The sequence below is a fragment of the Silene latifolia genome, chromosome 3, assembly GCF_048544455.1.
Source record: "Silene latifolia isolate original U9 population chromosome 3, ASM4854445v1, whole genome shotgun sequence".
In the NCBI taxonomy this organism is placed as follows: domain Eukaryota; kingdom Viridiplantae; phylum Streptophyta; class Magnoliopsida; order Caryophyllales; family Caryophyllaceae; genus Silene; species Silene latifolia.
In genome coordinates this window covers 31,419,071-31,563,249 of record NC_133528.1, presented here as the reverse complement: position 1 = coordinate 31,563,249, position 144,179 = coordinate 31,419,071, and the positions used below count along the sequence as shown (strand labels likewise).

The 144,179-nt window shown below is 40.1% G+C and overlaps 3 protein-coding genes and 1 long non-coding RNA gene across 8 annotated transcripts; 3 read left to right on the top strand and 1 right to left on the bottom strand.

Moving 5' to 3' along the window:
* The first annotated feature begins 27,436 nt into the window (after nucleotides 1–27,436).
* LOC141647498 (putative small nuclear ribonucleoprotein G) lies at nucleotides 27,437–113,243 on the top strand. Of its 2 annotated transcripts, XM_074455712.1 has the most exons (5): nucleotides 27,437–27,448; nucleotides 109,896–109,966; nucleotides 110,063–110,085; nucleotides 112,786–112,907; nucleotides 113,009–113,243. In XM_074455712.1, exons 2-5 carry the CDS (start codon nucleotides 109,932–109,934, stop codon nucleotides 113,066–113,068), a joined length of 240 nt encoding a protein of 79 aa, XP_074311813.1. In that variant the 5' UTR covers nucleotides 27,437–27,448; nucleotides 109,896–109,931; the 3' UTR covers nucleotides 113,069–113,243. The 2 variants fall into 2 exon arrangements, with proteins under 2 accessions (XP_074311813.1, XP_074311812.1); XM_074455711.1 differs by lacking the exon at nucleotides 27,437–27,448 and having other exon boundaries at nucleotides 109,835–109,966.
* A 1,959-nt stretch (nucleotides 113,244–115,202) lies between these two features.
* On the top strand, nucleotides 115,203–121,049 carry LOC141647497 (uncharacterized). 4 transcript variants are annotated; one of them, XM_074455707.1, is made up of 9 exons: nucleotides 115,203–115,400; nucleotides 118,527–118,630; nucleotides 118,735–118,910; nucleotides 119,037–119,104; nucleotides 119,194–119,295; nucleotides 119,388–119,543; nucleotides 120,130–120,240; nucleotides 120,379–120,487; nucleotides 120,567–121,049. In XM_074455707.1, exons 1-9 carry the CDS (start codon nucleotides 115,335–115,337, stop codon nucleotides 120,695–120,697), a joined length of 1,023 nt encoding a protein of 340 aa, XP_074311808.1. In that variant the 5' UTR covers nucleotides 115,203–115,334; the 3' UTR covers nucleotides 120,698–121,049. The 4 variants fall into 4 exon arrangements, with proteins under 4 accessions (XP_074311808.1, XP_074311810.1, XP_074311809.1 ...); XM_074455709.1 differs by having other exon boundaries at nucleotides 115,220–115,540; nucleotides 116,435–118,630; XM_074455708.1 differs by having other exon boundaries at nucleotides 115,312–115,400; nucleotides 118,502–118,630.
* Nucleotides 121,050–121,630: 581 nt separating this feature from the next.
* LOC141647495 (signal recognition particle subunit SRP54, chloroplastic) lies at nucleotides 121,631–129,119 on the top strand. The gene is made up of 15 exons (XM_074455706.1): nucleotides 121,631–121,929; nucleotides 122,368–122,506; nucleotides 123,662–123,729; nucleotides 123,822–123,923; nucleotides 124,559–124,711; nucleotides 124,830–124,907; nucleotides 125,346–125,471; nucleotides 125,550–125,652; nucleotides 125,854–125,954; nucleotides 126,755–126,892; nucleotides 126,973–127,116; nucleotides 127,578–127,653; nucleotides 128,285–128,370; nucleotides 128,463–128,588; nucleotides 128,662–129,119. The coding sequence occupies exons 1-15, from the start codon at nucleotides 121,783–121,785 to the stop codon at nucleotides 128,764–128,766; spliced, it is 1,692 nt and encodes a 563-aa protein (XP_074311807.1). The 5' UTR covers nucleotides 121,631–121,782; the 3' UTR covers nucleotides 128,767–129,119.
* Nucleotides 129,120–129,624: 505 nt separating this feature from the next.
* On the bottom strand, nucleotides 129,625–132,447 carry LOC141647496 (uncharacterized). Its single transcript, XR_012545753.1, has 2 exons — nucleotides 132,174–132,447; nucleotides 129,625–130,020 (listed from the first exon to the last, which is right to left on the bottom strand). It is a non-coding gene; the product is annotated as an uncharacterized LOC141647496 (long non-coding RNA).
* Between the last annotated feature and the right edge of the window lie 11,732 nt (nucleotides 132,448–144,179).

Sequence of the window (144,179 nt, the reverse complement as noted above, 5' to 3'; positions counted from 1 at the left end):
CCTCACTCAAGCGCATCCCGAGAACCTTCCCAGGACTTCAACCATCCTATGACTACTTTACGCCAAACACGCTTAACTGTGGAGTTCTTTTTTCTTGGATAACAAGTAAATAAATTGCACTTTGTTGGTATGAGTAGTACTTTCAACCCCTTTAAGAACTAGTCATATTTTAAGACTTATCATTGGACCTCTTTAAGAGGGTACTCCACCCGAATAACATATTCAGTTAACAAGGAGTATTGCACACTCCTCACTTGAAGAGAGCAAAGTCCTCGTTGCATCTAGCAGCATTTGACCATAGTCAAGCCCCCTGCTAGGTAGGTGACCAAGGTACTCCTGACCACAGGCTCACCACACGGTCACAGGATTGCTTTGATACCACTTGTAACACCCCGACGCAAACCTAGAGTTGAGAAATATCATTCACGGTAGCTGGTCATGATGTGCACATGGCCCACAGATCAATACGGGTAATTTCCAACGCATTTTGTCCTTACTCATGCATATTCCTGGAACTTTCCCAAGAGGTCACCCATCCTAAGACTACTCTCAACCAAGCACACTTAATAGTTGAGTTCTTTTGCATAGATAACCAAAAAAGAGAGTGAATTTTATTGATATAAGTAGTACTTTCAATCTCTATAAGCACTAATCATGTTTTAAGTCTATCAATGGACACTTTAAGACGGTACCCCACCAGAATAACTTCTTCATTTAACACGGAGTATTACAGTGAGTCATAGATAGAGGTAGGAGTGAGCACAAGTGTCACTACTACAAATCCAGGCAACCACAACGGCCCTTTAACAACGCTTATTCACGAAAATCACCATAAGACGTTGTAGAATGGATGGCGCGAATTTTACTAAACTTAATTACAACGGTTATGTGTTGTTAACCGTTGTTATTGGTTTTAACAACGGGTCAAACTTGCACAACCGTTGTTAATATAAAAACTAATAACAACAGTTTAATCTGTAATACATTATAACCGTTGTTAATAATTTGGCGCAAAATTAGTGAAAAGTAATTACAACGGTTATATTAAAACCCGTTGTTAATACTTTTTAACAATGGTTTTCTAAGGACCCGTTGTTAATATATTCTCTAATGACAACGAGTTTATGTGTAAAAACCATTGCCAATACTTTCCATAATATATACCACACAAACACAGATCAGCTACAACCACAAACACAAACACACAACCACACTCTTTCTCATCGTCTCTTTCTCATCGTCGCTTTATCATCTCCGTCACTGTTGTTGTCATCGTCTCTTTCTTTCTCTAATTATCAGGTAAATATCTATGTCTTTATGGTTTTAGGTTTTGTCATCTCCGTCATTATTGTTCTTTCTCTAATTATTTTATTTGCATGTGTTTTTCTCGATCATTATTGTTCTTTCTCTAATTATTATTCGCTTAATTAATTTTTTTGCGTTTATTAGTAAAACAAATTAAATAAAATAAAACAAAGAAGAAGATGATGGAGAAGAATGCATAAACTTAATTAATTGATATATATATATACATAAACTTATTTCATTTCTAAAAATACAATTCTTAGATGTTCATATAGGGATGCATTCTCTTCTATGATATTCATCCTCTCCTCATTTGCTATTTGGAGGTTTCATTCCGCAGATGCTATATCGTCATATAGCTTCATTATCTGCGGCTCTAACAAGCCATTTTTTTTGGCGTCCTTGAGTGCGATCCGAGCTTCCTAAAGGTAGCTCCTGTACCTCCTCTCGATTTCCAGCAACCGGCGGATGAAACTCTTGTTGTACTCGGTCATAATGCATGTAAAACGAATGGTATCATTCATTGTTGAAGGAAGTTTGGAGTTTATTAGGTTTTAAAGAATTAGGGTTTGGAGTTTAGGGTGGAGATAGTGATATAATGGAATGGTTATTGAGATAATGCATGAATTTATATTTATACTTAGTAATGTGTCGTTTGAGTTGTTTTTTAATTAATATGTTTAGGAAGTTGTGTCATATCCTACTTCATATCTTATAACCCTTCTCATTCCATATATTGTCCTTTCATATGCAGGGATTTGACAGTAATAATGCATGCACCGGAAGCATAAGGGGCAGTAATAATGCATGCATCTAGTAATATATAATTTTTTTTTAAATAAACAACGGTTATTTTAAAAAAACCCGTTGTCTTTAGTTATAACAACAGTTTTTTCTATTGTAACCGTTGTTATAACTTTCCCACCAAAAATTAATCACACTTTCCACAACGAATGTCTCGTAACGACAACGGTTTTTAACCGTTGTTAATAGTTTTCACAACGGGTTTCTTAGATAAACCAACCGTTGTTACAACCTTTAACAACGTCCGCTTTTTTATATAACAATGGTTTTTACCGTTGTTATAGCCTGTATCTGCAGTAGTGTGTGAGTACGACCCCAAGGATACAAAATTCAATCGGGACATTGTAAGAAGGATGTTGCTGACCACCGATAGTGGGAATGGGGGAGATGAAGAAACTCGGGAGGACTATCACCCTACCCTTTCTCACTTGGAACTTATACACCCCATTATTCTTCATCAACCAATCAAAGACAAAACTCCTTCGCATAGTATTTATCATCAAGAAAAAGATACCACCTAGTCTTGGTAGGCGCTTGTTCCCAATAGCCCATGTGAAATCATCTAGCAATTTGGGTAATTAGATCACCTACTTTAATAGAAGATATTTTCCCTTTAACAATCCTTTTAAAATAAAGGCAAACGAAACGAGGTCTATATAGGCGGAAAGGAAGCTCATATTAAACATTTAGATATGAACCAATGGGTAAGACTTTCATCTTGTTCATCTCATTCTTGTTGAACCGACCAAAAACAGTGTTCGACAAGATACGAAATGCAATACGAATAGCCGAGTGTTCAATGTTCTCAACAAGTATAGCAGTGTTATCTACTTGACTATCACGAGTAATGCATGATCAAAGCTTTGTAGGGGGAAAAAGTGGATGGAGTTGTTACAAGATCATCATCACCATTAAAATCCAAAATTTCACCAATTCTACCAAAGGTAGATGAATCGAATTCAATAATTACTTAATGATACCCGAATCCGAATATATCTGAACCAATAAGAACACCACCGATTGACCTGAATTAAAAGTATTTATTTTCTCATTATAAACTCAATTTCAAGTGTTTTTCATTGATTCTTTATTTATTAATGATAGTATAAGATACATTTAAGATACGTTTTTTACCGTTAACTCAAGAAAATTATGAACCTAAACGAACTGAAACTGATCTGATCTGAACCGTACTTGACTCGAAATAGCACAAACCGATTAAAATAGCATAAACATTTTACCTTAAGCATTTCAATATAATTTCCATTCAAGTTTATTTACAATTTACATTTCAAGTGTTGTTCTTCCAAGTTTCATTCCCACTTCCATTGCAAGGTAATCCTATTCACATTTCCATTATGTTCATCATTTTATTTGTCATTAGTTTAGTTTGCATTTACATTATGTTAGAGTAGTTTACCTTGTCTAGGGAATGAAGGGAGCCATGCATAAAAAGTATTTGTAAAATGTTAAATTAGGTTGATATAATATTGTCTAATTGTTTCTATCACATGTTTGCACCTTAAAGTTTAATCTTTGTTTAAAGGCCTTATTCATCGATTAAGTTTGTTCATTCGTTCTAAAGTCGAGAGTGTTGGAGTTAGTGTCCTCTACAATAGTGCGTTTACATAATAAATCTCATTAAGGGAATATCATCAGATATTTAATTATTTGATCCTCGTTAGTTGATTAACGTAAATCGATAACGGTTGGCTGACTAGAGTTTGACGTTATTGTCGTGAGAGGGCGATGATCAACTGACCCCTTTCGGTCACACCTAAAGGAACGAACCCCAATAGACAACTAATTAATTGTATGAGATACAATTTATTTAGTCCCTTGATTTATAGACTAAAAGGTTAGTCGATTATTTTAGAGAGATTTCGAGTTGCGAACTCGAGGCACGACAGTTATTATTTAATTATGTGATAATTGAATAATAAATTTAGGGAGACGGGTTTTAGTTAATTAGTTGTTAATTCACTAAAATGGTACTAATTGATTAATGTGATTAATATTAGTACGTAAAATAATATGTGTAGCGGTACACGTATATTTACGGAGTGATTTGGACGAAATTAATTGGAAGCATTTAAACATGAAACGATGTTTAAATAAAATTTACACGTATTTGTGCGGCAAGTATAAGAACCAAAATGGACCCGTAAATGGGACATTGGACTGTGTAAATGGAGTGTAGGGGATGATTATAATCATAATCATTACACATTACTTGTTTTTCTTCCATAAGTTGTCATAACATCTTTGTGCATGTGATAAAGTTTGGACAATATTAAAACAAGTTAACTCCTTTACTCCATCTCCTCTACCCGCCACTTCCTCCTTATAACACTCCATCTTTTGTTCATGTGGTGGAGGTACAAAATTAGTCGGTAGGACCGGCTGTGTCGGTGTCTGGTCAGCAGGCGCGGGAGTAGGAGTAGGAGTAGGGATCGGGGTAGGTGTGGCCGTGGAAGTCTGGCCACCCGTGGAAGGTGCGGATCCCTCTCCGATCTCAAGTCTACGCCGCTTCCTAGCGGCGGGTAAAGTAGTAGGTGGGCACACCTGGAGGTGGTACTGAGGTAGAGGTGGTGGTCGGGCGCCCCGTGCAACAGTGGGCAAAGGGGCTAGACGAGGGAAGGTGTCACAAGGAAGGTCGACGGACAAGGAACCATCTATCTTCCATGTCCGGTAGTCTGTGGTCAGCCAAGTCTGAGAGTGCATGGCAGCTAGGCTCAGATACCTATCACCGTCTATGTAAGGTAGGTCACAAGGCAAGACGGTGAGGAGAGAACGGGCAAGAAAGGTGGCTATGCCACCGCGACAAAAGTGCCCATGAGCTTCTCTCCCGAGCACGGAAGTACCGGCGGTCAAGTAAGCGATGTTGAGGGTAAAGGGACCCTCACCGTCGATGTTCAGGTAACCGCCTAAAATGGAGAGCTCATTGTTGTTGATGTTGTTTGGCTCCTTTCGGCCAAAAATAGTGCTCCCCATCAGTCTAAGAAAGTAACGGGCGGGAGGCAAGATATCTGTAAGAGTCCGTCTATTTGGTCACAAATGGGAGGGGGGGAGGGGGGGGGGGGGGGGGGGGGTTGTAATATGATTTCCTAAACTAAAAGCTTTAAGGCAAGAGAAATAAGGAAAGAGCAATTAAGGCGGAAAATAGGAATAAACTACCAATAGAGAGGGGACATGTCAGGATTTCGGTTCACTACGGTAGTCCAGTGACTCGACTGTAAACAACTTAGATGAATTACTGCAAGACGGATATGGAAAGGTCCTTCCGGTCCACTTTCTATCCTAAAATACCACTAACTTAACTTCCGTCCTCATCAGGGTAGTCTACTGTTCATAACAGGTCTATTTAGTCCAATCTTCCGATCCAGGATTAAATTTAACCAGATTAAAAAGGTGACTCAGAAGCGTGCACTTAACTAAGTCGGTAAATACAGTTATATTGCTATGGGGACATAGTCTCAAAATTAATTCATCTAACCTATTTACTACATCGTCACATTTCTACCGTAGATTCCCTAATCCTAACATGAAACAGATTAGCTACTCATGCTATTAATACTGTCAATACTAATAACAAATAAATAATTAATATTAAAAATGATGAGACAATAATAAAATTGCATAAAAAGTAATTAGGACAGAAATTAAAAGGAAGCAAAACAAGCAAGTAAGATGAGTAAAAGAAAGATTAATATTAAAAGGGAGAAAGAGATTACAATCGCAAGAATCCGGCGTAAAGAACAAACAAATCCGAGCGAGAAAATCCGAAAGCAAAAGTTACACTGAAGAAGAAAAGTAACGCAGTCTTTTTTGTGAAAGATGAATAATCGGCTAAAACTTAGATAATGAATAGAATAGATAGCTAATGACCTAGTTAATGTGTGTTTAAATAGAAAAACTACTAAGTCCATCAACTAAAACAAGTTCACGGGCTAATTAAAGCCCACGACAGCCAAAACCACTCGATCGAGTAGTTTGAAACCACTCGATCGAGCATTTCTGAAGATAATCTACTCGATCGAGTAGAATTATTACTCGATCGAGTAACCTCAATTTCCAGCACTTCTTGATCGAGTAAAATATTACTCGATCGGCCATTCTCAGCTATAGAAACCACTCGATCGAGTGATAAAACAGCTCGATCGGGTATTCTTCCTTCAAATCAGCTTAAACTCGTGACCGACTGCCTCGTAGACCGTTCCTTCACGCATCCTAATGCAAGATCTCACTCTAGAAAATCCCGTCTCCTCAAAATGCATGCAAAAAGGACGAAAATGGTACGATTCCACTACTTTCGCGTTCATTCCTACAAAACGGACAAAACGAACCAAAGTAGCCAATTCGGGGGCAAAATGCAACATAAACAGTACGAAAGTACATACAAATACGTGCTAAAATAGGCTAAAAAGACTATACAAAATGCACGTATCAAATCTCCCCAAACCGAACCTTTACTCGTCCTCGAGTAAACTAAAATGCAACTAATGGAACGGAAATGAAAACTCAGAGCTAGCTTAACTTGTCTACTTGAGCCAATTTAATGCAACAAAAATTAACAGTTATAGCTATGCAGTCAATACGCAACCGAGTTATAAGCTGTTCAGAAATATAGCCAACCTATCGACCTTGCAAGACCAACAAAATCGGACTCTCACGTGGTCACTCTTCTCTCATGAAGCAAAGGGTGAATATTATAAGTAAAGGAGAGAAAGAGAAGCAATCACTCACCTAATTGCGACCTACATAGCATGCATGCAACAAAAATGAAAGACGATTCAAGTACTATTGCACACACTCCAACCAATAATGTCCGTCACAGCCGAGGGCTTACAAATGATATGGGAAGAGTCAGGTTCAGGTGAGAAAAGGCAAAACAAGTTATGGTAATGTGGAGGTAAAAGCGTCAAGCTAGTTCCTAAACAGGACCATATAAGACCATTCAATTCTCAACCGACTGAAAAATAAGGTACAAGTGCCCTTCATCTGGCACACAACTTACTAATCATATACACTATCTCCTCAAAAATGTGGAATAAAACGGAGGAGTGAGACCGTCACAAGATAGAAAGTGAACACAGATGACTCAAATGGATAACCAGCTCCAATGTTTTTTCAACTTTTCATTCTCTGGTTTTCAACGCGATTCTTTTTTTTTTCATTTTTTTTCTTCTTTTCTTTCTTTCACGTGAATCACATACTTTTTTCATTTTTTTTTCTTTTTCTTAATTTTTTTTCTTTCTTTTTCTCCTTCCTCTATTTTCACCAACTCCAATCATATACACACGGGCCAAACTGCAGACGGAAAAATATACCACAAAAGACATACTAACCTAGCTTGACTAGGCAGACTCAGTTTGGGATGTAGCTAATGGGTCAAAAAGGCAAGTTTTGTCTTAAGTGGAGCTAAATGGGTGAAAAATATAAGAAAAGGGGAAAATTTGCAAGCACCTCCCTGCATGTGACACCGACCACAAACCCGAATGTGTACAAATGACAAGAAATCGAATTTCATAAAAGTGCAAAAGTAATGGACATGTTATGCAAGGAGTACTACTCTCAATTCCTACATAAACAAGTCATGAATGTGCAAAAACGATGAACATGCTATGCAAGGAGTACTACTCTCAATTCCTAATGAACCGGTCATGAATGTCACCAATTATGGGCTCTAAAACTCAGAATTTATAGAGTAGTTTGCCAATTTATCAGGTCAAATCTAAACAGTCAGCTATATTTGAACAAAAACTCGTAGACTATGCGTATGACAAAGCTAATAACCATCAACAGAAGTGCAAGGCTCAAGTAAAATTACAAGTTATAGTGCAGTTTCATCATGGAAATCAACCGTTCCGACTCAACCTATATGCAAAAGTAAACGTGAATATTTTTGATTTTTTTGAAATTTTCTAATTTTTTGGGTTTTTTTTTGAATATTCAAAGAAATAAATAAACAATGTAAGCTGAAATAAATAAACGTGAATGCAAAACAAATGCAAATGCAGACTCAAAAGGATGCAATACCCTCCCCAAACCAAAACGGACAATGCCCTCGTTGTCCTCCAAAGATACACCAAATAGATATATACGGGAACGGGAATATACAACCAATAAAGAATGAAAAACAATAAAATAAAAAGGAGACAAAATAAATAAAAGAGCGAGAATAAACATACAAAACACGAACTTCCCCAAACCAGCCAGAAAACTAGGGAAGTGAGTAGACCAACAACTACTGGTCAGCCTCTTCGTCACTCTCACGCACGTCCTCCACCGTCACCGTTAAGTCCGGATCTACCTCTTGCTCTCTCCTCCTCCTCTGCTCATCTCGAGCTCTCTCCGCCGCCGTCGCCGGGTCCTCGTCCTCCTCCTCCTCACTAGCAGACTCCGGGTACCCCTCAGCTGGGTACTGGTAAACGGAAGGGTGTGGCCAACCCTCTGGGATTGGACGGTGTCGCCTCATGTGATACTCGTATAGAGGGAACAAATTCAAAGCTATGTCCCGCTCCGTACGAGCCTGTCTCTCTGCAATCTCAACTAACAAACCATCACGACGCCCTTGGTCCATGACCGAGGACGCCTCAAAGGGTGGTGGAGGTACAAAATTAGCCGGTAGGACCGGCTGTGTCGGTGTCTGGTCAGCAGGCGCGGGAGTAGGAGTAGGAGTAGGGATCGGGGTAGGTGTGGCCGTGGAAGTCTGGCCACCCGTGGAAGGTGCGGATCCCTCTCCGGTCTCAAGTCTACGCCGCTTCCTAGCGGCGGGTAAAGTAGTAGGTGGGCACACCTGGAGGTGGTACTGAGGTAGAGGTGGTACTGAGGTAGAGGTGGTGGTCGGGCGCCCCGTGCAACAGTGGGCAAAGGGGCTAGACGAGGCAAGGTGTCACAAGGAAGGTCGACGGACAAGGAACCATCTATCTTCCATGTCCGGTAGTCTGTGGTCAGCCAAGTCTGAGAGTGCATGGCAGCTAGGCTCAGATACCTATCACCGTCTATGTAAGGTAGGTCACAAGGCAAGACGGTGAGGAGAGAACGGGCAAGAAAGGTGGCTATGCCACCGCAGACAATAGTGCCCATGAGCTTCTCTCCCTGAGCCTGGAAGTACCTGGCGGTCAAGTAAGCGATGTTGAGGGTAAAGGGACCCTCACCGTCGATGTTCAGGTAACCGCCTAAAATGGAGAGCTCATTGTTGTTGATGTTGTTTGGCTCCTTTCGGCCAAAAATAGTGCTCCCCATCAGTCTAAGAAAGTAACGGGCGGGGGGTAGGTGGACTTGCATCATAATTCGTGATAAACCAAAATCAATTATACAAAAGAACACCCCAAAGAATTCTCCTCATTTGCATTGACCATCACAAAGCCAAAAAAGTCATGGGAGAGGTCCACGACGGAGAATGCGGCCCTCACATGAGCGCAATGATGCTTACCCGAAAAATCATGCGGCTAGGCTACTACTGGACCACTATGGAAGCCAATTGTCGTAACTACGTCAAACATTGCCACAATTGCCAAATATTCACCAACATACAACACATACCACCATCCCTTTTATACACCATGACATCACCCTGGCATTTCTCAACCTGGGGCATCGACATCATCGGGAAAGTCAACCCGGTAGGCACCAAAGGGCATTGCTTCGTCCTCGTCGCCATCGACTATTTCACTAAATGGGTGGAAGCGCAGTCATATGAAGTCTTGACCACCAAACAAGTGGTCAAGTTCATCCAAAACAACATCATCTTCCGGTATGGGGTACCCCATGAAATCATCAACGATCAAGGCTCTCACTTCCGGGCGAAAACACAGACCTTGCTGGACAAATATAAGATCAATCGGCATCGATCATCCCCTTACCGTCCCCAAACCAACGGAGCGGTGGAGGCAGCTAACAAAACTCTTGTCACCATTATCAAGAAGATGCAAGATAACTACCGCGATTGGCCGAGCAGACTCCCATTCGCACTCTGGGGATACCGAACCTCCATTCGAACACCGACAGGCGCCACACCCTTCTACCTAGCATATGGTATGGAGTCGGTTCAACCAGTAGAGTTAGAGATCCCTTCTCTACGCATCCTGCTGGAGAGTCAAGTCCCTGAGGCGGAATAGACCCGTCGAAGGTACGAGCAACTCAGTCTTTGACACGTCTGTCGCGTACCTGTCAAAAATAACCAACTGGTTCCAACTAACTAATATAGCTAGGGAAGTCGGGTCGAATCCACAGAGAGGTAGGAATTTGTCGGCTAAATTCAAGTTCGTCTAAGTAACCAAATTGGGGGTTTATAAAATGTGATTTCTAAACTAAGAGAATAAGGAAAAAGGAATAAAGGAAGGAGTTTAACAGATAAAAGAGAAAAGCTAAGACAAACGGTTCACCATAATTATCTGGTTGAGTAATATAGGTCCCAGGTCAATACAATACGGTCCAAGGGGTAGCGAATGTCACCTTTCGGTCCTTAATTCAACCTAAAGTGTAAACAGTTTAACTTTCGCCCTCGCTGCAATACTCTATTGTTCGCTACTAGTCTGCCTCTTCCAACCTTTCGGTCCAGGTCAAGGTCCACTGAGAATAAGGGTCTAATTGCGTCGACTCAATTAGGCAATTACAATTATATGTAGCACTTAAACAACAAAGACGGTACTGGTATTAACCTAGTGAAACGATTACTCTCCCTTCAAATCATGGATCCCCTATAGTCTTAGCATAGGAAATTAGCTACTCATAATTATCGGATTGACAATTGCAATAACTAAATAATTAAAACTAAACATGATGACAGACTATTAAGAGATCGATTGAACAATTAATAAGCAAGAGAGAAAGGAATTAAAAACAGTAAAAATGATTAAGAAATAGATTAGATTAATAATACCGAATCTGAGTGACCAAATGTAGAGAATAGAAATCCAAAGAACAGTAACAAGAGTAGCAGTCGGAAATGTGCGTAGTGAAGTGATAGGAGTAACGTGATGTTCTCCTCAGTCTTATACTGAAAAACTGTCTTAAACCTAATCTATGGACTGATTACAAAAGCCCATTAAAGATTAGGCGGAAATAAACCAAAAGCACTCGAAAACCCCTCGATCGAGGAGAATGATCACTCGATCGAGGGCCAAATCACTCGATCGAGGCAGGACAACCTCTCGATCGAGCACTGCTTGCTGAACTTCCTCGATCGACTCCTTAATCTGGTCGATCGACCAGTCTTGAGTATATAAAGCATTCGATCGAGCAGTAAAACCACTCGATCGAGCTACATAGGTGCGTCAGCTCTTGAAATTCTTCCTTTACTCAGCTCATGCGTCCTCCAAGTGTAAGATTCCTAAGCTCCGGTTCCTTATCTCCCATGAATGCGTACAATTGGGACAATTAAGGCTCGATTTAGCTCCTCCTCGGTCAATTCCTGCAAATTACAATAAACGGGTCAAAGTAGAATATTCGGGGGTATTTGTAGCCAGATGCTACATAAAAAGCACAGAAATGCGTGTAAAAATGAGGTGAAAACCTTATATAAAAGACACGCATCAAATCTCCCCAAACCAAACCTTTGCTTGTCCCCAAGCAAATATGAATGCAACTAAGGGTGAACAATAGAACGGACCAACGCATCAGCTACAAATCATCCACTAGAACCAATTTAATGCAACAAAATGACAAGGTGGCAACCGAAAAGTGCAAACGAGTTAAATTAATGTTTCAAAGCTTATCAACCGTTGACCTTGCAAGACTCAAAGATGTCGGACTCTCACGGGTCGCTCATCACTCAATATCAGGTACAAGGTGAGTATATATGTGAAAGATAGGGAAGAATCAGACACTCACCTAACTCGACCTATAAGAACATGCATGCAATTGACATAAATAAAGTCTCTACAACCGTACATATGCATTCCAACCATACTAATGACCAAGACACGTGCCGAGGACTTACATTTGGGTTAGTGAGGTAATGGGTAAGAAGGGGCTAAAATGAATTTGGATATGTGGGGTTAATAGCTAGGCTAGCAACAACGGATCCAAATATAGACTGCATCCCAACTTCGTACTCATAACAGCAAGATGAAACGGTGCAAAATTATGCACTAAACTCATAAAACCAAAAGTCGTCAATTCCCCATAAGATATAGATAAGGCATGGGAGTGTGAAACATTGTGCAATTCTCATTCTCTTTTTTTTTTTCATTTTGAATTTTTCTGTCTTTTTTTTTTCTTTTTCGCACTTTTTCATTTTTCATTTTTTTTTTTTCTTTCCCTTCAATCTTTCCACTATCTTCTCAAATCGATGAAATAACCATTTTGCAATAACACATTCCAAGAACTACTCGTTACTAGCTCAGCTAGGGTAGGAAATATTATAGAAAGTAGTTGATAGGACAAAAAGGCAATTTGGCTATGTGAGGCTCATGGGTAGAATGAAATAAGGGGAACTGCCTCTCCTAACACGTGTCACCATCCACAGACCGAATGCATACAGGTATTAAGAAGACTAGACTCATGCTTATGCAAATTGATGTTACATGTCTTAAAGAGAGTACTACTCACATCCTAAATGAAACCGGTCATGAATGTCACCAGTTTACTAAGCTCTAACCTCAGAATGTAATGTAGCTTGCCGACACAAAGAATCAAGTCTATCCGTTCAGATAAGAGAGAAACAAAAACTCGTAGATTATGCACATAAACATGCCAGCTAAATGTCAAGAATATGCCAGGCTCAAGTAAGGATTCAAAGTAGCGTCAATGTTCAAACGTTCCGACTCAATTTAAACATGAAAAGTTTGAAAATTTTTGAATTTTATGATTTTTATGTGAATTTTTTTTTTGAATTAATTAAAACAACAATGCATGCGGAAATAAATAAACGTGCAAGCAAAAAAAATGCAAGAAACATGCAGACACAGATATGGATGCATACCTCCCCAAACCAAACCGTACAATGCCCTCATTGTACCAAAAATAGGGAAAGAAATGCAAACTGAAAAGAGGGGAGAAGTGGAGTCGGAAAACTTACAAAACGTCATATAGTGGGACCTCCCCAAACCGACCATGGACATGGGAGGTCAGAGAAAGTCAAACAGTGGCTTTGTAGACGTAAAACAGCAGCTGGAGATCATAACTTCTCGATCGAGCGCCTGGAACAGCTCGATCGAGTGAACCAGTGTATTGGAAGGGCTCGATCGACTGACAAACCACTCGATCGAGTAAGCACGGGTAGGGATCTGGTCGATCGAGGACATCATCCCTCGATCGAGTAGCAGCCGCATCAGAAAGTGCTCGATTGGACGCAAAAGCACTCGATCGAGTACTTTAACCTGCAGAAGACGCATAAAAGCAAGGAAAGCACAAAAATTGTTCATAAAGCAGCGTTTAAAGTTTAACGTAAAGCTAAAGAAAACAAATAGTTCAACAAAAATACAAATAAAACTGTCCGGGCTGCCTCTCGGAGAGCGCTGGTTTAAGAGGTCCCGCACGACCTTTCTGGTATCAAGTAACTGGCGCGTCGAGCTCGTCGAAGCGCAGGACTTCAACGCGGTTGTCCGCTTCACTCGCCTCATAGTAATGCTTCACATATTGGCCATTCACCTTGAATCGGGCCCTCGGAATCTTCAAGCTCCACGGATCCAAATTTGGTAACAAACTCACACCGTGTATGGACCACTCCATCCGGACTTGACTTGCCAGAAATAGTCTCAAACGGGCATTGAACAAAGAACACCTTCCGCCCCACATGAAACTCCCGAGGTAAGATTCTCTTGTCATGCCATCTCTTCGTCTTTTCCTTGTAAATGCGCGAGTTATCATAGGCATTAAGCCTAAACTCTTCCAATTCATCTAGCCGCAAAAGACGATTCGACCACACGCTTTAGGATCATAATTAAGCTCCCGAATTGCCCACCAGGCCTTACATTCCAGCTCAACAGGTAAGTGACACAATTTCCCATAAACTAACCTATAAGGTGATGCACCAATTGGTGTCTTAAAGGCAGTTCTATAAGCCCATAACGTGTCATCTAGCTTAAGACTCCAGTCTTTCCGTGATTTAGAAACTACCTTGGACAAGATCTCTTTCAACTCACGATTAGAGACCTCTACCTGACCACTAGTTTGGGGATGATACCCCAAACCACGTCGGTGTTGGACACCAACTCTAGACAGTATGGAAGTGAGTTTCTTTTCCTTAAAATGCATCCCCCCATCACTAATGACGACCCTAGGGACACCAAAACGGTGGAATATGATCTTTTTGAACATTTTTATCACGGTCTTACCGTCACAATGAGGTGAAGCAATTGCCTCAACCCATTTTGACACATAGTCTCTGACTACTAAAATGTACCTGTACCTTTTTTTGGACGGAACGGTCCTTGGAAATCAATGCCCCATACATCGAAAACCTCAACCTCTAGGATGCCGTTTTGTTGCATCTCATGTCTCTTCGAAATGTTCCCTGATCGTTGGCAAGCATCACAAGCTGAAACGAAGGACTTGGCGTCAGCAAACAAAGAAGGCCAGTAAAAACCAGACTGAAGTACCTTAGCCACGGTGCGCGATGGACCGTGGTGACCACCATATGAAGAGGAGTGACAGCCTTCCAGGACTATTTTGGTTTCCCACTGCGGAATACACCGTCTGTAGAGACCGTCTGCACATTCCTTAAACAAGTAAGGGTCATCCCAGAAATACTGCTTAGCGTTATACAGAAAACGCTTCTTTTGATGAGAAAGGTCGGCGGCGACTTGCCATCGACAACAAAGTTAGCTATATCTGCATACCAAGGTTCCTGGTCAACAATAGACGATATAACAGCAATTAAAGAATCGTCAGGGAAAGAATCATCAATAGGTAGAGAATCTTCCCCTTCTTGTCGCATCAGTCGCGACAAGTGATCAGCTACAACGTTTTCAGCCCCTTTCTTGTCCTTAATCTGCAAATCAAACTCCTGGAGAAGGAGTATCCATCTCAGTAGCCGCGGTTTAGCCTCCTTCTTAGCAAGGAGATGCCTCAAAGCTGCATGGTCAGTAAAAAACAAAGTGACTTCGACCCAACTAAATAAGTACGAAACTTCTCTAAGGCATAAACTACAAATAACAATGCTCCTTCTCGGTGGTAGTGTACTTCACTTGAGCCTCATCCAGAGTTCGGCTCGCATAGTAAATAGCATTCAAGGCTTTGTCTTTCCTCTGGCCAAGCACCGCTCCTAGTGCATAGTCACTCGCGTCACACATGATTTAAAACGGCAAGTCCCAGTTGGGAGGTCAGATGATCGGTGCGGAGACTAAGGCCCGCTTTAACTGTTAAAAGCGAAAAGACAAGCATCGATAAACACAAAAAGGGGCATCCTTAAGCAACGGTGTGTAAGTGGTTTAGCAATTTTGGAGAAATCCTTGATAAACCGGCGATAAAAGCCAGCGTGACCAAGGAAGCTCCTCACCCCCTTAACATTAACAGGAGGTGGTAATTGCTGAATCACTTCCACCTTTGCTTTGTCAACTTCTATTCCCCTATCGGAAACCAAGTGCCCTAAGACAACTCCCTCGTTGACCATAAAGTGGCACTTCTCCCAATTCAGCACAAGGTTAACCTCAATACAGCGCTGCAACACTTTCTCAAGGTTAGACAGACAGTTAGAAAAATCACTTCCGTATACACTAAAGTCATCCATAAAAACTTCCATGATAGACTCAATATACTCTGAAAATATCCCCATCATACACCTTTGGAAGGTGGCAGGGGCATTGCACAAACCAAAGGGCATTCTGCGATACGCAAAAACGCCCTTAGGACAAGTAAATGTAGTCTTGGCCTCGATCGTGCAGGTGGATAGGGATCCGAAAGAACCCGAATACCCATCTAAATAGCAGAAAAATTTATGAGAAGCTAACCTTTCTACCATTTGATCAATAAAAGGAAGGGGAAAGTGATCTTTCTTGGTGGCGGCATTCACTGTCTCGTAATCTATGCACATCCGCCAACCAAATCACTACTCGGGTAGGTATTAATTCATTCTTTCTCATTCTTAACTACGTTGTCCCTCCTTTCTTCGGGACTACCCGTCTCGGGCTTACCCATCTAGAATTACCTACAGAATAAATAATACCGCATCCAAAGCAGCTTCATTACCTCACCATCACAACATCCTCGCATCTTCCGGTTCACCGGCGCCGACCACCCTGCGCAAGGTTTGTGATCCTCCTCCAACTCTATCCTGTGCATACAAATATCGGGACTAATACCCGTGATATCATCCAGTGAATAGCCCATTGCTTTCTGTTTTTCTTAAGTACACTAACAAAGAAGTCACCGATCATCACTAAGCTTGGCACTAACGATGACTGGATACTACTCTGTATCGTCTAGAAAGGCATATTTAAGATGAGATGGGAGAGGCTTACGTTCCGGTACCTTTACCTCAATGGAGCAAAGAGTGCTGATCATTTGTTCCACCTGCTCTCCCTCATGCTCATCTAATTCATCAACAAGCAAGTCCAATGCAGCGTCATCGTCCCCTGGGCTATCTGCACACTCATCAAAAAGCATGAGAGCCTCCAGTGGGTCCTTCATAAAAGAACCCGACCAGAAGTCATAAATAGACTCATCAATGATATCGACCGAATAGCAAGTGTCCTCTATCATTGGGTGGGCTAAAGTACTGGGCAAACTGAATGTGATAGCGTCATCCCCTACTGCAAGAGTCAGACGCCCTTGTCTAACATCAATAACGGCCCCAGCTGTACAAAGGAACGGTCTTCCTAAAATAATTTGGGTCCGGGTGTCCTCGCTATATCCAAAACAATGAAATCTCTTTGGGATGTATAGCTTGCCTATTTTCACAGTGCACATCCTCCAAGACACCTAAAGGTCTCCTAACGATCTATCAGCCATCTGTAGGGTAATGTTAGTCACCTTGAAGTGACTCATCTTCAATTTCTTGCAGACAGGAAGGGGCATGACACTGACACTGGCACCTAAATCACAGAGGGCCTTATCAATAACCATATTACCTATGACACAGGTAATAGAAAAGCTGCCCGGGTCTTTCATTTTCGGAGGGGCCTTATTTAACAGCAAGTTACTAGACTCTTCCATAAATGAAATCGTCTCAAATTCGCTCAAATTTCTCTTACGCGTCACGATATCCTTCATAAACTTGGCGTAAGTGGGTACTTGAGTAACAAGTTCAGAAAAAGGGACAGTTACCTGAAGGTTCTTCACGATGTCCACGAACTTACCATACTGTTGCTCGATCCTTGCGTCCTTCAGACGGCTCGGGAAGGGTACCCTGGTAGCGATGAGTGGTCCCGCAACCTTTCCTTTACCCTTATCAATTCGTGACATCTCCACAGCAGGGGAAGATGACACGGTGGCGGTATTAGATAATAAATTAGGATTCCCGCCACTTAAAGCACTAGGTCGAACACTTTGACTGGTCGATCGACCAGTCTCTTCTTCAATTTCATTCGATCGACCAGTCTTGGCACTCGATCGAACGTTTTCCTCAGCATAGTTACTCGATCGACCAACTTGGAGTTCTGTACTTCTCGATCGACCGCCACAGTCACTCGATCGAGTGACTGGATGATTAGAACTGCTCGATCGAGTGGATGAGTTGCTCGATCGAGTGGTTACTGCACACGCAGCAAGTATTTCTTGCAGGAACTCGTCTAGATCATCATCTGAGTCATCATCAGCTGCCAAAACCTCATCCTCTCCATGAATAAGGTCATTTTGAGAATTCATGGCACTGACGGGATCGCAAATTGGAGGGGTCTTGGTTTGGTCCTTCGCGAGTGTTAACTGCGCGACTTGTTCTTTCAACTCCGATATAACAGCATCAGATTGCTGTGACCTACTCAACATGATGGATTTCAATTCGGCAATTGCTTCTCTTGAAGAAGGAGAGACCGGTTGTGGTATGGGTGTAGAAGGGGTAGAAAGCTTTTTATCTCGTCATATAGCTGGGAGAAAGGAACTCCCTGCTTGAACTTCTTATATGCAAGGGCGCGCTCTATACTTGACGTACATTCATAAAGATCGTGCCCTTCTTCACCACATCTTCCACATGGCTCTGTATGCTCTGTAATCGTAGGCATTTTGGCAAACAACTTCCAAAACAACGGCTTATCTGCAAAACTGGTCAAAACTTTGCAGAAAATGAGATAGTCCCAAGGAATAAATTCCTCGAGACAAAAAGACAAACTTAATTAAAGCAACAACTATGCGCCACCTCCCCAAGAATTACAACGGCGCCAAAATTTGACACGTCTGTCGCGTACCTGTCAAAAATAACCAACTGGTTCCAACTAACTAATATAGCTAGGGAAGTCGGGTCGAATCCACAGAGAGGTAGGAATTTGTCGGCTAAATTCAAGTTCGTCTAAGTAACCAAATTGGGGGTTTATAAAATGTGATTTCTAAACTAAGAGAATAAGGAAAAAGGAATAAAGGAAGGAGTTTAACAGATAAAAGAGAAAAGCTAAGACAAACGGTTCACCATAATTATCTGGTTGAGTAATATAGGTCCCAGGTCAATACAATACGGTCCAAGGGGTAGCGAATGTCACCTTTCGGTCCTTAATTCACCCTAAAGTGTAAACAGTTTAACTTTCGCCCTCGCTGCAATACTCTATTGTTCGCTACTAGTCTGCCTCTTCCAACCTTTCGGTCCAGGTCAAGGTCCACTGAGAATAAGGGTCTAATTGCGTCGACTCAATTAGGCAATTACAATTATATGTAGCACTTAAACAACAAAGACGATCGGTATTAACCTAGTGAAACGATTACTCTCCCTTCAAATCATGGATCCCCTATAGTCTTAGCATAGGAAATTAGCTACTCATAATTATCGGATTGACAATTGCAATAACTAAATAATTAAAACTAAACATGATGACAGACTATTAAGAGATCGATTGAACAATTAATAAGCAAGAGAGAAAGGAATTAAAAACAGTAAAAATGATTAAGAAATAGATTAGATTAATAATACCGAATCTGAGTGACCAAATGTAGAGAATAGAAATCCAAAGAACAGTAACAAGAGTAGCAGTCGGAAATGTGCGTAGTGAAGTGATAGGAGTAACGTGATGTTCTCCTCAGTCTTATACTGAAAAACTGTCTTAAACCTAATCTATGGACTGATTACAAAAGCCCATTAAAGATTAGGCGGAAATAAACCAAAAGCACTCGAAAACCCCTCGATCGAGGAGAATGATCACTCGATCGAGGGCCAAATCACTCGATCGAGGCAGGACAACCTCTCGATCGAGCACTGCTTGCTGAACTTCCTCGATCGACTCCTTAATCTGGTCGATCGACCAGTCTTGAGTGTATAAAGCATTCGATCGAGCAGTAAAACCACTCGATCGAGCTACATAGGTGCGTCAGCTCTTGAAATTCTTCCTTTACTCAGCTCATGCGTCCTCCAAGTGTAAGATTCCTAAGCTCCGGTTCCTTATCTCCCATGAATGCGTACAATTGGGACAATTAAGGCTCGATTTAGCTCCTCCTCGGTCAATTCCTGCAAATTACAATAAACGGGTCAAAGTAGAATATTCGGGGGTATTTGTAGCCAGATGCTACATAAAAAGCACAGAAATGCGTGTAAAAATGAGGTGAAAACCTTATATAAAAGACACGCATCAAATCTCCCCAAACCAAACCTTTGCTTGTCCCCAAGCAAATATGAATGCAACTAAGGGTGAACAATAGAACGGGACCAACGCATCAGCTACAAATCATCCACTAGAACCAATTTAATGCAACAAAATGACAATGTGGCAACTGAAAAGTGCAAACGAGTTAAATTAATGTTTCAGGCTTACTGAACCGTTGACCTTGCAAGACTCAAAGATGTCGGACTCTCACGGGTCGCTCATCACTCAATATCAGGTACAAGGTGAGTATATATGTGAAAGATAGGGAAGAATCAGACACTCACCTAACTCGACCTATAAGAACATGCATGCAATTGACATAAATAAAGTCTCTACAACCGTACATATGCATTCCAACCATACTAATGACCAAGACACGTGCCGAGGACTTACATTTGGGTTAGTGAGGTAATGGGTAAGAAGGGGCTAAAATGAATTTGGATATGTGGGGTTAATAGCTAGGCTAGCAACAACGGATCCAAATATAGACTGCATCCCAACTTCGTACTCATAACAGCAAGATGAAACGGTGCAAAATTATGCACTAAACTCATAAAACCAAAAGTCGTCAATTCCCCATAAGATATAGATAAGGCATGGGAGTGTGAAACATTGTGCAATTCTCATTCTCTTTTTTTTTTCATTTTGAATTTTTCTGTCTTTTTTTTTTCTTTTTCGCACTTTTTCATTTTTCATTTTTTTTTTCTTTCTTTCCCTTCAATCTTTCCACTATCTTATGAAATCAGATGAAATAACCATTTTGCAATAACACATTCCAAGAACTACTCGTTACTAGCTCAGCTAGGGTAGGAAATATTATAGAAAGTAGTTGATAGGACAAAAAGGCAATTTGGCTATGTGAGGCTCATGGGTAGAATGAAATAAGGGGAACTGCCTCTCCTAACACGTGTCACCATCCACAGACCGAATGCATACAGGTATTAAGAAGACTAGACTCATGCTTATGCAAATTGATGTTACATGTCTTAAAGAGAGTACTACTCACATCCTAAATGAAACCGGTCATGAATGTCACCAGTTTACTAAGCTCTAACCTCAGAATGTAATGTAGCTTGCCGACATAAAGAATCAAGTCTATCCGTTCAGATAAGAGAGAAACAAAAACTCGTAGATTATGCACATAAACATGCCAGCTAAATGTCAAGAATATGCCAGGCTCAAGTAAGGATTCAAAGTAGCGTCAATGTTCAAACGTTCCGACTCAATTTAAACATGAAAAGTTTGAAAATTTTTGAATTTTATGATTTTTATGTGATTTTTTTTTTTGAATTAATTAAAACAACAATGCATGCGGAAATAAATAAACGTGCAAGCAAAAAAAAAATGCAAGAAACATGCGGAGACACGAGATATGGATGCATACCTCCCCAAACCAAACCGTACAATGCCCTCATTGTACCAAAAATAGGGAAAGAAATGCAAACTGAAAAGAGGGGAGAAGTGGAGTCGGAAAACTTACAAAACGTCATATAGCGGGACCTCCCCAAACCGACCATGGACATGGGAGGTCAGAGAAAGTCAAACAGTGGCTTTGTAGACGTAAAACAGCAGCTGGAGATCATAACTTCTCGATCGAGCGCCTGGAACAGCTCGATCGAGTGAACCAGTGTATTGGAAGGGCTCGATCGACTGACAAACCACTCGATCGAGTAAGCACGGGTAGGGATCTGGTCGATCGAGGACATCATCCCTCGATCGAGTAGCAGCGGCATCAGAAAGTGCTCGATTGGACGCAAAAGCACTCGATCGAGTACTTTAACTCGCAGAAGACGATAAAAGCAAGGAAAGCACAAAAATTGTTCATAAAGCAGCGTTTAAAGTTTAACGTAAAGCTAAAGAAAACAAATAGTTCAACAAAAATACAAATAAAACTGTCCGGGCTGCCTCTCGGAGAGCGCTGGTTTAAGAGGTCCCGCACGACCTTTCTGGTATCAAGTAACTGGCGCGTCGAGCTCGTCGAAGCGCAGGACTTCAACGCGGTTGTCCGCTTCACTCGCCTCATAGTAATGCTTCACATATTGGCCATTCACCTTGAATCTGTGGCCCTCGGAATCTTCAAGCTCCACGGATCCAAATTTGGTAACAAACACCCACCGTGTATGGACCACTCCATCTGGACTTCACTTGCCAGAAATAGTCTCAAACGGGCATTGAACAAAGAACACCTTCGCCCCACATGAAACTCCCGAGGTAGGATTCTCTTGTCATGCCATCTCTTCGTCTTTTCCTTGTAAATGCGCGAGCTGTCATAGGCATTAAGCCTAAACTCTTCCAATTCATCTAGCTGCAAAAGACGATTCTGACCACACAGTTTAGGATCATAATTAAGCTCCCGAATTGCCCACCAGGCCTTACATTCCAGCTCAACAGGTAAGTGACACGATTTCCCATAAACTAACCTATAAGGTGATGCACCAATTGGTGTCTTAAAGGCAGTTCTATAAGCCCATAACGTGTCATCTAGCTTAAGACTCCAGTCTTTCCGTGATTTAGAAACTACTTTAGACAAGATCTCTTTCAGCTCACGATTAGAGACCTCTACCTGACCACTAGTTTGGGGATGATACCCCAAACCACGCCGGTGTTGGACACCAACTCTAGACAGTATGGAAGTGAGTTTCTTTTCCTTAAAATGCATCCCCCCATCACTAATGACGACCCTAGGGACACCAAAACGGGGGAATATGATCTTTTTGAACATTTTTATCACGGTCTTACCGTCACAATGAGGTGAAGCAATTGCCTCAACCCATTTTGACACATAGTCTACAGCTACTAAAATGTACTGTTACCTTTCTTCGGACGGAACGGTCCTTGGAAATCAATGCCCCATACATCGAAAACCTCAACCTCTAGGATGCCGTTTTGTGGCATCTCATGTCTCTTCGAAATGTTCCCCGATCGTTGGCAAGCATCACAAGTCGAAACGAAGGACTTGGCGTCGCAAAAACAAAGAAGGCCAAGAAAAACCAGATCGAAGTACCTTAGCCACGGTGCGCGATGGACCGTGGTGACCACCATATGAAGAGGAGTGACAGCCTTCCAGGACTATTTTGGTTTCCCACTGCGGAATACACCGTCTCTAGAGACCGTCTGCACATTCCTTAAACAAGTAAGGGTCATCCCGAAATATCGCTTAGCGTTATACGTAAAACGCTTCTTTTCTTGGATGAGAAAGGTCGGGCGGCGACTTGCCACGACAACAAAGTTAGCTATATCTGCATACCAAGGTTCCTGGTCAACAATAGACGATATAACAGCAATTAAAGAATCGTCAGGGAAAGAATCATCAATAGGTAGAGAATCTTCCCCTTCTTGTCGCATCAGTCGCGACAAGTGATCAGCTACAACGTTTTCAGCCCCTTTCTTGTCCTTAATCTGCAAATCAAACTCCTGGAGAAGGAGTATCCATCTCAATAGCCGCGGTTTAGCCTCCTTCTTAGCAAGGAGATGCCTCAAAGCTGCATGGTCAGTAAAAACAGTGACTTCTGACCCAACTAAATAAGTACGAAACTTCTCTAAGGCATAAACTACAGCTAACAGCTCCTTCTCAGTGGTAGTGTACTTCACTTGAGCCTCATCCAGAGTTCGGCTCGCATAGTAAATAGCATTCAAGGCTTTGTCTTTCCTCTGGCCAAGCACCGCTCCTAGTGCATAGTCACTCGCGTCACACATGATTTCAAACGGCAAGTCCCAGTTGGGAGGCTGTATGATCGGTGCGGAGACTAAGGCCTGCTTTAACCTGTTAAAAGCAGAAAGACAAGCATCAGTAAACACAAAAGGGGCATCCTTAAGCAACAGCTGTGTAAGTGGTTTAGCAATTTTGGAGAAATCCTTGATAAACCGGCGATAAAAGCCAGCGTGACCAAGGAAGCTCCTCACCCCCTTAACATTAACAGGAGGTGGTAATTGCTGAATCACTTCCACCTTTGCTTTGTCAACTTCTATTCCCCTATCGGAAACCAAGTGCCCTAAGACAACTCCCTCGTTGACCATAAAGTGGCACTTCTCCCAATTCAAAGACAAGGTTAACCTCAATACAAATACGCAACACTTTCTCAAGGTTAGACAGACAGTTAGAAAAATCACTTCCGTATACACTAAAGTCATCCATAAAAACTTCCATGATAGACTCAATATACTCTGAAAATATCCCCATCATACACCTTTGGAAGGTGGCAGGGGCATTGCACAAACCAAAGGGCATTCTGCGATACGCAAAAACGCCCTTAGGACAAGTAAATGTAGTCTTGGCCTCGATCGTGCAGGTGGATAGGGATCTGAAAGAACCCCGAATACCCATCTAAATAGCAGAAAAATTTATGAGAAGCTAACCTTTCTACCATTTGATCAATAAAAGGAAGGGGAAAGTGATCTTTCTTGGTGGCGGCATTCACCGTCTCGTAATCTATGCACATCCGCCAACCAGTCACTACTCGGGTAGGTATTAATTCATTCTTCTCATTCTTAACTACAGTTGTCCCTCCTTTCTTCGGGACTACCTGTACTGGGCTTACCCATCTAGAATTACCTACAGAATAAATAATACCTGCATCCAGCAGCTTCATTACCTCAGCCATCACAACATCCTGCATCTTACGGTTCACCGGCGCGACCCCCGCCCGCAAGGTTTGTGATCCTCCTCCAACTCTATCCTGTGCATACAAATATCGGGACTAATACCCGTGATATCATCCAGTGAATAGCCCATTGCTTTCTGTTTTTCTTAAGTACAACTAACAAAGAAGTCACCGATCATCACTAAGCTTGGCACTAACGATGACCGGATATCTTTGCTCTGTATCGTCTAGAAAGGCATATTTAAGATGAGATGGGAGAGGCTTACGTTCCGGTACCTTTACCTCAATGGAGCAAAGAGTGCTGATCATTTGTTCCACCTGCTCTCCCTCATGCTCATCTAATTCATCAACAAGCAAGTCCAATGCAGCGTCATCGTCCCCTGGGCTATCTGCACACTCATCAAAAAGCATGAGAGCCTCCAGTGGGTCCTTCATAAAAGAACCCGACCAGAAGTCATAAATAGACTCATCAATGATATCGACCGAATAGCAAGTGTCCTCTATCATTGGGTGGGCTAAAGTACTGGGCAAACTGAATGTGATAGCGTCATCCCCTACTGCAAGAGTCAGACGCCCTTGTCTAACATCAATAACGGCCCCAGCTGTACAAAGGAACGGTCTTCCTAAAATAATTTGGGTCCGGGTGTCCTCGGCTATATCCAAAACAATGAAATCTACTGGGATGTATAGCTTGCCTATTTTCACAGGCACATCCTCCAAGACACCTAAAGGTCTCCTAACAGATCTATCAGCCATCTGTAGGGTAATGTTAGTCACCTTGAAGTGACTCATCTTCAATTTCTTGCGAGACGAGGAAGGGGCATGACACCGACACTCGGCACCTAAATCACGAGGGGCCTTATCAATAACCATATTACCTATGACACAGGTAATAGAAAAGCTGCCCGGTCTTTCATTTTCGGAGGGGCCTTATTTAACAAAGAGTTACTAGACTCTTCCATAAATGAAATCGTCTCAAATTCGCTCAAATTTCTCTTACGCGTCACGATATCCTTCATAAACTTGGCGTAAGTGGGTACTTGAGTAACAAGTTCGAAAAAAGGGACAGATTACACAAGGTTCTTCACGATGTCCACGAACTTACCATATCAAGTTGCGATCCTTGCGTCCTTCAGACGGCTCGGGAAGGGTACCCTGGTAGCGATGAGTGGTCCCGCAACCTTTCCTTTACCCTTATCAATTCGTGACATCTCCACAGCAGGGGAAGATGACACGGTGGCGGTATTAGATAATAAATTAGGATTCCCGCCACTTAAAGCACTAGGTCGAACACTTTGACTGGTCGATCGACCAGTCTCTTCTTCAATTTCATTCGATCGACCAGTCTTGGCACTCGATCGAACGTTTTCCTCAGCATAGTTACTCGATCGACCAACTTGGAGTTCTGTACTTCTCGATCGACCGCCACAGTCACTCGATCGAGTGACTGGATGATTAGAACTGCTCGATCGAGTGGATGAGTTGCTCGATCGAGTGGTTACTGCACACGCAGCAAGTATTTCTTGCAGGAACTCGTCTAGATCATCATCTGAGTCATCATCAGCTGCCAAAACCTCATCCTCTCCATGAATAAGGTCATTTTGAGAATTCATGGCACTGACGGGATCGCAAATTGGAGGGGTCTTGGTTTGGTCCTTCGCGAGTGTTAACTGCGCGACTTGTTCTTTCAACTCCGATATAACAGCATCAGATTGCTGTGACCTACTCAACATGATGGATTTCAATTCGGCAATTGCTTCTCTTGAAGAAGGAGAGACCGGTTGTGGTATGGGTGTAGAAGGGGTAGAAACGCTTTTTATCTCGTCATATAGCTGGGAGAAAGGAACTCCCTGCTTGAACTTCTTATATGCAAGGGCGCGCTCTATACTTGACGTACATTCATAAAGATCGTGCCCTTCTTCACCACATCTTCCACATGGCTCTGTATGCTCTGTAATCGTAGGCATTTTGGCAAACAACTTCCAAAACAACGGCTTATCTGCAAAACTGGTCAAAACTTTGCAGAAAATGAGATAGTCCCAAGGAATAAATTCCTCGAGACAAAAAGACAAAATTAATTAAAGCAACAACTATGCGCCACCTCCCCGGCAACGGCGCCAAAATTTGACACGTCTGTCGCGTACCTGTCAAAAATAACCAACTGGTTCCAACTAACTAATATAGCTAGGGAAGTCGGGTCGAATCCACAGAGAGGTAGGAATTTGTCGGCTAAATTCAAGTTCGTCTAAGTAACCAAATTGGGGGTTTATAAAATGTGATTTCTAAACTAAGAGAATAAGGAAAAAGGAATAAAGGAAGGAGTTTAACAGATAAAAGAGAAAAGCTAAGACAAACGGTTCACCATAATTATCTGGTTGAGTAATATAGGTCCCAGGTCAATACAATACGGTCCAAGGGGTAGCGAATGTCACCTTTCGGTCCTTAATTCACCCTAAAGTGTAAACAGTTTAACTTTCGCCCTCGCTGCAATACTCTATTGTTCGCTACTAGTCTGCCTCTTCCAACCTTTCGGTCCAGGTCAAGGTCCACTGAGAATAAGGGTCTAATTGCGTCGACTCAATTAGGCAATTACAATTATATGTAGCACTTAAACAACAAAGACGGTACTGGTATTAACCTAGTGAAACGATTACTCTCCCTTCAAATCATGGATCCCCTATAGTCTTAGCATAGGAAATTAGCTACTCATAATTATCGGATTGACAATTGCAATAACTAAATAATTAAAACTAAACATGATGACAGACTATTAAGAGATCGATTGAACAATTAATAAGCAAGAGAGAAAGGAATTAAAAACAGTAAAAATGATTAAGAAATAGATTAGATTAATAATACCGAATCTGAGTGACCAAATGTAGAGAATAGAAATCCAAAGAACAGTAACAAGAGTAGCAGTCGGAAATGTGCGTAGTGAAGTGATAGGAGTAACGTGATGTTCTCCTCAGTCTTATACTGAAAAACTGTCTTAAACCTAATCTATGGACTGATTACAAAAGCCCATTAAAGATTAGGCGGAAATAAACCAAAAGCACTCGAAAACCCCTCGATCGAGGAGAATGATCACTCGATCGAGGGCCAAATCACTCGATCGAGGCAGGACAACCTCTCGATCGAGCACTGCTTGCTGAACTTCCTCGATCGACTCCTTAATCTGGTCGATCGACCAGTCTTGAGTGTATAAAGCATTCGATCGAGCAGTAAAACCACTCGATCGAGCTACATAGGTGCGTCAGCTCTTGAAATTCTTCCTTTACTCAGCTCATGCGTCCTCCAAGTGTAAGATTCCTAAGCTCCGGTTCCTTATCTCCCATGAATGCGTACAATTGGGACAATTAAGGCTCGATTTAGCTCCTCCTCGGTCAATTCCTGCAAATTACAATAAACGGGCCAAAGTAGAATATTCGGGGGTATTTGTAGCCAGATGCTACATAAAAAGCACAGAAATGCGTGTAAAAATGAGGTGAAAACCTTATATAAAAGACACGCATCAGTCTTCTAGACGAGCGGCGGCTCAACGCCTTGCACAACGTCCAGCTATACCAACGACGTATACAACGGGCATTCAACAAGAAGGTCAAACCCAGGAACATACAGGAAGGCGACTTGGTCCTCAAGTAGGTCCGAGCACCACTACCCGTCGATCCGAGGGAAAAATTCAAACCTAACTGGGCCGGGCCATACCTGGTCAAGAAAATACTTTCGGGGGGCGCAGTGAGACTGAGTGACCTAGACGGGGAGGATTTTACAAACCCGACCAACCTAAACCAACTCAAGAAATACTACCCTTGAAACATAGCAACCAACGACCTAAGCCTAGTTCTACAACTACCAACCACCTCAATCCTTTTCAAGTCAAGTTCCTCAACGCGTTCTGATTTGAAATTGCATGTTTTATCGAGTCTAAGTTGCGGCACCTTGCCCGTTTCGAATGTCCTTTGATCTGTCAAAGGCAGCGTCCATTTGCACTAAAACAAAAAAAACCCTGAACTAGGAGCATGGTTTGATTTTACCTTTTCAGGTGGATACGTAGGCAGTCCTTCTTATGCATGAGGGATACAACCACAAAACCCAATAAAAATTTACAAAACATTTCGAACTACGATCATGGTTTGATTACACCTCTTTAGGTGGATACGTAGGCAGTCCTTTCTTACACAAGAAGGATACAACCATCCCCATAATCAAAAAACATCCCCATCATAAAGAAGAAAGGAAAGAACATTCCCTTTCCCCACAAAAAAACACAAAAAAGAAGCCTTTCTCCCTTCCTAGAAAAATCCCACTTTCCTAAGTGCAAATGTTTAGGACGATTCAAACCGAATTGCCTTTACAAAATGGATGGAAGAAATAAGTGTTCACAATTTTCGACACAAGCAATCCTCTTATTTAATTAATGATGGGAGGGATTACAACTTCAACAACAAATAAATCTCGACGAGTCTACAACTTGCCAAAGCTAAGGTGTCGACTAAAACACCTCACATAATAAAACTAGCACAAAATACACAAAACATAGCTAGTACAACATAATAAAAACTCACAACACTAATACAACATAATAATAAAGTGGGTAATGGAGGTCCTCACTCTTCCATTTTACCCTTGCCTTTTCCCTCGGGGTACATCTTCCCCTTATTCTTCTTGTTGGTCCGCCTAGCATGGATTTCCTCCTCGGAACGGATCCTCAACGGATCTAAGACGACGACGGCCTCCGGTCTATTGCAAGACCCCATGTTCGGCCCGAAACGAGCCCATGCACGGCCACTACATTCTTGGGACCCGAGCTTCTCCTCTTTTATGGCCTTATCACATCCGGGCTAGCTCCACCAACACAATCCTCAAAGAAGGCACGGTTGGCCTTTCCAACCTCTCGATACTTCAAGTCGACAACCTCGTCCTTACGAAACTTGGATCTCTCTTCCAAGGACGGAGCTCTTGACCACTTGACATAAGCGGGAGTCACCCATGTCGTGGCAACGGGGTTTGGCACCTCCCATAGCGGCCGAGTGGCCCACCATCTTTCAAAGATCTCCACAAGCTCGGAGTTCGGGAAAACATTCTCTTGGACAAGGGTATCTTGAGCGGGCACCTTTTGTTGACGCCCCATTTGCCTCATGAGCCTTTCGGTATAAATGAAGGAAGCAACCTTCAAACCCACCACAATCAAAGAACGGGGACTAGCACCCGAAGCGGGCAACCCTGTGAAGGACCTCAAGTGCCATTATGGCACCACCCAACGGATATGAGGACCACCCTCCTCCACCAATCTTGCGGCCCAATAAGCCTCGGTGGAAGCAAAGCTATCCGGGTACAACTTCTTACTCATAGTAAGGTGACGGAAGGAATAAGAAGAAGAATCAACCAGAGGCTCTACATACCTTAGCTTCTCCAATAGCCACAGTTGAAGAATCCTTGGGGATCCAAATGAAGGAGCTTCTCCACAAGAGCCTTCCTTGTCCAAAGCTTGGATGATCTCGCTATGCACCAACCATGACGGATCTCTACCGTGCTCCATTTGCTCAACCACATGAACTAGGGTCATGCTACCATAGCATTTTGGCCCCTCCTTTTCAAAGCATCAACAAAGAGGTACACATGGACAAGGCAAAAGGCAAGAGGCCTTCTCCTAGCCACCTCCGAAACATTGGCATCTAATCGGTTCGAAAAGATGTTGATAAGAGCCAACATATCCACGCCATGTGGAGTAAGAAGGAAGTTGACTTGACTCGTCGACAAGCCCAACATTGAATGAAATTTCTCCTTGTAGCATAACCGAGTCGGAGGAAGCACCGGAACACAACCGGGCCACCCACCAATGGCTCCAACTTCTTCGGCTAATGGACAAATTTCACCTTTCGGGAAGACGAAAACATGGTGTTTCGAATCCCAAAACCGATAGCATGCTTCGAGAAATGAGGATTGCACCTTGACTTGACGAAGCACCAACAATTGACCAACTCCCATGCAAATGAGTTGATACTTTTCGGGAGGCGACAAATCCCGGCACCATTGTCGCAACGCATTCTCAAAGGCATCCATGAAATATTTTGTGGAAGAAGAAGAAGAGGTTTTGTAGAGATGTTTTTGTGTTTCGGATGATGAAACAATGAAGCACAAACATCACTATTTATACAAAAACAATCAGCGCGTTTTTCAGAAAAAAAAGGAGAGCTGGCTCCCATCGCCAGGCCGCTCGCGCCTCTTTAGGCCCTCTCCCAGGATTCCCGCTTTGACTTGTCTCTTTTAAGTTGTGTTTTCTCCTGACACCTCAAACCTCCCGGCCAGAACGCTCGCGCCTCTTCGGGATGGTCCAGGACATTTTGTGTTTCCTCACACTCACATTTCCTTGTTTTCGCGCTTTACAAAATCCGACACGGTTTCCATGACGCAGCTTTAAACATACGGATTTTTCTTTCTTTTTTTAAAGGGGGGAAAGACTTGTCGCCCCGATCCGCGATGGATCGTTTCCATGTCACTCGAAATTCCGAAAAATTTTCGGCTTTTTTCGCAATTTTCCCATCAAATAAATACTGAAAATTGATAACACGACGTCAGTTTTCCTCAAAATTTCAAGCACTCACAAATTCGAGTCTTGGTCTCACAAAAATCAAACCAAATACACTCGCAAAAATGTTTTCTAAAATTCATCCCTGACGGTTTGAGTTTGAATTTTTTATCGAGTCACAAATCAATTTCAATAATTCCGACGCAATTTAATTCAAGACAAGAATTAATTGCTCAAATTTCAAAACAATTCCTTTTGGAGTCCAAACGTGACGACTTGTCGCAAATTTTCAAAATTCATTTCAAATTCCAGAATTCAGTTTTAACTTCGAGTCGTCGTGGTTAAATTTTGTTTTCGATCAAATGCTTTTTACGTGTCTACATTTATGCGTACGTGCTACCTGTTGCCTGTTTCTCTACACTGACGATGCAGGAACTAGTGCAAAGCAAAAGGGGAATTGACAGCCGACAACGCTCCTCCGAAACACAACACAAAAAAGCCAAAAATCACAAAATGAACCACAATCCAAAAACACATATATACAAACCGCCTCACGCAAAATGTAAATATGTACAAACAAGAGTCCAAGACACGGACAAGCAAACTACAACTGCTCAGCACCTCCCGTCGGACCAGTCCCGGTCTTAGGAGGAGTCGCCGCCAAGGCAGACACTACCATCTGCTCAGACTCCCTCTCGGAGAACTCTCCAGGGTCTCCTACTCCATCACGACGCGAAGCTCCTCCGCTGCAGCCAACTGAGCCCTGAGAAAGGCAATCTCCGCATCTCGGCTCCGTAGCTCGTCCTCACGACGCCTCAACTCCTGGTCTCGACGGGTGATCCCCAACCCCTGGGCCTCGATCATCGACCTGGCTGTATCCAACTCAGCACGGACCCGAGCAAGCTCCGCCGGATCCGCAGTACCCTGCAAAACACAATACAGATCGTCAGGATCTAAAAACGTGAAATGCAACACAAAATACACAAAAATAGCATGCAAAAAGTACCTGAGAAAGCCGAGCCTCCCTCGCAGCCAGGTCACCAGCAAGCGCCTCCAGCGGTTAGCCATCTGCCACAAAGCCTGATGACTAACTATCGTCACCTACAGCCAAAAAGGTCCTTCAATGCAATGCAAGGCAAAACACGAATGAGGAAAAATGTTCAGGTCAGGAACTCACCCTCAGAACGACCAACCTCCACTCCATGCTAACGTCGGTCACCTCGGCAACCGCAGGCTCTGGTAAGCGCAGCTGTAGCTCCTCACCACCCGGCCCCTGAAAGGTGGTCTCTGCCGGGAAAACTGGGGCCTGAGTCCTCATCAGCATGTCGACTCCCTGCAATTTGGATTCGTATCAGAGATAACAAATCCTCCTATCAGAGGTAATGAAAGTAAAAGAATAGAGGAAAACATACCTCGATCGGGTACCAGCCAAGCCTCGACAACCGAAAGGTGTTATAGTCGACGTCCCGCAGCAACAGCTCCTAACCTCCCTGACCGTGAAGGTGCTCCTCAACCTCGTCAGGAGTCAACTCCTGGAACAACACCCTAGGCGGATCGACCGGTACCATGAAAGTCTCGGTGAGGCACTGACGAGCTAAACGCTCGCCCAAGTACCAAACCGGCTCGATCGCCGTCTCCAAGTACAAACGCTGGGAACTGCGAGGCCGTATACGCTCCCTGACAGCGACCGACACATCCGTGTAGTGCTCCCAAGGCCACCCGACAAACTGCATTCAAAACAAAGCTACTCAGCCGACTGGGAACTTCCTAAGCTACCTAGTCATTCTATCTTTATCTGTTTCTATAAAGACGAAGGAGTAAGGGATAACAACTTACGTCAGCAACTCGAATTTTGTTCACACGACGCTTGCAGTCCTCGTAAGTCGACTTAATCGACTTATTCCGAGCCACCGTCCAACCCCTCACAGCAGGGTAGGCCAAAGGGACACCGCTGGTAGTCCCCGGGCGCAGAGGGGTGAAGTAAGCATACAACCAAGCCTGTAATCAAACACAGCAAACACAAATCAGCCAATCGCTCAAAAATTGCCAAAATCAAAATCAAAATCAAAATCAAACTCAAAAACTACAAAAAAAAAAGGCTCGTACCTCCAAGATGAGGACGGGACCAACAAAAGCAGGGGTACTACCATCCCCCACTGCCTCCGGACGCACCGCTGCATGCATGTACCGGGTAAAACTCGCCAAAGTCGGCGTAACCCAGTCAAGCTAACCCAAAGTGTCAAGGTCAGCAAGGAGGGGAAGCACCTTGGTCGACAAGCGCTCACCCTTGTCACCAAAGTACGTGGCACCAAAGAAGTACCACAACCACAACCACGTCTCCTACGCGTCAGCTCTAGCCTCAGCCTCCGGACTCGCCACTGGCGTCGGAGCAGCACCCGCCACTCTCTCTCTCTCTCTCTCTGAAGTGGTATCTCACATACGAACTCGCGATCAGGTACGGAGTAACGTCAGAAGGCTCAGGCAAAACAGTACCGATCAGACGAGTAACCGCAGGAGAAGACTCCCTCTCCGGTGTCTCTGTAAACTCAACAGGCGTCTCGCCGCAAGAGAGGCCGGATATCATGGCAAAATCTTCTAAGGTCACGCCAACCTCCCCAAAATCCATGTGAAACGACGACGACGTCGTATCCCAGTACCGATCCAACATGGCATGGATCAGACACAGGTTCGACCTAATCGAGGACTTGTGAATATCCCGCCAAGCGGCCACCAACGGCCCAAAAGCCGACCTCTCTATCAACGCCCTCCTCCCGACTCGGAGAACATCGTGAAGACCCAGGCAGGTAGTGAAGCCCGAGAAAGTCCTCATGGTGCCGATCTCCTGAAATCAAAAACAAACAACGTCAGAACACCTATTCAGGTCTGATACTCCAAAGGTGACGAAAGTTCGAACAGGTGACACGACTCACCAAACCCTCGTGAGCACGGTAGGAGATGTGCCTGTCTAGTCAAAGCAACAGCTGGCTACCGTCGAAACCGTCAGCCCAAGCAGGCACCGCCCGCAGGTTCAGCCCCCGCGGGGCTGTAACCCGTCTAGCGTCCCAACTCGCGACGTCAGCATCGTTCTCAACCGTCTCCGACCTCCGTCTCTTCTGACCACGAGACTCAACGTGCCGGATAGAAGGCATCTCAACGATCCTAGCGACGTTCCGTAACGTTCGTCTGGTCGGCCGAGGACGACGCCTCCTCGTAGAAACCCTCCTCCCAGAGGTACCAGCCTCAGACCCAATCTGAGCTCTCTCAACGCCAGTAGCCCCAACAACGGGCTCCCCACGCTCCTCAATGGCCCTCTCGGCCCCAACAGTCTCCTCAGGGGTCCCTCCTCCTCGGAAGCATCCTCCACTATCGCGGCGGGTGCACTAACCGGAGTGCTAACCGGCCCTGTCCCAATCAACTCCTCAAAAGTCGCCGCAAGGAACCCAGCCTGTCCCGAACACTCTCCTACAAACAAAGAACGTCAGCCGAAATTTCGGCATTACGACGGCGTAAAATGGACAAAAAAAATCTGCAAAGCAGAACAAGGGCAATCCCGCCCAAACCCAACCAAACAAAACAATTTACAAAAAACGCACAAAGAACGACTCGCCCGTCTTTTCAAGCAAAAGACGAGTCAAAACAACCACAACAAAAAAAACGGCACCCCAAGACCCATACAAGGTCCGCCAATGAACCAAAATACATTCCCGATACAATGGATTATTTTTCCACGGCTCAAAAAGGCAATTTCTACACCAATTTGAACGCAAACCGGTCAAATTTTCAAAATACGACCACAAAAAGGCAACGTGATTTTATCACGCCTCAGAGCGACCTAAACTACCAATAAAGTCCATTTCAAGGCAAACTGACTCAATTCAAGGCCAAATAGGCGCTTATTTTGTCAGACATAAGACCGTCACAAAAGGCAAAAATTCCAATTTTGCCCACAATACCCAACAAAGGTCCACAATGGCAAATACGGTCTTTCCCGACTACAATGTAACCTAGTGGGACCCATTACCCAAGCAAATAAACTTGGCATTGTGAGATGAGACGGTTTCTCCGCCTCACTCACGTTTTTCGAGCATAGAGAGCGGGAACGGGGACCAAAATGCAAACTAAAAGCACCCCTATACTCCTAAACAGGTTTCTAACCTAATGCAATCATCAATTTCACTCGAAACGGGCTCAATCAAAAACGCCCAAATCGATTTTCTAGGGTAAAATTTTCGCCCTAATTCAATTTAGCTAAAGGACCAACAGATTCAAATGGATTCGAGAGGAAATACATACCTTGAGATGACATTGTTGATAATGGCACGAATGGAAGTAAGCAAAGGTCAAACAATGGCGGATTTTTGTGTTTTGTCGAGGGTTTGAAGATGATATGTGAGAATGGTATGCGAACCATTCTCGCGTCTTTTACAGAAAAATAGGGAAGCTCCCTTGTCTCGCCAGGCTGCTCGCGCCTCAATGGGGCACTCTCTCTTTCAGCGAAATTTTGGGCTTTGGCCCAATTTCAACATAACGAACCTCAAATTTTCAATGACGACATTAAGGACCGTCATTTTTCAAATACAAAAGCAAATAGTGAAAACTCAAAATTCGCTATTTTCAAAAATTTCAAACAAACGGCGATCAAAACTGCCATTTTCACTTCAAAAAATAATAGTGAAAATTCAAATTCACTATTTCTTCAAATTTCGAACGACGGCAATTAAAACCGTCATTTTCAAAATAATAGTGAAAATTCAAATTCACTATTTCTGCAAATTTTCAACGACGGTAATTAAAACCGTCATTTTTCAAAACAAATAGTGAAAATTCAAATTCACTATTTCTCCAAATTTCAAACGGCGGTAATTAAAACCGTCATTTTCAAAATAATAGTTGGAAATCAAATTCCACTATTTTCACCACACATGTCAACGGCAGCAACATAAACCATCATTTTCAAAGTAATAGTGAAAATTCAAAATTCACTATTTCCTTCACATGTCAACGACGGCAACATAAACCGTCACTCCAAACGTAATAGCGAAAATTTAAAATTCGTTATTTCTTTCAAAATTCAAACATACGGCGATTAAAACTGCCACTTCAAATTCAAAAACGAGTAGTGAAGATTCAAAATTCGCTATTCCTTCAAATACCAACAAGGGGGCTTCCTCGCGTAACCCGCTTATTTCAAAAACAATGATAGTGAAATTTAAATTCACTATTTCCACGGCGGCATCTTGAGTCCGCTACTTTCAAAACAAGCCCATCCAACGGGGCTATTCTCACGGTCAATTAACCGCCGCATCATGGCTGGCGAGCCTTACTACGCATCGCGGCTGGCGAGCCCTCCTCAGGTACGCATCATGGCTGGCGAGCCTTACTACGCATCGCGGCTGGCGAGCCCTCCTCATATACGCCTCATGGCTGGCGAGCCTTACAACGCACCGCGGCTGGCGAGCCCTCCTCATATACGCCCCATGGCTGGCGAGCCTTACAACGCACCGCGGCGGGCGAGCCCTCCTCATATACGCCTCATGGCTGGCGAGCCTTACAACGCATCGCGGCTGGCGAGCCCTACTCATATACGCACCATGGCTGGCGAGCCTTACAACGTATCGCAGCTGGCGAGCCCTCCTCATATACGCCCCATGGCTGGCGAGCCTTACTACGCGCTGCGACTGGCGAGCCCTCCTCATATACGCACCATAGCTGGCGAGCCGTTGTCCGCAAACGTGTAAGGACATATCCGAAGATGCCTCTGGTATGACTCCTTCTTATGGCTGGCGAGCCTTTGTACGTAGTCTAACGGACTTTAAACGACCCACACGGACAGTCGACAGACTCTAAACTGTTCCCAACGACAGGACCTTGGCTCGTACCCTCGAGTCGCCTTGGCGTCGCCCTTCACGGCGGCAAGTCCTTGGCCCAAATCCTTTCGAGCCGCCTCGACGTCGCTTGGGTCTCCAGGTTGTAATCTTCGATTGACCTGGGGGCTCTACTTTGACATTCGCTCTATCCAAGCCTCAGTCAAAGTGGGGGCTCTGTAGATACCCGGTATCTGCTGAGACTCCAACAAACACCCGATGATTATCAGACTATAACATGCTTTGGAAACGCGGCGTTTGATCGACAGTTCGTGTACAACTTTACGTCGGAAATCTGAAAACAATTTCGAAAATAAAACATTTCAACCACAAAAAAACAAACCATTCAAAACCTTCAATACTAAGATTTCCCAGATTCATTGGTCCGGTTTCGTGTTCACAATTGAATAGATGTTGTCGTTGGGTCACGTCCGAATCAAAACACAATTTATAACTTCACAAACAACTCTACAATTAGTAAAGAGGCAAGTAAAGGTCGGATCCCAAGGGACGGGAATTGAGATGAGATTTCTAATGGAACTAGTGGTGTCTTAGGGGTGTCACAATTTGGGTTGATGTAGAAGGTCACTAAACTAAATAGCAATGAAAGTAAATAAGCAAGATGAATTAAAAGGGTTGTAAGCAATTGATAAAAAGCACTAGGGTATCATGGAGTCATAGGGGAATCATGGGAATTGATCATACAAACATTTTCTCAAATTATAAGCAAGCAATTATTGTTGTGATGGATTGAGTTGGGTTATATCTTACAATCCTAGGAAAGTTTGGGTCCCGGAGCCGAATCGATTAGATTGTACAACACCTACAAGTCGACTTAATCTTCCCTACTCAACAACATGCATGGTCTAATGAGACTCGAGTTGGTTTATGTCTTACAAGTCTCATTGAAAAGATAGGTGATGGGTAAAAAATGCAAGGATTCATAGGCTCACATTTCATCAAACATAACATGTGCATGAGTTGAGATCAAAACAATCAAGCAAATAAACCATTAAAGCATATTATTTTAAGCATGAATCATTCCCCATGTTGGTTTCCCCTAATTACCCATTAACCCTAGCTAGGTCACTACTCACTCATTATCATGTTGATCATGCTAGCAAGGTTGTCAATCATACCAACAAAAGGAAACATGATGAATAAATGAAAGTAATTAGCAATAATTAAAAAGAGATTAAGAGAATTATACCTACTAATGATTCCAATAATAAAGCAAAGAATAAAAGAAGTACTTGATGCTTGATTGAGAGGTTGTCAATCTCCCAATAATAACCCAAATAATCTTCAATTACCCAAAATAATGGATGAACAAAAGAGAGATTAAGGAAATAAAACTTGTATTAAAACTTGATTAATTGTAGATTACAAAACTAAAGAGAGATTTGATTGATATTAACTACTCTAATTATTGATAAGAAGAACATGCTCTTCTAATTAGACTAATGGGGTATTTATAGTGGAAATTAGGTGGATGCATTAGGGTTAACTAAGGGCTAAACTAGTAATTACACTTTTTAGATTGAGCAGGGAGACGCCGGTATTTTTCGAATGAAGGGCTTCTTTCTTTCAAGCTTGAAGAAGACGAAATTGCGCTGGACTGGAATCCGGGCGTATTGGTGTCGGGACGGGCGGATTGTAGCAGGGGAAGACGGGCGTCTTTGGGAGAATCCGGGCGGATTCTCTGGCTGCTGTCCGGGCGTCTTTGAAGGAAAACGCACAGATTGTGCTTGTGGAGGACGGGCGGATTCAGGGCAGTCCGCTCGGATTGTAGCTCAGCATTGTTTCTTCTTCTTTTCTTCCCTTTTCTTCATAAAATCCTTGGGGATTTCCTCGGGGATGCAAGGATCCTTTCTCGTCATTGCCCAACTACTATAATATGTACAAAGGTCTTCTAATCCATTCACTCCTTGATGCTTGGTCATTGAATTCAATCAATTTAGTCTCGTTTTGCCATGAAAATGCAAGATTCTTACTCCTTTCCTACCAAGGGATCAAAATCTCAAAGAATATGCAAAACAAAGAACTAAAGACAATAAATGACCCAAATATGCACTAAAAAGCATGGGAACAAGGCTAATTCGGGGGCTAAATATGCGCTAATTATGGTCACATCAAATATCCCCAAACCGAACCTTTGCTCGTCCCGAGTAAAGAGGTGACAAAGACTAGGACCATTATTTAAACTAACCTAATAACATAGCCGATATGAGACAATTAGCGGGTCTCACTCCGCCCCTTCAACTCACAACAAGACAGCCATGAGGTAGGATGCCTTCTTGCAAGGCAAGGTGGGTCTTGCCAAAATGGCGACACATCCAAACATTAAGCACACAAAATCAAATAATGGATGCATCTACAAAAGGAATAGCCACTTCCTCATCAAGTGGCGGAGGCAACTAAAAGAGAACAAATTTAAGAGCATATAATCCTTCACAAATACTAGTTCAACAAATTACTAAGGCTAAGAGGATGGCACTAAATCACCTCCAAATGGTGTTAAACTAGACTACTTTCGTCCTCAATTTCCAAATACTTTCGTCAAGAGCGATCGGATGGTGGTGGAATGATAATCCCTATGATGCTAGTAGCATATGACATGACAAGTCTCGAATTCTCAACAAAAGTAAAGGTCATGGATCGTCTCAAGCTCGACAAAGTGGCTTGACAAAAAGGCTTTTTGGGAATGAAATGCTCAAATCGTTATAAACAACGGGTGGATATGACTAGTATTCAAAATTGACCTCATTCAACTTTCACATTTTAAAAATTTAAGATGGGGTTTGTCCCTTCCGGGCTAGTGTCCTTTGCTTTCGCCAATCGCTTATTAGGCAACCGGTTAACCTCTAGACAATAGCTTTTCGGGGTGATAGTCACTCTGTCTCTGGGCGGTTGAATTCACAACCGTGTGGGGGCCCAATTCAATGGATCCCTCTCCAAAGCACATCGAAGTGGTACGCCTCCATCAAAACAACTAAATTTCTCAACATTTCAACATTTCATAACATTTGAGGTTTCCTTAGCAATAAATTACTTCCACATAACAAAATTTTCGAAATGAGCACTTCAAACTAATTGATAGAAAGTATTTTTGGGTTGCCTTACCACAAGGTCAATCAAGGTCACCTAGACAAGTTAACCAAGTCCACATCGCATCACGGGGTTGGATAGGTGACTCACATGCAAACCCTTGACTAGGCTTTGAGTCATGGGTCAAAAGACACTAGTATGACACAATCTAGGGTGTTTTACAACCATTCTAGTAGGCAAAGTCTTAAGTTGAAAAAGTATTTGTAATGGCTTAGTTGCTCTTGTCAAAGTTCTCAATTAGGCATTTTTTCAAAACTTTTTATCTAAATGCAACTATATGCCATGATGCAACTAACATATATACATCCTAATGCAAATGATTCTACCAACTAATATGACATATAAACTAAATGCAAGTCCTAAGTTCACATTGTTATACCGCATCAATTAAAATAAAGCCACATAGTCATTAACATAAAGAGGGAAAAGGAGATTGGAAAGATCATACCATGCGGTCTTCATGATCCTCATGTCTCGGATGTGGCGTAGTCAATCAATGTGAACAAGGATAGAACAAACACAATATATACATGACTACACTACAAAAGAAATAAACATGTTTTTGGGTTTTTTCAATTTTCAAATTTTTATGGTTTTTCGAAATTTTCAATTTTTTTTGGATTTTTGAATAAAAGTTAAGTTAGAATTCCCCATCCCCACACTAATATGGGCATTGTCCTCAATGGCCAAAATTATGGGAAATTATGCAAACATGATGCATGATTTCTACACTAAATGCAAGCTACACTAATCTACACTACATGATGCATGGTTTTTGTTTATGACGGAGAGGATAATTTAGATTACCTCCCGTTGTGTATGCATTGGCTTCCCCAAACGGAGTTAGACATTGTTGCTAATGTCCTAAGGATGGGTGTAGTTTATGCACACACTATGCAATGCATGAAACTAATTTGTCATTTTGGATTTTGAAAGGTGGGAACAATAAAATGAGAACACCTCAATGGGGCCGAGGTGTTAGTCCTCTATGGTGCTAGGACTACTCCAACAATGATCAAGAAAAATAAAATACAAGTTAACAAAACACAAACTTCTTTTCATGAAACTTTGAAATTTAAAGAGGGGAGATGAGAAAACTTCACTTAAACTTAGGTGGGTGCCTCTCGCCCGCTCCACCTAGCTATGAAGTAATCCTCTAGAGGTCGGCATCATCTCCCTCTACATCGCTATCCCATATCTCCTTTGATGCATCACTCATACTTGGGTCCATGAACTCGTCCTCTTCACTTTCAAGCTCCACCGTGTCTCCTCCACAAAAATTGTTGCTTCCCTCCTCTTGTCTTCCGTTTTCCCCTTCATTAGCCCTCTCCGAATTGGGGAAAAGCAAATCCAATTGAGCCCATGAGGGAAATGCTCCTTCCTCACTAATCCGTCCTCTTCGAACCATCTCGTGATATTGAGGATAGAGTGCATAGTAGATATCCACGTTGGTTTCGTATTGGCGGAAGTGCAAATCTTGTAAAATTCCCGTGACAAAGTCATCACGGGGGAGGATGAAGGGGTTAGGATGGTTGTACGGTTGGTAAGGAAATGGGTAGGGAGGCACTTTGATCTTCTCATCTTGAGTTTGTTGTTCTTGTTGTTGTGGTGGTGGATTTGGAGGTGGTGGTGCTTGCCTTGTTTGACTCGGGATGAGGTAGGATGGAATTGGAGCTAAAGGTCCTCTTCTTGGGGAGATACGTGGTAGGTCGGCCATTGGAAGATAAATCGGATCGCTTCCTTTCGTTAACCACTTGATCCGCTTATGGACCCCCTCAAGGGTTATCCAATGGTGATGAATAAGAAGAAGATCTTCGTTTATCCTTGTGTTTCCCAAAAGAGGAGCATACTCATTATTCTCATTGAATCTCGGGTTGAAATGCTTTGCAAGCCTAGTAATGAGTCCTCCATTCACAATGTGTTTCATTCCATCATCGTCACCATTTCTAAACTTTGCCCATTTTTCTAGTAGTACTAGAGGTGCATTGAAGTGGTACGCACTTCTTCCTTGAATATTGAGGTAGGATTCCATAAACATAAGGTCAAGTTGATTCACTATGGCCGGATCTCGGCGGGCAAGTAGATTGCCCGAAAGGAATCGATAAGTAAGCCTCAAGATCGGATTTTGGATATGAAAAGCGAGACATTCCTTGGTGTGTATGAAATCCCGGCCGGTCATGGCCCTCCACAAAGGTTCAACACTATACTTCTTTGGCTTCGATGTTCGGGTAGGCGAAACATCGAGACCGAGTACATTTGCGAATTCTACAAGGGTCATCATTCTTGGGACATTTTCCAACCTAAACTCTATGCATATTGTTTTGTTCAAGGTTGTAATCTTCAAAAAGCTCAAAAATTCAAGCACAAGAGATCGATAAGTTTGTTCATACATGCGAAAAAGGGTTGAGAGACCAAATACTTCAAAGAGAGCTTCCACTTGGTGATAAATCCCAAGTTTCCTCAAGGTAGCATGACATAAAAACTTAGTGGGAAGAATATTCTTACTTAGAAGCCGGTGGAAAACTAATCTTTGCACATCATTGACAAATTCCACATTTGAGAAGTCATCAAGCTTTGTAAGATCTACAATCTCTTCATGTTCCCTTCTTAATGTGTTGACATGGGAGGTAGAAGAACTTCCCCTCATCCTTGGTCTCCTCCTATTCCTAAAAGAGGATCTCATTGGTGCCATTCCTTGATTATAGAGCTGGATTCTTTTGATTTGTGAAGGAATAAAGATGTTCCTTGTTGATTGAGTGTTGCCTTTGGAAACCCTAGAAAATTGGGGCTTTTTGATTTTGTGGGGTTTAAGAGTGATTTGGATAAGCTTAGGAGTCATAAGGAGGTGGGTTTTATAATGCAAGTGGAAGGAAGGGTGATGTGTCACTAAATGTGTGGTGGGGTGTAATTTTAATTAAGAAAAGACGGGTCAAATCGACGTGGGAAGACGGGCGGATTCGAGCAGAAGACGCTCGGATTCTGGCTTCTCGGGCCGGGCGGATTCTGGGTAAGACGTCCGGATTCTGTCACAGCTAAATTTCCAAAAATATAACGCCACAAAGACGGGTGTCCCGAGCATGAGACGCTCGAATTCTTTTCTATCGGGACGGGCATCTTCTTCTGAAGACGGGCGGATTCCCTTCCAGGGATTTTTCTTGAAATGCACAGGTAGAAAGACGGGCGTCTTTCTGCAAAGCCGGCCGGATTCTTCAGGACGGGCGTTTTCCCTTCAGGGACGCTCGGATTCTCCTTCAGTCCGAAAATCTTCAAATTCTCAGCTTGGCAGGACGGACGGATTCTCCTCAAGACGCCCGGATTCTGGCAAGACGGCCGGATTCCAGGGAACACGCACGTGATCGAGCTGTGAATTCTTCCTTTGACTTTCTTTCCTCTCTTAGATGCTTCCCCACACTTGAAAATTGGTTCCTTCCTTCATAAAAATTTGTTAGTGACCCTCCCTCACTTACTCTCATGAAAAGAGCTCATGCTTATTATTAAAACAAATGCAATAAAATTATAAATACAAGTTAGAGGGTTAGTATATTTACAAGTGGTGGTTTAGGGAGGACTCCACCAAACTCTCCCTTTGATGGTTCTTTCAAGGATGAGAAGGGCCGAGGTAGGTGACCTCGACCTCTCCAATAAACGCTCCTTCATAGTATGGCTTCAATCTTTGACCATTGACTTTGAACTTGCTTCCATCTTCCGCCTTGAGTTCAAAATCTCCATATCTTCCAACTTCGGTTATCACATAGGGACCCATCCATCTAGAGTTCAACTTTCCCGGAAAAAGTCGGTAGCGGGAATTGAATAGAAGGACTTTGTCCCCTTTGTGCAAGGCCTTTTGTCTAATTCTCTTGTCATGGAGTAATTTCGTTCTTTCTTTGTAAATTTTTGCGTTCTCATAGGATTGTAGTCGGAATTCCTCCAACTCTTGAATTTGAATCATCCTCTTTTGACCGCTCAATTTGTGATCAAGATTAAGCGTTCGGATTGCCCAAAAAGCTTTGTACTCCAATTCGATTGGCAAATGACATGCTTTTCCATAGACAAGCTTGTAAGGGGAGGCTCATATGGGAGTCTTATAGGCCGTCCTATAAGCCCAAAGAGCATCATCAAGCTTTGTGCTCCAATCTTTCCGAGTCTTGTTCACAAATTTCTCAAGGATTTGTTTGATCTCTCTATTTGAAACTTCAACTTGACCGCTTGTTTGAGGATGATATCCCAAGCCGGTTCTATGTTGAACACCATATTTGGTCAAAAGAGATGCAAGTTTCTTCTCATGGAAATGCGTTCCTCCATCACTAATGATCGCTCTAGGAACTCCAAATCTTGGGAAGATTATATTCTTGAAGAGCTTGGTGACCGTTTTTGCATCATCATTTGGAGTGGCAATTGCCTCCACCCACTTTGAGACGTAGTCTACGGCCACAAGGATGTACTTATTCCCATTGGATGTCACAAAGGGACCTTGGTAGTCGATTCCCCAAACATCGAAGATCTCCACCTCTAGAATGCCCTTTTGTGGCATTTCGTTCCTCCAAGAGATATTCCCCGTTCTCTGACAAGCATCGCAATGAATGATGAATTCTCTTGTGTCTTGAAATATTGTAGGCCAATAGAAGCCCGATTGAAGAATTTTTGCAACGGTCCTCCTTGCTCCATGGTGCCCACCGTAGGGTGATGAATGACATCTTTCCAAGATTCCTTACTTAGACTTCCCATTGAGGGATGCATCTCCGGTAGAGCCCATCACTACACTCCTTGTAGAGGTTTGGGTCATCCCAAAAGTACCTCTTCACTTCGAATATGAATCTCTTCCTTTAGTTGTGGTTCAAATTTGGAGGGAGTACTTTTCCAATAATATAGTTGGCATAATCGGCAAACCACGGGGTGCCTTTCAAGTTGTGTTTGAATGGCCATCAAAATATCGTCGGGAAATGAGTCATTGATCGGGGTTTCTCCATTTTCATCATGAAACCGGATCCTTGACAAATGGTCCGCCACTACATTCTCGGCTCCTTTCTTGTCTCTTATTTCTAAGTCAAATTCTTGAAGAAGCAAAATCCATCTCAACAATCTTGGTTTTGCCTCCTTCTTTATCAAGAGGTGTCGGAGAGCACGGTGATCCGAAAATACAATCACTTTGGATCCAAGCAAGTAGGAACGGAATTTGTCCAAAGCATAGACAATGGCAAGAAGCTCCTTCTTGGTGGTATCATAATTCACTTGGGAAGGATCAAGAGTCTTGCTTATTTAATAGATGGCGTGAAGAGCTCTCCCAACCCGTTGGCCAAGAACCGCTCCAACGGCGTAGTTGCTAGCATCACACATAATCTCGAATGGTAATTCCCAATTTGGAGGTTGGATGATCGGTGCCGAGATTAGTGCTTCCTTGATTCTATTAAAGGCTTCAACACACTCATCAGTGAATTGGAATTGGGCATCTTTAAGCAAAAATTGAGTGAGGGGTTTCGCTATTTTTGAAAAATCCTTTATGAAACGGCGATAGAAACCCGCGTGACCGAGAAAACTTCTCACCCCTCTAACATTCACGGGAGGTGGGAGTTTCTCTATCACCTCAACTTTAGCTTTATCGACCTCGATGCCCTTTTCCGAAATCAAATGACCCAAAACAATTCCTTCATTGACCATGAAGTGACACTTTTCCCAATTTAAAACAAGACTAACATCTTCACATTTTTGCAATACAAGAGAAAGATTATGCAAACATGAGTCAAAGTCCTTTCCATAAACACTAAAATCATCCATAAAAACTTCTATTATGGTCTCTAAGTAATCGGAGAAGACACTCATCATGCATCTTTGGAAAGTGGCGGGGGCATTACATAAACCAAAAGGCATCCTCCTATATGCAAAAGTACCATAAGGGCATGTGAAGGTGGTCTTATGTTGGTCATCCGGGTGTATAGGGATTTGGAAGAATCCCGAATACCCGTCAAGGTAACAAAAGAATTTGTTGGAGGCTAACCTCTCAAGCATTTGGTCAATGAATGGTAGGGGGAAATGATCCTTTCTTGTTGCGGAGTTTAATTTTCGATAGTCAATGCACATACGCCAACCGGTGATCATTCTTGTGGGTATTAGTTCATTCTTTTCATTTGTCACTACCGTGGTACCTCCTTTCTTAGGTACCACTTGGACGGGACTAACCCACAAAGAGTCTGATATGGGATATATGATTCCCGCATCAAGTAATTTCATAACTTCTCCTTTGACAACTTTTTGCATGTGGGGGTTCAATCTTCTTTGGGGTTGAATGGTAGGTCTATGGTCTTCCTCTAGATGAATTCTATGCATGCAAAAGTTGGGACTTATCCCCTTAAGGTCATCTAGACTATAACCTATAGCCTTTTCATGTTGTTTCAACACATCAAGCAATTTTACCAATTGGTTCTCATCAAGTCTATCATTAACAATCACGGGTTTGGTCTTTGATTCATCAAGGTAAGCATATTTTAAATTTGGGGGAAGGGGTTTTAAAGTAGGAGTTTGTACCTCACTTTCCTTCTTTGGAGTTTCATTGAGAATTTGCTCCATCTCCATTAGACATTCCATTCTCATAGCATATTCAACTTGTTCTTCATTCTCATCAACCTCATCATATTCAATTTCCATGATGGGTTCCTCTTGATCTTGAGCTTGTAAAATATCTTCTAGGATGGATTGCTCATCTTCTATGGGTTGACATGCTTCCACAAGGATGTTATGCACTAATACGGATTGTGCATGAATAAGTTCTTTGTTAGCTAGAGCGGCCTCAAAAAGATCCACCTCCAATTCCCAATACATATTTTTAGCCTCACTTGCTTCCAAGGCTTCCAATGCTTGCATGGGATCTTTGAAGAAAGGTATACTTAAGTGGTCCTCTACAAAACAATCTATAAGGTCCATCTTGCAAAATATCAAACAACTTGAAAACAATTAGAATAAACTTTGAGGAGTTTTACTTCCCCAAGGCAAAGAAAGACACAACTAATAACAATGTAAGAAAATCTAAATCAAGTTAACACCGTCCCCGGCAATGGCGCCATTTTTTATGTCGGCAACGTGTTCACAATTGAATAGATGTTGTCGTGGGTCACGTCCGAATCAAAACACAATTTATAATTTCACAAACAACTCTACAATTAGTAAAGAGGCAAGTAAAGGTCGGATCCCAAGGGACGGGAATTGAGATGAGATTTCTAATGGAACTAGTGGTGTCTTAGGGGTGTCACAATTTGGGTTGATGTAGAAGGTCACTAAACTAAATAGCAATGAAAGTAAATAAGCAAGATGAATTAAAAGGATTGTAAACAATTGATAAAAAGCACTAGGGTATCATGGGGTCATAGGGGAATCATGGGAATTGATCATACAAACATGTTCTCAAATTATAAGCAAGCAATTATTGTTGTGATGGATTGAGTTGGGTTATATCTTACAATCCTAGGAAAGTTTGGGTCCCGGAGCCGAATCAATTAGATTGTACAACACCTACAAGTCGACTTAATCTTCCCTACTCAACAACATGCATGGTCTAATGAGACTCGAGTTGGTTTATGTCTTACAAGTCTCATTGAAAAGATAGGTGATGGGTAAAAAATGCAAGGATTCATAGGCTCACATTTCATCAAACATAACATGTGCATGAGTTGAGATCAAAACAAGCAAGCAAATAAACCATTAAAGCATATTAGTTTAAGCATGAATCATTCCCCATGTTGGTTTCCCCTAATTACCCATTAACCCTAGCTAGGTCACTACTCACTCATTATCATGTTGATCATGCTAGCAAGGTTGTCAATCATACCAACAAAAGGAAACATGATGAATAAATGAAAGTAATTAGCAATAATTAAAAAGGGATTAAGAGAATTATACCTACTAATGATTCCAATAATAAAGCAAAGAATAAAAGAAGTACTTGATGCTTGATTGAGAGGTTGTCAATCTCCCAATAATAACCCAAATAATATTCAATTACCCAAAATAAAGGATGAACAAAAGAGAGATTAAGGAAATAAAACTTGTATTAAAACTTGATTAATTGTAGATTACAAAACTAAAGAGAGATTTGATTGATATTAACTACTCTAATTATTGATAAGAAGAACATGCTCTTCTAATTAGACTAATGGGGTATTTATAGTGGAAATTAGGTGGATGCATTAGGGTTAACTAAGGGCTAAACTAGTAATTACACTTTTTAGATTGAGCAGGGAGACGCCGGTATTTTTCGAAGGAAGGGCTTCTTTCTTTCAAGCTTGAAGAAGACGAAATTGCGCTGGACCGGAATCCGGGCGTATTGGTGTCGGGACGGGTGGATTGTAGCAGGGGAAGACGGGCGTCTTTGGGAGAATCCGGGCGGATTCTCTGGCTGCTGCCCGGGCGTCTTTGGAGGAAAACGCACGGATTGTGCTTGTGGAGGACGGGCGGATTCAGGGCAATCCGCTCGGATTGTAGCTCAGCATTGTTTCTTCTTCTTTTCTTCCCTTTTCTTCATAAAATCCTTGGGGATTTCCTCGGGGATGCAAGGATCCTTTCTCGTCATTGCCCAACTACTATAATATGTACAAAGGCTTTCTAATCTTGTCACTCCTTGATGCTTGGTCATTGAATTCAATCAATTTAGTCTCGTTTTGCCATGAAAATGCAAGATTCTTACTCTTTTCCTACCAAGGGATCAAAATCTCAAAGAATATGCAAAACAAAGAACTAAAGACAATAAATAACCCAAATATGCACTAAAAAGCATGGGAACAAGGCTAATTCGGGGGCTAAATATGCGCTAATTATGGTCACATCATTCATGAATGGTCAACTACCAAACATGTGACTACAAATCCTAGGATAGAACAAATCATGATTGCACTTGTGTGAAAGTGATAGGACAACTCGAAGACCCGTGACGTGGCTCGCGCCTCTTTGAGCAGCCCACGTGGCCACGTCGCTCAAAACTCACACAACCACTCATTTTCCTATAAATACCCCTCAAATGCCCCCATTTGAGAACTTACGCGAGTGTCCGCCCCCTCTTTTCTCCCTTAAAATTCTCGACTCGACTTCTTAAGTCACAATCCAACGCGTATTTACGACCTACCGATCGTAAGTACAAGCCTTACACATTGTTTGGTACCGTCATCGTGCATTAAATCACTTGACCGACCACTTCGACCACTACACCATCACTAAACTTAATAAAACACTCTTTTTACTTACTAAAACGGTTTTAAACCGAGTCTTTTCCGACCAAACGAGTTGTTACACTTACGTCGGTTTCTCGCCATAACCAAGCATGTAAGTATGAGGGTGTAAAAATCCTTCTTTTATCATGTCTTTACTTATTTCATGACTATAAAATGCTAAATCATGCATAACACGATCCAAAACATGGGATAGACGAGCCAAAACTGAGTTTTGGCTTGAGACAGAAGCCCCTTGTTATGCAGGGAGGCTCGCGCCTCAATGGGGTGTCCAGGTCAGAACTCAACCGTGTTTGTTCTCGTCTTTCCTCATTATTTTATTTTCATATTTGTAATCGGTTTTTACCACTTCAAATATTTTCAAAACCTTTTTATTTCATTTTTACAAGTTTTAACCATAAAACATTTTTCACCCTTGGTTCTTAATACCATGACGGTTTAATCCGTGTTTCGGTGATAATATTTGGTTAATTACATTTAAAGGTATTTTAAAGCCTTTTATTTCATTTCTTTACATTTTCAAAACAAACATATTAGTCACCAACATAAAGTCATCCTTAGTTCAACATACCATGCCGGATTTTAACCCGGGTACGATGATGAGTATCGACTAATTATATTCAAATGAACTTAAAACAATTAGTTCATGATCATTCTCAAAACTATACATGTCTAGTCGAACCCGACACCGAGTATCATCAAAATAATGATGATTATTCGAGTCTCGTTCCTCAAATCAACAAGTGCGGTCTAAACGACCCTTTCAAACCAAATCGGGTCAAATACCCATTCTTCAATACGTTTTATAAACGTTTTTCAAATGTTCAGAGCACGTCATATATTCGTTAACTGACCCGCGCCTAAACAGGCCTTTTCTTTCCTATTTTCAAAACCAGGGGAGACCCCTTTACACCGCCGGCAGGCTCGCGCCTCATGTGGCCGCCTGGTGCAGGGTCTGTTCCCCTTTCAACATTAGTCTAGGACGATCCCGACTCCGGCTAACCCGGATATAGGACGGATCAGATGACTATTTGTTCATTCAAGAATCATATTTGCAAAACGCCTTACTAAGACAAATGGATCACGTTATGCACCATAAACCTAATACGGTGAATGGATGTTTAATTTCCGTCTTGCATGCAAATCAACCATAAATCCAACTTGACATCTTATACTTGATACTTGGATTAAATCAACCGACTTAGAAAGCTCTCACATGTTAGGTTTAAATTATTGGATGCGCATTCATGTATTTAAACCGTTTTATCAACTTTTGCATTCAACCAACCAAGATCGATCAGTAGAGGCCGCTACCGCGGGCGGGATTGGGTGTCTGATTAAAGGGCTTCCCAATACGTACCTTCACCTCATACTTAAAAATTTTGGATAGTGGACGACCTTATCCAGGGCGTACGAGAGTCATTCTAGAGATAGGATGCTAAAGAGGGACGATTCCTTATCTTTAGTACCTATGTCAAACCCTGTTTTGTGCTTCGTTTGACCGAGGTATAAAGTGCATTCGAACGGGTTCCAAGCATCCCACAAATGCTTGGTGGCGATTCCGAACATCTCTAATCGTTTCGAGACCCTTACCGAGACGAAACCGACCGATCTAAAACGATCCGGTCGAAAGCATTTTTACGCCGCCGAGCGTGGCTTTCAAAAAGACCGCTATACGTCCAACAGATCGGCTTGGCGTGTAGGTGGCTGTGTCCACAATGACGAGTTTAGTGATTAAAAACCATTAAATAATGAATAAAATACAACTCATGGTTACTATACTCATCTAACTAACTATACTCGTTTTATGACTCATCAAGCTCTTCCCGTCTCCCGCATACTATCCAAACCATTTGTACCTAACCTGCTCCCTGTACGACCAAAGGATATCATATGGATCGACACAAGCCACCCCAAAAGAGATAGGTGACAAATACACAGACACAACAAACGTCAGTTTCAATAAACAAATAAAGTGCGACACGACTCAAGTGTGTGAATATGCAACATGACTACTAATATGAATAAACCACTATCAACAACCACCACCACAGTATCGGGACACGCCCAGACATACCGACAACCACACTGGTACCGGGACACGCCCCAGACATACCGACAATCACATTGGTACCGGGACACACCTAGCCGTACAGGGTCCGGAAGCCAACCGGACCCCTTAACAAACGTCGTGTCTCAACCACACGCGTCCCTCCAAACTCAAGTCATTAATGTGCACATCCCTCTTGGAGTGGGAAGGTTCAAGAGGCGACTCAAGCGTAAGACGGTCTCTCAACCGTCTCACGTCTCCTCAACAACAAGAATCACCACCAACAATTATCAACCATCACAAATCGTTAAATGCATCACAATATGCCAATATGCTCGTCTCATAATGATTATGCATAACTCTCACCAATTAATTACCTTTTTCTCAAACATCATGAATACCAATTAACCACATGATACAATACAATCTCAACAACATAAAAGACTCACCAAAATCCTCAACATTTCCATATAGTACAAATCTGACTCTTAATATGCACATGATGGAAAAGACATGAAATATGCACACACATTATCGAAACCGAGTAGAATTAACCTACCTTTTAGCATACTCCATAAGCTAATCCAAGACAACAAGAATCCATCTCATAACACAGTCTCATCCTACAATAATTACATAACAACTATCATAATATATCCTAATCTATTATAAAATATAAAATCCCTTATTATTACCCTCTAATTACCTATAAACACATACTAACTGCTAATTAATCAACCCAATTGAAAAACCCCAAAAGTTAGGGTTCATAAGACTAGAAAAGGGTAGATCTTAACTTACAAATCAAGAGAAGGGAAGGAGGAAGGTGAGCAATCCACTAAACCAAGCTTGAATCCCATAATATGGTGTTTGTGAGGGTTTTAGAAAGAAGGGAGAGAGTTTGGAGAGATAAGGAGAAAGGTGAAAATGATTTTAGGGTTAGGGGAGAAAGAGATTAAATCCCGTGTTCTAAAAACAGCGGCACTCGATCGAGTGGCGAGTCCACTCGGTTGAGTGTCGCTCACTCGGTCGAGTGCGGGTCCACTCGGTCGAGTGAACCTCACTCGGTCGAGTGCGACACAGCTCTCAGCAATGACCAGCTTTTGTAAACAGTCGTATTTCACTCGTTTCTTGGTCATTTTGGTCGTGTGACCTACCGCTGGAATCGTAAGAGAACAAGCTATCACCTCCAATTGGAATCACATCAATTTCATGTCTAGATATTTTAAGTTATGACAGTTTTAAGGCGACCCTTATATAAGCGGACATTATAACAACTCCACTAAGTCTAGTATTGGTTATACTCGGTCCACTCAGTCGAGTGAACGCCTTAGAAACTACGAGGTATTACAACATCCCCTTCTTAGAAGCTCCTGAAGCCAATTCTCTTCCCTCCTATCCATTTTCCTTCTATCCAAACCTCGAAATCTCATTTTCAGTTCTTTTGTAATCATTCTAGCGAGCTTATTTGGCCGGATAAGAACTGATTCAAACTTGCTTCGATTTCTTTAATGCCAAATATGTTATATGCATGCGTTTAGAGCACCATCAAGAACACCCATTTGTACCTGTGATCCAATCCATCCCAGGCGCCAAGAAATCAGGTTATTGATAGGAAAGGCTATTCCAATCCAAGCTCCAACATGAGAGATAGTACTTCTGCTATAAAGGCATTCGAAGAATAAATGCTCCATGGTTTTAGATGACCTTCCAAAAATACAACAGGTATAATCATCAAAAATCCACAAATTGTATAGTTTACCTTTCCTGTTCATAGTCCCATGGTGATAGATCCAGGCTAAAAAGCCATGTTTTGGTATAGTCTAAGTATTCCAAACGAATTTAAACCATGGAACTTCATGCGTCTTGATTTGAAGAAAATCATATCCCTTAGCTATAGATTGAGTGTCCATGTCTGTTGTTGATAGGACTGATTGAATTCCATCTTGACTTGACAGATTTTCCTCCAATACCAAAAGGAATTAGTACTTGGAGAATAATCTTGCCAATTTGACCCCTTGAGGTAAATGTGATTAACCCATTTGACCCATAATAGGTCAGTTTTAGTGTAAGTCCACCAGACCAGTTTACCAACCGCTGCTTTGTTCCACAAAATGTCCTGCTTAAGTCCAAGACACCCCCCCCCCCCCTCCCCCCTTTTCTTTAGTCTGCACACTTTTTCCCAAGCAACCAGAGGAGATCTCATGAATTCTTCGCCCCCATCCCATAGGAAATTTCTACAAATTTGTTCAATTCTTGTAATAATCCCATTAGGTAAAATAAACATTTGAGCCCAATAATTGTGTAGGATTTTTAGAACTGACCTGACTAGAACCAACCTTCCTGCATATGACAGTTTTCTGGCTCATAGAGTTCTAATTCTAGTCACAATCTTATCAATGAAAGGGTTGCAGTCCTGAGCATTAAGTCTGGTAGTCTTGATGGGAATCCCTAGATATCTGAAAGAAAGTCTGCCTTCAACTAATCCATATACCTATAAGAAATCAGACCTTGGTACTTTAGGATGATAATCCACTATATACTAAGAGAACAAAAATTCTCAAATGTTTTTCCCTCCAAAAGGAATATCATTAAATAATGAAACATGCAAAACTTTCTTTCAATAAATTATCATCTTTTCAATAAGCTATTTGTAAATACCCGGTATCTGTAGAATCACAACAAACACAAGATTATTATCGAGCTACAAGCAACATGTCTTAGAATCGCAATTGTAACACCCTCATATACCAAAGTGCCTTACCAAGGACCACCTTAGCATAAAAGGGTGTTACCATCTCGGTTACCCGAAATAGTATGCATCATATAAAACATAATGAAACAACTTTATTAAAACAACTGTAAAGAAAAGGTTACAAGTCTTTAACTCCAAAACAAAACAACCAAAACAAGAAAGTCATAAAACTAAACTTGATACGAAAATTGCGCGGAAGCGGTTTAATAGAATAAGAATAATAATGAAAAAGGATATTTGCCTCAAAATCTGGTAAGATCTTGAAACAATGGGATATTTGCTTCGAAATCTGTCGAGAAATTGAACCAATGGGATATTTATTCGATCTAGACATATAGAACGAATAATGGTGAATTATAATCAAGACCTATTGATTATAACTTGTGTTAATGTTTGAAACGCGTCAAACAAGAACAAGGTTTGGAACGAAACGTGTCGAACCTAGGGTTTACAAAACATGTAAACGGAAAAGCTTCTGCTTTATTTCTTAATAACTCAATCTGATATATAAACCAATAAAATTGACTCCCTATTTATACTAATAGATCGACTTCCTAAACAAGTCAAACCTACCTAAAACACTAGCTAAATTTCACCTAAACACATGCCTAAACGACTCTAATTGTCTTTCCTAAAGCTAATACAATTACCTTACTTATTCTAACTGGAATTAGAAAATAAATAAACTAGTAATAATCTAACTAGGAAATAAACTAGTCCTAATGGCTTATGGAAAACCTTTATTTTGTATCAAAACTCAACTACAACTAATCAACACAACAAAGATGACTTCGCTCGTCCATGTCCTGCGGGTTATCATAACATCCATCACCTGCTAGTCAACTGTTCACCATTCCCGAATAGATCACCGCAGTTTTGAAAACACAAAACAGGGTCAGCTAACTGTATAACCAAATCAATATACGCAGTGAAAACGAATATAACATCACAATCAGTCGATCTCCAACTCCAACAATCACCAATCATTGACTACACACAAAAGTGTGTAGCCCTGCCATGTTACCCATCGCAACAGGTAACCCACATTGCTAGTGAGGGACCGTAACCTTGCCCATCAAATCCCCGCTCATCGCAATGAGCGAACCCAGATCATTAATGTGCACATCCTCCTTGTGATAGGAGCACAAGGGGCAAACATGGGTATGAAACCATCTTCCGACATAGTTCCACAACAATCATCCAACCAACAATACAATCCAACCAACCTCCATCAACTTCAATCAAAGATCACATGCCAACAATCAATCACAAACAATCAATCAATTATACAGCCAACTGAGTAGGGAAACCCTACCTGAAATGGAATCCAAAAATACTAGCGCAGCAATCAGAATTCCTCCACTACGAAATCTCCGCATATAACACAATAATGCAATTACAACCTATCGTATAACAAATATTCCCAAAACCCCCCAACTCACCCAATTAGGGTTTAAAAAAACTTAGCAAATCAACAAATGAACAACATAGAGATCTTACCTAATTACTGACGATCGCAACGATGTAAAAATCCCAAAAGATACAAACCCTAGCCTTGATTTGATAGTAAAAAATGGAGAGTTGGTGAACGTCGTTGAAGTTTATGAGAACCTTTTTGAGAAATAAAGTAAAATAAAATGAAAGTGATGTTTTAGCTTTAAATACCTCTCCCATCTTTTACGATCAAACCGTAATAAAAATCTGTAAATAAATCGAAACTCGATCGAGTACCGGACGTACTCGATCGAGTACCCACAAAACAGAATGTACGCCAGAATCAACATACAACCTACTCGATCAAGTAGTACCCTTATTCGATTGATTACTCTAAAACCAGAATGTCAATGTATTACAACAACGTCTAATCGACATCTAGTATACGGATATTTAGAAAGTTCGAAAGCATAGTTTCAATTGATAGTATGAAGAAATATCAAATCAAAAAAGAAAAGGAGCACTAGAATCAAGTCTTATTGAGAATAATTTCAATTGTAGAGTTTCTTTCTAAGCATAATTTTGCATTTTGAGGTCACAAGGAGCGTTTGTACGAGGGTAGTAATGGAAAGTTTTTGGTTTGATAGAAATGGTAGCTGAGTTTTATCCTATTGTTCAAGTGTATGTTCGAAGAATCACAAATCATAATACTCATGTTCACTATCTTGGTCATAGAATTCAAAATGAATTAATACTTTTGCTTGCCTCACAAATTAAATCTGAAATCAAAAGAAAAGTAAAACAAGCAAAGTATTTCTCTGTGATACTTGATTGTACTCCTGATAGCAGCCATCAAGAACAAATGACAATGATATTAAGATATGTTGATGTTTCTTCAAAATATGTTACAACCAAGGAATCGTTTCTGGGATTTTTGAGTGTTGATGATACAATAGGTCAGGGCCTTTTTAATGTTCTGCAAGTTGAACTAAAAAATATGGGTCTTGGCATAGATGATGTAAGGAGGCAGGGTTATGATAATGGCTCAATATGAAAGGAAAACACCAAGAAGTTCAAAATAAATTGATAGATATAAATCCCAGAGCTTATTATATGCCTTGTGGTTGTCATAATCTTAATTTATATTGTGTGATATGGCTGAAACATGTGGTAAAGCTAGAGAATTTTTTGGAATTATTCAACACGTATACACGATATTTGCGAATTCAAATAAAAAATGGAAAATTTTACAGAATAATGTAAAAAAGTTAACTCTTAAACCATTATTGATCACTCGTTGAGAGAATCGTATTGAAAGTATAAAGGCTATAAGATTCCAAATTGGGGACCTACGAGAAGTTTTGCTTGATATAGCCGAAAAAGATAATGATTCCAAAATAAGGAGTGAAGCAAAATCTCTTGCATTGAATGAACTTGGTGATTTTGAGTTTTTAGTGGCAATAATTATTTGGTATGAAATGTTGTATCATGTTAATTTGGTGAGCAAGAGTTTGCATTTGAAGGATATGTTTATATATGTTGCAATTAAAGAGATGAAGGGTTTAGTTACTTTCTTTGAGGAATTTCGAGAAACTGGTCTTGAGAATGCTATTGAAGAAGCTAAAAAGATTTCTCTTGAAATAAATATCAACCCCGCATTTCCTCAAAGACGAGTAATTCGAAGAAAGAGACAATTTGATGAAAATCAAGATGACCCATCGGTGGTTAGTAATCAATGTGCCGAGGAATCTTTTAGGGTTAATTATTTTTTATTCATTGTTGATCAATCCATTACTTCATTAAAATGGAGGTTTGAAAAATATCAAGAGTCCGAGAATGTCTTTGGCTTCTTATTTACTTCTAAAAGACTTCTCTCCATGGAAGACATGCGCTGAAAATTATGTTGCATTAGTCTTGAAGATACGCTTAAGAAAGATGAACAAGCTGACATTAATGGAACTGATTTACACATGGAGTTAATGTTTTTGAATGGGGTCTTGCCTAAGGAGAAATTGGGAGCGGTTGAGGTGTTAAACTTGTTGAAAATTTTAGTTGTTTTCCTAATGTAATTATTTCATATAGAGTCATGCTGACTATTCCACTAACTGTTGCAAGTGCGGAAAGAAGCTTTTCGAAACTCAAATTGTTGAAATCTTATTTACGAATTACAATGTCATAGAAAAGGCTCAATGGTTTGGCGTTGATTGCGATCGAGAATGATATTTTAGAACAATTGGAATATAAAGATATAGTTAATGTGTTTGCTTCTCAAAATACAAGGAGACCGACTATATTCAAGAGAGATTAATAATGTTGTCGAATCAAGACTTATTGTCCATTTTTATAACTTATGACAAAGTACTACATTTTATATTTAATGTTTTGCCAAAAAACAAACATTTTATATTGGTTCTATTAGAAAATATGAATTGTTTATATATACTTTATAAATTCTGAGGCCTCCGTCTTACATTTTGAACAGGGTCACCAAAAGTTGCCGGGCGCCCTTGTCTCAAATCCTCAAAATTTAGTATGAGTAGGTTATTACTCTGTAGTATTTACCTTCTCTTCTAATTTCAAGCTGTAAACATGAAAGAACAACTTTAATTTCGTAATCTTCTTGTCCTAATGAATATTTACGTTTACTTTATTTTGTGAGACAAAAATAAAGGAAATGTGAATACTATTAATTGAGACAAAGGGAGCATACTTTAGGGAGGAATAAGAAAGAATAGAACTTGGAGAAAGAATACATTCAAGCAAAGTAGCAAACAATTGAAAACAAAACAAATGAAGATTGAGGATGTAAGACTAAATAAAAACTATACCATTTTTACCTTCAAGTATGAGTTATAACATCCGAAGAGAAAGCCAAAAAACGAAAGAGGCTTTAAAAGACATATTGACATAGGCAAAGCCTGATAAATTAATTAACAAAATAACTAAATACTCGGTAACTTTCTTCGTAGGGCATGAGTAACAAAAAAATTGTAAAAAAAAAAAGGAATAACAAAATAGTTTGCATGGTTAGCTAGGTTATATTCAGTTATACTCCGTACCTTATATATTGGAGATTATTGTAATATAAAGGCAGTTAAATCCGAATATATATAAAATAGACTATCTCAAGGTCGGACATGGGGATGCGTAAATGAATAGCTATATTAAAAAACACGGCTTTGTTATATAGTTCACTTTCATGCTAATATACGACATATTTTAAAAATTAGTCAATAAAAAATAGAATTACCTTCTTCAATTTTCATGAAACACAATATTGCTTCACGAAGTTTCTGGTTTTTGCTCTCCCAATTACCGCTTTTCAATAATCTGTCATTCAAATGCAATATTTTTTATAGATAAACAATGAGAAAACTTATAAAATTAAAACAAAATGTTGTAAACAAAGTCACATGTAATTATTAAATTCTCAAAATAAAAAATTAGAACTCACCTTACCTTTTTTTTCTAATTTATTTGGACGTATATGTAGAGGGAGAAGATAAAAGAGTAATTGAAAGAGATAAAAAGTGGGAAGTGGAAGAGTTGGAGTAAACTGAAAATTCATTATAAAAAATGCAGGAGTTGAAAGAATTTTGAACGCTTTGATGTTAATGAAAATTAATCACGGGAAATATCATCCTTTAGTGAGGCTATATAGTATTTCACACTTTCAAGCGTTTAGAGGGCTGACACGTGTATCATTCAAAGTACCCTTTTTATAGTATTGTATAGATTTGGAAAAGATTTGCAGAATCATAAAGAACTCATCAGGTCCTAGTGCAAATAAAGGACTGGATTTCTCCTTATCGTGTTGACAAAGCCGAACTTTTTTATTTTCCTCACGCAACTTTCTTTTTAGAGCTCTTGAAACATTTATTTTTTTTGAGGTCATTTTTTATGAAATCATAGCAAGAATGCACATAATGGCTTTACTCTATTAACAAAGGATGATATTTATATACATACCCGACAATTAATCGCCCAATCGGTTCGATGTTTTAGACGGACAATAACTGCATTGATGTCGTCTCTTCACATTGCTTTTACTTTAGAATCCCCGAGGAATTTCTTAATTCCTGGTTTTATCCATAAATATATGGAATAAACTCTCTCATTACATTCAATGAAGAGTCAAGTCATTGAACCCAGTAAGACACCTCATTCATTGCGTTCATATTAACTACGATTTCCCAAAAATGTCAGATTTCTTCGTTATTCATCGTCTGGAGAAATTTGGACTATACTATCATCATTGCCTTCAGAGTCAATATCTTCATCACCATCAACCTCAACGGAAAAGTTTTCATCATTCCAATCAGGATCACTTATCTCCGCAGAAATGAACTCTCCATGATAAATCCTTCTTTCTTCAAAGTTTTGAAAATGAAGACAACCACAATTTATGGTTATCTCTATCTTGTTTTTCATGGTTTTAACAATCCATAGTCTAACGTTATCACCTCATTTTAGAGTAAGAAGCGGGGAAAAAAGCTTTCTTTATCTTTATGGATAACCAATTCATTTTGAAATGCTCATAGGTCAAGCTTAACTCATAAGCCCATTGTACCCCAAGACTTTCAGGATCGACAACAAATAACCAAGCCCAATAATGACAAGTTTTTACTGGCGATATTTTTCCTTGAAGAGGCAGTTTTTCAAAACTTGTTTAACATGCACATTTGATCTTGTTTAATTGAGACGGCCTTGTTAATTTGAGACTTATTACACAATCTCCTTTTATTTCTAAATCTATTTTAATTGAGAGAGTCGTCTTAAGTTGAGACGGTCTTAACTAACGTTGGCGTAACCTGCGTGTCTTAAAACTGGTCCCCTTGTGCTTGTTCCTTCTAATTTCGTAGCTTAGGTTCATAAACCTTCCTTCACCATCCCCTATTTACAAAATGAATAGATGATTCTACGTTTTTTCCCGCCTAATTATATTATTTTCTATTTGGGCCTTTAATTTTGCATTCTACTAAGCACATTATGGGCCAAATCTGCAAGTTCAAAAAATAAAATAAAAAATATAATGTAAATGGGATGAATCATCAATCATTGCTATAATTAAATTATCCCATCCTATATATACTAAAAGAATAAAATTTTCCAAGATTCTCCCCTCCAAAAGCATCAAGTTAAATAAGGAAACGAAAAGACTTATTCATTATATTATTATCATTTCAGCAAAATATAATTTTTTAATCAAATAATAATATTTTCATTAAAATCAAAATTATAATCATTTGATTAAACTGAGATAAATTTGCTATAATTTTATAAACTATAAATTTCTAAGTTTTTATTGTTGTTATTATTATATATTACAAAATGACCTAACACGGATATTATTAGTTTCGTAAAAAAAAAAAAAGATCATTAAAATAAATTGAGAAAAATTATAAATTGTAATAATTAGTTTTATGGTAAAGAAAAAATAAATTTTTTCCAGTAAATATACATTTTATAACTTTAATCTTCTTGATTAGTTCATATTTCAACTTTTTTTCTCATATCGAAAAGTGAGGTGTATGACAAATTACTGATGAGTCAATTCAAAATATAAATAATGGGTATTGATTTTCGTAGTACACATTTACTCATTACAGTACGACTTTGACCATAGTACCCCTCTCATTCCATCCTCTCCATGTCAGACCATGTGTACTACACATGAAAAAAATAAAAAAAATTGCAAACAATTACTTCACGTAACATAAACCTCCCAAGTCCCACATCTTCTAACACCACTAGCATCACCACCGCCCCTCCCTCGGCTACACATAGCCCCACTACCAGACTACCGTCGTTCCCTTCACCGGCGACCAGAGGCGAACCAATATGTACCAGTCAACCATCGCACCTTCTCCTCTCGCCTAGTCAGATCCCCTCTCTCCCTTCTCTCTCGCCGGCGACACCGTTTCTCCGCCATGCAGCCACCACATGCCACCATCCTCCAATCCTTCTATCCATAATTATCACAACCCCTAATTCAATTTCAACCTAAACCCTAAATTAATTACAAAAGATATCAAAATTGTAAACTTTAATTTAATTAATTACTATATTAGCAAATTAAATACTCATTCAACACCCAAATTATCATCCCTCTACTACTAAGAGAATAAAAATTCTCTTAGTTTTCCCTCCAAAAAGCATCTAGCTAAATAAGGTAACAATTTTTTTTTTTCATTACATTATTATCTTTTCAATTAATATATTCTTATAATTAAACTCTAATTTTTTAATTAAAATTCATATTTATGGCTTCTTCATTAAAATCCATAATTTATTATGCAATCATTTCCATTTATATAGTTATTATTTTTCATTAGTTACACTCTAAAATTACGCAAACTTCTTCTTATGCAGTCTTTAACATAATTATTGTCATCACTTACATCCTAAAATTACGTAAATCTGTTTCTTATATTATCCTTCATCAATATGGTGTATATTTTAAAGGACGTAACAATTTTTATGTATTTTTTTAATTAAAAAAAATATTAGTCTAATTATTCGTAAATCGTCTTTTTAAGTGCGTGGTATATTGTTTTTGTTATAAGGTTTATATGCGTTCTAATTAAATTTTACATTTTTACATCACTTAATTATAATTTAATGTCATAAATTAGTTTCATGCAATGATATAGCATTATAGAGTTAATTTTTATAGTAAAGTTTAAATGGTTGATAAGTCCATAATTTATACATATTTACCCCATTATTTAGCTCCATTTTATATGTATTTTGCACTACTGTTGGACCATATAGATTATATGTTTATGTTTTGATGATGTCAAGGTGCTTTACATATTATATACTTGTTGCGTGTAATCGTTTGTTAAGTGTTTTAGCATTAACCTATTACGGGCAACAAAGAGGATTGTGACGATTACATGAGAAGTTCAAGTCTTCGTTCAAGATCAAACAATTCAAAGATTCATTCATGTATTATGTGAAGACGAAGTTCGTCTAGGAGATTAATCAAGCTTGGATGATGATGTAGCCTATACTCGAAGATCTCCTTGAAGATTAGAATAGTATAGGTGATTATCTCGTAATGGTAATCAAAGAATGAGTTTCTTAATTAGTAAAGTTATAGCTTTGCAGCTTTAACATTACTAGTAAAAGAGTTCAATGTTATAGCTCTTCTACTATAACATTGAAATGCTGAGTTTTTATACACGACTTTTAAATGGTTCGAAAATTGTTTTGCAATTTCTTAAAGTTTATTTTATATGTTTTAACGAAAGTATTTATTTTATAAAGCCCGGTTTAGTGAGGAGTCCGGTTATATTGTTAGCGTTAATTGATGGTTATTAGGTCAACTTATGAGTTGGACTTTACTATCGATTAGGGTTTTCATCTAGCCTCTCCTAAAACCTAAATTCTAATTATATACTAAGATTAGGGTTTGCATGGTTCACGAGCCTATGAGCCGTGTTGTACCATGTTGCTTATGAGATATTAGGTAAAGATTTTATTCTATAATAATATCTTTACATATCTTATATCTTAGTTAATATATTTGTTTATGGTAAAAGATATTCTTGTTTTAGGAAATCTTATCATAATCTTAGAATTTATAGTAAAGATAATATTTGGAAAGATTATATTCTATCTTTTAGAATATTCTTTATTATCTTTTATGGCTTTTAGGTAAGAGATAATAAGAAGATATAATTTGTAATTATATCTTATTTCGGCTGTTAGGGTTCTTATAGAAACCGTGTAGCCTTTCTCTTCCTTGCCTATAAATACTTTGCTATTTACAACATCTAAGAGAGAGACCTTAAGCATAAAATTGTTTTCATATTTTAAAGTGCAAACCGTGTGTTTTTAGCGAAAACCGATTTGCAAATTTTGAAAGGTCGTGTGTTACAAAACTCGCATACTTGTTCTTTATTTATCGTTATAAGATAATAGTGCTTAGTTGATTTCTTAACTTGTTCATTAACGTGAACCTTTGTTAGAATCATTAGTGCTTTCTTATTAGCGTAAGTTAGTCACTCGAGTATTTAACGGTACTCATTGAGTTACAGCTAGAGTTAGTTGTACGAGTTGGGTTAGTAAATTTGTAATCCGTAGAAAGGTACTAAATTTATTAATCGAGAATAGTGGACGTAGGTTTCGATTTGTGAAACTGAACCACTTCAAAAATCCGCGTGTCTCTTCTTGTTTCGTTCTTTCGTTTACTTTGCTTACAACCGTTAGTTGATTAGTTAAAGTTTAATCAATAAACTTTAAATAATCAATTACATACGCACAATCGAAAAAGCTTTAAAAAGTTTTAAATCCTCAATTCACCCCCCCCCCTCTTGAGTATTTTGGATCAATAGACTCTTCAATTGGTATCAGAGCCTCGTGCTCTTGATTGCCTAACCGCATAGAGGCTGATCTATATTGTTTTTCATTTATCTTATCATTTTATATTCCGCTGCCTATCACGTGATAAATGGATTCCAAATATCTCAAGTGTCCCGTCTTTGATGGGAAGAATTACGGATTGTGGAAAAATATGATGACTCACTATGTGAAAGGACACGATTGGGAGTGCTGGAGGATTATTCAAAACGGACCGCATAAAATTCTTGTGGCATCCGAGGAAGGCACTACCTATGAAAAGAAAGAAGAGGACTATGTCGAGGCCGACTACAAAAAAGCCGAAAAGAACTCCAAAGCAATAAGTCTTCTGCAAAACGGAATGACCTCTACTGAGTTTGATCGGTTCTCCTCTTGTTCCACGGCCAAGGAGATATGGGATGGGCTCGAATTAGCTTATGAAGGTACTTCCATTGTTAGGAAGCACCGAATTGATTTGCTTATGCAAAAATATGAGCTATTCATCATGGAGCCTAATGAGTCTCTAGATAGTATGTCCGCAAGGTTTTCAAGCATCATCAACGAACTGAAAAACCTAGGTAGGAAATTCAGTACTGAGGACATTGCTAGAAAGGTTCTTAGGAGCCTTACTAAAAAGTGGCGTGCTAAGGTCACTGCAATGGAGGAATCACGAGATCTTGAAACCCTATCCTATCAAGAACTCATAGGTGCTCTCATGGCCCATGAAATTACTCTTAACAAAGATGACGCTGAACCAAGTCGAAATAAGAGTATGGCCTTAGCGAGCGAAGAAGTAGACTCTGAATTAGAGGATGAAACTGTCTTGTTTGCACGACGTTTTAAAAATAAAATTTTTCGAAATAGACAAACAAAATCATCCTATAACAACAATAACAACAAGGCATTCAACAAAAAGGTTAATGACTCAAAGTCGTCCTTCGCAAACAGAGGTTGCTTCAAGTGTGGAGAATCTGGTCACATGATCAAAGATTGTCCAACATGGGAGAAGATAAAGGACAAGACGAAACGTGAGAAGACAAAGAAAGAATTCAAGCAAGTTATGATGGCTTCGTGTTGGGGAGACCTTGACTTAGAAGATGACGAGGAATCTGAAGACGACGAAGTAGCAAACCTTTGTCTTAGCGGTGTTAGTCTTGACCTAATCTCCGACAATGACAATGAAAGCACAAATTCTCATTCAAACTACTGCTTTCTTGGAGAATCGAGGCAGGACGATGATGATGAGGTAAGTTACCTTGAGCTTAAGAAACGTGTTAGGAAATTGTCTAAAAGTGCTTTAATTGAATACTTTGAACAATCTCTTGATAAGTGTCACGAACAGGATCTGGAATTGAAAGATCTAAAGGAACAGATTCTCGAAATCGCAGAAGAGAATCATACTCTCAAGACTAATGCTAAGAAGTTGAAATCTAAAGTTATAGCTGAGAAAGCTACAACATTAGATTCTACTATGGCTGAAAAGAAGGAATTAGAGTCCAAAATTATAGCTAATGAAGCTATAACTTCCGACCTAAAGCTTAACGTCAAGCACCTTCAAGCCAAAGTTATAGCTAATGAAGCTATAACTTTAGAACTTAGAAAAGTCAAAGAACTCTTGGAAACTAAGGTCACATCTAATGAAGAAGTGATCTTGGATCAAAAGAAAGAGATAGATTCTCTTTCAAAGCAATTGAAAGAATCTAAGACCGATATGATCAATGTTAAGAAACACCACACCGATGTTGTGTTCATCCTTAACAAACGATTCCAAGACTTTCGTGACAACTTTAAAAAGGACAATGATGTAGATCACACGAAATGTCAAGAGGAAATTAAAACCCTAAAAGACCTACTTCTACACGCTAGAAAGGTCCATGACAAGTGGGAAGGTAGCACAAAAGTCCTAAACTTCCTAACCGAACAATCCGACAATAATATGAAGATGGGACTAGGACATGAGTGCTACAGCCGTAGAGATCACTCTAAATGCAAATCAGCACCTTCGGATTTTGATTTTAGAAAAAGGAAGTATGCTGATCTTCCTGAATATTTGATTTGCAATTACTGTGGTCATACGGGTCACATCCAAATCAATTGTGTCAAAAAGGCTCATGATTTACGAAAAAATGCCGAACATGCCAAAACTGCTGACACAGTTGACGAGGATAAGGAAACTCCCATTAACGAACCTAACGAAGAAAGGAACAATAAATTTCGTTGGTTCTATGACATGGCCTTTGACTACTCTAAGAAACCTAGCACTTCACAAAGTCCTTGTAGATCTCAACCTAGTAAACCTATTCACAAGGCATCTAGTCAAGAGAGACCTAGAGAAGTTCCGAGACCTAGAGAAAACCCTAACCCTAGAACGTCTCCCATGCCAAACAATCCTAAGGTTAGAAAAACGATCATTAGACGTGTTTGGGTTCGAAAGGACTTAGTATTTAGAGTAACTAATCATAAGGGACCCAACTTAGCTTGGGTACCTAAAAACTGTATCTAATCCTTTCTACAGGAAGAAGTGAAAGAAAACAACCAATGGTATCTTGACAGTGGATGTTCAAGACACATGACCGGAGATAAGAATCTATTTCTTTCACTCAAGCCGTTCAACGGAGGAAAAGTGACGTTCGGGGACAATAAAAAGGGAAAAGTAATCGGCGTTGGCAAAATCGGAATCTCTAAGTCTCACGCAATAAGTGACGTTTATCTCGTAGATGGTCTAAAACACAACTTGCTAAGCATATCTCAACTATGCGACAAAGGTAACAAAGTAGTTTTTCATACTGATAGTTGTCGCATCATTATTGAAGGAACTAGCAACGTTATTCTTGAAGGCCACCGAAAAAGGAATGTTTATATGGTAGATTTAAATGTTGTGCCTACTAACTCTTTTTCATGTATGAAAGTTACACTTGATGATCCCTGTTTATGGCATAAACGATTCGGTCACATTAGCTCGCTAACCTTGAATAAACTCAAGAAGTGGGACTTGGTTGAAGGGTTGCCAAAGATCAAGTTCGACCAAGAAAAGATGTGTGACACATGTGCTAGGTGTAAACAAGTAAGATCATCGTTCAAACCTAAAAGAGTAGTGAGCACAAATGAAGCCTTGGAACTGGTACACATGGATTTATGTGGAACTATGAAGGTAAGGAGTAGAGGAGGATCTAGGTACGTTTTTGTTCTTGTAGATGACTACTCAAGGTATGTATGGCCTATCTTTCTTCATTCAAAAGACGAAACTTTTGATGAATTTGATTGTCTTATGAAACGTGTTCAAAATAAATATAAGACTAATCTAGTATCTATTCGTACGGATCATGGCACCGAATTTGATAATCAAACCTTTATAGAATATTGTAGAGTTAATGGTGTAGGGCATAACTTTTCTGCACCAAGAACTCCGCAACAAAAACGGTGTCGTTGAACGTATGAATAGAACTTTAGAAGATATGGCACGTACAAATGCTTCGTGTAGTGGTTTTACCTCGTAACTTCCGGGTGAAGCCATAAGTACCTCTTGCTACATCCATAATCGAGCTATGATCCGACCTATCCTTAAGAAAACCCCCTATGAACTCCTTAGAGGTCGAAGACCTAATATCTCCCATTTCCGTTGTTTTGGGAGTAAATGTTTTGTACATAATAATGGTAAAAACCGTTTGAGTAAATTCGACCCTAGGAGTGATGAGGCAATTTTTATAGGATACTCAGATCATAGTAAGGCTTACAAAGTATTCAATAAGAGAACTCTCTGTATTGAAGAAAGTGTCCACGTTATCTTTGATGAAGATAACATGTTCGATAAGCCTTTACAGGATGAGGAAGAAGACTTAGATGAACCCGACTTTCGTCTTTCAAGAGACGATCCCCGGTTTGGAAGTAGAGGATAATGAAATTGAGGGAATAAACGATGAACTCGATCGTTCCTCAAAAGACAAAAAGGAGAAGGACAAAGTTATAGTTGATGATACTATAACACCGACTCAAAATAAGAACTCCCAAACTAATGTTATAGATGATGTTACTGTAACATTGAATCCAAACCAAAGTCGAGAGCCCGAGGTTATAATCGGCTCAAATACAACACCCGAATTGGATTCAGGGGGAACTTCCTCTAATTCCGAGCCAAATGAAGTCGGGACAAGCTCAAATAACGAGGAAGAACCAAGTACTTCGACAAAGTGGAAATACAAGAACTCACACCCCATGGACAATATTCTTGGGAATATTAAGAAGGGTGTTCAAACAAGACGTTCCTTAAACAACTTCTGCTCTTTCTACTCTTTCCTATCCATGATCGAACCAAAGAACATCAATGAAGCTCTTGCTGAATCAGATTGGATTATAGCTATGCAAGAAGAGCTTCAACAGTTCGAAAGAAACAAGGTTTGGCATTTAGTTCCTAGACCAAAAGATCGGACAGTTATTGGAACTCGGTGGGTCTTCAGGAACAAATTGGATGATGCCGGAGTTATTGTCAGAAACAAAGCAAGATTGGTGGTCCAAGGGTATAATCAACAAGAAGGAATAGATTATGACGAGACCTTCGCACCTGTTGCTCGTCTTGAAGCTATTAAACTTTTGATTGCATTCGCCGCACACAAAGGAATGAAGCTCTTCCAGATGGATGTCAAGACCGCATTCTTGAACGGTTATCTACAAGAAGAAGTCTTCGTTGAACAACCCCCTGGTTTTAAGAATATCAAATTTGAGGATCACGTGTTCAAATTAGATAAAGCCCTATACGGACCGGCAAGCACCTAGGGCTTGGTACGACAGATTATCCAAGTTTCTACTTGACGGTGGATTCATGAGAGGATCCGTCGACAAAACCCTATTTCTGAAAAACGAGGATTCGACCTTTTGGTTGTTCAAATATACGTTGATGATATCATCTTTGGATCGACCAACCGACGTCTATGCAAATACTTTTCTGAGTTAATGACTTCCGAGTTCGAGATGAGTATGATGGGAGAATTGAAATTCTTCCTAGGTCTGCAAATACAACAAACAGATGAAGGCTTTAAGATTCATCAACAGAAATACATCAAAGAATTGATTCGGAAATTTGGAATGGAAAATTCACACGCTATGCCTACTCCAATGGTCGAGAATAAGAAACTGACATTGGATGAAGACGGTAAATCAATTGATGAAACTACCTACCGTGGGATGATTGGGTCACTGTTATATTTGACCGCAAGTAGACCTGATATTATGTTTAGCGTATGCGTTTGCGCAAGATATCAATCGTCTCCCAAAGAATCGCATATGACGGCCGTAAAAAGAATTTTACGTTATTTAATTGGAACGGCCAACTTATACCTATGGTATCCAATGGAGTGCAATTTTGATCTAGTCGGTTATTCCGATGCCGACTACGCAGGATGTTCTCTAGACAGAAAAAGCACGTCGGGTGTCGCCACTTTTATCGGACCTTGTATCATTACGTGGGGCTCGAAGAAACAAAATTCGGTTGCTCTCTCAACTACTGAAGCCGAGTATATTGCTGCAGGACTGGTATGTACTCAACTTTTATGGCTTAAACAACAATTACGTGATTATGGTGTTGACGTAGGATGTATTCCTATCTTATGTGATAATACTAGTGCGATTATTATTTCTAAAAATCCTGCACAACATTCTCGTACCAAACATATTGAAATAAGACACCATTTTATTAGAGACCATGTTGAGAAGGGGAATATAAAACTTTAATTTTGTAGTACTGAAAAACAATGGGCAGACATTTTGACAAAATCATTAGCTAGAGAACGATTTGAGACTTTACGGTTGGAAATTGGTTTAATCAGTGGTACCTAAGCTTCTATAAATGTCTAATCCTTTTATGACTGACTAGTTAAGTTAAGATTGTATGACTGTATCCGTATATTGCGTTGCTTGAATAAATTCGTTTATAGAAATATTATTTTCATAAGATTCTATTTGCTATTTAGAATTTAATTGACATACAAACTTATAACACACCATATCTTTTATTTGTATCTTTTATCTTCAAAATTAAAAAAAAAAAAAAAATTCTCACAAAATAAGCTCACAATACACGGCTCACATCTTTCCTATTCTAGACCAAATTCCTAATTCATGTCATATCATCATAAATTTCCATACTTATCACTTTCCTATTCCTAATTAACTACACTTACCATAATTCATTTACACTTGTTAACCCTAATATCTAGACCTATATCTACCCTTGATTGACCGTCCACCCCTACCCACTTGCTCACTTTCTTTCTTCCAAATATTTACCATCATTGCATATCTTTCCCTTTACTCCAACAATCACCATCATCCCCTTTTTCAAACCATCTCCATCATCATGAACACATCCCATGCAAAAAACACCCGATCCTCAACCCGTCACCACCAAAACCGCCCCTTTCCTCACCAAACATCACCTTTGCCACCACATACTCCTCATTCCATGAATTGTCCTTCACCACAACCAAACCAAAACTCGCCCCTGTTTCGTAGTCGGGACGAATCGGTCTCCGAAGGAAAAAGACGTCGTCTTTTCAAAGGTAAAAATAAAGTTGTTGTTGATAATGGTGAAGCGATTGTAGAGGAACCCGAGGTGATAGTTCGGAATGGTGTTGCTCGTACTCTGCTTAGGGATGCTTCAAAAGCCGCGACAAAGGAAGGGTTGAATCGTGTTCGGCTTACTCATGATGAAAGCATCTTGGTTAATCGAGTTTTGAGGTATTCTATCCATGGTGGTTGGTTTTATCCGAAATCTTGGTTGGTTAGTGTACCCGCTCTTGCTTTCTTTATTAATTTTCTTGATTTTCAAGGGTGGAGTCACATAAGTCGGTTTTTGGGGTCCTATCTACCCGGTTGAGGTGGTACGATTCTTTGCAAGTGTGTCGATTAAAAAGGGAGTGTTGCATGCGGTTGTTAATGGTGTCGATGTTACCGTCTCTGTTTCGGATTTTTGCTCTGCTTTTTCGGTTCCTAATGAAGGGATTGAATTACATCCGAGTCTTGAATGGTCTAATGTTGGAAGTGAAAAGGAATTGTTGGTGAAACAGTATTTTGAGGAGATGACGGAGGGTGTCAATATCGTGGTTCGTCCTCTTTCGGCCAAAATTAAGTTCCTCTTAAATTTTTGTGGAACACAATGGTGCCGAAAGAGGGGGCCGTGATAAGGTGTCGAGTTATGAGGCGATTATGGTTTATTCTTGGTTGGAAGGTCAAAAAGTGAATTTGGGGAGTGTTGTTTTGCACCGTATTCTTCAAACGAGTCTTACGGTCACTAAGGACAAATTGAGCACTACAATTGATTTGCCGTATGGTATGTGGATATCTCGTTTGTTGGAAATTAAACAGGTAATCGGGCCTGATAGTTACGGTGTTAGTGCTCGGGATAGTATGTGTGATAAGTTGATCAAGTTAATGGGTCTTGTTGTTGATGGACCCGAATTGCAACTTGCAAAAGATGTTGAGAAAGTTCCGGTGGATTCGGGTTTAGGAGCTATTGAGTCGATATTGGAGGGATTTATGAGTGGTTTAATGGAAAAATTCGAGGAGCATTCGACTAGTTTGGCTACGGCATTGTCATGGGTTGGACCATCTCGGTCTTTAGACTCGGGTTTGGATGCTAGTCGGGTGTACTCGTGGATGGAGGATGTGGACAAGAGATTAGCGGGTTTCGAAAGGGAGCTGAAGGCTATTCGTGGGGAAGTGTTCCCACACGGTGATCGTCTCACTTTCCTTACGAGTCAGGGTGGTGCTTTGGTGATGCACGGGAAAGCGATGGCGGGAGATCAAGCTCTTACGTTGGAAGCTACAAAGGCTCTTTCATTGAAGGTCCTTAATTTTGAAAGGAGCATTGGCACTCTTTCACAGTTGGTTAGGAGCTCTTTCGATCGTTTGGATGCTTTGGAGCACCGTACTAGACCCGACTACGTGAACCCGTATAAGACCCGCAACATCTGACTTCCTCTCGTCCTACCCTCATTAGCCCTTATCTTACTTAGCTTTTCTTTATTTCATCTAGTGGTGTGTTAATCAAACTTTTATTCGGCCCATTTTGGCATTACACTTGTGGTTATGGCCCAAGTGTTCTATTAGACATGTGATCATTCGGCCCACTTTGGCTTTAGACATGTTTAATTCTTAGTTTGTTTGTTAATTATCTTTTGGATGCTTTTAGTCTTGCATGTTATTTTATTTTCTATGACGTATTTATCTCTTGTCTCGTCTTATATTATTCTAGTCATTTTTGTTTTGTTCTTAACTTTTCGATGATGTCAAGAGGGGGAAAGACCATCTATAGTAAGCATCTACCTAAGCTTGCTCCTTGTCAAGACCAATTGTCTCTTAAAGTCCTTAAAGTTTCGGTTTTTGAAAAATTGTCTTGATCTTGCGTTAATCTTTATTGTCAAGATAACGGTATTATATTGAGGGGGAACTTTTTGAATTAGTTACAATTTTAGGAGACTTGTCATCATCAAAAAGGGGGAATTTGTTGGACCATATAGATTATATGTTTATGTTTTGATGATGTCAAGGTGCTTTACATATTATATACTTGTTGCGTGTAATCGTTTGTTAAGTGTTTTAGCATTAACCTATTACGGGCAACAAAGAGGATTGTGACGATTACATGAGAAGTTCAAGTCTTCGTTCAAGATCAAACAATTCAAAGATTCATTCAAGTATTATGTGAAGACGAAGTTCGTCTAGGAGATTAATCAAGCTTGGATGATGATGTAGCCTATACTCGAAGATCTCCTTGAATATTAGAATAGTATAGGTGATTATCTCGTAATGGTAATCAAAGAATGAGTTTCTTAATTAGTAAAGTTATAGCTTTGCAGCTTTAACATTACTAGTAAAAGAGTTCAATGTTATAGCTCTTCTACTATAACATTGAAATGCTGAGTTTTTATACACGACTTTTAAATGGTTCGAAAATTGTTTTGCAATTTCTTAAAGTTTATTTTATATGTTTTAACGAAAGTATTTATTTTATAAAGCCCGGTTTAGTGAGGAGTCCGGTTATATTGTTAGCGTTAATTGATGGTTATTGGGTCAACTTATGAGTTGGACTTTACTATCGATTAGGGTTTTCATCTAGCCTCTCCTAAAACCTAAATTCTAATTATATACTAAGATTAGGGTTTGCATGGTTCACGAGCCTATGAGCCGTGTTGTACCATGTTGCTTATGAGATATTAGGTAAAGATTTTATTCTATAATAATATCTTTACATATCTTATATCTTAGTTAATATATTTGTTTATGGTAAAAGATATTCTTGTTTTAGGAAATCTTATCATAATCTTAGAATTTATAGTAAAGATAATATTTGGAAAGATTATATTCTATCTTTTAGAATATTCTTTATTATCTTTTATGGCTTTTAGGTAAGAGATAATAAGAAGATATAATTTGTAATTATATCTTATTTCGGCTGTTAGGGTTCTTATAGAAACCGTGTAGCCTTTCTCTTCCTTGCCTATAAATACTTTGCTATTTACAACATCTAAGAGAGAGACCTTAAGCATAAAATTGTTTTCATATTTTAAAGTGCAAACCGTGTGTTTTTAGCGAAAACCGATTTGCAAATTTTGAAAGGTCGTGTGTTACAAAACTCGCATACTTGTTCTTTATTTATCGTTATAAGATAATAGTGCTTAGTTGATTTCTTAACTTGTTCATTAACGTGAACCTTTGTTAGAATCATTAGTGCTTTCTTAATAGCGTAAGTTAGTCACTCGAGTATTTAACGGTACTCATTGAGTTACAGCTAGAGTTAGTTGTACGAGTTGGGTTAGTAAATTTGTAATCCGTAGAAAGGTACTAAATTTATTAATCGAGAATAGTGGACGTAGGTTTCGATTTGTGAAACTGAACCACTTCAAAAATCCGCGTGTCTCTTCTTGTTTCGTTCTTTCGTTTACTTTGCTTACAACCGTTAGTTGATTAGTTAAAGTTTAATCAATAAACTTTAAATAATCAATTACATACGCACAATCGAAAAAGCTTTAAAAAGTTTTAAATCCTCAATTCCCCCCCCCCCCCCCTCTTGAGTATTTTGGATCAATAGACTCTTCAACTACCTTTAGTGTTTATGAGCTAATACTTACTTTCTAGTTCCATTTGTATGTTTTCTTATGTTTTGTAGGAAAATGAGCTAAAATGAGCCAAATTCTACTCAAGTACAAATACTAGAAGCATGAGCTAAGCTAAAGAAGAGATGATGGACCAACATGGAAGATGTGCATGGACTTGCATGGATAAACTAATGGATTAATTTGAAGAATTACAAATTCAAAGTCAAGCCCATAATTCACAAGTTAACAAATGCCTAGGATGCTAAAGTCACATAGAGATCATTTCTAAGATGCCAAAACATTGCATTCAACCGGGTGATTAAGGAGGAGTTAAGGCCTTACTTAGGATTCCTTGGAGCATTTAAGCACGGATTGAAGGAAGAATACCTGGATACCCATGGCCCTGATCGGGGCTGGCAACCCCGATCGGGGTTGACTCCCTGTAGGACTTTTATGTTATGCCCCTATTTTCTTATAAATAGGGGCCTTAATCCGTCATTAGGGTTATCTGATTCTCACGCCTTTCATACTTTATAATAGCCTTAAGCAATAATTCTCTCATTAATTTTCATATTTAGTTTCAAGATTGTTAAGCATTTGGTTGTTATACTTTTGATTATTTATACAAGCATTTGGTTCTACTTTGTTCTTTGCAATCAAGTTTCATTTTCATTCGGTAATTCTAATTCTAGATTGTTTAGTTTACGTTTTCATTATAGTTATCACATAGTTTTCATCATTAGTACTTTTACACCACATAATTTAATTTTATATTATATGCTTTACCATTTAGTTTACATCATTTCCATTAGCATGTCTATCATTTCTCTTAACAAAGTTTGTAGTTTATACTTAAATATGAGTAGCTAAATTCCTTGGTCTAGGGGCTAGGGAAGCCATGCAAAGTCAAATATGTAAAATGGTAAATTAGGTTGATATTATATTGTCTAATTGTTTCTATCACATGTTTGTATCGTCACGTTTAATCTTTGTTTAAAGGCCTTAATCATCGATTAAGTTTGTTCATTCGTTCTAAAAGTCGAGAAGCATGGAATTGAATTAGACTAAGCATGTGTAGTAGAACGACTTAGTCATAAACGAGAGTTTCTCTAGGACCTGGTCTATAGTTGACACTAATATCGTAAGGTGGGTGTCTCTAAGCCTAAACAATTGACAATGTTATTATTACCGAGTTTATCATGATCATATATTTACCTTTGCATGTGTGACCCGACTCCCCTAGACTCCCTTTTATCATATAGTTTACATATTAATATTTGTTAATCATCAAACCAACAACAAACAAACAAAACGAAATCGACCTTGATAAGAATCTTTCCATAGCTTTTCACAACGCAATTCCCGTCTCCTTGTGTTCGACTCCTATTGTTACATTAGTTTGTGTCTAGGGTAATTATCTTTGCATAGGTACACGATAAGCCTATCAAATTTTGGCACATGTGCGAGAACTATACTAGTTATTATTATTTTGCTATAACCTCGTAATCAATATATATATATATATATATATATATATATATATATATATATATATATATATATATATATATATATATATATATATATATATATATATATATATATATAAGAGGCTTTTTTCAGGCAATTCTAGAGACCCCACATTTTTTTAAACACTCGAGTTAAAATAATAATAATAATTATTACATTAATATAAAATAAAAAATAAAAAATTTCGAAATCTGAACTCCAACTTTGCGTTGGATCAAGTTGTTTGTCCTAACAGCTATTTGTGATCAACTTTTATCACAAATCCCTTACTTTTCCACATACTACCACAAATCAAATACTATTAAAATAGTCTTATTAAAAAGTCTTATTCCTTTGTACACAATATATGTCTATTTACACGTTCCTTTTCCACATTCTACCATAACTCAAATACTATTTTTACAATCACTATAAAAAAACCCTAATGTCAACGTCAAATCTACCTCTACCTGTGATTAAAGAAACTTTCTTGCAACCTCTTTCAACAAACATGGCACCAAGGTATCTTCTCCATGTGTAGTTTTAGTACCTGCATACAAACACTATTAACTTAATTCATATTCATATTAACTTGAATTTTTCATTGCAACAGATCTTATTCGCTAATAAATAAACTAAGACCAACGTCTCCTGACAACGAAGACTCCGGCAGTAACAATTGGAAAATCAAGGTTCGTGTGTGTAGATACCCGTATCTGTCGATATTGGAATTTATAGAGAACCCGACAAACACCCGATGATGATAGGACACATGTATTCTTTAGTTGTCATTGTCATTATTTGGGCTCGTTTTACGATGTAGAATGAGCGTTGTCGATGAAATATTTTATCAATTTAAATGATATTTAAATTAATGTTTGTTTTATTAAAGTGAATTCATTTTATTGTTTTAATTTGAATTTATTTTCTTAAGTTTATTTTATTGAAAATAAAATAGATATTTGATTTGAAAAATCATTCTTTAGTTAATTGATTTGAAAAATCAATTTAAATCGTTTTATAAATCGTATTTGAAGAACTCGTTTTTTACGACGATTTTATACGCGATTTTGAGCTCGTTTTCAACTTGATTTGGGCACGATTTTTGAAGCAAACTCGGACCAATTCCTGACCCATAACCCAACCCATCACTCACCCTCATAACCAGGCCCTAATACCATGCAAACCCACGTCCATACCTCCTTATTTTCGAGCCCCAAACAGCAGCACAAACCAGTCCGTCACCCTTCAACCCGAGTCCACTAAACAGCCCCAAACCCGCTCCAAACACCACTTAAACCCGTGCCCATTAACCCTAATCCATACCCTAGTATCATACCCATATTACCCTAGCTTAACCACCAAGAAACACCCCTCCAAAACCCTACACGAGCTCACAATAGCTGCTGGACAGCAGCAGCGAAACAGAGCAGCCCGACTGCTTGTTGCTCTCTTTTACCCTACTTTAACTCCCTATAAATATCTCCTCTCCACCATACATTCATTCCTCTAGGTTCTCCCCACATCATACTGCAAATAACAACCATCAATCATCCAAAAAAACCCTAAACTAAAGCCGTGACAGCCGCTTGAAAACAAGGACACAAATCCTGTTTTCGAGTTTCTGTCGTGGTTTTGGCCTTGATTCTCGTGCACAAATCCTATTAAAACTTCTGGTTTATTTCTATATTCACAAAATTCAGTCTTTCTAGTTTCCAAACCATCTTTCGGATTGAAAAATCGTTGAGAAACGAAGTCGTGGTGAGTGATTGAAAATCGCTGCTCAAGTCTGCCTTTTGAACGTGTTTGTTTCGTGGTTTCAAAATTCAATTTCAATTGTCTTCGTCGACGACGGCCCCTCGAGATAAAATCTACGATCGATTACGACCCAAGACGGTGTCAACGATACATGTAGGTTGAGGGTGCATCAAATCCTCCTTCTTTCCCTTTTTATTTCGTTTTATTTTTATTTGTTTTTCTATCGCTTATTTTATGTATTATACATCGTCTAACATCGTTAACTATGAAACATTAGTATAGTATGAGTATGAGTTAAAGTGCCATTCCGAATACCCGCGTTGACTTGAGTTGGGAAAGAAATCCGCCAGATTGGTCGGTCGTATCCCCTTCTCATTTACATATCCTCGTATTTGGAATCGGACAGAATTAAATCAATCTAATTGACGTAGTATGTTATTTGTACCTTTGTTTTAACTTTGATCTTTTCATTCATCGTAATAGTAGGCCACCTTTACACAATTCTTTCAACTAATTTAACACCTCAATTTAGTTCGTTAATTCATTAGGCATCTTAGGAGTAAAATAACATTATTGTAAATGAAATTTGCAATCTTCTAATTTTTAATTGAATTCATCTTCCCATTCACTAATTTTCTCGCTAGCATGGAAGTGCGTGCTTAACACCTTTCCATTTGCACTCGTTGACAAATTAGAATTGTTTTTAACCTAGTTCGTAATTATTTAATTTAATTTATAATTAATTAACCTTTAATTTGTTTTACTTGTTTCTAATTTTGTTTTTATTATTTTTTAAGGTTCAAAATATGTAAATTTAATTTAGTGAATTTTTCCGTAATTTATTTTGCTGATTTCAAAATTAAAATGCAATTAACTTTGTTTTCTACAAAAACCGTGCACTGCACGGTCTGTTCTGACTTCTGATCCGTGCACTGCACGGGTCTGCCAGTTTTAATTTCTTTTCTTCTTTTGTTTCTTTAATTGTTTACTAATCCTATTTTAATAAATATGGATTGGTGAATAATTTTAATGAGTTGGGTTCAATTTAATCAATAAGTTGTACCTAATTTATTTCAAACCTTTGTATTTGTTTAATTTAATTTAATTAGTTTAATTCTAGTCTAGTTTGTTTACTAATTAATAAATCGGCTAAGATCATTAATCAATCTAACTTAGTTTTAGCCTTTTTGTTTACATTTATTTTATTTGTTAAGTCATAATAGTTTAAGTTGTTTTTTGTTAGTTTGTATTGTAATTTTGTATCATGTATATAGGTTTTATTTTAATTGAGTCAAAATAATTTCGATAGTTGTTGTAATTAGATCGAGTTGTAATTTATTTCTCGTTGTGTCGGCATGAAATGCCTGGGTTGTAATAGGATAGATCCCAATGGCTCCCCCATTCCTCCTAAGCCGTGCTTGCGCATCTTTTATTTCAAATCAACCAACATGCTAAAACAACTTTGACAAAGTTAGTATTCATGCATTAAACGACATAGAAATTATTGTCACATGTTAGGGTTTTAAAACGATGTTTGCATATCATATATCGTAGTAGCTACGACCTTGTTTGAAATCCGATACTTGACTTAGTAGAGGCCGTTATTGACGGGCGGGGTTAGGTGTCCTTATGGGTCCTAACACGTACCCTCACCCCTTACTCAAGATCTATGGTTTGTGGATCCGTCTAAATACCATTGGATTACGAGAGTCATTCAAATCGAGTGATATAGGGTACAAGTCTTCATCTTTAATCACTCGTAGTCGATTGGCTTTATGCTTTTCGACGAAAGGTGTAAAGTTGACTTGAACGGTTCCAAGTTCCCAAAAAACTTGGTGGCGACTCTAATTTGTCTTAATTCGATTCGAAAGAACCTCGAGTCGATTATGCCTAGTGTGGATCCCGCGGACGCAGCCTCCGCGGGCGTTGTCCACGATTTGGCGACTCTGCTGGGGAAAAGAGGACTAGTTACACTTTGTTTCTAGGGTCTTTTCCTCCGAGGTGAAACTTGAAAAGAAAGTATTGGAAAGTAAAACATTACTCGTAGTGCTACGATTCATGCATAAACCCTTAAGGACTTTCCCGGGCCGTCCCAGCGCTTCTTCGTGACGCGTGGGGGGCGACGTCCCACTATGCCAGGAACTTGCACATTGCTTGCTTCCGCTCCGCCTCGTCGTGGTTCTTGATGGTGGGGATGCTCTTCTAGGTACTCTACCTAAAGGCCCTTGCTCTATAAGACCCAAAAATGATGGAGGGCATAGACCTTCTTGTAGAAGACTTGCCGAGACTTAGAGATGTCTAGGAGCATACATCCTTATAACATGAGAATGACAATGTGCGAAATGAATTTCCCGAGTCTTTTCAAAATTTTCCGTATCGATTTCAAAACCGAACTTTTGAACAACTTACTTTCAAAATAGCATGGTTTTAAAAACGCGGAATGCTGCTGTGGACAGCGGCCGCCCACGGGGGCGCTTGGTGAGAACGAAACAAGCGTTTGCATTTTTGTATGGAGTCGCCACCAATTTTTATGGGAAATTGGAACCGTTCGAATTCCTCGTGTCATGTCAAGACACAAAGTAGTGACATGAACACTAAGCAATCGTTACCCTTAGCATTCTATGTCTAGAATGACTCTCGTGGATGCCAATGAACACGGGTGCTCACGGAGATCTGGAGTAAGGGGTGAGGGTACGTATTAGGAAGCTCTTTTGATCGAACACCTAATCCCGCCCGCCTCGATAGCGGCCTCTACTAATGATTAGGGAAGTTATTCGTACTTGATATATCGTCGGCTATATGCATGCAATGCAACATCCAAGTTTTAATCCTAGCATGTGAGAATTAGGCTAAGTCGGTTAACAATTAATTAGCATACAATTGGGTCGAAGTAGGATTTAATGTTGATTTACATGTGAAAACATACAAACAAAAAGAAATACAATAAACATAAATTACAATGACGAAAATTACATTAATTACAACGGATTAGGCGATTTATGTCGAAAATACCTTTAAAACGGATAATTTGAGAAAAAGGAAGAAAGAAAGAAAGAAAGAAAGAAAGAAAGAAAGAAATTAACGAACAGGGATTAACGTGATATTACGATTAATAGTTAGTTAATACGTAGGCTAATTAAACTATGTCAAGGCAGAAACGGAGTTCAGGGACAGAACTCAGCTAGGAACAGGCGCAGCAGAGCTGCGTCTTTTGGAATAGGCGCAGCAGACGCTGCGTCTGTTCCTTGGCTCAGTTCTGGCTGTGAAGCCGTATTTGCAAGCCGTTAATGTTAATTGGTGATTTTAATGATTAATTGACGATTTTTACTCGGATGAAAGTGATTAACAGGTTATTTAACATATGAATAGGTCATGAAAGCAGCAAAATATGAATGAGACGGATGCAAACGGATTAATTACATGATGAAATAATGATAGAAGTGAAAAATATTAATGAGTCCTCTATTGAAATCAATTAACTAACATTAGATACGATGGATTAATGACGAATATGCGACGAACGTGACAAAAGACAGATTAAACTATATCAAAGACGAATTCCAGAAACCCAATACGAACAAATTGAATCTCTACAACCCGGAATTGAATTTTATGACGAAAACCCGCAAATATGAATTATAAGGGATTTAGATCGAATTTATGACAATTAAAACATATTAAAGACGATGAATAATATACACATGTGATTTATATGTTATCATGACGAAGAATTAACGAGCGAACAAGCAAAAGAAGGATTTTGAACACGGATTACAGAGGCCAAACGAAGAAGAAAGGAAGCAGGAACTGCGGCAGCCTCACGAAGAGGCGCAGCAGGAACTGCGCTCCTTCGAAGAGGCGCAGCAGTTGCTGCGTCCTACTGAAAATCCGCAAAAATAGGTTTTAACAAAGGGTTTTAGAAATCGATTTTAACGGTATTTTCGACGTAAACCTTACAATTGATGATACGAAAAGTAAAATACAATAAATAAATAAGGATTATACACCCTCAGACTTACATGTTGACGAAACGAGAAGGACTAAGATATCGATTAGTGATGCTCGACGCGAATGCAAAGAGAGTGCCCTCGTAAGAGGAAAACGATTGATTAATTAAGTTGATTATTGTGTAGTTGGTCAAATTGGTCGGTCATGCAACGGAGAGGCTGGTACCCGGAAAGATCCGAGCTTACGTGGTCGAAAGTTCAAGCACGTAGGCGCCAGTAAGTAAGAACAAAGTCTAGAATGCAAAGGGAGAAGAGAAGGGCGGACACTCGCGTGAGAAATATGAGGAGCGAAGGCTCCTATTTATACTAATCACGTGAAGGAATTAGGGTTTCGGAGACTCTTTGGAAGTGAATCTCGGAAAGATATGAAAAAGATACGAGAAACACGCAGAAATGGGCCTGGGAAGAGGCGCAGCAGCCACTGCGTCTCTTGGAAGAGGCGCGGACTGCTGCTTGTCTATTCCCAGGAGGTTTCCTCCTGCTGAAGAAAGATTTCCGCGTTTGAGTTATGGTAGGACGGAAATAATTCGATTTCCTTAATATCTTATATGAATATTACGGGATATTATTTGCCAAAAGATAAAATTTGTGAAATATGGAATAGAAATATCCGGAACATTCCAGAACATTCCGACTCGGGATTTAACAGTTATCAGAAAATGGAGACGGTTTTAGGCCCGGACTCCGAATGTACTCTAATTACTGCCAAAACGACCGTATCGGGACGTAGATGACAACCACGAGGTAGACATTAATATTTGAGCAATCACTTGACGATAATCTTACGAACTGTCACAAATCGTTCCGCGTATCAAACATGCGGCCCAATCATCACCGGGTGGCTTGCGGGAGGTGCAGAAATGAGGTATCTACAGAGCCCCCACTTTGACTGAGGCTTAGACAAGGCGAAAGTCAAAGTATAGCCATCAGGTCAATCGAAGATTACAACCTGACGACTATGGCGACGCGAGGCGGTTCAAGGGGTCTGAACCAAGGACCTGTCGTCGGGAACATTTTAGAGTCTGTCGACTATCGGGGAGGGTCGTTTAAAGTCCATTAGACTACGTAAGGAAGCTCGCCAGCCATAAGAAGAGACCATACCTGAGACTTCTTCCTCGAGATGTTTCCGGAGTCGCGTAGGAGCTAAGGTTGAGCATGGGAGCTAAGGGTAAGACCTAAAGGATATATAAGGATTGTGCTAGGGTATGGGGCCCTAAAGGAAAGCATTGACGGGAAGGAGGCCTAAAGTAAGTTCAACTTGAAGGGTAAACCGGAGGTTGGGTATAGGAACTCTATTGGTTTGGGGAACTTGGAGGCTTATGAACCTAAAAGGATTGGGATCCTATAGTTAAAAAGTCCTAATTTCGGGTTTACGAACCTAAGAAAGAAGGCTTTGGGTTTGGGAACTTCTGGAGAACGACACCCTCGTCGAACTCCGCGGGAATCGAGAAATATTGAAAGCAGCAGGACACGGCTGGGAACTGCTGGAGGGAAAACTGTTTGGATAATCTTCGGGAAAATATTGCAAGTAGCAGGACACGGCTGGGAACTGCTGGAGGGAAAGATCTGCTTGGGTAGATGTTGGTCCTCGCGTCTTGAGAGAGACAGTACGTCCGCTTACTCTCGCTTGAGACATAGTTGGGATTATTCTTCTTGTCATGAGAGGAAAAGTATATTCGCTTACTCTCGCTTGAGACATGACGAATGTGTGTCGAATTTTTGTAAATAAGTAAATGCTCGTTGCGACAGGCAAAATGAGTCTTGAAAGGAGTAAGCAGCCTGCTGCTGGCTTGGAAATGCGAGCCGGAACGAAAGAAAATCGTCGAACGGACCGAAAGAGTAAAATAGCATCGGGGAAGAGGCGCACCAAAGATGGGCCCACAAATAACGAACTTATAACGAATTTTTGAAAATCCGTATGGAGGGGAACAAAAGGAAGAGGCGCAGCAAGAGCTGTGTCTCTTGGAAGAGGCGCAGCGCCTGCTGCGTCTATTCCCCAATTTGGCTTTCCTGCGTAAAAACGCGAAAATCAAAGGGATTGTATCATTTGCATTCGAAACATAAATCACTCATTTATCTCTCAAATCTTCACCATTTCTGCCAAGGTTTGATTCAAAAGCTTGCTTTAAACATGACTAATCGAGGTATGTGTCTTAATCTTGCATTAATCTTCTATATTTGTTGAATTTTGAGCCGCGAAATTTAGGGTTTTCGACCCTTTTGATCGAAAATTTGGGGCTTTTCCCCCAAATGGATTTGCCTTGTCAAATTGATGTTAGAAATGGATAGTAGGCAATGTTAGGAACATAACCATGTGCTTGTTTCGGATTTTTGTCGAGTTTTGAGCCTTTGAGTGAAATTTTGAGACGGTTTTACAGCTAAACCGTAAATTGCTTCGAAAGTAGCCTTAGGACTGCCCATTTGCGATGAAATTTGATATTTGGGATCCTTGAATGATGGGTAAGCTTTCTACCATCTCAGAATTTTGGTTTGTGACCACTTTTCAGGACACCTTTCTAGGGCATAATCGCCGTTATAGCGAAATGCTGCCGAATTTCCGACTTGAACCTGGAACTAGGCTTTGAATTAGGCTTGACTTGACCCAATTTATCACATGAGTGATCGGGTTGATGGGAATATGGCCAAGGATGTCAAGGAAAGGGCGATTTCAGGGCTTTGAAGGCTCGAAAACTCCTTAACAAAGGCTTGTCGTCATGTGACGCGGCCTGAATTTGCTTTAACGTTGCAGGTGATGAGGCTTCTACTTCTGGGAGAGCTCCCATGGAGATAGACGCCGCTACTGTTGAGGAGGCTTTAGAGCAAGCCTTCACCGCCGCGGTGATGGGCTGCACGAGTTTCACGAGGAGGAGGCCGTCGAGGAGGAGGAGATCCCGAGACGAGCCAACGTCGGGCGTGGAGGTCGTCAGCTGAGGGGAGCTTATGCGTGGGCTGAGACCTGGGAGAGTAGGCACCTCGTGTGGGCTGCAGAGGGTCACCTGTCCTACAGGACGGTGAAGAGTTTGGTAAATAGGAATTCACTACTCACTACTCATCCTCTTTCATTCTTTTCGTCCAAATTTCTTTCAAATTTCAGTCAAAACTAAAGATAGCTTTGTTTCAAATCATAATAGGAGGCCGGGAACATCAGGTCGTTCTCGGGGTATACGACGGCGATGGAGCACTACGAGCGGCTGTCGGCGGAGGAGAGGGCCATGATCGAGCGTGGAGCGTTCGGTCCTCTGGTTCAGGTCTGGAGGGATATCGTGAAGAGGAAGTTGCGGGCTAACCTTAGCCTGGTCCGCGCTTTCTTGGACCGATTCTGGGATACGACTTCCACGTTTCACCTGCCTTTTGGTGAGGTGGGAGTCACTTTGGAGGATTACGGCATGATTTCTGGTCTGCCGTGTGGGACCGAGGAGATGGTGTGGCCGGAGACTGCCATGAGGGCGGACTCGGCCGAGGCGAGGAGGTTGATCGGCTGGAACTTGTCGCCGAAGGTGTTCGATCTTGGGTTTGGTACCCGCCTTACGTTCGAGACTACTTTGCGGGAAGACCCCGGCGCCGGTGACGATTGACGGGAGGGAGACGGCTCCTCCTCCTGTCTGGTGAGCGGAGGGCTCGTGCGTGGCTTTGGTGGTTTCTGTCTTCGATTTACCTCGGAGACAAGGGCGAGAGGTCATCGACGAAGCTTCTTCCCTTCCTTTCGACCCGAGTTCCCTAGGGCGTTGGGGCCGGGTCATCTGCTGGTTTTGCTGTCCTCATCCGCTTCATGAGGGCCATGGTTCGTCCGGAGTTGATGGAGAAGGGGACTTCTCCAGGTGCTGTCGGACCTGGACTACTGTTGAAGGTATGAACCTTCCTTTAGACCAAAGTAAATTCCTTTCTTTATCAAATCACGAAAGATCGTCATTGATTATTCTGCTTTACAGGCGTGGGTGTACTCCTACTTCCCGAGTCTCGCGCCCAAGAGGACGGAGCCGCTGGAGAGGGCCTATCCCGTGGTGAGGGATTGGGTGATGTGCCGGACGAAGAGCAAGCGTTCTTCTCACAACGTCTACCGGCGGGACGTGAACGCTCTTCACCGGTGACGTGTGAGTATCCCATTTGTATTCCTTTATACTTCTTATACTTTGCCTTTAATTGATCATAGGAATGATCTTTGCCTTATCTTGTCGCAGTGGGTGCCCAGACCTTGGGCGGAGTAAGCTGGAGCGCCTCCTTTTGTCGCTGAGGTCCTTCGACCTAGGAGCCCGAGCCGGCTGTTGTTGAGGACGTCGATGGGTCCTGTGTGGTACTTGGGCGAGCGGTTGGCTCGTCAGTGCTCTCGGGACGCGTTGACGGTTCCCGTCGATCCTCCCAGGACGATGTTTAGGGAGCCTTCTGAGGCTGAGAGGGAGGCGGACTTGGCTGGTGCCAGTGGCGACGACCTTCTTCTCCCTGGCGGGGACTACTCGGCGTTCCTTTACGGGAGGCTGGCGTACTAGCCAGTAGTGGTGAGTATCTTTTACTTTTTTCCTGATTTGATTTTGAGAATTACGACGAAAGATCATCGATTAGTGAGAGCTATTTGTCCTTGCAGGAGGTCGAGGCAGCGGGCATCGAGCCCCCAGTGTACCCCGAGACCCTCGAGTACACTGACGCGACTGGGAGGACGACGATCTCCGAGCTGCGTGACTTTGACGTAGGCGCGGGATCTTGGCCTAGACGACGGCGATCGATTCGGAGGGTGAGCCTCTAACTGGTATAACTTTCGTGTAAGAACACATTTGATTGAGTTTGTTCAATTTGCTGAGAATTTCTTTTGATAATGCAGGTCGCGCCGTCCCGGTTCGTGGCGCTATGAAGGGTGGCCAACCGGCTGCGAGCTACTGCCATTGAGGCACTCGTCGGTGGTCGAGGTCGTCAGGTATGAACCTTACACCCATTTCTCCCTTTTTTGATTTTTGATTTCCAATTTTGCTTGAACCGATTGACATGAGCCAATTTATTGCTGTTTACAGGGTGACCGCGAGCTGGAGCGAGAGTTGACCCAGTCTCGGGAGGAGACAGCTCGCTTGTTGAGGGAGCTCGAGGTTCGGGACGCCGAGATCGCCGTTCTGGTGGCGAGAGTTGCCGAGTTGGAGGGCGCCCAGCAGTAGTTTTGTGTAGTTTTGTAGACTTGTACATTTAGACATTTGATTTTGAATGTTTTGGACTTTGTTTGGGGCGCAAGCCCCCAGTTTGCTTGTACTTTTGCTCTGTTTGATGTATATACGACGGCCTGAGTGCCTTTGCTGCTGGGTTGTGTCGCTTGTATCTGCAGGTTAGTTTTTGAACAGGTTTGGTAGATGACGGTGTACGCCGTCATGCTGCCGAAATTTACATAGAAATCACGCAAAACATACATTTTATATACATATGGCCTTAATTAGCGCAAAAATGAGACTCAAAAGAATGCAAAAAATGCAAAAATTTTGCCGGAAATGACCGGACGGTAGGGAGGGTTACCCCCTAAAAAAAAAGAAAAAGAGAAATCTATAAGTTAGAAAATGTAGAAATGAAATGCTGAAATTCGTTAAAAATGAAAACAAAAGAAAATTATTTCCCAAAAAGAAAATGAAAGTTATTTCCTAAAAAAGAAAATGAGAATTATTTCCTAAAGAAGAAAATAAATTAAGTGTGATGAAATGGCGAAGGTGTCGATGTCGCCTCGAAATGCATGCCCGCGAATTTAGGAAACTTGAAGCATGGTAATCTTCTCGTATTTACCAAAATAAAACCCGTAGGAATAGGAAATCATTCGTTATAGAATTAGGAAAGATCCAATCGCGGAAATCACAGAAGTGAGACTGGGGAAGAGGCGCAGCAGGAGCTGCGTCCCTTTGAAGAGGCGCAGCAGGTGTTGCGCCTGTTCCCAAGCTGGTCCGTTCTGGCGGATTTTTGGAAACAGCAATTAGTATAAATAGAAGCGTCGACGGAGCTTTAATTCACATAAATCTTCCGTCTCTTCTTCATCTATTCACGTAAAACTCCCAAAATAAATCTTCAAAAGAAAATTGTCATCATGAATACTTTGGAGATCCGCTTGAAGGAATGGACCAATGAATTTTCAAATATGGAGAAGCATGACATGGGTGCTTATAACCTTGGGTCTTTATTGAGTTTGAAACTCATCAAGGTGGTAAAACCGTTCTTGGATGCTTGCCTTGACTATTGGGACCCGAATTATCATGTTTTCGCGTTCCCAGGGGGTGACATTTGCCCTTTTCCTGAAGAAATTGCTGCTATTGGTGGGTGGGACCCCGAACAATTACCTGCCATTCCTTCCACTTCGCAAGGGTATAAGAGCAAATTCAGAGACTTGCTTGGACTGACCAGACTTGAGGTGGACCGTCTAGTTACCCCGAAAGGCGTGAGGATGTTGGATTTTATAGACCGATTCATCAACAGGGCCGACCCTACTGTTTCTCATGTTGCTAGGAGGAGGGCATTTGGCTTTTGTTTGTTGCACGTGTATGTCCTCCAAGGACACGTTGATGAAGACTTGAGAGGTGATCCCCGTCTTTTGGGCCTTATTGAGCAAATGGAACTGCGCAGGAGCCCAGCTTGCTTATGCTTAGGAGAGATTATTTTGGGTTTGGATAATAGGAAATCCAACCGCGATCTGCCGTTCTTGGGGAGTCCCGTCATTTTGCAGGTAAAAGACATCTTTTTTTTTTTTCGTTTTTTTTTTTTTTTTTTTTTTTGATGTCTAATGCCTGCTCTTGGTAGGTTTGGCTTATGGAACGGCTCCGATTGATCGAGCCCCCAGTTCATGCACTTTCCTATCATTCCCGTTCGATTGCGATGAGGACGCGGTTGTACATGGTGGACTTCACTCGGGTCTGTGATTATTGGAAGAATAAGCTGAAGAGTGATGATGGTCCGTTGATTAGGTGGGTTGTACCGTGGTGGCACCTCAAGTCTGTCACTGGAGTGTCTTCTTTGGATCCCACTAGGTCTGTGCGCATTCCTGGATTGGAGTTTATGGTATGCATCTTCCCGGAAAGACTGATGAGGCAAGTTGGGTTGAAGCAGACGATCCCTAGGCTTGACATCGTCCCGCAGACTACTATGGCGCTTACTACCGAGAGCCGAAGGGAGTAGGCTATTAAATGGGCCCAAAGAAACATGTGGTTCTTGAGCTTCTCCGCCAATGCTTTATGGGTGTCGGATTCCTATCTGAGGTGGAGAAAGGCTGCAACTCCGGAAGAGCGCGAGAGACTGAGGAAACGCGAGCCTGTTGACTACAAGGTGCGCGAGAGAGAGAAAGAGAAGGAGAAGCATCTGACAGAGGGAGAAGAAGAAGCCGGGTTTCAAGTCATTCATCCTTCAAAGAAATCAAAGACTACTCCTGTCGCAGAGATGGTGGTTGGCAAGAATGGAAGAGTCAGGCCTCGAGAAAGACCGTTGGTGATTAGGTCTGAAGTGGTGCAAGAGCGCCCAGCTCGAGGTCGTGACAAGAAATATGACAAGAATGACAAGGGCAAGGGGAAGATGGAGGAATAGCCCGAGTCTTTATTTATTATTTGATTATTATTATTATTATTGTTTTTGTAATAAAAAGGAGGGATTTTTAGAATCCTAGCCTATTCTATTTTTATTATGTAACGGACTACTATTATTTAGGAAGCGAATGAAATAAAAGGCTAAATGGTTATGAAACCGTTGGGCTTTTCTACTTATTATTCTTGTCGAATTTCAAATGCAATGCAAATGTCCTTCTATTTACATTTTAGATATAATGGGTTGAATCCCGTGAAGGATTGCCTACGTATTCACTTAAAAAGTGAAATCAAACCCTTGCGCGTAGTTCGAGTAAATGTAAAAGAATAATTGTTCGAAGCAAGAGCTTGTAATGAACATAGAAAATAAGCATGAGCTTTTGCTTACTCTGGAGGTGCGAGTTTAGTTTATTTGATGATATGAGGATGACAATTTTGTCAAAATGCAAGAGCACAGTGACATTTAGCTTATTTCAGCTCGGCCAGGGGCCGTTTATTTAGTGCCACAAGAGCGACACGTGGGTTTACGCGAGGCGCGTTTTTGTTCCTATTCTAGGCATAGTACCGTTTCAGTTGGTCAAGGTTTGTGGGGTTTGAAAACTCATTCCCATCTAGGTCTGTGATTCTAACCGCACCCCCTGGGAGTATGGATTTGACTAGAAATGGTCCGGCCAAATTAGGTTTGAATTTTCCCCTTGGGTCAACAGGTAAAAGAGCTCTAACTGATTTGAGTACTAAGTCTCCTTCTTTGATGTTTCTTGGCCTAACCCCTTTGTTGAAAGCTCGTTTGATACGTGCTTGATATGTTTGGACATTATGTAAGGCACGTAGCCTACGTTCATTCAGGAGGATGAGTTCTTCATACCTATCCCTCTTCCAATCAGCCTTCGGGATTTGACTTTCTAGTAGAATACGCAGGGACGGTATTTCTAGCTCGACTGGTTGTACGGCTTCCATGCCGTAGGTCAAATAGAAAGGAGTAGCCCCAGTGGGCGTCCTGACAGATGTACGGTATCCCCATAAGGCAAAGGGTATTTTGCTTGGCCAATCTCTGTAGTTGTCGATCATTTTCTTGAGAATTGTGACAACATTTTTGTTTGCCGCCTCTACCGCGCCGTTAGTCTGTGGTCTATAGGGCGAAGAGTGGTGATGCTTAATCTTGTATTTGGCTAGCAATTGCTCGGTTTCAGCTTGGAAGTGTGACCCATTATCGCTAATGATCTCATGTGGGCAACCATATCGACAGATGATGTTGTTTTGTATGAACTTTGCCACATTTTTAGTCGTAAGACCGGTGTAGGAAGTCGCTTCTACCCATTTGGTAAAATAGTCAATTGCCACTAGAATGAAACAGGTGACCTCCTGTTCGGTGGGGTTATCTTCCGATTATGTCAATTCCCCATGCGGAAAATGGCCAAGGAGATGTCATCGTGTAGAGCAACGAAGGAGGGACATGTTGTACATTCCCGAAGATTTGACAATTGTGGCAATGTCTCACGTATTTGATGCAATCGGATTCCATTGTGGTCCAATAATATCCCAAACGTGTGATTTTCTTTGCCATCATAGGCCCACTCATGTGAGGACCGCATTCTCCGTCGTGGACTTCTTCCATCACCTTTCGTGCCTGTGAATGATCAAGGCAACGTAGGACTACACCAAGAGGTGTTCTTTTGTATAATTCTCCTTGCATCAGAATGTATTGGGAAGCTAATAGGCGTATAGCACGTTGTCCCCTTTTGTCCATATCTCATGGATAGGTACCGTTAAGCTTAAAATTCAGGATTGCTTGGAACCAGGGCTCTTGTGCGATTTCCTCTTCATCGGTGATTTGGTGGACATAAGCCGGCTCTGACCGTCGTTCGATGCACAAGGGCATTTCCATCATGTGATCTGGCATATTTATCAAAGATGCAAGTTTCGCAAGAGCGTCTGCAAATTGATTTTCCTCCCGAGGTAGGTGTAGGTATGTTACGTGATCAAAGAATTGAGCGACTTGGTCTATCCTAGCCTGATAGGGTGCGAGGCTTTCACTTCGGATTTTCCAAGATCCTGTAACTTGGTTGATGATCAGTGATGAATCCCCATGTACTCGGAGGTTTTTAATGCCTAAGCTTACTGCCGCTTGTAGTCCAATGAGACAAGCTTCATATTCTGCAGCGTTGTTTGTCACCTCGAAGTCGAGTTTAACAGCAATCGGTGTATGCTCACCTTCAGGAGAAATGAGCAACACTCCTATTCCGAATCCTCTTAAGTTTGATGCTCCATCAAAGTATAGGTCCCAGGAGTCTATATCAGTTTGAAGTATATCCTCGTCGGGAAATGACCAAGTATCTATGGTTTGTGCGTCGTTGATAGGATTTTCTGCGAAGAATTCGGCGACGGCGCGACCTTTTATAACTTTCGGTGGCACATATTTAAGGTCGAATTCGAGAGCATCGAGTCCATCTTGCCGGCGTCCGTTGAGGACGTGTTTCTCGAAGAGGTATTTGACTGGATCCATTTTAGAGTATATCTTGACGGAGTAGCTAAGCATGTAATGACGTAGCTTCTTCGTTTCCCACACAAGAGCGAGGCATGTCTTTTCGAGTTGTGAGTATTTGCACTCATATTCCAAGAACTTCTTACTTAGATAGTAAATAGCTCTTTCTTCACTTCCTACATTTGAGCCAAAGATAGCACCCATGGCGGTTTCGATTCTTGTGAGATATAAACCAAGAGGTTGATCTCGTTGTGGCGGCATGAGCACTGGTGGTTTAGCCAATATCTCCTTAATTCGGTCAAACGCCTTTTGACAATCATCATCCCACATGGTGTGGTCTGTTTTCTTGAGTTTCTTGAAGATAGGCTCACAAATCATCGTAAGTTTCGATATGAATCGACTTATGTACTGTACTTTTCCCAGGAATCCTCTGACTTCTTTTTCTGTTTGGGGTTGTGGCATTTCGATCAGAGCTTTGATCTTGGAAGGATCTATTTCTATACCACGTTGGCTAACAACGTATCCCAGGAGTTTGCCCGATGTTACCCCAAATGTGCATTTCTGAGGATTGAGCCTCATGTTGTACTTTCGTAGCCTTACGAAGAACTTGCGAAGGTTCGCAATATGTCCCTCTCTTTCTTTAGATTTGACAATCATGTCATCTACGTATACCTCAACTTCTTTGTGCATCATGTCATGTAGGAGTGTAGTTGCGGTGCGTTGGTATGTAGCTCCGGCGTTGATCAATCCGAACGGCATTACCGTATAGCAATAGGTTCCCCATTGGGTGACAAATGCGGTCTTATGCATATCTTCCATGGCCATCTTGATTTGGTTATAACCCGCATATCCATCCATGAAGGATAGTAACGCGTGGTCGGCAGTATTGTCTACCAATATGTCAATGTGAGGTAGAGGGAAGTCATCTTTCGGACTCGCTTTGTTCAAGTCCCTAAAGTCAACACAAACACGGATTCTCCCATCCTTTTTGGATACGGGTACTATGTTAGCTACCCAGTCAGAATACTCGGAAACTTTGATGAACCCGGCTTTGAATTGCTTGTCAACTTCTTCCTTGATCTTTAGAGCCCATTCTGTTCTCATTCGTCGAAGCTTCTGTTTCACAGGTTTGAAACCTGGCTTAATCGGAATCCTATGTTCGGCAATATCCCTGTCGATTCCTGGCATGTCTTTGTAGGACCAAGCGAAAACGTCTTTGAATTCATTTAGGAGGTCTATGAAATCGGCCCTTTCGGTTGAGCTCAAGGTAGTCCTTATCCTAAGTTCTTTGGGTTCTAGTTCGGTTCCTACATTGATGGGTTCGGTGTCCTCTATTACTGGTCCCCCTTCTCCTTCCTGTAGTATTTCTTTGGCTACGTAGGGAGGTAGTTCGATTGAGTCCGGGTCTTGGTCATCCTCGGTCATCGTAAATGCAATGCACTCAAGATAACACAAAGAGTAAGCGAAACCCGATTTATTCATATTAAGATTTGAGTAAAGTTGAAACAAAGAAGCCAACCGATCCATGGTCGGTGGCGGTAAAGGAAAGGGACAAAGTGGTTGGGGCATTTCCCGAACTACCGTGACTACTCGAGACTAAGCTAGGAGTAACGAAGGGAGTGGGGATGACGACAGAGTGGACTCTCTAATGACTTCCCTAGACTCCGACTCCGACTCCGACTCCGACTCGAACTCATCGTCTTCTGGTTCTCCTTTGAACATCTCTCCTTCTCCAGTGGTGAGCTTGAAGAGTCTTCCTTGATTGTTGGTCCACTTGATCGATTTTCTCCATCCTTTCTGCTGCTTTGTGTCGGTTTCTGTAATCAACGCGGTGGGGTTGAAGCGATCGTCTTGAAGTATCATAGTAATGATCTCATCCTGCGCGGCCCTAACGAATCAATCTTCTCCAAACAATAGGCTAACAGCTTGTTCGTCTAAGCAAGGTGCTTGACGGGTTTTGACGGTAGGAACCGTTTCTGGAGGAATGAAGTAGCAATCGTGAAAGATCTCGATTCCGGCTAACTTCCTCTCAAGATAATGCCAAGGTTCGAGAAATCCATGAAAGAGTTCTGAACTTCCTTCTTGAACGAAGTACCCATTTAAAGTGGGGAGATATGGCCTCATTTGGATTCCCACGTGCTTGCGGTTTTGGACTTGGGCGAGCATCTCGAGAACTTCTTCTTTTGTGGGTTTGTACCCTAGTCCAAGTGGTATCCTCGTTGAGTTGCCTTCCTTGTATGGTGCGAAGGTATTCTTCCGAATAGGGTTCAAAGGCATTCTAGGGAAGTATCCCTGAGATTTGAGTATGTGGTTGACCACCAAGTTGGAGTAGGGATTATAGTATAAGGGTGCCAACTCACTCTCTATGACACTTACACTTTGGAAGCCCCCAAGTTCGTATACGGGATCCGCAAGGACTTGATTGTTTGATTGCTTCTCGATTATTGCCTTGATGGGTGACGAAGTGATCGTCACTACTTTGCCGTTTAGTGGGATCTTGATCTTTTGGTGAAGGGTGGATGTTAATGCTTTGGAAGCGTGAATCCAGGGCCTTCCCAGAAGTATGTTGAATGAAGCTTCGATGTCCACTATTTGGAAGTTAACCTTCCGTTCGATTGGTCCCGTGGCTATGGTTAGGTTAGCAAGTCCTACCACTTTTCGTCGTGTACCTTCATATGCACGTACACCTTGATTGGTAGGAGTCCAATCCGACTCTTTCATGCCTAGCTTGTATGCTGTTTTGAGGGGTATGACGTTGACCGCGGAGCCATCATCTACCAAGGTCATTGTCACATTCTTCTTTAGACAAATGACAGTGATGTATAGAGCAAGGTTGTGACTAGCGCCAAAAGGTGGCAAGTCTTCGTCCGAGAAAGTAATAGGATTACTTAGCTTAGGTGATTCTTGGAAGACCAAGTTGACTACATCTTCAGGAGTGGAGTTATGTGCTACATTTAGCTTGGCCAAAGCTTGCAGTAAAGCTTGGCGATGTGGGAATGAGCTTGCTACTAGTTGCCGAAAAGATCACCTTTGTTTTCGTAATTGCTTGAGCAAATGATCAGTGGGGTCATCTTCGTTGTCATTTGGTGTGATGACGTTGGTTGGACCGTTTTGAGTAGTGTTTTGATATGGGCGACCCGAACGAGTTAGGTGATCCACATCTTGGTCTTCACCATTTTGGACTATTTCTTTGACTAGGGAGTTTTCAATGAGATACTCGTCCTCATCGTCATCGGCCCAAACCCCATTGATTGCAGCTAGTTCTCTCATTCTCATGATATCACCTTCTAGTCGTATGATTTGGTCAACTAGGTTATCTACCACGGTGACTACTTCTTGCATAGTGGCATTTTGAGAGAAGATCAATGGTACACGCTCTTTGGGTATTGCGTTGGGATTGCGTAAGGTTGTTACCATGTTTTCTAATTTCCAAACTTGTCTATCTACACTCCTTGCCCATGTGATGAAGTCGGAAATGGTAGGGGAGATAGTAGAGTAGAGCCCTTCATTCTCAATCGCGTGAATTTCATTTTTGGTGGGAGAAATGAGGTGTGAGCAATCTAAGGTAGATTCATCACTTGTAATCACTAGAACTCCAAGAGGATTCTGAGTGTTGTTGGGCTTACCTCCTGGTGGTATTGGAAGTCGACCATCTTCAATCATATCTTGAAGCACGTGTTTCAACTTGTAGCATTTTTCTTTGTCGTGCCCTTTGCCCCTATGGTATTCACAGTATGAATTTTCATCCCAAAACTTGGACTTCCTTTCGGGTTCGGGAGTAGGTCCAATGGGTTGGAGTTTACCTTGCTTCATTAGCCTTTTTAGAGCGTTGGAGTAAGTGTCCCCAAGGTTTGTGAATTTCCTTGGTGGGGTAGTTTTCTTGGATGGCTCGAGGAGGTTAACCTCATCGGTCTTACTAGAAGAGCCGTATGAACGACTTGCGGACCCTTGATATCCTCGACCTACCGTTTTGGACAAGAGTCCTTTACGGATGTCATCTTCAATTCGTGTTCCCAGTATGGTTAAGTCTTTGAAGGTTTTGATGTTTTGGTATCTCAAATGATTGGCATAGATGGGTTTGAGATTATCCACAAACTTTTCCACAAGAGTAGCCTCATCCGGGCGTTCAACTAGTTGGGTGCTAGTCTTCCTCCACCTACTTAGGAAGTCGGTGAATCCTTCTTTGTCATTTTGGGTAAGAACCTCTAGAGTACGCATGTTTACTTGGATCTCGGCATTATCCGTATATTGTTTAGAGAACTCGATTGCGGCATCTTCCCAAGTAGCGACCTTCTTGTGATCTAAAGTGTAGAACCATTGCTTCGGGATGGTGTCAAGAGATGAAGGAAAGGTCCTTAAGAACATCTCGGGTTTGATGCCTTTGATAGACATGTAATCCTTGAAGGCACGGATGTGGTTCAAAGGGTTCTCGTGTCCCTTGAACTTAGGGATATCAGTCATGTTAAAGTTAGTTGGCAACTTGGAATTGACGGCTTCATACTTGCGATTGTTCTCCCTATAAATGTCATCCCCCTTAAGGTACATCAATTGCTCCTCTAGGTATTGGAGTCTTTTCTCAGCTGCAGTCATCCCCATGAAAGGATTCTCATCCCTAGATTCATCATCGGAGTTACGTAGTACTTCACTCTCAAGAGGAGGCAACCTTCCCTCTACAGCATAGATACGGCCTTCGATGAGTTCAAGACGGTCATAGGTTTGTTCTTGAGTAGATTGCATTTGGGCTAGCGCGGCTAGGATTCGATCATTACTATTCTGGAGTTGGTGGAAGTTCGTTTCATCACTTGATCCGGGCATCTTGGAAACTGGATAAGAGATCGGCGACGAATCAAAACACGATCGACCATTCTATCACACTTGCTAAAAGAGGAAAAGTTTTGACTCGTGAAGTGGGTGTGTGCCACTTGTGTTGAGTGAGTTTTGAAGAAAGACAAGGTCTTTGAAAATGTGTGTCCTAGTCAACTGTAGTGTAGTTGTAGGAGTGGACTCGAAGTGAGGTTTTGAAATGGGCTTGTGGCCCGAATTTTGACACGACAAACGGACAGAGTTTTGACCGGATTTTGCGCTAATTGGAAGCCCTATTTCGAAATTCTTGTTTGAAAAAGGGTTTTGATTTCTGAAAATTCGTCATGGTTTTGTTTAGAAATGGTGATCACGTAAGGTTTACACATTTATACAAGCATTATAATAGGATGCTGAGTGCATTTAGAAGGGTTTTGGTTTAAAGGGTAGGTTGCCATACCGAACCATCAAACCCGAAGTCTGTGGAGAGGCTCGTGCCAAACAAGAGTAAGGCCGATTCCTAGTCCATTTCCTCAAGTAGTGAAGGCCCTTGATACAAACAAGAGTAAGCATCATGGTATGGATGACGCCAATCGCTATCCATCCTTAGGCCCAAATAAGAATTAGGACCGTTTAGACGGGACGATTGGTCGAATGGGTTGGGTTGGGCCTAGGAAGGCCGAATTAAACGATCTAGGAAGACCGAGTTATGAAAACCGACAATTGTCTTGTACAAACTATTCCCTAACCTTGTTCAAGTTTCACCCTTGGCTACACGTAAGTGTATTATCCCCAGCGGAGTCGCCAAACTGTGGACAGCGGGCCGCCCACGGGGCCGCTTGGTGAGAACGAAACAAGCGTTTGCATTTTTGTATGGAGTCGCCACCAATTTTTATGGGAAATTGGAACCGTTCGAATTCCTCGTGTCATGTCAAGACACAAAGTAGTGACATGAACACTAAGCAATCGTTACCCTTAGCATTCTATGTCTAGAATGACTCTCGTGGATGCCAATGAACACGGGTGCTCACGGAGATCTGGAGTAAGGGGTGAGGGTACGTATTAGGAAGCTCTTTTGATCGAACACCTAATCCCGCCCGCCTCGATAGCGGCCTCTACTAATGATTAGGGAAGTTATTCGTACTTGATATATCGTCGGCTATATGCATGCAATGCAACATCCAAGTTTTAATCCTAGCATGTGAGAATTAGGCTAAGTCGGTTAACAATTAATTAGCATACAATTGGGTCGAAGTAGGATTTAATGTTGATTTACATGTGAAAACATACAAACAAAAAGAAATACAATAAACATAAATTACAATGACGAAAATTACATTAATTACAACGGATTAGGCGATTTATGTCGAAAATACCTTTAAAACGGATAATTTGAGAAAAAGGAAGAAAGAAAGAAAGAAAGAAAGAAAGAAAGAAAGAAATTAACGAACAGGGATTAACGTGATATTACGATTAATAGTTAGTTAATACGTAGGCTAATTAAACTATGTCAAGGCAGAAACGGAGTTCAGGGACAGAACTCAGCCAGGAACAGGCGCAGCAGAGCTGCGTCTTTTGGCGTAGGCGCAGCAGACGCTGCGTCTGTTCCTTGGCTCAGTTCTGGCTGTGAAGCCGTATTTGCAAGCCGTTAATGTTAATTGGTAATTTTAATGATTAATTGACGATTTTTACTCGGATGAAAGTGATTAACAGGTTATTTAACATATGAATAGGTCATGAAAGCAGCAAAATATGAATGAGACGGATGCAAACGGATTAATTACATGATGAAATAATGATAGAAGTGAAAAATATTAATGAGTCCTCTATTGAAATCAATTAACTAACATTAGATACGATGGATTAATGACGAATATGCGACGAACGTGACAAAAGACAGATTAAACTATATCAAAGACGAATTCCAGAAACCCAATACGAACAAATTGAATCTCTACAACCCGGAATTGAATTTTATGACGAAAACCCGCAAATATGAATTATAAGGGATTTAGGCCGGATTTATGACAATTAAAACATATTAAAGACGATGAATAATATACACATGTGATTTATATGTTATCATGACGAAGAATTAACGAGCGAATAAGCAAAAGAAGGATTTTGAACACGGATTACAGAGGCCAAACGAAGAAGAAAGGAAGCGAGAATGCGGCCCTCACGAAGAGGCGCAGCAGAATCGCGCTCCTTCGAAGAGGCGCAGCGATTCTTTGCGTCCTTTCTCGACGGTTATCTACTGAAAATCCGCAAAAAAGGTTTTAACAAAGGGTTTTAGAAATCGATTTTAACGGTATTTTCGACGTAAACCTTACAATTGATGATACGAAAAGTAAAATACAATAAATAAATAAGGATTATACACCCTCAGACTTAGATGTTGACGAAACGAGAAGGACTAAGATATCGATTAGTGATGCTCGACGCGAATGCAAAGAGAGTGCCCTCGTAAGAGGAAAACGATTGATTAATTAAGTTGATTATTGTGTAGTTGGTCAAATTGGTCGGTCATGCAACGGAGAGGCTGGTACCCGGAAAGATCCGAGCTTACGTGGTCGAAAGTTCAAGCACGTAGGCGCCAGTAAGTAAGAACAAAGTCTAGAATGAAAAGGGAGAAGAGAAGGGCGGACACTCGCGTGAGAAATATAAGGAGCGAAGGCTCCTATTTATACTAATCACGTGAAGGAATTAGGGTTTCGGAGACTCTTTGGAAGTGAATCTCGGAAAGATATGAAAAAGATACGAGAAACACGCAGAAATGGGCCTGGGAAGAGGCGCAGCAGCCACTGCGTCTCTTGGAAGAGGCGCAGCACCTGCTGCGTCTATTCCCAGGAGGTTTCCTCTCCCGCTTTGAAGAAAGATTTCCGCGTTTGAGTTATGGTAGGACGGAAATAATTCGATTTCCTTAATATCTTATATGAATATTACGGGATATTATTTGCCAAAAGATAAAATTTGTGAAATATGGAATAGAAATATCCGGAACATTCCAGAACATTCCGACTCGGGATTTAACAGTTATCAGAAAATGGAGACGGTTTTAGGCCCGGACTCCGAATGTACTCTAATTACTGCCAAAACGACCGTATCGGGACGTAGATGACAACCACGAGGTAGACATTAATATTTGAGCAATCACTTGACGATAATCTTACGAACTGTCACAAATCGTTCCGCGTATCAAACATGCGGCCCAATCATCACCGGGTGGCTTGCGGAAGGTGCAGAAATGAGGTATCTACAGCTGCCCAAGTAGGACTAGATTTTTCGGCCCAAAATAAGCTTTTATAGCCGGCATGCTGCCCATTTCAAATCTCATTTTCAAATCAATCCTTCGTTTTTCAAAATCAATCCAAAATGCCTCTCGAACCTTAGCCAAGCATGAAATGCGTCGAGTCATGTCCGGGTCCTGGCCGTGTTAGGCTAGGCGTGTTTTGCCCCGAGAGTCTATAACATGACCTTGTTGGGTCACCCAAGCTCACCTCTTGGGATTCGAGTCACGTTGGTCGACCAATTGGTCTAGGATAGTCCACAAAAACGTCCAAGCTAGGCCATTTAGGACGTTTCACTTAAACCTATGGGCTATGTTAGTCCAATCACGGGTTTAGTCACACCGAGTCCAGTTTAGAATCGAGCTATGACAGCTTGAGTCATGTCGTCTTGTCGAGTCCAAAATGAATCGAGGTCTAAATCCAACCGTGAGTTGAACCTTTTGGTTAGTCAGTCTTAAGTCAAGTCTTTGCTTGAGTCAAGTTGGTGTCGTGTCCTTAAGTGTGCAGGGGCTCTTACATTTGAATATTGACTCAGTTCGGGGTTTTCTTGTAGAAAGGCCGCCAAAAACCCGACTTCAAGCAATGGAAGATGCTGTTAACAAACTCACTGAGGCCGTGAACCTCATGATGGCCAGAATGGATGTGATCGAATCCAAGCTGGGTGAAGATTCCTCTTCATCTACCCCACCTCTGACCGATCTGAAGAAACGGTTCAAGTTCATTGAGGACCGTCTGAAACTCTCCCAGGGGAAGAACATCCATTACGAAAATGCAAGGGCCTATGCCCCAATTCAGGATAAGTTGCCCACGAACATGGTACTCACTGATATCCCAAAGTTTAAGGGCACAGAAGATCCAGTCCACCATGTTAAGGCCTATAAGGGATACTTAGCACTGAAGGGAGTGCCTGCTGACATGCTCTCTGAAATTTTTGCTCAATCCCTGGATGAACACCCGAAGGCGTGGTTCTACAATCTGGACCTTAAGAACTTCCCTACTTTCGAAGATATCACGGTGGAGTTTTGTAAGCACTATGCTGACAATGTCGAGATTCAAACCAACATAAGAACATTAGAGGTTATGACGCAGAAAGAAAAAGAAGGCTTTACTGAATTCCTTGCAAGATGGCGCGCTGAAAGCGTGAAATTAGCCAAGAAGCCTGATGAAGTTGAAATGGTAGATAAGTTCGTAAAGAATCTACGACCTATTTACCGTAATGCTCTGAAATACCAGAATTTTGGTTCTTTCAAAGAATTGATAAGAATCGGGATAAAGATAGAAGATGATGTCAGAATGGCAGAAGCTGAAAAGCCAAAAGGATACCAGGGGGCCTCGTCATCTAAGACGAAACCCCCAGAAACGGCCCATATTTATGAAGCCATCAATCTCTTAGAAGGGAAATCGAAGAATCCGCAGCGCCAAACACCAAGGGCATTCACCGATATCGGATGCACTTATACATAGGCTCTCCAAAGGCTCATAGCCCAAGGAAAGCTGAAGCCTATTGGTCCAACTCCGGACCCTCCCGCTGATCAACAAGGTAAATGGTATAAACCAAATGCCTACTGTGCCTTTCATCAAGGGAAAGGCCATGATATCTTGAAAGGTGCTATCGATCAAGCACGAAATCCAAGACATGATTGAGAATGGAACACTCCCGATCCCAACTGTTAAACCCAATAACATCACCAATCCATTTGGCGATCACGCCAACTTTGTTTCTGTCAAAGACAATGTCGATTATTCCCATCTTATCCACCCATGTCACTTGAAAGGGGTGTTTATCGGGAAAATATTTGTGGATTGCTTTGAATTCTTGCCAAACCCGAAGAATGAAATTCAAGTCGGGAGTCTTGCTCTAGAATGTACTTCTCTCGTTAACGAAGTTAATAAAAGACAATTCGATTCACCAACCTTCATCATTGGCGTAGATCCTCAGAGGACTACCTCGGGATGGAGGTCGACCATCAAAGGGATCAAGGGCAAGAGCCGAGCATCTAAGATGACATCTGAACAAAGGAAAGCTCAAGACCAGATTTGAAAAATTATGAGTCGGGATCTGTTTTCTTTTCTTAGTCGAGTCGAGTCTAGGACTTTCTTTTCTTGAAGTTGAGTCGTTTGTCCCGCGATGACCTAGGGTGTGTCCTAGGCATCGTTCCTTCGAGTCTGTTAAGCATTTGACATTCCAATAAAAAGTTGCAGTTTCATTTCCAAATATGTCTTGTTTTCAATCCTCAATCATTCTGAAAGCATGATAAAAGACACAACACACTCAAAGGGATCCTGGGGTAGAAATATGTCCCGTTTCAAAATGTAAGGTACACTAGGATCTCGTGTTTGATTCCTTTACCTATTCCATGTCTGGCGGTAGAAAACCTCCATCAGAACCAATGTTTATGACAAGCTTTTAGATGATTCTATGACGAACCCGGACTAGCTCCTTGTTTCCCCTATCGATGACGGAAGGCAAGCCTTTTCCCCATAGAATTATCCCCTCTCAAAGAGAGAAGAAACCAACCCGTTGTAACAAGAAATTGTTAATTCTAACCCAATTTAGTTGGCGAAGCCCAGTTTTTAAGGTGTATCCATTTGTGACTAAGGGAATGAATAGAAGACCATTTTCAAGAAGAGAAGAAAAAAAGAAAAAGAATGAAAAGATGAGGAAAAAAAAAAGGAAAAAAAAGCAAAAGAAAAAAATAAAAAATGAAAAAAGAAAAGAGATGAAAAAGAAAAAGAAAAAGGGAAAGAAAAAAAGAAAAGAAGAAGAAAAGAAAAGAAAAAAAGAAAAAGAAATGTCAAAATGTTGATCGAAGTTCAAAGGCGAAGCCAAAATGGCCAGGTAGTGCCATCAGCAGTCATCCATACCTCTAAGTCCTTCCCGAGGCATTTACGAGGGAATAGTTAGGGATTCTGAGAATCAGTCTCTTGTGTTAGTACACCCAAGCCTTTAGGATCCAGACATGGAAATTTGAACCCACATCGATTCCCAACACATTTGTACTCGGGTCTCATCAAACCTGAGACACCATTTCCAACCACGTTATAAGCCATAGCCCTTGGCCTTAGCACCACAAAACGAACCTTTAGAATGATAGTTTACCTTGCGAACCTATTTTTACCAAGCTCCACATCCCAAAGAATCAAAACCTTTTGTACCAACCCTAGACACGGGATACAACGGTACCTTACAGGCTAGAATGGGATACGACATGATACCTTAGGTGAAATCTTTGAGTGTGTACACACAATCAAAATGCCATGTTTATGCACCATGATCGAACTACGTCGGATTTGATTTCGCTCCACGCGAATACGTAGGCAGTCCTTCAGAATAAGGGATTCAATACACCCATCATCCAAGTTGTCATCTTGTCGGTTTCTTATGGGTCTTAACCATGTCCAAATGAAGCCACCTTTGTTTGAGTTGGTCTTAGTGCTCGATGTAAGCTAGGATAAGGATATAGGTTCGGATGAATAGTATCAAGTCTCAGAATGAGTTTTTTCTAACGGTTTAGGCAAAGATGCCGAGTCATATAGATGTAGGTTTGTGTTGGGAACAGAAAATATGAAAAACCCACTGAAAAGAAAGAAGGCGTGGAAGAAAAATAGTAAAAGCCCGCTGAAAAGAAAGAAGGCGGTGGCAAGAAATGATGAATACTCGCTGAAAAGAAAGGAGGCGAGGAGAAGAGTGACAGAATGTTCCCAACAAGAGTGATGTGTGATGTCTAACTGTTCTCATAAAATCAGTCTGCATTTAGTGTCTAAGCGAAGCTAACGTTGTTGCTCCGTGAGTTTAATCCACCTTGTCAATGCCAAGTGATCTTGATTCCCATGTGCCCTTGGGAGCACGCCCATGCCATACGATATCTCTGTCTCAAGTCTGATGGCCTTGTGATTCCCATTTGCCATCTTTTGGCGACAAAATGGCCAGTTTACATTTCTACCCCCAGCGAGTCAATAATTGAATTAAAACCCGTGTACACTTACGGTTTCATTTTCCTTTTTGTTTTACGGTAGCGGGCTACGCCCACGTGATTTACGGGTCCTACAGAGTGTCTGAGTCGTATTTCGTGCTCACCCGTCAAGGTTCGATTTCAAAATGCCAAAAATTTCAGAATTCCGAAATTTCAAAAACTTTTTGCGAATTATGGATAGATGATCCAAGTAGTGGTACATTTCAAGTCAAGGTTCAAATCTCAAAGTTCAAAATCAAATTTTGGGTCGACGACCCAACATCCAAATGATTCGTTTCAAATTCAAATTTCGGGTCGATGGCCCAACATCGTAAGCGATGTCAGTATTCAAAATTTGGGTCGATGGCCCAATTACTCAAAATTTTCAACATGTTCAAATTTCGGGTCGATGACCCAGCCTTTCAAATTTAATTTTAGGTCGACGACCCAACATTCCAACACTTCAACTTCAAGCCTCGGGTCGATGGCCCAATTTTCTAAATGATGACAAATTCGAAATTCGGGTCGTTGACCCAATTATTCAAATTTTTCAAATTCAATTTTCGGGTCGATGACCCAATCCTTCAAATGATCCAATTTTAAGATCGATGATCCAAATGTGCTTATGTGATGATTATTGCTAGTACGTTTTTGTGTTTCAAATATAGCAGGATATGCTTCAACTGGGGGCTCTAAAGTCTTCGACTTTAGAGCCATCTCAAATCGGGGCTCTGGCGTTGGCTTCGAGACCATTATCAAGATGTAAAGGATGACATCCACCAAGAATTCAATTCAATTACAAGAGTAAGAAATGGAAGAATTCCGTAGCTGAAAGCAAATGATGAAAGCGGCGGCAACCTCCTCGGAAAGTCCCGTCCCATTTAGGCACCTGCCAGCAGATGATAAGCTTTAGGCAAGTGTCGACAGATGATGAATTTCGGACAAGCGCCAGCAGATGATAAATTTTGGGCAAATGTCAGCAGATGACGAATTTTGGACAAACGCCAGCAGATGATAAACTTTGGGCAAGTGTCAGCAGTTGCCGAACTACGACGCGGGTTTGATTCCGTCAGAAACGGATACGTAGGCGCCTAAGGATAAGGCTCAATCCACCATATATGCAATTTATGGGTCGATGACCAACGATGATAATTCGACGCAACAGAAGCAAGAGTTAATCCCCGACGAAGTTTCAGGTATGATCTCTTCTTATGGCTGACGAGCTTATATACGCAAGTCTAATGGACTATAAACGACCCGCAGAATCCTCAGGTCGAGAGGGACCTGGGGTATACTTTGACTTTCGCCTTGTCCAAGCCTCGGTCAAAGTGGGGCTCAGAGATACCCGTATCTGTCGATATTGGAATTTATAGAGAACCCGACAAACACCCGATGATGATAGGACACATGTATTCTTTAGTTGTCATTGTCATTATTTGGGCTCGTTTTACGATGTAGAATGAGCGTTGTCGATGAAATATTTTATCAATTTAAATGATATTTAAATTAATGTTTGTTTTATTAAAGTGAATTCATTTTATTGTTTTAATTTGAATTTATTTTCTTAAGTTTATTTTATTGAAAATAAAATAGATATTTGATTTGAAAAATCATTCTTTAGTTAATTGATTTGAAAAATCAATTTAAATCGTTTTATAAATCGTATTTGAAGAACTCGTTTTTTACGACGATTTTATACGCGATTTTGAGCTCGTTTTCAACTTGATTTGGGCACGATTTTCGAAGCAAACTCGGACCAATTCCTGACCCATAACCCAACCCATCACTCACCCTCATAACCAGGCCCTAATACCATGCAAACCCACGTCCATATCTCCTTATTTTCGAGCCCCAAACAGCAGCACAAACCAATCCGTCACCCTTCAACCCGAGTCCACTAAACAGCCCCAAACCCGCTCCAAACACCACTTAAACCCGTGCCCATTAACCCTAATCCATACCCTAGTATCCTACCCATATTACCCTAGCTTAACCACCAAGAAACACCCCTCCAAAACCCTACACGAGCTCACAATAGCTGCTGGACAGCAGCAGCGAAATAGAGCAGCCCGACTGCTTGTTGCTCTCTTTTACCCTACTTTAACTCCCTATAAATACCTCCTCTCCACCATACATTCATTCCTCTAGGTTCTCCCCCACATCATACTGCAAATAACAACCATCAATCATCCAAAAAAACCCTAAACTAAAGCCGTGACAGCCGCTTGAAAACAGGGACACAAATCCTGTTTTCGAGTTTCTGTCGTGGTCTTTGGCCTTGATTCTTGTGCACAAATCCTATTAAAACTTCTGGTTTATTTCCATATTCACAAAATTCAGTCTTTCTAGTTTCCAAAGCATCTTTCGGATTGAAAAATCGTTGAGAAACGAAGTCGTGGTGAGTGATTGAAAATCGCTGCTCAAGTCTGCCTTTTGAACGTGTTTGTTTCGTGGTTTCAAAATTCAATTTCAATTGTCTTCGTCGACGACGGCCCCTCGAGATAAAATCTACGATCGATTACGACCCAAGACGGTGTCAACGATACATGTAGGTTGAGGGTGCATCAAATCCTCCTTCTTTCCCTTTTTATTTCGTTTTATTTTTATTTGTTTTTCTATCGCTTATTTTATGTATTATACATCGTCTAACATCGTTAACTATGAAACATTAGTATAGTATGAGTATGAGTTAAAGTGCCATTCCGAATACCCGCGTTGACTTGAGTTGGGAAAGAAATCCGCCAGATTGGTCGGTCGTATCCTCTTCTCATTTACATATCCTCGTATTTGGAATCGGACAGAATTAAATCAATCTAATTGACGTAGTATGTTATTTGTACCTTTGTTTTAACTTTGATCTTTTCATTCATCGTAATAGTAGGCCACCTTTACACAATTCTTTCAACTAATTTAACACCTCAATTTAGTTCGTTAATTCATTAGGCATCTTAGGAGTAAAATAACATTATTGTAAATGAAATTTGCAATCTTCTAATTTTTAATTGAATTCATCTTCCCATTCACTAATTTTCTCGCTAGCATGGAAGTGCGTGCTTAACACCTTTCCATTTGCACTCGTTGACAAATTAGAATTGTTTTTAACCTAGTTCGTAATTATTTAATTTAATTTATAATTAATTAACCTTTAATTTGTTTTACTTGTTTCTAATTTTGTTTTTATTATTTTTTAAGGTTCAAAATATGTAAATTTAATTTAGTGAATTTTTCCGTAATTTATTTTGCTGATTTCGAAATTAAAATGCAATTAACTTTGTTTTCTACAAAAACCGTGCACTGCACGGGTCTGTTCTGACTTCTGATCCGTGCACTGCACGGGTCTGCCAGTTTTAATTTCTTTTCTTCTTTTGTTTCTTTAATTGTTTACTAATCCTATTTTAATAAATATGGATTGGTGAATAATTTTAATGAGTTGGGTTCAATTTAATCAATAAGTTGTACCTAATTTATTTCAAACCTTTGTATTTGTTTAATTTAATTTAATTAGTTTAATTCTAGTCTAATTTGTTTACTAATTAATAAATCGGCTAACATCATTAATCAATCTAACTTAGTTTTAGCCTTTTTGTTTACATTTATTTTATTTGTTAAGTCATAATAGTTTAAGTTGTTTTTTGTTAGTTTGTATTGTAATTTTGTATCATGTATATAGGTTTTATTTTAATTGAGTCAAAATAATTTCGATAGTTGTTGTAATTAGATCGAGTTGTAATTTATTTCTCGTTGTGTCGGCATGAAATGCCTGGGTTGTAATAGGATAGATCCCAATGGCTCCCCCATTCCTCCTAAGCCGTGCTTGCGCATCTTTTATTTCAAATCAACCAACATGCTAAAACAACTTTGACAAAGTTAGTATTCATGCATTAAACGACATAGAAATTATTGTCACATGTTAGGGTTTTAAAACGATGTTTGCATATCATATATCATAGTAGCTACGACCTTGTTTGAAATCCGATACTTGACTTAGTAGAGGCCGTTATTGACGGGCGGGGTTAGGTGTCCTTATGGGCTTCCTAACACGTACCCTCACCCCTTACTCAAGATCTATGGTTTGTGGATCCGTCTAAATACCATTGGATTACGAGAGTCATTCAAATCGAGTGATATAGGGTACAAGTCTTCATCTTTAATCACTCGTAGTCGATTGGCTTTATGCTTTTCGACGAAAGGTGTAAAGTTGACTTGAACGGTTCCAAGTTCCAAAAAAACTTGGTGGCGACTCTAATTTGTCTTAATTCGATTCGAAAGAACCTCGAGTCGATTATGCCTAGTGTGGATCCCGCGGACGCAGTTCCCGCGGGCGTTGTCCACAGTGTGACAAGATTGTGCAAAGTTTATCGTCCAACTAACAATACTATCCTCTCTGGCCATATATTTTACATTTTCCACCCAGGGCAACGAACTGACGTCAAACTATATGTTTGTAAACCATTTAAAGGGAGGGTACGTGGAGGCAACCATCCCAGGTTATTAGAAGATAGTACTATTCCTATTTATAGATTCGACTTCGTTCCATTCGACAATCTAGATCTTCGGCGTGATAACCGCTCATCAATAAACTAAGACCCGCCCCGCCTGACAGTGAGGACTACGGTAGTAACGACTGAAAAACTAACAAAACCATCATAACACAAGGAGATGTTATGGGGATAGCGATCGGACAGAGGATATATCTGCCCCCATCATTCACCGGGAGTCCCAGATACATGCAACAGATGCAACAGAACTGAAGTGTCTTCAAATCTACCTATTATTCCATAATTTCAACTATACCGCTATTAGTATACAAAAAGAGGTTAGTTAGTATTTGGCCGTTATGAATCAATGGATAATTTAATAAGACTATGTTTTCCTTTATCCATGACCATGTGCACGATTGTTTCATTCAGCAACACCATTGAAACTTTATTTAGAGACCCAGACTTCGTCAACTGGTTCAAGAACACAGAAAATGTACAACCCTCTTCAATCAAACAAGTGCCAAATTCATCAAACACCACCCCACATCATTTGCATGCAAAAATCATTAAATCTATCTTAAAACAGTGGGAGTGTTGCCTTGAAATTGTATTCATCCTGCCATATGCTAATTAAAAATATAAAAAAAATTACTATTGAATGTTAAACGAAAAGGGTAAGCACAGACCTTTGAGGGATGATACGAAACCAGCGAATCAGGAACAATAGTAAATTCCAACAATTTCAACTCATCGCCATTTAATAGTTGTTGATGACGTTAATAACTAATGAATCTAGCAGAGACTCTATACAGCAACCTCATCAGATGAATTGCAGATTCATGATTTCGGATTTTGCATGCCATTCCGAGAATTAGATGAAAAACATAACCGCAAATAACAAGTAAAATTCAATCGCCCATGATAATGAGTCGTGATTTGGGTTTAAGATAGATGCGGAATTAATGGAAATCGGAAACGAGTAAATATCATATGGGTAAACAGATCTGAGGTTGGGGAAGCGATTGGTGGTGGTTGATCTGATAGTTGTGGTGTTCGACTGGGGTAAATGGGTGGTGGTGCGCGGATCGGCAGGAGGGTGAAGATGGTAAGTTGTGGGGGTGATGGGTGAAATGAAATTGAAACGATTAAGATAAACATAATTTATTTTATGTATGATGCAATTTTATGGATTAGTGAACATGTATCACACCGGTATTTTTCCGTAAAATTCGATTGCAACAAGATTATCTACTTTTTAAATGACCATTGCTTAATAATTACTTTACGTTCGAATATGCATACCGGATTCGTTAAAGCGCTTAATAATAAATGGTCTAATTATATAATGATAATGTGTCACAACGTAATGCGATAGATTACTCAAACTACCGCATACAAAGACGAGTGAAATGTATGTACAATTATGCAAATTTAAGAGAGTATATGTTTGGTTTCAGTCTGTAAAATAGTTCAACTGAGATCTAATAAGCCTATTAATAAATGAAGTATAATAGGACAGTAGAAAGATAAATCAAAACGGCAGAATTAACATTAGATATTTAAGAAATTAACAGAAACGATGCAAATCAAGTGTTAATCCATTTGACACAGTTATTTAATTTAAAATTAAATTATAATTAGGACTAAAATGTGGCTTAATTATTTGATTAAAAATGTAATTAAAGTTAGGACTAAAATAAACGGTACAAAATACCTTATTTAAGCAATTGAAACACACCTTTTAGGTATCATTTAAAACAATATGAAAAGGACCAGAAAATTAGAGGAAGACCAAATTAGTAACCCGTGCAACGCACGGGCACAGAATCTAGTTGTTGATAAACCCGAATTAACTTACTAACCTAACCTGAAAGCTGCCCAATCCCTGCTCCCGGTTCGCCTTACCCATTTATTCCTTTATTTTTGTATGCTCTTTGTATTAACTCTCGATTTCCTAATTATTGAAGGCCGACTTAATAATCCAATTTCGACTCATCAACCAATTCATTTTATTTCATTCTTCCTCTACGCATAACAAATAAGTTTAATTAATAATAATGAATCCGACAAATCTATAATAAGTTCCGACTAATAAATTTTATATTGCTCCCTCCTAATTCATTTTATATTCATTTAACTTGTTATATTATCTGATCATTTTTTCGAGGTCGGGTTTATTTTGCCCGGTCTAGCTCCCCATCCGTCCCACCTAAGTCCAAGTGTACCCAGCCGACCTCCCTAGTGGAGAGCATATAAAAGAAGCCCTTGCCAAGATCTAGGTCAAACTTCAGTTTCAATTTCGTTCGTTCCTTCTTCATCCAAAACCCTTCTTTATCTCTCTCTTCTAAAACACTAGGGTTTTAACGATGAGCAGGTCTGGTCAGCCTCCGGATCTCAAGAAGTAAGCTTCTCTCTTTTAATTTCTCACTTCATTCCCTCCTTTCACTTTTTTTTTTGTTTCTTTTTTATTCTAATCTTTTCCGCTGATTTATTGCAGGTATATGGACAAGAAACTCCAGAGTAAGTTTTCTCCTAATTTTTGCTCTTTTTTCTGTTAATTTTGTTGTATTACATGTTCAGTTTCTGTTAATCTAGTATTTCATCGTGTTTGCGAGCCCAATTTTGAAAAATAGGATTAACGTGAAACACCGTAATGTTTAGCTGAATTGTAGAAGTAATGTGTTTGTGAATTTGTACGTTTTCGAGTGCGTAGTACTCGTATTTCTGTGTGTATTGTTGCCGATTGATGCAATTGTTGATAATATAATAGAATTAGGTATGACCTAGTTTGATAGACTGTCTATGACTTCAAACGTTCGCTTATTCGTATTTGATGGGATGCTCAATAATCCAAGCCCTTAACAAATGGAAACTAGTATTGAGGTTTGGTGCCTTGGGAATTAAGGTAGAGAGAGACGACAATGGTTTTTCCATGTTTTCCTTAGCGACTCTTCTGATGAAACAGGTTTTTAAATGAATATAGTGACTAGTTGTAGGCTTCAATTTGGTGTTTCTTATTCGAAACTATGAGATTAGGAATCACTTGTGGTATAGAGTTTGGAAATTTTGGTATTGATCGGTGACTTGAGAGTGCTATGTCACTGTGTTTTATTGCTTTGCCACACTCCATTCAGTCCATTGAATATAAATATTTTCTCTAGTCACCCTGTGGAGAATGTCCGCTGTTTGAAGTAGGTATTTCCTTCATTGAATTTGTGAGCAAGATTAACTCCGCATATGAATACTTCTGAAGCCTGTATGTTACTTGTTTCATAAAATCGTTAAGGTTGCCTATCACTCTCTGTTTGGATTAAAGGTTTTTCTATCCCTTTTTAATTTCGCATGACTCATTTAGCTGACCTCAAGGAATCACTGCGTACTGTCCGTTGTGTCTGCTAACTTTGTTCTATTCTCTGATGACCCCTGCATGTTAGAAAATTTGGTTCACTAAAACAGCCTTTCCAAAACATGATGTGATTAAGTTTAGATGCATATATATTTTCTTTTACGAACGTTTACACTGACCATCAGCACTACCCCATAAAGGGTATCTGAGAATTAATGTAGGCCCTGTCCGAAATGGACTTGACCAATCATTGTTGGACTCACTATGTACCCTGTCCAAAATGGCACATGAGTACCTGTTCCCTGAATGATCTGATACAAAATTACCTAACTGACCCTAAACTACTAATTTAAAGCCGGACTGAAATTATCTACATTAAAAATAAAAAAAATCATCATAGCCATGGCCCATGGTTTGCATAGGCCGAATCAAACTTGACTGCCCTAGCGGCATAAGCATTGATCCCGAATGTCCTGACCCAAGTGTTTCATACCCAAAATAATCCTACCGGAAATGCGTAACACCCTCGAAATGACCTAGTCCAACTGAATGACTATATCTGGATCTAGTTTGAAATTTACAGGAATCTCTCTCTTTAGTGCATAGTGTGTTTTTAGCTTAATAATCTGGTGACCGCTATTATTTTGTTTGACAAAGAGCTATTTCTTAATGAACTTGAAATTGGAGGAGCAAAATACTTGCCGTGATATATCATTATTCTTCACGCTGGATCGCCAAGTTGTAAATTTAATTTCCATGCTGATGAAAGAATTTCCTGTGCAATAGAGTATCTGTATTGTAAATTTTATCCGCGGGCTCCTGTTACCAACAAAATTGGCTAGCTTATCTCGTCAATGTGTAATCTTATATCCTCACAAGTCACAACGATCAACATTTTTTTTGGATAGCTTCTTTATGTAAACACATGGAAGTAGGCTAACACATCTTAAATTCACTCCACCACACTAAAGATGCTTAGAAAGGAAATCCAAACTATTAGCTTAGACAAACTAAAATGGAATACACTATTAGGAAACCGAGCGAGTAATTCCTATGAATGTCAATGTCTTGGGAGTATGTGTACCTTTTTTTTTCCTGTAGGAATGCACGTTTTGCTTCTGTTGTAGAGCTTTCATGAATGTGGTTCAAATGCCTATGCCTTGTTTTGCCTTTTTATTTCTGGCAGTGAGGAAAGATGAATCTACTGTTTTTGGAATTTTTGGTCCCAAGTGTCCTTTGATTTGGGCTTTGGCGCTTTGCATCAACAACATATTTAACTGGCGGATACATTTGTTTTGGGTAGATTGGAGAATTATTAGCTAGTAGCTCGTCTAAACTCTAAAGTCAGTCGCGGATTCATAGCCGAACATTTAAACATGTTGTAAGATTTTGTCCCACTCTGCTCCACTTAGGCAGTGGCTGCTAGCTAGTAATGTTATAAGTCAATTTAATAGAGTAGTTTGCTGTCATTGACAGAAGTTGGTCTTTATTTGTTTCTATTTGTTGCATTGTGAGTTTTGGTTTTGGAACATTGAGCTTCCTTTTCGATTTAGTAGAATCCAGTGGTGAATCTTGCAGTAAAAAAGATAAGGGCGCCAAGATTGTTAAACCAGCAGAGATTGGATACTTGCCTTTGCCTATTATTACCTTCCTCTGGCCACAATAGTGCTCAGATTAGGCTAATCTAATTTGTTGTAGCATTGACCAAATCGGTTGTAGAGTTTATAAATACTAAGAAGTGTTTGGTCCTTTTGACTGTCATCAACATTTATGTTCAGTCTGTTACTTCGATCACTTGGACTCCATGTTTTATTTCAATTGCAAATGTTATATCGATTGTTGTTTGATTAATGGAAAGTTGGGTGGTTATGCAGTAAAGCTGAATGCAAACAGGATGGTGGTTGGTACTCTGCGTGGTTTTGACCAGTTCATGAATCTAGTGGTCGATAACACTGAGGAAGTAAACGGCAATGAGAGAAATGAGATAGGCATGGTGGTAAGTCATCACGATACAATCACGATACTAGTAAAAGCTTAGCTTATTTGTTTTTGTGTTGAAAGGAGACTAATTAAAATATTAAATGATGTGTGGTGCAGGTAATCAGAGGTAATAGCGTGGTGACAGTTGAGGCTCTAGAACCAGTTAGAGGGTTGTAGGTCATGTTTAATGCGCGATAACTGGTTGTATGCTATCTGGTGTGGTATGTAAAAGATGTTGGTCTTCGTCTGTTTTGTAACTGAACTGGTGAGATTTGTAGCTGTTTCTTATGCACTCCTTTAAACGACTTTAAGTGCCATTAAATTTGATCTTATAAGCTTAGTTCCATGTTGATCTCTCCCTTTCTTTCGAGAAAAAATGGACGTTCTATTCATCGTCAATGATTCGTGTTTAATCAAAGATAGGCTACATTTTCTATTACGGAGTACTATCTTTTTCAAAGCTCTCATCTTACTCCGTATTTAGGTATCTGAACTACGTTTGTCTCGCTTTCAAAACATGCCTCACTACAGACGAAGCTTGTTTATGAGATAGTGTGGCTCATGGAGCCAATTGTAAAAGATCCATATAGCAGAGGAGATGAATAGGTGACTGACTAGGTGTGGTTAAGTGCTTCACTGTTTCACGCTTGAATAAAATGGAAATTTTATACGTTTAAGAGAAGATTTATGCATAAAAAATGTATCTGTAATTTGCAATTTGCAATTTGCAATTTGCTTTAGAGAGCCAAATGGTTTGCAACTTTGCACACAACAGCTATTTCTGAGTCGAAGAAAATTCTATGCTGAGATTCCGGTTGACAGAAATTGTTGTCTTGTTAGCATCAGAAAGGAGGAAATATGTACTTAACACTCATTCCTCCGTATAAAGTATAATTACTGGTACTATATATAAATTTCCAAGATCGTTTCGATTACTGGTTTCGGAAATGGAAAATACTATATTTGAATCCGTTTTACAACTGTATTAGTGTAAAACCGCTCTATATAGGACTAACTCTTTGAAAATTGGTTTTTCACAAACCAATCCCGAACAATTTTTTAACTGGGGACTGAACTTTCAGCAAATGTAAATTAAAACCGGAATTTAGATTTCTAACCCCATCTGAATTGATATTTTTTCATTTGAGGGACATGGTTTCATTTTTATAATCTCCTTTATTTATCGCCCCTTCCATATAAAAAGCCTCCACTTAGGCCTAACAAAGGTGACTCGACTTAAAATTGACACGAAATTACCTAGACCAAACATGAAATTTGATTTATCAAATGTTGTCTTGACTGATGTGACCTAATCCACATGACACGACTCGTGATCCCATTCAAAATGATCCAAAGTGACCCCGTATGATTAGAATTTTGAAACAATTAAAAACGGTATATTATCTATAGTAATATAATTGAGCCATGGTTAATGCACTCATTTAACAAATAAAATAATTTTGCAAAATAGTCTTTATAGCCAAGTTAGTTATTATCGAGTACTCCCTCCATTCAACTCTAAATACAATATGGCCCCATTACACACTTGGCAATGTAAGATTTGAAATGTAAATATTTTCAGTTTTATGTTATAAATAAATATAAAAGTTTGATATTTTGCATTTATAAGGACGAATTAAAAAAGATCCACATGAATATACTCTTTTATACATTACTCCCTCCGTACCAGATCAAAGGTAACACTTACTATAAACGGACGTACCACACCAAAGGTAACATTCCTTATTTGGCCCACAACATTACCTAGTTATCCATATACCCATTTGATATTTACATAAAATGTCATTACATACCCCACCTACCAACCCACAATTAAACTTATAATTACATATCCCACCTATTTTTTCCCTCTTTACCCTTACTTTTTCCACCTTTTCTTAAATATTCCATTTTTCCCTACGTTACCTTTGGTGTGGTACAGAGGGAGTACATTGAATATTGAATATTTTCTTCGAACATAAATAGTGTCAAAATAACTCGTTAAATGTACACATATTCAAAAATAAGTCGATGATAACAAACCCAAATAACCAAACCCAATTAATTGATTTACGAATGTCCTGAACTCCTAACCTCCGCAAAATCCCTTCTCCAAAACAAAAAAAAAAATCACAAATTCTCCGGAGGGTATCCGTCACAAACTTGTGACGGGTACCATATTGTCTCACAAAAAACCCATAAGGGTGAGAGAAGGAGCACATGGGGTGGGTGCCCACCTTGTCTCCTCTACCCATCTCCTCTCACAAAATACCCGTCGCAAGATCCGACCCGTCACAAGGGAGACCTACTGAAAAAAAAAAAAAAATCGTCAAAATCTTCGATGCTACATTCTAGCCCAAGTCTCCAAATCATCTCACCCAGTACACCACCGCACTAACACGACGGCGACGGCGGAGATTCTTGAGGGTTTTCCGAAGTTGTGATGCATCAAACTCAAATGCAATCGACACGTGTACCCCTTTTTTCACCTTCACACCTTTACTACCAGGTACAGCACCACATATTACTTTCTATTCATTCTATTGATGTTTAGTGTCTTCTTTCCATTTCCTCAACATTTATGCTTTCTTCTGGTAATCGAGATTGTAATATTGCGATCATTTGTTTTACCTTTTTTATTAATCCAAGGTAAGCAAATGATTGGGGCCAAGGGAGTATTATACTCCCATCCAAACCAAAGGTTACATTTGACTTTTTGGCACTATTCATGATTGTAGATAATCTTTGGTATTATTAGTAATGTATAAGAAAAAACATAGCCATATGAGATCTTGTTTGATTCATCGTCATGAATGCTATAAGAATATCAAGTTTTTATAATTTTTAATAATATGTAACTAAAGATATTTATGTTGCAAAACGCGCCTTGGCAAGCGTAATAAAGTCAAATGTAACCTTTGGTTTGGATGGGAGGGAGTATGTTTGAAGAGTTTATGCATTCAACTCTTTATGCCTAAAGTATAATTCCGAAAACGACGAGTTACTTGGTGAGTTGTACGGAGTAATAGATATTGTGTATCTTCAGAATAATTGAGTTATGACGAGGCTAGTATTCTAGGTTACCCGAGCTTTTAGCTCTGCTAATTCCGAAAACGTTGAGTTATTAGCTAATTACCGATTCACAGATTGCGGTGTCCAGTGTCATATGGGGGCTTTGTTGTGCCTGTATTTGCTTGACCCATTGGTTATGAATTATGATTTACGGCAAGGCTCTTTTCCTTATTAGCCCATATAATTCTTGCTGTTCCGTCAATTTGCATTAGGAAGGAACCAACCTGGGCTGTGACCATAAAGTTTCCCTCTCCCCACCATCTTGTCTTGCAGCATTGCCAGCATACCTTATGCGCTTGGGTCACAAATCCCAGTTGTCTCCATACTTCCATCTGATGCTTCCAGGAATCCAGGGTTTATAGTAGCAGGAGCCTGTGTATATCAGGGGCGGATGGAGGGGGGAAAGTGAGGGCAGAAAAAAAAAAAACTTGAAAATCTGGAAAAGAAAAGAAAGACGCGACAAACTCAAAGACAAACAATACAAACATTGTACCCAAAATAAAACAAAACAAAACCTAGATCCCAAATTCAACCACCATCTGCCGTCGACTTACCACCTCACCACCGTCCTCCTCCTTACCTCCGGCTGTCCACACTCCACGGTCCACCACTCCATCTATCGCCTGCCGCTTACTCGAGTACTTGCCTAGCTATTTGTTCTTATTAGTTTGTTTAATTCGATTAGTTTGTTCTTGATTGTTTGATTAATTCGATTAATTTGTTCTTACTACTGTTATAAGTTTGATTAATTCGATTAATTTGTTCCCCAAAACCTAGATCCCAAATTTGTTCTTATTAATTTGTTAATTTATTAATCTATTTGTGTAATTGTAGATTTGTGCTAGTTTAGATTGATTAGTTGGTTAATTATCCCATTTCTCTCAAACCCTAAATCACTCACTAGTCTCACTTAGCAATTAATTTCGATTTTAATATTGTTTGTTTGTATATTGAATGATTGATGATGAAAAAGAATACCTTAGCATATCTTTGAAGTCAGAAGTCATTAAACACGTCAATACATAGACAGTTATAGCGACCACCTACTAATTCGTGCAAACATTCAAATTTACTCTATCAAATTTACTCGTCTGTGATCATCAGTTTAGAGTAGCAGTTTAGAGTAGCAGCCTAGTGCTGTGAGGTTATGTTGAATAATTTCAGAGATTTGATGCAGCCTCGATCAAATTTACTCGTCTGTGATCATCTCAAGTTTTCTTAGAATGATGTTATTCTTAATCGACCAACGGCTTTTTCAGGGGAATTAGTTTGCGCGATCTAAGTGACATGAGGAATGAAAGCTGGTTTGTATTTTGAGTTCTCTTCAAGTTATGAATTCATTAGTCCAATGCGCCAAGCTCTTGCAGCTTATAAATTACTACATATAGTTGCCATTAAGATTGTGAGTTGGATGAAGATGAGTGTCATTTGCGACCGTGTACCATCTTTAACTTAGAACTTAGGATACTTATGTGGTTGGCATCTACCTTTGTTAGCCTTGTTTAATCAAAAAAATAAGGACCTATTCTGTTACAAGGAAGGTTTCTGTGTAATTTCTACGCCTCTATTGTATTGAACTTAGGATACTTATCTTAGGATACTTATATTACTATGTATTGACGATATAAGAATTTAATGTACAAATGTTGTCCGCAATTTTTTTTCTTAATGTGCCACCCCTTTACTCAAATTCCGGATCCGCCCCTGGTGTATATGTGCTCTTAGGTTGGACTGTGATTGAGCTTGGTTCCTCTGAAGGGTATACGTAGTTCCTCTGTAATAACACTTACAAGGGTGCTGGATTAGATGATGGCTGGCTGTGAGGTTTTGTCGTTGTGCTTTATGTGAGCATGCACATTTCAAGACAATACCACAACCAGGCGTTTCATGATGTGTCGGAAAAAATTAACCATTGTTTTCCTACACTTCTTCCTTTGAATTGAGTTGCATGGAGTATACATTTTTCAAAATATGTGAAAGGGGTTATGAAAAATGTATACTCACTCTGTCACGTTTATTTGTTTGCCTTTAATTAAAATATTCCTCACAAAGAATAAAAAGGTAAACAAATGATTGGGACTAAGGGAGTACTGTTCATTAGAATAGAGGGAGTATTGATAAGTAGATTAATGGTAACATTAGAGGCTAAAACTAAGGCAGATAGTTAAGTATAGATTTATTTGAATTTGGTTTGGGATCGTAAAATTCTTTTTCTTTCTTTCTTTTCACTTTAGATGCCATTCAGTTACACCTCTGATGCCGTGGTGATTTCTTGTATTCTGAGTTGTGGTCATCATGTAGAACGGAACTAATAAGAATATAAGATTGATGTCTCTTCAGGAGAGCTCAAGCCCCAAGGGATTTGTATGCTAGACTGTCTTTTATAAATTATATCCTAGGAGATATACACACGAACGCACATAAGGAGACTTCAAATTTTTCTTTTGCTTTCAATCTATGTGCCTTAAACTTTCTGCTTGAACGTTTTTTTTTTTCGTTTGACTTTCTTTTAATTACAAAATTGTAATATTATATTAGATCTCTCTTGATTTTTTTGATCCAGTTTAAGAGAAGCAAACACATGGTAGCAATGAACATTCGGTGCTTCAGTAAGCATGTTTCTCTCCCCACCCAACATCTGCGTCCTGTGCTGCTTCCACCCCCTATGTAATTTCTCCTCTGCTAACTGTCTGATTTCTTTGTTTTGACGTTGACTTGCTTGATTTGTAAATATAGTAAGGGAGTTTTGTGGGTGTATGAAACTTTTCTAGGGAAACTCATTTGTGGTGCGTGGTTCCTGATGAAGTAAAGAGCTCTTCACTTTTGAATCAGTATATGGAAATCCTTTCGCCTTCTGAGAAACAAAATGTGCTAAGGTTGGGCGAAGATAAGCACCAGAAGAGAGCTCTTCTAGCTCGCGCTCTTGTTCGTGCCACCATTGCTAGATGTATGGCTTGATAGCTTTTTGAGTTTTGCGTGTTTCTGGTTTTACAGTTTACATATTAAGGTCTGTGTGTCTGTATTATATACTTGAAGAATGATGGGAGGTACTCATTATATTACATCGTGCTAGATCAGACAAGTATGTACATTGACCCAAGATCATTGCAGTTCAAGAAAAACACACATGGCAAACCAGAGGTTTGTCTTAGTTTCCTGCTTTTCAGTTCATAACTTAATTTCTCTACTTGTTAAGCATCTGATCACTGTTGTTTTCTGTACAACTTCAGGTTGATTGGCAGCATTCACCTGACTGGAGCCCTCCGCCATTGCATTTCAACATATCACACACTTCTTCATTGATTGCTTGTGGGATCTCTACCTATTCTCCGGTGAGTTTCGGCCCCCTCTCCAATCAATATTATCTGCTTCGAAAATTGCCATTACACTTTGCCTTGATGATTCCAAATTTTCTGCTGTGTAGATTGGAATCGATGTGGAAGAAAAGACACGGATATTAAAGAATAATGTAATGTCATTTGCTCGTCGCTTTTTCTGTCCAGATGAAGTAGAACACTTGGCTAAGATTCTAGATCCTGAACTTCAACGCCTGGAATTTCTGAAGTTATGGACTCTTAAGGTATATATTCTACTCTCAAAGACACTTCCATGCTGGTCTGCCATGTATGAGTGACAATTTTTAACAATCATGTGTAAATTACAGAGCGATGAGTTTTTGAAAATTTCAAGCAGATATGGAAACACATCTTCATCCTTTCATTGAGAAAGTTTCTGTGGTAGAACTCTAGCTAAAAGTTTACAACCTAGTACTCTCGTACTCATTGTTTTTGGAGGAGTGCAAATGTCCAATGTTGGAACTTGTGAGTTGTGATACGAATGATTTTTTTTGTTAATGGGTTGGAGGATGGTGGTGGTGCGTGAAGGTGTAGCCTATATTATGATCTCTCTTTTTCTCCTGGAAGCAGATAGGCTGTTAGCCTTTAGGCTGTTAGACTGCGTACATCGACCCCTCCCCGTACCCCACAATTTGTGGGAGCCATTTAGGCACTGGGGTAATGTGACCCCCCTTGCTCCCACATGTTGTTGTTGTCGTCGTCGTAGATATTCTTCTCCAAAACTGAGAAGTTATTTATCTAGATAACAGTGCAAGTACTTGTTACAATTGGAATGAAAACCATGGGTGATGCATGTGAATCAAATTACAGGAAGCTTATGTAAAAGCACTAGGAAGGGGATTTTCGGGTGCGCCCTTTAATACCTTCAGGATTCACATGGAACCTCATACTGATAGAATTTCAGATACTGCAGACTCCAAGGTATTCTAATAAAATTCCTGTTCATGATCTATATATCGATATTTTACTTGCATATTCTGTTTGAATTCCTTGTTTCTCTACCATTTATGAATCAAACATATTGGAGAGATAATGTTGGCGTTTTGGGGGTGGTGACAGGTATGTGGAATTGATGTTAAATCAAGTGAAGATCCCAACAAGTGGAACTTCGCGCTTCTGGAGCTGGCTGATTCTCATTTTGCAGCTGTTTGTACAGAGAATAGCGAAGGTCAGTGTTGGCTAATATTGTTGCTCAATATCCATTTTAACTGAATGTAAACTGAAAATTGTCAGGAGTCGAGATGCAGGTAATGAAGTAACTCCACTGTCATTAAGAGTGTGGAAGACTGTTCCTTTTTCGGAAGATGTATGCATTTCTGGGACTCAATCTGTGGTCACCATAGGGGGTTTTGTCAAACAGCTCTCCCAGTATCAATAAAATGATGGTTTCTTTCAGCTGTGCAATCATCTTATGTCTATCAACAGATGAAACCCATTATCTTGCGCTCTTCCCACCTTCTCTACTCTCTTCTTTTCTCCTTTTGATTATCTTCTTAACTCGACCAGGATATCCAGATACCGTTTGTTAGATGCTTGTTGTAGTTTGTACCTACCAATTTTTTTCACTCTGACTCCGTAAATACATATTACTAAACTGAAATTCTTTGTATAAATTTTTCATTGATAAGTAACCCATTCTCTATTCCCGTTTCTTAAAACATACATCTTTGTAAAAATCTCATTCAGATTTGTTCGGGACGGAGTAAGTTCAATACAGAGTAATAATCTCATACATATTTGTGTTGATGCTAAGCTCTGCAGTTAGGAAAAAGTAACATTGTACACGAAGTCACTTTCTGATGAATACGATAATTTAACTTGGCATATGTAGAATCATTTGACAAATTTAATACTTACTCGGTCCCATCATTTGTGTACTCTTCTTTTGACACAAAGATCAAGGAAAAAGGAGATCATTATCACAAATTCTCATTGAAGACATGATATATCCGTCACAAGCTGAAGACGGATACCATTTTACCTCACAATGTACCCACTTTTTCTCTCTGCAACACTATTCATGTGGTCCCCTTTCTCCACTAACCCATTTTGTTACCATTTTATCTCACAAAATATCCGTCACAAATGGTAACCCGTCACAAGGGAGACCAATTGGATCATTATTTGTGGTTATTGTGATTGGATGATATAAGTTGACAATAATAACTGTTGGTGAAAGATGAAATTACTTGTATTAAAAATATGCATAATATAGAAAGGTAAACAAATGAATTTAAACTCAAGTTACGAGATGTCACTCATACTTTTACCAACTGAAATAACTAACGAAGCAACAAGTTACACGGGAGCGCGGAATAACAATTGATGAATTTTACCGTTGCTCATAGGATTACATAGAATTCGGTATGGATGACGGGTGTGCCACTTGTGCAGTTAGATTTTAGATAAGATATTTTCCGCCATTATCACTTTTACCAAGAAGCTACACCCAGCTTCATTTCAATGGAGGCGATACAGTTAGCATCAACCACTCCATATTACCGCCCTTTTTCCACCAACGCTGTTGTCAAATCATGCACCACCATCTCTTCATCTTCATGGAGTGGTTCATCCCTCGCCGTCGGCCTCTCTTCCCGTAATTCTTGCTCTGTGAGTACTACTTTCATCTTCACCAGCTTTTTCGTACTGACGATAACTCATATAAGACGGTTGCTCACTGAATTCATGTCTTATAGGAGTACCTTATTTAGTGAATTGAGTTAATGAGTTAGCTGTATGATTTAGCCATCTTACTCAACATTAGTTGTTTCGTATTTGTTTTAACGATGATTTGACTTTGGTTTTGGATTACAATGGAACAAAACAAAATGATTCAATAAACTGGTTGTGCTGCACGCCTGCGCACTTCTTTCTATTGTGAAGTATTAGTCATTTGATGCAGTTTTTATTTATTTTGAGTTATTCGGAAGCAATCTATCCCGCAATTTGCGGAAGCGCTGGAGGCATTGGGGGTATCGTTCTTGTTATTTGAGTACGAGTTTTCTGAGTGTAAGTATATGTAATATTGTTGCATTATGGCAATGATAGAGAGAGTTGTGGGGAGCAGTGAATTCAAAGGCAATCATTCAAAGAGATCGTAGAGGTGTGGGATTAGTAGTTAAGGCGGAGATGTTTGGGCAGCTTACTACTGGCCTTGAAGCTGCTTGGACCAAACTCCGCGGCCAAGGTTCTTTTCTCTTTACTTCCAATTTTACTTATTATCTTCATCTTTGCAATTGGCTTCACTGGTATGTATATCTTGTTATAATGCCTCCAACTTGCAATTATAGTGCTCGCAGAAATCACAGTTGATATGGTTGTATAACTACATTAGTGAAATGCCGCGTATTATTGGTACATATGAGTTTGAAAGCACTTGTTCAGTTTGTGAATTATGAAGTTTGATTGTATTCTTTAGTGAAACTGTAAGTGTTGTAATTTGTTAACGAACTTGATTTCTCATCAGAATTTACTCATCAGCGGACTATCATTGAGTTCAATTCACTTAAGTTTTCCAAAACAAATGCTAGTTGGAGAGATACTGTTTTTTTATTACTAGCAAGGCAATTAGGATTAACCAATGGAGTCACTAACTTCAAATTTAGGCTTTCTATCTAAATTACTCCCTCCATCCCGGTCATTTGTTTGCCTTTGATTTTGCCACAAAGACCAATGACAGAGGAGGGAGCCAATTATTAGATGACAAGTGGACAAATTGAGTGTGGAGGATTCAACTTCCCATCAAAGGCATTCCTAAAATAGAAAGGCAAACAAATGATTGAGATACCCGAAAATGGAGTAGGCAAACAAATGACCGGGACGGCGACCAACCCCTCTTACCCCACTGTTTGCGGGAGTCTTTGGGGCTTTGGGTTGTTGTTGTTGTTGTTGTTGTGGTGGTGGTGGTGGTGGTGGTGGTGTGATCACTGGTCATCTCATTATGTTGAAATACTAGACTAACAGTCGCCTTTGTTCCCGTATACCAAGTAAAGAGTGTCGTGAGATCATCCCAAAGCAAAATAAGACATGACTACTAATTAAAAGTAGAGCTGCCTATATGAGAACTGTAGTCTCTACTAGCCTGTTATTATCATCAATGTTTTTTGTATTGACTAAACTCAGGAGTGGTAATTTTTTGATCGAGTTAAATTCTAATTGATGGAGAACCTAAGTGCATAAAGGACATATGGTTTGGATAAGTCTGCATTGATTGTTAACTTTTGAGTTTATTCATGCAAGATGTGTTTCTGTAGTTTGGTAAGCTTAAATGATTTTCATATAATTTAACTTCAATGTGTATAAATGAACTTAGCCTGACCTTCTTTCTCTTTATTGTCTTTAGAGGTCTTAACAAAAGAGAACATTGCTGAACCCATGCGAGATATCCGAAGAGCTCTGTTGGAAGCAGATGTGGGTTTCTAGTCGGCTGAACAGCTGATCATTTTCTAGTGCATAGCTTTATACCTCCTACATTCGTTAACATCTGCCTTATGTTTCACCAGGTCAGCCTTCCAGTTGTACGAAGATTTGTTCAATCTGTGACAGATCAGGCTGTTGGAGTCGGATTGATTAAAGGAGTGAAACCTGACCAGCAATTAGTAAAAGTACTTCTGCTATGCCTTTTTTATGTCTTATGTTTTATAATTCATCCACCTTGGCACAATGTCTTCATTTGTATACAAGGTATAAGGGTCTCCTGTACAGTCCCAAAACATGTTTATTTCATCAGTCATACCCATCCCAAGACGACAGTGCGGGCCCGTGTTTTGCGCACAGCAGCATCTAACTGACAATAAGCTACTTATTTTGTACCACAGATCTTATTCTGAGGAAAAAAATGTAGAATTAGGCTCTCTGCACAACTTTTTACAGCTACTATTTCAATTATGGCCCATAAATATTGAATTGTGATGACACCGAGTCCATTTAAAGAACCCTTATATCATAAAAGAACAGACGCTGTCTTGATTTCTCTACATCATAGCACAATAAATATTCTGAACGGTTCAGCAGCTTATCACTTCTGTTTCTTGTTTGTTTCTTGGTCCAAATTTTATTACATACTAACAGCTAAGTGTTCACTTTCTGCGACTTCTGACTTCCTCTTCTCCTTTTTTGAATGAAAAAAATTTCTTTCTTTGTGTTTGTACTGATAGACCGAGTCGTAGGAAAAAAGGCTGGTAACCGTATGTATGAAGTTAAGACTCTGACTATTCACATTCCATGCTACCTCTTGCAGATTGTGCGTGATGAGCTAGTAAAGTTGATGGGTGGAGAAGTTTCTGAGCTTGTTTTCTCAAAATCTGGACCCACTGTAATACTACTGGCAGGGTTACAAGGTGTTGGGAAGACTACTGTCTCTGCAAAGTTGGCATTTTATCTTAAGAAGCTGGTAAGAGCTAAATTATTCAGGATACTGCTGCTCTTCTCTCTTTTTTTTGCCCTCCCTAAATCAGCATTCTGCTTTGTAGTAGGGTTCAAGTGTGTAATTAGTCATAGCTTTTCTACAGGGGAAGAGCTGCATGCTCATTGCAGGAGATGTCTACAGACCTGCAGCAATTGATCAGCTTGTGATTTTGGGAAAGCAGGTAACAATACAAACTAGATAATTCGTATCATGTTTGCTTCTAGTAAATGGCATTCTGTGAGATTTTTGTGCTAGATACCGTGTTGAATATATACATACCTGCTATGATAGTGAATCTTCCACTATAAATATAACATGCTTCACGACTTTTCTGTTGCTCAAAGTGTTAAAAAAGGTGAACTTGACAATGTACCAGAGTTGACGTATTCCATTATATGTGATGGACATAATTCATATGAATATTTTTAAAAAACTCAAAGTTAAGATCCCACTTTTCATGCACATATCTGTATATGTTTTAATAGTCGCTGATACAATTTTTTTTCTATTAAGATTATCAATTCTCATTTAACGGCCCCATAGCTTCATCTATTGCTATGTATCATTTTTGTTAGATGAGGTAATTTCAGTCTCATGTTTATCAATAAGCTTGTGACAGGTGGATGTACCCGTCTATACAGCAGGTACTGATATTAAGCCTTCAGATATAGCGAAGCAAGGATTGGCAGAGGCCAAAAAGAATAATATCGACGTTGTCATAGTGGACACTGCTGGGAGACTTCAGGTGCTATTGCATTTTAAATGCTTAAAACTTCTGTCCTGGGTTGACTTGACTTCATTAACTTTGCTTCAGTTTTGACAGATTGACAAGGCTATGATGGATGAGTTGAAAGAAGTGAAAAAAGTAGTAAATCCTACTGAAGTTTTGCTAGTTGTTGATGCAATGACTGGCCAGGAAGCCGCAGGTGAGGAATTATTTGCATGTGTGCTACACCTACAAGTCATTTTATTTTAGTGTACTGAGTATGAATACCAAGTGTTATGTAGTACAGAGTAAGTGTTAAGAATTCTACATCAGCCTGACTGACTGAGCTTATAAATTTATGCAACAGTACTATTGTTCTTGTCCTTCATAACCTAGTTTAGTGTTTGAAATTTGAATGTAGCTCTGGTCACCACTTTTAATCTTGAGATTGGTATTACTGGTGCTATCTTGACAAAGCTTGATGGAGATTCTCGAGGTGGTGCAGCTCTTAGTGTCAAAGAGGTATGTATGCTCATTGAGCTAATTGGAGCTAACTCAAGAGTCCCCAAGTGAGGGGAGCTTACTTTTGTTCCTCTTTCCAAGTCTTAAAAGAGTTATATTATTCTTTTTGTGAATCTTTTCCTTTCGTAATATCTGCTTGGATTTGAATCAAGTCATGCAATTTGGGGTTTATGATCTCTGGTGTAGCTTGTGTCGAGTCAATTTGTTTAAAAGATGTTTTAGGAACTGAACTATGCAGGAAGCCCTGAGCTACGATTTATTTCTTCTATTCCCATTCGAACATTTCTTAGTGACGTTAAAGCTAGCAGAGTGAAGTCATGTGCTAAAATTGTTTCACAACCATGTTCTGAATTATGATGTCTTAAAAAGGCAGGCTTTAAAGTAGTACAGAAGAGGCTTATATTGTATTCATGCTTCCAGTTCAAGGCTTTAGTTCATGAAGCTTCTGGAAACCACAGTGCCACACTCAGCTAAATCTGAGGGAAACATTTTTTCCAAGTTCATTGAACATTTAATCCTGAAAATCTTAGGTCTCTGATTTGGGTGAAACGACTAATTAAGGTTTACTCCTCATTAGTATTTGCCTATATCATTTAGTAGCAAACTTGCAATGGAATGGATGCTTTGATTTTACGTGACAACGGAAATAAAATTTCATATTGTTGCATCAGATGACTTCCTTATAGTTTAATTCCTTTTTCTGTGTTCTATCGAAAAGCTTTCTCTCTATCCTCATCACGGGCCTGAGCCCTGCATGCATTTCTGCTGTAGACCTGTTGTTTACGATTATTTGTTTTCAGGTGTCTGGAAAGCCAATCAAACTTGTTGGTCGAGGAGAGCGTATGGAAGATCTTGAGCCTTTCTACCCTGATCGTATGGCTGGACGAATCTTAGGGATGGGAGATGTACTTTCATTTGTGGAGAAGGCTCAACAAGTTGTAAGTGTCATACATATTGAACTCCCACTTCTCTGTGATGTGTTGAAGGATATTCACATGGCTTCTGAAACTGTCTTTAGATGCAACAAGATGAGGCCGAGGACCTTCAGAAGAAGATAATGAGTGCAAAATTTGACTTCAATGACTTCCTAAAGCAAACTCGGGCAGTTGCTCAGATGGGTTCCATGAGCCGTGTTATTGGGATGATTCCAGGCATGGCAAAGGTAATAAAAAATAACGAGCCACTTTTTTGTTAAGAAATATATCGCGTGTATTCTCCTTCCTTAACTTTCCATTTCCAATGGAGCTAAAGACCCATTACTCTTTGGTTTCGGATTACGATGGAATAAAGCAAAATGGCTCACCAAAGTGGATATACTTCTTTTTATTGTGAAGTAGCAGTCGTACGATACATTTCTCAACGCCAGTTTTCATCTTGGGTCATTCAAACAGCCTCTTTGTGTTTTAAAACAAGGGTAAAGCTGCTTACATCCAAGATCCAACCCCCTCACCCCGCAAGTTTACCATTGAGGTATTGCGGTCGTGTTGTTGTGGTAATAAGCTTAATTTAGGCTTGAGATGTATGATATTTAGCTCTTTTTTTTTTCAACGCCTTCATATTCCGTGAAATTCGAAGAATATTTATTTTACCAAAATGCTTTAATTCTTGATTATATTCGTTCAGGTCACTCCTGCACAAATTCGAGAAGCAGAAAAGAGTCTGAAGTTTATGGAATCAATGATTGAAGTAATGACCCCAGGTCATAATCTCTGGAGCTATTACGGCACTTCATTGAGCATGTCTTTTATTGTTTTAAAACTCTTCCGGTATCCATTGTGTTCTTGAGTTCTCTTTGGAAATTGCCTTGTGGATGTTTGGTTCGGTCTAATTGTCTGAAAATGCTTCAGTCAATCTGGTGCCTGCTGGTAGTTGTCTATTGCTATTTTTAGGGGTTGATTTGAAGTATAATGCTGTTGCATGCATATTTTTTCTTTAAAAACCGTAGCTCAGCGTAACATATTTCACGGTGAATGCTACCTCAACCCAACCTGTGTGGTACTGCCGTACTGGGACATAATGCCACCTGTGATTGGAAAATAAATAGAAGTGTCTGCCAACGTTCTTGCTGTACACGTGGACATCAAATCCTGAAACATATTGATGCACTACCTGACCTTGCCAGCGCGTCATTGTATGCTACTGCAATTGCAACCTCCACTGGTACCACAATTTTAGTACGGAGTACCACGGTTAGCACAACTTGTGTTTAATCAAACAACGTTCTCTTCACCCTATAGAGAGATGCTAAATCAATCCGGAGTAGTATTTTCTGATTCATTGAACTGCTTGATCTCCCTTGGATGTTCACTGGGCCTATTCTGTTTTTGCAGAAGAAAGAGAGAAGCCAGAGCTTTTGGCTGAATCACCACAAAGGAGAAAGCGAGTGGCTCAAGATTCAGGGAAAACCGAGCAGCAAGTACGCACACCTAGCAATCTATGATAACATTTAATGTTCTTAGGATTGTAGTCTCATGACTGAATTAGTGTCATCGTCTTTAATGATTATAGGTAAGTCAGCTGGTAGCGCAACTGTTCCAAATGCGGGTGCGCATGAAGAACTTAATGGGTGTGATGGAAGGGGGATCTATACCTGCCCTCAGCAATCTTGAGGAGTCGCTTAGAGCTGAACAAAAGGTTTGTATGTTTTATGTGTGTATAATGTAGCTGATTTTTCAACAGCTGGTTCCTAACACATATCCTGGGGCAGGCTCCACCTGGGACAGCGAGAAGAAAGAGAAGAACACCGTCAAGAAAGCAATATGCTGATTCAGGTTCAACAAGACCGAGTCCTCGTGGCTTTGGGGCTAACTGAAACCACCCAACTCTGTCTTCAACAACTCTGCAGCATCAAACATGACTGCTGTGAGGTATAACCTGGTAATTTTCGGTTGCAACTTGCAAGTGCTCAATGATTTCCATTATTGATTCTCAAAATCGAGCATGCATGTTGCTGTAAAACGTAGACGTCCTGGAGATTCATTCATGCCGGTATGCACCAATTATGTAATTTTTGATATTCAAGGAACTGGCTACGAAGAAATATAAACTTTAAAATTGTTGCGGCAAGAAGTGATTTTCTACACATAACATGGAGATCAATGTCCTTGTATTCTGGAAGTCTGAATTGTTTCCTAAATATAGTAAATACGACAGAGTATCCATCCATCTTCTGAGTTGTCTCAAAATCAGTACTTCATTGTTACTCTAGATCCCCAAGTGCTAGTAAAAATAGTGCAGGAAAAGCATGAATAGCAGATTCTGGGAGAAATTGACCTCAACTGTGTCTCACTTACGCGGCGATGAGGTGTGATGTTCCCTTAAAATTTTATCCATTTTCACTACTCAATACTCAATCATTATGTCTGTACTTGATCAAGTGTAGTCCAAGTAACTGAATCTTAGCCAATCTTCTGATCAATATCCATCAATATGGATATCGTTAAAAGATCGTTTGGAAATAACTTCTTTTATTTATTTTTGTGTAACTATTGGTGAGTTATATATACTTGAATGATCATAAAAAAAAGGGGTAAAATATAGTTGCGTAGTTGGGTGATAAATGAGAAATACATATATCCACGAAAAGTTAAATTATTATTTACTCGGATAAAACCAATTTACTTTTTTGTTCTTAATAATATTACTTTGCGTACTAGTTAAGAAGTGACTAAGAAAACATAAAATGAGCCATTAATGGCCTCTAAAAACATATGAAAACAAATACACACTATATGCTACCACGTATTGATTAATATTTACTATTGTCACACCATTTATCTATAGAAATTATAAAAATGAGTGATAATTTGAATTGGGAGTCGGAAAAAACTATCGAAAATTTCTTAAAATAAATGATGAATTAGTCACCAAAAAAACAATGTGATGAATTATATCATTAAAAAGAGCTCTAAGCTTTCTCCTTCATCTTTTTGGTTATTGCAAATGCAGCTCCAACCACAGCCAAAATCACTCCTGTGACTATAATGGTTGTTTTTAAGGCTTTCATTGGATCATCCTTCTCTTGTTTCTTCTTTTCTATATGCTTGATTTTATTCTTTACAATGTCCTGCATCACATTAAAATACGTATTAATTTAACTCATGTTTGGTATGAAGTAAATTATCATTAGCAGAATTAGATTGGTCAAATAAATTATAAAAGACAAATTTGATTGACTAATATATTTCATTAAAGCAAATTTTGTAAAAGTGTAGTAAATTAGCCGGTTTAGTTTGATAATTTGTTCTATATATGTATATAATGGTTGATTGTTTCCTTGTTAACAATCTAATAAGTGAATTGGTGGGTGAAAGAACATGTTTTTAAACCGTGAACTTAGTCTATTGTTTCAATATTCTATTTGCCACACAATCAAATTCGTAATTTATTAGTCAAATATACTAAAAGCCTTAATTATACTAAAAAAATTCTCAAATTTGTGGTTTACCAAACACAACATTATATTTTTAACTGCATTTGTGCATTTGAATATGATTTCCAGAATATGCCTATATAATAGGTATCAAGTTGATTTGTTGTTTATTTTTTTCGTCTAAAAAATATCACAAATTCTCCCTTATGACGGAGGGTATCCGTCGCAAACTTGCGACGGATACCATATCGTCTCACAAAAAACCCATAAGGGTGAGAGACAAAGCACATGGGGTGGGTGCCCACCTTGTCCCCTCTACCCATTTCCACTCACATAATACCCGTCGCAATATCCGACCCGTCGCAAGGGAGACCTACTGAAAAAATATAGGCCGTTTTTAAAATGATTATGTTTAGAAAAAAGATGAAAGTATTCACGACATCCATTTATATCAACAATTGGTCTCCCTTGTGACGGGTTACCATTTGTGACGGATATTTTGTGAGATAAAATGGTAACAAAATGGGTTAGTGGAGAAAAGGGACCACATGAATAGTGTTGCAGAGAGAGAAAAAGTGGGTACTTTATGAGGTAAAATGGTATCCGTCACTCAAGAGTGACGGATATGTGCCGTCACAAACAAGAATTTGTGTTATATCAATCAATGATTGAAAATAATAAGTAGTAGTGCAGTAAATTGTACTTTTTTAGAGCAAGTGCAATGGGAGAACTTTAAATAAATTTTTTCCATTGCTAAGTCATTTTTCACCATTTTCTAAATTTAAGAACTTTTTCCTTCAATGGAAGAACTTTTATTTTGTTCTTAATTGAGACCCATTATTAATTTTTCTTATCTTCATCACAATGTTTAATTTATTGAAATCAACAAAGAACTTGGTTCTTAAAAAAGAACCTAGTCCTTATTTGACAAACTCAAGGATATCTACAATGAAAAGAACTTTATTTTCAAAGTTGTTAATTGAGACCCAGCAGCTTGCAATAGATGGTTTTTACCTTAAATTTGTCAATAAAACAATATAAAGTCGAATGATACAACTCCAGCTAAGGTGTAAGAAGGCAAAAGTTTTATGTTTATTAAATTATATAATCGTGTTAATGTGTTAAATTCTAACTAATGTGGAGTAAAAACTATAAAAATTGTTACTTGACAAACTTACAAAAAATGGAAATGTGTATTTGAAAATGGTTGGGGCGTTGACTAGGGTTAATAATGAAACGAGACAGTCCGCGAGCAACTTGAGATCGGTTGGTCAAAGCTTGGCTCGAGTTCGGGTTCGACTTGAGAGCTTAACGAGTCAAGCCGAACAAACACTACCTTGACTCAAAAAACTCGCGAGCGGCTCGAACTTGTATGATTAGATAAAATATTGCTCATATTTTTCATATTTTATAAAAATATTTTATCATGATTATGTATGTTTACATATAACCTTTTGAGCCTTGTGATTGAAAATCTCCGAAGAAAAAAAATCAAAAAATGTATCATTATATATAGGTTCGATTTGAGCTTGAGTTTGCCTCGAGCTTGCGTTAAAGCTCGCAAGCTTTATAACGAGCATATTTTTTACCCGCTTGAGTAAGCTCAAGATCGGCTCAAGCTCGAGTTTTGACTCTTGAGCACAGGCTGAACAAGGTCAAGCTCGGACTCGGCTCGTTTCGTTAGCATCCTAGCATTGCCAAAGAAAAAGCGTACATAATTAATTAGGATATAGAAACTAATAGATTGTCGATTGTTTAAGGTCAAATCAATAGAGAATCCTGATCTTTTATAGGACAAAATAAGCATTCCATAAAAAAATAATTTAAGTAAAATAACGAAATCACACCTTAGGTATATGAGGCGACGCGGAATTAACTTGGAAATTATTGTCTTTCACAGAGTTTAATTCACCATCAATATTTGCATTTGGCAATGAAAAGGAATCGTTAGTTGCATCGTTTAAACTGCCTTCATCTGTCATTGTTAATTAATAAGGTTTGAATCTTTTTAATTAATGTTTGGACGAAGAGAAGATTTGAGATTTGATTTTACAATTACAAATTGAAAGTTAATTTGGTTAGAAGATGGGGGAACCATGTAATTTTAATCTAAATAAATCTAAGAAGAAATGAAGCAACTAATTTAAACCTCAAATTATTTACATCCTATTTTATTGGCTTACAAATTAGCGTGTTTACAAATTTGTCTCTAACTAATTCCTATTTGTAGGCAGATTTTACAACAAGTATCCCAACCTTTGTTATGTATTCTCAAATAATCAGATCTTTGTTATCTCACAATTAGCCAAAGTAACGGGGCTCTATTGCCACTTTCACAATTCTAAAAATAAACCAACTTTTACATTTTAACAATAAAAACCAAAAGTTTGCTTTTATATCACAGAAATATCCCACAATTTCTCTTGTATAGTAAATGATAATAATTTACTTATATTGTACCAAAATATAAACTTATTTTTACCTTGTTTACTAAAAAAGAATATTTAAAAAAAAATCTATAAAAATGTAAAAAAAGCTGGAAACAATTGATCATTTAGGAAAAGAAATGCTTCTCTATTTTTATAGTCTTTTAGAAAATAAGAAAAATTTAAAAGAAAATGAAAAAAGTGTTGAGAATAATTAATGGCTTAACTAATTACTAGTTTTAAACCCGTGCAAAATTGCACGGGTATGTATTTGGGCTAGTATTAATGTTTTTTTAATGTATTTTTTTTGCATTTCTATTGTACTTATCTAGTTGGTCTAAATCAGCGATCTACATAATTAATGTTTAAACTTGTTACAAATACATGTTCACGTGCAATGGTTTAAGAGGAAATAACAAAGGATATTTTTTTAAAAAAATATATCGTATTATCTAGTTTTTAAAAATTATACATGTAATTTATTCGCATTATATATAATCCAATCTCGTAATTAAATGTAATTCCTTCTCATAATTATGTATAGTACTCCCTCTATTTTTCTTTATATGACTTTCTCACATTTCGAGACACGCATTTCTCTCTTCAATATATCTCAAATTATATGCTTAAATATAGTGATATGTATACTCATATGAAAGAGTTTTTCATATGTAATCTAATGGTATAATTTTTATAATTTTTTACCAAATATTTTGTTGTAAATATTAAAGTCAAAGTCTCGCCTCGAAAATGCAAAACGTCATATATTAAAAAGTGGAGGGAGTATTATGTAATTTTTTTATTTTTTATTTTTAAATTATGCAATTCATTTATTTGTAATTAGTTTCATTTATTCCGATTTGTAATTCATTCCGCTTATATGTCATTAATTCATTTATTCGGAATGTATAAAATTATTTCATAGTATTATTTCATAGTATTTCTTCTAAGACTGAATTTGTCACATGTTTGTATAGCCGAAATTATGAAGAAATAAATACATTGCACACTAACGGGTCCCACCATACCATGTATTTCCAAAAAAAAAGAAAAAAAAAGGTGAATTAATGATGTGACACGCCCTGTTTTGAGTATTGTCTTTTGAATTATAAAGATAAGATTAAAATTTGCTTTAAATGCTACTTGAAGACTAAATTAACTCGGTTGCCTATCATTGTCACCTACCATTTTCGGTGTGCGCGGCTGATAGTTAAGTTTCCGAGTAGTTTTAAAAAAATTATGCTGTGATGTTGTTGCTGCATGGTACAATAATATTAACCAAAATACATGAATATTTTATACTCCAAGTAATACTCCGTCAAGATTTATTTTTTAAACAAAAATTATTGTACCATGTAGTTTTAAAAAATTATGTATGTAATTCATTTGCGTTTTATGTTCTATCCCGTATATAAAAGTAATTCATTCTCGTAATTATGTAATTTTATTATTATGTAATTTTGTTTTAAAAATTATGTAATTCAATTTCATTTACTCCCATTTGTAATTCATTCTGCGTATATGTTATTAATTTTATTTACACAGAATGTATAAAATTATTTCATAATATTAATTCATAGAATTTTTTCATAATATTATTTCATAGAATTTGTTGCAAGACGGAATTTACCGCATGTTTGAAAAGACGGAAATCTGAAGAAATAAATACATTGCACACTAACGGGTCCCACCAAAACATGAATTTCCATAAAAAAAAAAGCTGCATTAATGACGTGGCGCGCTGAGGATTGAGTATTGTCTTTTGTATTAATATAGATAAGATTTCATCTTAATAGATTCTCCTTATTCAGTTCGTTAGTTTATTCCTTGTAGTTACTAATTATGTAACAATCTAATACTCCGTATTTGCAAGCTTGGTATGTATTTGTTGTTAGCTAGTCATGCACTGCTCTTGTATTTCACTTTACTTTTTGCTAATGAATGTTTGGGCTAAAATTCGCGTTTTAGCCTAATGGGAGCAAGCCCACTCGATTCCTACTCAAGAGCTGGGCAGTGAAAGAAGATCAATCAAAAGAAGCCCAGGAGCAAGTAGAATCCGCCTAAGGAGTTGGACCGAGGAGCATGTTGAAGAGGAAAGGCCCGCTGATAAAGGAAGTTCGCAAGTTGGAAAGTCACCAGAGAGATCTTAGGGAGAATTCAGGGAGATTAGGGAGAATGGAGGAGGAAGACTCGTTTATGGAAAGAGTTGTGGTAGAGTTAATATTCCTTACCATAATCTGGGTAGGACATATCTAGGGTTCTAACCCTATAAATAGTCAAGGAAGCAAGCAAGAAAGACATTCAACATCATACGCAACATATTGCGCTAGCTAGATTTACATACCACCTCCATTGTACTCATTCTCGTATTAACAAGCTAGTGCAATCCTTGAAAGGGTACCGTCCCTTCCCACGGTCGTTTCCCACATTGGGTTTTTCGCGTCACCAAATCTTACGTGTGAACCTTTATTTACGTACTTATTTCCATACTTTGCATTAAACACAAATAACATTCAAACATACAACGAGCAAGACCGCATTGACCTCGCATAACCAAATCCGGTAAAAATTACCAAAACAGTTTGGCGCCCACCGTGGGGCATGTGGCCGTCAATTACTCCGACATATAATGGACAAACAAACATCAGCAGCTGTGTCAGGAAGCGGTCAGCCGTCAATACCACCAAACCCAATTCAGAATCCGCATCGGCGGCACAAACTTAGGCCCCCGGGCACGTTCTAAGAACCACATCTGTGACAAAGGTCACTCTACCTCCCAGAACTCCTGCTGTCACGGCTCAACCCAGATCAGACAAGAATACAACAAGCTCGGGCCTTACCCCACCACCCAGTCCAACACAAACCTTGCTTGCTGGCATGGAGAATCTTCAGAAGGTCATGAAGGATATGCGAGAAGATCAGAGGAAAGCTGAAGCTGAAGCAAGAAAAAGGAACAAGGAACTCTGGGCGCAAATAGACATTCTGAGGCAGCAGTCCAACACATTAACAAGCACGGAGGGTGAAGGTCGAACCCCGGTAGTAGATCTTGTACCCAAGGGGCATCAGGAACCAGGAGTCAACTTCGACAGATACCGGCCGAGCTGGTAACAAAATTAGATCTGACAGTAGTATCAACAGGAGAAAGAATAACCCCACAAGGACTGGGATACCTCACACCAGACAGTTGGCAGCCAGCCAGCCGCGTCGAAGTACGATCAGGTAACCTCCTAGTTGGTAATTTTGTGGTAACTAACCAGACACCTGGTGCAGGTTCCGCAGGTAGCCCGCAGGTAAGCTGACATCAAGGAACACTTGTGACCTCAACACCATTAGCTACCACGCCGCATCAGAACCTTCAAGAGTTCGGGCCTGGAAGCAGCACACCAAGTCAGCAGGTAGCAGACAGACGAACTCCGGACTCAGGAAGCCTGACCAACCAGCAGTTGTAACACCCCCATACTCCAAGTGCCTAACCAGGACCACTTAAGGCATGGAAGTGCTACCATCTCGGTTACCCGAGGCAATGATAATCATAAGACAATAAAGAAACGTACTTTAAAAGTAAATATAATTTAATTGATTACATGTCTCAAACAAAACTGTTAAATGAAATACAAAATACTCAAACGGTCCACTGATAAAACTATCAAAGCTACTAGACATCGTCTGACACAGCGGAAGACTTCTAACTGCCACGTGATGACTCATCCCAGCTATCCCATGCGCATCAATCATACCTGCTCACCACCCCCGAATGGATCACCACAGTTTTTAAAACATTTAAACGGGGTCAGTACTAATCACACAATTTATATAATCCAACAACACAAAGAAACAACACAAACTCAATCGTCACGGATATACTCCGAACTCCATCACCAACTCCACAATCGACTACACACTAAAGTGTGTAGCCCCGCCAGCCCCCCATCGCAACAGTCACTCCACGCCGCCAGTGGGGGACCGCAACCGTTCCCACCTAATCCCCGCTCATCTCCGTCGAGCGATAAACCCAAATCCATTAATATGCACATCCCTTCTGTGGCGGGTTCCACATAAGGCGAATAATGGGCGTGAAGCCACTCCCGCAAGTGACTCCACTCAGCCAGGGACGCGCCCCGAAGAACACAGACAGATACAAACAATCACAACTACTAAACAACAATAAAAACCAACAACCGTCACAATACTCGTATGATAACAATCAACAAACACAAATCACCACCAACACATTATGGGACTAATACTGAGTAGGGAAACCCTACCTGGAATGCAATACATCGACGATCTCAACAATTGTTATCAAAAGGCCTCTTCTACGAATCCTCCTCCTAACATATGATCATACAATTACTACCAATCAAGAGAGACAACAAAACCCCCAAATCCCCAAATTAGGGTTTAACCAACTTAAACAAAATACTATAAAAACAGTACGTAGATCTTACCCTCGACGCAAGGATCACAAAGATGTAAAGAAAGATAAATTCCGACCTTCCAAGCTCCGGGATTTGTCAATAATGCGATGAATGCGAAGTACGTAGATTGATTTCTCTTTTGAAAGTAATTAGGTTTGTAAAAGTGTATTATGAAAGTGACGGAAGTGTGTATATATTAATTCACATTATTAACAAAACCCGACAAATCATCCCCCCGTAAACCGACTACTCGATCGAGTAACTGACGTACTCGATCGAGTGCCGCCTACTCGATCGAGTACCAACCCAACAGGTCAGAAACTATTTTAAAACGCAAAACACACTTACTTGACAGAGTAAGGCCTACTCGATAGAGTACCCAGAGACTCATAAAACCGTAGTATTACAGTCTTCCCTCCTTAAAAGGAACTTCGTCCCCGAAGTTCAACCCATACATAAAAACAAACATACTAACTCGACGAAGACACAACAACGCAACTAAGAACTCAAAACAAAACCCCAACCTATAAAACATGAACTCTTAACACCAACTCCACCAACTATTCCTACCTCCCAAACATGGCTCACAATATCGTATCAACTACATCATAGACTCTCCCGACACTATTTCCATACCCTACCAACTACCATCCACTAACATCAAACGGAATGTTACATTCTACCACCCTTAAAAGGAACTTCGTCCTCGAAGTTTACTCACACTCATAAAATCATCATCCAACTGTCAACACTATTTAAATATTCTCCCATTCCTAAACATCACACTACTACAAGCACGGTCATGACCTTTAATAAAATCAACCACAACACGAATCAATCTTTTATTCTACATCAAGACTCAAACTTCCAAATCTACTACAACCTGTACAACCATTAAACTCTCTTTGTCGCATCCTACTCCTCTTAAGATAAATGTTACGTCCTCGTAACTCACTAATACTAGATCCTAGCTATATCTTCTCATTATTCTCATCACCACCGCATGTCAAAGATAAACACCTATACTGTAACACCCCCATACTCCGAGTGCCTTACCAGGACCACTCAGGTATGAAGACATCACCATCTCGGTCGCCCGAGGTATGATAATCAAATAGACAAAACAGAAACAACATTTATTATAAATAGTTTAATGAATAAGTACAATCCTCGAAACCAAACTGAAAGTACAATACATTATTCCAAACTAACTGTTCTCAACTGAAATGTAAATAAATGCTAAACTACAAAAGACTCTATCGTCATGTCGTGGCCATCCCAAATATCCCAAAGATCATCTCTATACCTGTTCAATATCTGCTCACCATCCCCGAATGGATCACCGCAGGTTTTACAAAACAACACCGGGGTCAGTACTAATCACACAATCAATATAAATAACAACAATGAGACAAACAGACAGCTGAACTCACACACACACACACACACCACCAACTCCCATCATCTCAATACTGACTGTCCACTGGACCAGCCCTGCCAGTGGGGGACCGCAGCCGTTCCCACCTAAGCCCCGCTCATCGTACGAGCGATAACCCTGTCCATTAATGTGCACATCCCCTTTCGTGGCGGGTTCCACGAAGGGCGAAACTAGGGCGTGAGATCACTCCCGCAAGTGACCCCACTCAGCCGAGAACGCATCTCGAGAGCCATAGAAACCAATCACAATCACAATCACAATCACAATTATCATATCAAACAACTAACTACAGCACATCACCAATATCCCATTATGGGACTAATACTGAGTAGGAAATCCTACCTGGAAAGCACAACACGCAGACGGTATCTACAGCTGTCTCAAAACGCCTCTTCTACGAATTCTCCTCCTAACATATAACACATAAAGACTACCAATTACTTACTATTCACAAAACCCCAAATCCTAAATTAGGGTTTGACCAAACCTAGCAAAACATTATATAAATTATATTAAAAGCTTACCCTCGACGCAAGGAATCCAACGACACGAACTACGATACGAACTGACCGTCTGAACTCCGGAATTGTTAAGGATGCGATTAGGAGGATGACTGACTGCTTTCTCTCTTAAACAGGTTTTAGGTTTTGGTAAAAGTGAATTAAAACAACGACGATTAAGTTTAAATACCCTAATCGCATAATTAACAAAACCCGCGAAAAACTCCCCGTAAACCGGACACTCGATCGAGTACCCAAGGTACTCGATCGAGTACCTACTCGATCGAGTGCCCCACTACTCGATCGAGTGCCCAACAGTCGAAACTATTTTATTCTCAGAACATACCCTTACTGACAGAGTAAGGGCTACTCGATAGAGTACCCCCAAGACTATAAATACGGAGTATTACAGTCTTCCCTCCTTAAAAGGAACTTCGTCCCCGAAGTTCAAACCACTACTAAATAAAGGTACTCCCATAAGCTTCCCGACTCGAAGGTCAAAATAAACACAACGTAAAACATGATACTAACCCAACTTATCCCGACAAACATACCGACACAACATATAAAAGGGGTGTAAAAACTCTTAAAAACTCTCGCGATCATCTCCTACCCCCCTAAAAGAAACAAGGTTACGTCCCCGTAACCATACATACCTGATCAAAAAGGAAAGGGTAACGCTCTTTCATGATATCCTCCGCCTCCCATGTAGCTTCCTCAGACTCATGGTTAGACCAAAGGATCTTAAGCAGAACTGTCTCACCACTCCTGGTCTTTCTAACTTTTCGGTCTAGGATCTGCTTAGGCACCTCAAGGTATGATAAAGACTCATCCAGCTCTAAGCTCTCTGCCTCCAACACATGTGACGGGTCACTCACATACTTCCGCAGCTGCGATACATGAAACACATTATGCACTCTCTCCAATGCAAATGTAAAAAGCCAAACGATAAGCCACTTCCCCAACTCGCTCCAAGATCTCATAAGGCCCTATAAACTTCTGACTTAGCTTGCCTTTCTTCCTAAACCTCATAACCCCACGCATAGGAGACACTTTCAGAAGAACCTTGTCCCCAACTTGAAACTCTATGTCCCGACGGTGTAGATCTGCATAACTCTTCTCGTCGATCCCGAGCCGCTCTCATCCGTTCCCCGATCATCTTAATCTCCACCATCTCATGTACCATCTCTCGGTCCTAAAACCACCGCCTCAAAGACTATCGTCCCAACAGATCGGACTCCTACATCTCCTCCCATACAAAGCCTCAAACGGTGCCATACCAATACCGGTGTGACAAATTGTTGTTGTAAGAAAACTCTATCAAGTCCAACCTCTCGCTCCCGCTACCACCAAAATCCATCACACAAGCTCGCAACATATCCTCAAGAGTCTTGATTGTTCTCTCGTCTGCCCGTCTCTGTCGCAGGATGAAATGTCAGTACTCATCTTCAAAGTCGTTCCCAACGATTCCTGCAACTCCTTCCAAAACCTCGATATAAACCTCGCATCTCTGTCCGACACTATGTCCTTAGGGACTCCATGTAACTTAAGCACGTTCTTTCGATAGGCCATAGCCCATTGTGCCTTAGTCCATGTATCTTTCATTGGAACAAAGTGAGCGACTTGGTCGACGATCCACTATCACCCAAATCATATTGTTACCTTGTTGACTCTTAGGCAAACCCACAATAAAATCCATGGAAATGGATTCCCACTTCCACTCAGGCACCTCCAAAGACTGAACCTTACCTTGTGGTCTTCTCTGTTCCCCTTTAACTCTCTGGCATGTCAAACAACGGGACACAAACTCAGCTATCTCTTTCTTCATCCCAGGCCACCAAAACGTTTTCTTCAAATCTTTGTATAGCTTATCTCCACCCGGATGAACTGAATATGGTGTGCAATGCGCTTCTGTCATGATCGTCTTTTTCAACTCCTCGTCATTAGGAACACACCACCTACCATCAAACCTCAAGCTACCATCTGTATGAATGGAAAACCGGGACACTGTCCCTTTTTCTACTCCAGCTCTCCACTCCACTATCTTAGGATCCAAAGCCTGCTTATCCCGAATATCATCATAAAACTCCATGTGTACTGTCATATCACCCACGGCATCTCCTTTCTGCATCATATGTATCCCGAACCTCGCTACCTCATCTCTCAGCCTCATCAAAGATAGAGCTGTACACAAGGAATGTACACTCTTCCTACTCAAATCATCGGCTACAACATTGGCTTTCCCTTCATGGTAGATTATTTCCATGTCATAATCGCCAATCAACTCCATCCACCTCCTCTGTCTCATGTTCAACTCCTTCTGCGTGAAGATGTACTTGAGACTCTTATGATCAGAAAATACCTTAAAGATTGCTCCATAAAGGTAATGTCTCCAAATCTTGAGAGCAAACACCACTGCACCCAACTCCAGGTCATGAGTAGGGTAATTCTCCTCATAAGGCTTCAACTGCCTAGAAGCATAGGCGATCACTTTACCATTCTGCATCAACACACATCCCAACCCATTCTTCGAGGCATCTGTATAAACCTCAAAATTCTTGCTCCCTTCAGGCAATGCGAGGACAGGAGCTGTGGTCAAACTCTCCTTTAATGTTTGGAACGCCGTCTCACAACCCTCATCCCAACGAAACCTGTTCTCTTTCCTCATCAACGCTGTCATCGGTCTAGCTATCTTGGAGAAATCTTTCACGAACCGCCTGTAGTATCCAGCTAAACCCAAGAAACTCCTCACCTCAAAGAACATTCTTTGGTGCTTCCCACTTTGTCACTGCCTCAATCTTCGCCGGATCCACAACTACCCCATCTTTAGAGATTACATGCCCCGAAAGGCAACTTTCTCCAACCGAACTCACACTTGGACAAACAGCATATAACTCATGATCCCTCAAAGTCTGCAACACGATCCTCAGATGCTCCTCATGCTCCTCCTTAGTCTTAGAGTAGACTAAGATGTCATCGATAAACACCACTACAAACTGATCCAAGAACTGTCTGAAGATCCTATTCATCAAATCCATAAACACTGCCGGCGCATTAGACAACCCAAATGGCATCACCACATACTCATAATGGCCATACCTCGACGTGAAAGTCGTCTTTGGTATGTCCACATCTCTAATCTTCACTTGATGGTACCCCGACCTCAAATCGATCTTAGAAAAGACTGTTGCACCACTCAACTGATCAAACAGGTCATCTATCCTTGGCAAAGGATACTTGTTCTTTATCGTCACACGGTTCAGCTCCCGGTAATCTATGCATAACCTCAAAGTTCCATCCTTCTTCTTCACGAAAAGAACCGGTGCTCCCCAAGGCGATACACTTGGTCTAATGTATCCCTTCTCTATCAAATCATCCAACTGCTTCCTAAGCTCCTCCATCTCCTTAGGACCCATACGGTACGGTGCCTTAGAGATTGGCCCCGTCCCTGGCTTCAACTCAACGGTGAAATCTATCTCCCTCTTCGGTGGCAACCCCGGAATCTCCTCTCGAAAAACATCTCGCAAACTCCCCACCACCGGTATCTCATCAACCGCCGGGCTCTCTATCCGGTCATCTCTCACATGGCACAAAATCCGAGGACATCCCTTCCTCAGATACGACTTCAAAGTGACAGATGCAATCAACTTAACTTTGGGTTTGACTAGAAACCCACGATAAGACACACTTACACCTTTAGGACCTCTAAGGGACACTCTCCTTTGATGACAGTCTATCTTAGCCTTATACTTTCCTAACCAATCCATCCCAACTATCATCTCAAAACCATTAAAAGGAAACTCTAGCAAGTCTACCGGGAAATCGACTTGCCCAACTATCAAAGATACATCTCTAAACAACCTCCCACACGATACGGACTCACTCACCCGAAGGTATGAAAACTTGCTCCCTAACGTACTCATATACTCTCAAACCCAATCGCTTTACATGACTCAAGACACAAATGACCGAGAAGCCCCGAATCAAATAAAACAAACGTAGGAATACCATTAACAAGGAATGTACCAAAGATAACGTGCGCATCCTCCTCACCGCTTCTTGTCCATCATGAACAACTTGCATCGGTCTTCCGCCCACCTCCCCGGACAAGATTAGCCGATGCGGTCGGCTTAGCACCCGACCCTTGATTGTTGTTGTTGTTCATCGGTGTCTTCTCGATAAGAATTACCGCCGTTGCGGTTGCCTCCACTCGGTAGCTCGACCTCCCGGTTTGGCCATGATCCACCGGTCCGTGCGTTGCTCGCAAAGCTCGTGCGTGTCTCTCGAAAGGATCCCGGTGCACTCGTGCACTCATGTCTCTTGTGGCCTACGCCACCACAACCAAAGCAGTCACTCCCGGCTAGTGCTCACACTCCCACGGCCTCGCCCAAAGGAAGTTCCAAAGACTAAACCCCGGACCCGAAGAAAATCCCTTAGATTGATTGTGGTTGCCTTTCTTGAAATTAGATTGGCCACCACCCTCGCTCTCCGACTTCCTCTTCTCTCCACCCGACCTCTCCCGAGCCATCTCCACTAGTCTCTCGGCTCTCCCCCCCTCTCATACGCTTCCTTTACATCGCAAGGACTCCCACGGGTAACTTATCCATAATTTTCGTGGTTAGCCCTCTCTCAAACCTCAAAGCCGATTCTCCTCACTCAAACCCATATCCTCGATATCCGGATTTCTCATTGAACTGTCTCGTAGTACTCGACCACGACATCTCAAAGAAATCATCTTAAACTTATCGAACTCCTCTCTCAACTTACTTCTCACATGTTCTGGTACGAACTCCTTCCTCACAGCCCTACGAAACTCCTCCCAAGGTATAGCAGGTAACCCCTGGTTGGTATATATCTCCTTGGCACTCACTTTCACCGAATCCCACCATTTGCCACCGCCTCCTCGGATAGAATGCAGCCCGATCCACTCTCATCTCATCGACAAATAACTAAATCTAGTATGTTCTCCATCTCCCTCAGCCAACTATCAAGATGGTTAGGCTCCTCAACTCCCTTGTACTCCTTCGGGTTAAACCTCGCAATATAGAGGCTGACTTTAGCATGGTCAACC

Excerpts from the sequence above, each read along its gene's own strand:
- LOC141647498 (XM_074455712.1), top strand. The coding sequence starts at position 109,932 with ATGAGCAGGTCTGGTCAGCCTCCGGATCTCAAGAA. Across the intron at positions 109,967-110,062 it reads CAGCCTCCGGATCTCAAGAA|GTATATGGACAAGAAACTCC; the intron begins GTAAGCTTCTCT and ends GATTTATTGCAG. Across the intron at positions 112,908-113,008 it reads GAAATGAGATAGGCATGGTG|GTAATCAGAGGTAATAGCGT; the intron begins GTAAGTCATCAC and ends TGTGTGGTGCAG.
- LOC141647497 (XM_074455707.1), top strand. The coding sequence starts at position 115,335 with ATGCATCAAACTCAAATGCAATCGACACGTGTACCCCTTTTTTCACCT. Across the intron at positions 118,631-118,734 it reads GTGCTGCTTCCACCCCCTAT|GGAAACTCATTTGTGGTGCG; the intron begins GTAATTTCTCCT and ends AAACTTTTCTAG. Across the intron at positions 118,911-119,036 it reads TCGTGCCACCATTGCTAGAT|ATCAGACAAGTATGTACATT; the intron begins GTATGGCTTGAT and ends ACATCGTGCTAG.
- LOC141647495 (XM_074455706.1), top strand. The coding sequence starts at position 121,783 with ATGGAGGCGATACAGTTAGCATCAACCACTCCATATTACCGCCCTTTT. Across the intron at positions 124,712-124,829 it reads CATTTTATCTTAAGAAGCTG|GGGAAGAGCTGCATGCTCAT; the intron begins GTAAGAGCTAAA and ends GCTTTTCTACAG. Across the intron at positions 125,472-125,549 it reads ACACTGCTGGGAGACTTCAG|ATTGACAAGGCTATGATGGA; the intron begins GTGCTATTGCAT and ends CAGTTTTGACAG.